General features: G+C 44.6%; 4 protein-coding genes across 11 annotated transcripts; 1 reads left to right on the top strand and 3 right to left on the bottom strand.

Annotated features, from left to right (window-relative positions):
- Nucleotides 1-1,425: 1,425 nt before the first annotated feature.
- On the bottom strand, nucleotides 1,426-26,230 carry NR1D2 (nuclear receptor subfamily 1 group D member 2). 2 transcript variants are annotated; one of them, XM_074575029.1, is made up of 8 exons: nucleotides 25,958-26,230; nucleotides 22,472-22,732; nucleotides 20,313-20,401; nucleotides 19,214-19,358; nucleotides 16,972-17,588; nucleotides 13,171-13,356; nucleotides 9,024-9,234; nucleotides 1,426-4,521 (listed from the first exon to the last, which is right to left on the bottom strand). In XM_074575029.1, the coding sequence occupies exons 1-8, from the start codon at nucleotides 25,971-25,973 to the stop codon at nucleotides 4,325-4,327; spliced, it is 1,722 nt and encodes a 573-aa protein (XP_074431130.1). In that variant the 5' UTR covers nucleotides 25,974-26,230; the 3' UTR covers nucleotides 1,426-4,324. The 2 variants fall into 2 exon arrangements, with proteins under 2 accessions (XP_074431130.1, XP_074431131.1); XM_074575030.1 differs by lacking the exons at nucleotides 1,426-4,521; nucleotides 9,024-9,234; nucleotides 25,958-26,230 and adding an exon at nucleotides 10,057-10,246 and having other exon boundaries at nucleotides 22,472-22,955.
- Nucleotides 26,231-42,381: 16,151 nt separating this feature from the next.
- RPL15 (ribosomal protein L15) lies at nucleotides 42,382-47,003 on the bottom strand. 4 transcript variants are annotated; one of them, XM_074575025.1, is made up of 4 exons: nucleotides 46,852-47,003; nucleotides 45,686-45,870; nucleotides 44,530-44,666; nucleotides 42,382-42,741 (listed from the first exon to the last, which is right to left on the bottom strand). In XM_074575025.1, exons 2-4 carry the CDS (start codon nucleotides 45,855-45,857, stop codon nucleotides 42,436-42,438), a joined length of 615 nt encoding a protein of 204 aa, XP_074431126.1. In that variant the 5' UTR covers nucleotides 45,858-45,870; nucleotides 46,852-47,003; the 3' UTR covers nucleotides 42,382-42,435. The 4 variants fall into 4 exon arrangements, with proteins under 4 accessions (XP_074431126.1, XP_074431127.1, XP_074431128.1 ...); XM_074575026.1 differs by having other exon boundaries at nucleotides 45,686-45,867; nucleotides 46,852-46,938; XM_074575027.1 differs by lacking the exon at nucleotides 46,852-47,003 and adding an exon at nucleotides 46,003-46,161.
- Nucleotides 47,004-47,006: 3 nt separating this feature from the next.
- On the top strand, nucleotides 47,007-59,060 carry NKIRAS1 (NFKB inhibitor interacting Ras like 1). 2 transcript variants are annotated; one of them, XM_074575024.1, is made up of 6 exons: nucleotides 47,007-47,138; nucleotides 47,742-47,842; nucleotides 48,506-48,632; nucleotides 55,630-55,871; nucleotides 57,437-57,664; nucleotides 58,695-59,060. In XM_074575024.1, exons 3-5 carry the CDS (start codon nucleotides 48,539-48,541, stop codon nucleotides 57,641-57,643), a joined length of 543 nt encoding a protein of 180 aa, XP_074431125.1. In that variant the 5' UTR covers nucleotides 47,007-47,138; nucleotides 47,742-47,842; nucleotides 48,506-48,538; the 3' UTR covers nucleotides 57,644-57,664; nucleotides 58,695-59,060. The 2 variants fall into 2 exon arrangements, with proteins under 2 accessions (XP_074431125.1, XP_074431124.1); XM_074575023.1 differs by lacking the exon at nucleotides 57,437-57,664.
- Nucleotides 59,061-63,533: 4,473 nt separating this feature from the next.
- LOC141738900 (ubiquitin-conjugating enzyme E2 E1) lies at nucleotides 63,534-110,416 on the bottom strand. Of its 3 annotated transcripts, none has more exons than XM_074575020.1 (6): nucleotides 110,185-110,416; nucleotides 107,835-108,013; nucleotides 105,598-105,648; nucleotides 71,701-71,833; nucleotides 65,422-65,569; nucleotides 63,534-64,415 (listed from the first exon to the last, which is right to left on the bottom strand). In XM_074575020.1, the coding sequence occupies exons 1-6, from the start codon at nucleotides 110,362-110,364 to the stop codon at nucleotides 64,318-64,320; spliced, it is 789 nt and encodes a 262-aa protein (XP_074431121.1). In that variant the 5' UTR covers nucleotides 110,365-110,416; the 3' UTR covers nucleotides 63,534-64,317. The 3 variants fall into 3 exon arrangements, with proteins under 3 accessions (XP_074431121.1, XP_074431122.1, XP_074431123.1); XM_074575021.1 differs by having other exon boundaries at nucleotides 107,835-107,923; nucleotides 110,185-110,415; XM_074575022.1 differs by lacking the exon at nucleotides 110,185-110,416 and adding an exon at nucleotides 109,379-109,953.
- Nucleotides 110,417-123,740: the final 13,324 nt, after the last annotated feature.

Below are 123,740 nucleotides of genomic sequence, written 5' to 3'. Positions count from 1 at the left end.
GCCTCCGCGATGGGTTTTTCCAACCTGCCCGTGGCAGTTCAGTCGGCTCTCGGGGGTGGGTGTCTCCGGCCTCTCCCCACACCTGGATATTTCTCCTTCCCGATTCCAAATTTCAACCTTGAAAAAAAAAAAACTTTTTAAAGAAAAAAAAAAAAAAAGGTATTCGCTGATGGAGGCTCTGGCAACTGCTCACTGTACTCATCAAAGAAAAGGAAGTGCCAATTATTTCCTTGTACAAAGTGTTTCTGCAGTCAAAGCACTCTGCGGTTCAGGGGCGAATGCCGACTGCCTCCCACCCCACGCACACCCGTGGGTCTCGAGCCTGGGCGGGAGGCAGATGGCTGCCCGCACCCTCCTCAGCTTGTACTTTCACGCAGTGACACTCATACCTTCGTTTTCCTTGCAACATTCGCTATTTCCTCGTGGAGGGAGGACAGAGACAGGGACAGGCTTGCTGCGGGCATGTTTGCGCTTGCATCGGCACCGTCAACTCCCAAGTCCAGCAAGTTTCCCACCGACAAGCACCAACGCTTCGTGTCCCATCCCCAGAGCATCTTGACAAACGAGGGGGGGTGGGAGAGGGGGAAAGGAATCGTGTTTTTACCAGGAAGCTTCCCCTGCCCCGTCTCCCCGTTTGCTGTGGTAAGGCTCTCACAGCAAAACAGGGAAATATTACTCATGCCCCATCTGGAGCATCCCAGCAAAAGCAGGGAAGAGCTCTTCCCAAGGACCTCCCAGGCCCTGGGACCACTGTGGCTCGCAGTCCCGCTTGCAGGGGCGCAGACTTGGCGGCAACAAGGGAAGCCATATGCAAACATGGCACCAGAGAATACATGCCAAGAAAAAAGAAAGAGTTTTTGTGCTGTTATTTTTTTCCAGTGCTGGCAGTCATAGTTTTGTTTCTGTTTTAATTTTGGGGCTTGGGGGTTTTTTAAACAGTAATAGATACAACATTTCCTGGAGAAGCTTATCTGCTAGAACAGTAAACACTTCAAACTAGGAAATCAAGTTGGAAAAAAACAGACTTATCTTTGCCCTTTGTGTGCTATTTTCCATCTACCTTTCTTATAACCCAGCTTAAAGACTCTTCACAAAAAATGAAACCATCTACGTTTTTTCAGTTGCAAGGTTATCTTCTTGAGACATAGTGAAGGTGTTTAAAATTACTATCTATTTTAATGAAGCTACCCAAAAAGTTTGTTAACTGCACTAAGCGAAGTGCACCAGAAAACCCCATCCAACCATCTGGCAAGGCAGACCAGTATCACGGGTGGACCCAGATACGGGCTCCCAGCCACCCTGTAGCTGCCACGGCCTTACAGCAGCTGATGTTCTCATCCATTACTGCTGCTTTGTTCATCTCGGCGTGTTGTCCTCCCTTCCAGATTTCGTACAGAAAAATACAAAGAACACAGAAACACGGTGTAGCTTGCTGACATAATGCCCATATTTAATCTTTTAAAACAAGAACAAAATCAAGAATAAAATCAAGAATAAAAATTTCATTTAAGTCATACAGTACATTAATCTTTCAGCAATGACCCAATCTACAGTACTCAAATGCCTGGCATGAAGTCTATTATCTCAGCGTTTAACAAGTGTATAACCAGTGACACAGTAAAAGAAGAGCTCACAATACACAGCTAACACGATGAGTTTAGATTTTCTTCTAAGAGTCCAGCTAGGGTTTTTAATACGTGGGTCACTTTTGAACTGCACTTTAATCAACTTTTTTGTTCAGTCAATCCGTTTGGGGCTTTTTTTTTTCTGTTATACAAGTTTTTCCGTTATGTACAGGAAGATTATTTCAAATGAAATTGCACAAGTTAGAATATCTATCTATAGGTATACACAGTCAATCTAACTAAAAATTTAATAAGCAGTAATTACTCAGTCCTGGTTATACATTCCTAAAGGCTTAATAATACAGTTTTAAGAAGGAAAAAAAAAAAACCAAACAAAACACAACAAAACACAGTTGTAGGGTGGCAATCTTTGTAAGAAGCCTTCTTCCCTCCCAAAACAACCAAGGGTTAACTGTACTTTCCACATGTGAAATGGGGTCTACAAAGAAGTCATTTCAGCTCCTAAATAATACAAAACATGTGACTGTGTCCTTTCTAAAGTCTGAATGGTTCAATGCGTAATTCGGTGAAGCTCTCAAACAAGTAATACTGGTAGGATGAAGACTGTTAACAGAAATGAGGACAATATGCCCCGATACCACATTTGGATAGCAAACCTGTACGTATTAAAGGGCCATTATCCAGTGGTTAAAGCAGTTTCAGGCAAGAGGATGGCTCTCCCTGTAGCAGCTGCAGAGGAGGGGAATGGGTGGGCTCTTCTGCTCTTTAGACAAGGCTAAAGCCAAATTTTCCCCAGCTTTTACTCCCTGATCAGCACTCTTTACCGCTTTCCCAAGGGAAATGCCCAGCCCAAATCTCCCCTCCTCTGCTCAGAGGCAGGCAGAGGTCTGCCTCTGCTCCCGCTCCGCAGCAGGGACGAGGGCTCCCACGGACCCGCTGCTGCCCCGGAGATGCTCCTGCACAGAGAGGAGGAGGCTCTGCAGTCCGGCGGCTTCCTGCCTCCCCACCTCAACCACCGCATGCATCTAAACGCAGTAACAAAAACAGAGAGGTCTCTCCCTCCGCAGCGTAGTGTTACCAAACGCTAGAGCCCCGGAGGGCTACCTCTGAGGGAAGCTGACTAAACACAAGGGTAATGGAGCATCTTCTTCCCACATTAGCAAAATATAAACATAACTAATTAACACAAGTGCTTTGACTTTTTTTAATCTCTCTTTTCTGGTGCCAGGTCCTGCTACAAATGGAGAAAACCCACAGAGAACCACTTTTCCTAGAAGGAAAAGCGGCAGAATTTTAAGCCTTGAGGATCTGCTTTGTAATTTGCTACTGGCATAAACAATGAAAAAAAAAAGTCCCATTTGTTTCTTAGTTTTTTATGGTGGTTTTTTGTTTTTGTTTTTTTTTTTTAAGAAAAAAATCCAGACCATCCAGCGCACCTTCTTTGCACATACACACACACACGCACATGCACACACACCAATGGAGAGCTCCAGAAGAACAGGCATGGGAACTGCAAAGCCCAAATTGTGAAAAAACATGGGGAATCTCACATTTCTGTGTTCAATACGCATTTAGCAATGCGGCAGCAAAATGATGTATTGCAAGAAATAAATGGTCACAGAACACACATACACCCAAACGCAACCATGGATACATTCCCCCACCCCCCCCTTTTTTTTTTCCTCTGATAGATGCTGTTACTCATCTGATCGTTTCTTTCTGGCTGTGCTGAAGTTTTTGAAGAGCATCTGGTGCTTCTTTAACCTTTAGCAGAACGCAAGAACCTCAGTGGCAACGGACAATCAATCTCATCAGTGCCACAACCAACCCTCTCCACTTGAGATTCTCTACGAACCCCTTCCACAAGTTGAACCTGACTCTGCCCCTTTGGTGCCACTCTGTTGTGTTTTTTTTTTTTTTTAAATTAACAAACACAGCATATTAATGCAAATTTGATGTTTTCTAAAAATTAGAAATGCTCAGATAATTAGCTCAGCAATATGCAAAGTGCATCTATTTGGTTCTTTCCATAGATCACCTTCTGTTGTAAGTTTAAATTCCTTCACAGTTTAAAATATTGTGAAGAAATTATATGTATACTTTATGTATAGAACTATTTATATACATACACATATATACACACAACTCTGTACTTTATATAGCGATAAACACCCATTACTTAACTATTTATATTATATACACATGGCATGAACACACGCTCCGTGAAGAGTTGACGAGGGCTGAAATCATTCCATCGGGTTTAATGGAACAACAACAGTGAAACCATGAGTGAGTTATCAAGAGACACAGACGTACATCTATTAGATAAGTGAAAGACCAATTAAATCAGCTCTTCCTATTAGCGCAGGATTGTTCCCACCCCATTCCATGCTCCATATGCACATAACACAGCTATTTTGCATTCAGTTTACATGAGAGGGCAGTGGTGGTTCTTTTTCTCTAAGTGAAAGAACAGTCCCTATTTACTCGGGCTCATTGCGACCTCTTCTGCAGAAGTGGGGCACAGCTGGGTCTGGACATCTTGGGGGACTCCAAATGCTGCGCCGCCCTTAGCTGAAAGCACCTGCTGAAGCGTTATTGCATGGTTATGGGACAGCTATCAATTGTTCACAGTCCGTGAACTCTCTCCGACAAGTGGTACAACTGTATAAATACATATTTTAGCACAAAACAGTTTTAACACGAGGCAAGTCCAAGTACAAACGAGACCTAAAGGCCTATGGGTGAACTTTAAAGGCCAAGAGTTCTTCAGAGTGCATGTTGTTTAAGGAACGCAAGTCAGGTAATTTCAAAAGAAGTTTTGTGAAAATAGAGGCTTCATTTGGGTGGTTTTTCATGATTAAGGTCCTTAATGCACGGATTAGCGTTTCCTGAAGTGCCTCCACAGAATTGACATTTTCTATTCCAGAGCGATCTAAAGAGAAGGGGGTGGGGAGGGGAAGAGAGAGAAAGAAAAAAAAACAAAAAACAAAAAAACAGGATGGGGGGAGGAGGGGGGGAAAGAGAGACTGAACACATGTAGTTTGCAAAATAAAGCCACTGCAAGAATCACTTACTAAATTATCAAACACAAGAAAAAATAAACACTTACGCCAGAAGTTTCAAACAAAAAAAGTCTCTGAAATACCATTTAGCATCAACTTTGTACAACAGTATGAAGCTCGTGCTGAATGGGCAGCATTCCATCACCTTTTCTGTAATCACTTACCCACGTTACCAGAAAAGGGCCGATTGAAACACACGCTTAAATATTTTGCTGAATCACAACTTTCAACGCAAGGAGAGAGACAGGGCACATGGAAGTAAACATTTCAAACGTTTTTCAAGGCTGGACATAGAACCCTACGCTGAAACTGGAGGCTCATGTTTGAGGAGGGAATCCCACTCAGGACAAGCCACACTCTTCTGCACAATGGGATCCCCAGGGGCAAAGGGAGTACAAGCCTTGACATGACTGGGGCACCGTTTCTGAGTGCGTTCTGAAGCACTTACAAAATGAAACATGACGCACCCGAAAATTCCCAGCTGAGGAAGAAAAGAAGAATTTCAACATCAAGAAAAAATATTATGCTTTCACATACTGCACTCGCCCCACACCCAAAACATCTCTTTCAAGAGAGCTGTATCTAAGAATGTGCCCGTTGTCCTTAGGTCGAACCTAAGCAAGCAGCTGAAAAGCATGGATTTTTAAGCAAAACATCTCACCTAATAACCACGCACAGTAGCTGTTTTTTCCCCCAACCTGTAGCCTCTCTTAAACGCAACATAAATTCAGCAGGGCCCGTACATACACGGGTGACGGACACGAGCAGAAATGCGCTTTGATGTGTACATGTACTTAAGCACTTTGCAGAACTGGGACACAGAATGACAACAGCTTTCCGGAGTAGCACTGAGTCAGATCGTACAGTCAGAGTGGGAATCCCTTCCTTATGCTGTCAGTGTCGATCCAGTCGGACCCTAGAAGCCCTCCTGGACTATTCAGTGCAGGTCCCTACCGCTGTGGGAAAAACTATTGTACAATCCACTTAGGGATCCATCTTGAAGCAGTTAATGTGTTTTGTTCCCTTAGAAAGATTGCTCCAGAACCTTCTACTCTAACAATTGGGAATTTTGATTAATATCAAACGATGTTTATTAGCACATATCCCACTCTTCCGTGAAGACTGTTCATTAGGTTGGATAGCCGCACTCCGAGAGAGCACATGCGAAGACATGCCTCCCTGCCTTTATTTGTTAAGCTATCTTATTCCACTCACCCCCTGCTTCGCAAAACCTTTAGGTTTGCTCTATCCTGAGCAGGGATGATGACATTTGCACGGAATACGCCAGATAAGGTTTCTCAAGAGCTCTGTAGAATGACAGCAGTACTGCCTTGCCTCTGAAGGCAGAAGAATGCAGGCCATTCTTTCCTGGCTGCCTCGGGGGAGTTACTGGAGCCTCCTCTCTTCAATTAGTCCAAGTCTTTCTTCTCCCTCTCCGTCTACTTCCAGTTGCTCCCAGTGGCCAGCAGAAGTTTTTGTTAGTACCATCTCAGTAAGAGAGAATAATAGAGGGCGTGTATTTTATATTCTTCTACCACAAGGCATCACCCTCAGTTAAGAGGCTATTTGGTCTCTAGACCTGCACAAACCACATTCTTTCAGCTTTGCTTCCACCTTGCTTCTTCCTTCTTCAGTGCCCATGATCCGTCTTGCTATCTCCCCTCCATCTTCAACACATCTGAACACAGCTAACTGAAGCCAGACGTGAAGCGTTCTTTCAGTTTTGGAATGCTACCAAGGTAATTCCTCAGCACCACCAGAAACACTTCCACATCCTCCCTGTATGGCCCTGCTTTTTGTTTCTTTGCCATATGACACCAAAACAAGAGGATGTACACAGTTACGCTTATTCCTTGCTACTATCCCTGCTGCTTCTTGCTGCATGTTCTAAACATCCCTGTAAGAGTGACTGTTCAGCCACTGTTATGTGGAGATGCTTCTGACAAGTCTTCTCCCCACGAGCACTATTTAGAGACTTATGAACATTTCTTTTTTTTCCACTGTTTTTTTTTTTTTTTTTAAGATTTTAAACAAACGGAATTCTTTTAAAAAGATTTTTAACTAGTGCAGCATGGTATTTTGTATTCTGGATCACCTAATCAGGATTTGACAGTCACACTCTCCTGTCTGCTTTGGGAACTGATGTGAATCTTGACTACTCTCTACTATCTTTCTTTCAATCTTCTCTTGAGTGACTTTCATTCTGAGATGAAGTAGTCTTAACAGCCTTATTCTTCCACCTTCAGTTCTTCTACCAGTTACGCCACCTTTTGCCTTTGCCCGCATCTCCATGTCATTCTCTCTCATGCTGTTCCTCAACTCTTCCCCCTTATCTAATTCAGCTCTGCCTCCACCTCATGGGAAATAACTCCCTGGGTCACACTCCTCCTTGAGGGATGGGGTGCAGGGGATCTGTCCTTCAACACCTGTTTAAGCAACAGATACCCGCAATCCTTCAGTTCTACAGGCACCTCTTCCTGCTGGCAAGCCCCTGCACTGCAAGCATCTTCCCCAGGAGCTCCGCTGAGGACACGTCTGTTCTTCTTCGGTAGTTGCTCAAGCGTGAAGCCTGCTCACTTACTCACTGGCTTGGGCAAGTAATGACTGCAGCATTTCAACTGAGTTGCAAGCTACAGAGTCAAGTTGATATGAAAATTGCTGGACTCACAGTGGCCGTCAAGGTTACTATTGCGTCTGGAACATGGTACAAATGCAAGTTTGGGCCCAAAAGTTAAAAGACCAGTGAAGTTTTGCTTTATAAAACCCTAGAAACATTTTGTGAAGATGTCCAGGAAGGCTGTGATCAGACAGCAGATCAGATCACAAGGCAGCTAAGATAGGGAGCGACAATATCCAAAGCTATGATCTGAAGAGTCCCCAGCAGCTGCAAGCAGCCTGAATACCAAACAGCTCCTCTTTTTGTCCTGTTGCACGGCTCTGACGTGATGTGCTGTACATGTTACATACCATCCCTAAGCTAAGACCTGCTGGGAGCTGGCAACAGCATGGAGCAGTGCTTAAAAGGCTGAGGGAGGCTCTGTGCTAGAAGCACATTTTACAGAAGAGCTATGGCCTCTTACACACAAAACAGGTGGCACAGAGACTGCAATAAGGGCTCAGCAACTGAGCAAGCAAGAAGAGTGGCTGTAGCCTAGTTATGACATTGCACAAGGAGGCAAGAGGCCTGGCTCTCAGTCCTTATTTTAAAGGTTGTCTCCAGTTCTCATCAATTCAAGTTTTTGAAAGATAAAAATATGTAAAGCAGAGTTTGGAAAAGCAACAAAAGCCCAGGTTTCTCTCTGCTACTTGAACATTTTCACTGACAGAGTACAGTGACACACTTCCTTCATGCTGCCATTCCTTCTGGCTTTTGAAGCTTCCGGATTCTGTACCACCCTCTGCTCATTACCACCACTTACAAACTGCAGAGGCCCCATCCTGTGCTATTGTACTTCGCTTAAGCCATGCATAAAGCTATTAGACTGAACTGTCCTACCATGTCTACAGAGGCTTCACGTGCCTCCATCACCATGCCTGGGGTGCCCCTCTCTGATCCGAGAGATGTGGGTCTAAATCACTCCTGGAATGAGTGGAAGAGGTGCACTTGCTCAAGAGGTGAGTGGCCCCCAAATGCTGGCTTGTTGTAGAAGTGGGCACTACTAGCATTCCTGCAAGGTACCCCTAGAGAGCTCCTTACCCAGCAAGCAGCTATTCTGCATCTTGTATTCCAGGCATTATATGCAGAGCTAATGTGCCTAATTTGAGGCTTTAGATAATACTACAGAAGTAGGTGCTTAATCCTTCTTTGAATCTGGGCCAGGGCGTTCTGTATATCCAGGGACTGAAACAAGATATGAGGCTGGTGAAGATGTTAGTGGATTGGCAGACCTTTAGCAGTAAGAAGTCACGATGCAGATGAATAGGGCTTTCCTGCTGACATAGGCAGAGATCAAACTTGGATTTAGACTTAAGATACGCAATAGACTTCAATGATGATACTCGGAAGTAAAAATACCACCTTATCCCAAGACTTAGGCTGTGCAAGTCAGGAGTAATTTCCCTGATGCTGTCCTGTGAAACTCAGATGAGTCAGACAAATAGCTTCTAAACAGCCACCGTGCAGCTATGACATGTATTTTTGCATTCTATAGAAAAAGTAGCAGGAAAATACAAGCCCATTGCCACATTTTTCCAAAAGGCAATATTAGAAAGAGCAGATATGTAAAAAAGTAAATTACAGGTTGCTAGTAGCTTAAAATCCACTAAATTGCACTTAGACGTGAAATAATAGGGTATACATTTTACAGAAGTCTTTTAATAGAGAGCCATATTCAAAATTTGGCAAAGGTGTAAGTTAACTTTCTCTCCTTACCAGCAGATACCAGGACAACCGCTGTAAACAAACTCATTTCCTCATCACTAAGTTGCAGGGCATTTAGTTTCTCACTAAATTCAAACATTGAGTTGAGCAGATCACCAGCTCCCATTGAATGCAAGTCATCCACGCTGTACTTCTTTCCACTCAGGAAGGTGACAGTACGCTCCTTTGCGTCAAACAAAGATGCAAACCGTACCATTAAAACCTGGTGAAAGAAAGAGAGAACAACAAAACCAGATAAATACAGGTGGGTTTCTAGAAAAGCCAAAGAAACAATTAAACCTTTTAACATCATTCAAACTGTCTCATTAGCCACTGTACAAGCATTCTATACCAAACTGTCAGCATGCTACTGCGCTGTAAAAAACAGTGCAAGCTCTGGCCCAGTAGTCCCAGAGAAACAAACAAGTGAAAAAATTAGCGACTGGATGCAGGGGAGGGGCTATAGCTCATGAAAGGAAGGAAAATTAAAATTTAAGCCTCAGACAGCCTGAGCCACGAAGACAATGCCATTCACAAATACGCCAGTAGGACAACTTGCTTAAGCCACTGAACAGCCAAAGGCATACAGAGCATCAAAAAGAAATGTTTTCTTGGCCACACTTATGAGGAGAAAAACAAAGGTATTGAACCAGATTCTCGCCTGGCGTAAAGTGGAGCAGCTCCATTGCAACACTGCCGATTCACACCACCTGACGATCTGGCCCACTAGGCATTCTTTGGGAAAGTACCATGCCCCCATCCCTGCTCCCACAGGAATGTTAATGAGCTCTGGTAGAAAGGTGCCACATGTAGGGCCTTCAAAAGGCTGGGGAAGCAGGGCTTGAAATGGCACCTGGTCTGTAGCTGCAGCTGGGAATACCCTTTTGGTATAAGCACCTGGGCTGGAGCAGTTGACATGTGCTGAACTTACCCCTCTGGGCCGAAATTTCTCTTGTGGTTTCTCAGGCGTATTGTGAAATGTTTCCCTCTGGAATGGCTCGTAAAGTTTCATTTGCTCATGTTCAACAACCTTATTTACATTTTCAAGGTTTAAGTTGCACACAACAGCCTTCTTATTTGGAGAAAATGAACCAACTGGCACTGGTTAAAACTTCAGACTTGCTGTAATCTCTTGGTGTGACAGTTGTCTCTTCTCACTTACCCTACATAACTGCATTAATTTAAATGTTTACTACAGATAAGAGGAGAACCAGGTTTCCAGCAAAGACTAGTGCCTTTGACAAGCGTAAAAAAGGAGGGGTCAGGGGGGAAAAAAAAAAAAAAAAAAAAAAAAAAGAAAATGTTTGAGAATTCAAACACCATTCATGCACATTACATGACCTGCTCCTAAATTTAAACAGCCAAACGACATGCAGCAATCTTGATGGACACATGGGCGCTATGTATTATTCACCTTTGTCACCTAAGCTATCTGTCCTTTGATGACATTAACTACAGAGTGCAGAAACCTAGGCGCAGAAGCCCTCAGAATACAACAAAAGGAGACAAAGGGTAGACAGACAAAGCTGAACTTGTGCATTAGCAGGGACCCACCAGATACTCGACAACTCTCCAGTTCAAAATGATATTCCCCTTACAGAACTGGGCTTTAGAAACATGAACTTTAAGTAGTGAGCAACCACTACTAATGCCGGTATTCAAAACTGAAGCCCGTGAAGCTGTGTTGATTTATACTAAGGTGAAGATCTCGCCCATAGATTTCAATGTCACCATTCTATTCCAAGGAAGAACAGTTTAGACTATGGTATAGCACATCACTGATTAATCCTGTTTCACTTCAAGACAGTCTCCTATTTCTGCATGCTGAGGATACACCTCATCAACCCTATCACCTGTCCATAGCAACATAAGCACACTAAAACCTCCACACAGGCAAGTTCTTGCTCACTTCCCCACCACCTGCAGCCAAATTACCAAGTTTTTGAGTCTGTGGAGGAACTGAGTCACTACCCGAGTGGATCCAAGGGGCTTCTTAGCTCTACCACCAACTACATTTGGAGTGGGGGCTTGGTGGGGTGGGGGAGGACCAGCTCAAATCCAGTTGAGTTCCTTATTTTAGGCTCACTGCTGTTTCCGAGCTGGCTCCCATACAAAGCCATACAAATGCCACCACAATATACTGAGATCCCCAGCACTGCCAGTTCTAAGAGGGCTTTTTGGTTTACATGTGTGCGAAGACACATAGCTATGTTGCTTCTGCACCAACATTGTCTCCATGCATCTTAGCCCCAGACAAACAAGCACTTCTTGAACATGAGCTGCTGGTAAGCACAGTGCCAAAACAGCCACACACTGGTACCCAGGGGAGCCAAAACAGGCTCAGAGGCAGTACTTTTACTCAGGTTCTTCTATTAACATGTAGAAGTTGGGACATCCTAGTTTAGTTACCCAGAAGACAGAAATGACTTCATATGCACCAGGCTTTCAAGCACTGCCTTTTGCCTCAGTTGCAGTGGTTTCATTAATCCTGATTGGTTTTGGTTTTTTCCCCACTGCCCTGCAGCATTATTTACGTCGGGTTTTTTTTTTTTTCCCTGTTGTTAAGATGCCACGTAGGCCTTTAACTGCAGGTACCAGCTCTCTAACAGAAATCACTAATATTTCTTATAAATAAGTGAATAGGGATAAGCATGCAGCCATGCATTGTTATTAATTCCCCTGGATATAGAAACCTTCTTATCAGCAGTGCTTGTAACCGGCAAAAAAGGCACAGGAATGAGGCTTGAGAAAAGCCTGAGGTGAAGAAAGGCCACAACAAAATATTTTACTTGCAAGACATGAAGGTTTGGCTTTATGTTATAGGAACAGTTCAAGCCTGATTTTCTGCCCTCCTTGAGGGCACTGGACAGTATACCACTTTGCAGAGGAAGGAACCAACATTTTTGTGTAATGTGAACAGCAACATAAGAGACTGTAGCTGAAGAAGTGAAAACACAGCCCTTAGCTCCAGGAGTTGTAGATGAATATTAAAAGATCAAGAATAAGTGTAACAGCAAAAAAATACATGACAGCAAACTGGAAGAAACAAAGAAACTGACACGCTCCAGGCACCAAGTCTTCCAGTGTAACTTGTACCTTCCAACCCAACAATTGCACATTTTAGAACCAGGCTGTATAAACGCAGATGAAAAACCCAACACATTACTTGAGACATGTCTTCAGTTGAGGTAAATACAAAATCCAGCACCCCTCTTTGAAAGAATAAAGCAAGTAAACAAGACCAAAAGCATCACCAACCCTGTCCCCCCCAAGAAAAGGACAGTAACGTTGAATACTTGGGAATTCAGCTCCTCTGGCCCTCTCTGTTTAAACTTTGTATTTGAACACTTGTAAAACGTGCATGGTCTCCAACAGACACAAGAATCTGGAAGAGCAACTAAAACCTTAAGTAAAGGTCCCCTGGTGACGGCCACTAATTATAAAACAGCACCAAGCCCTCTGGTATACTTCCCAATTTAACAGCACTAATTCACACACATGTCACGCTCGCAAGTAGGTGAGATTAACCACAAGAACCTGGTGGGATTAGTCTAGAGTAAGTCAGGCTGCAGCTGGCACACAGTATCTACAGAGCCACAGCAGTACAGCTAGTTATCAGTGTTACTGCGTTGGAGATGAGGCTTCAGCAAACCCCAGGTGCCTCCAAAGGCTAGTGGTGACTGGTCAGCGTGGATGCTCTGACTTTGGCAGGGAGCACAGTGTCAGAAGGAAAGATATACAGAGCAATAAACACATTCCTCTACAAAACCAGGAAGTCAGTGGATAGCTTTCTAAACTCTCCACCCTTCCAGATGCAGTCTGCTTCTCTCCAGGCTAAGCAAACGTAGCTATCGAAGTAACCGCTGCTATACAAAACCAAGAATCTCCTCCTCAGTCTTTTATTAATGCCCAGAGAAGAGGAAAGGGTAAAAAGGATGAGCACTTTAGAGCTACTTGGAAGAGGGACAGCTCACCACGATTTGACCAAACAGAAGCACTGGACGCCATGGACACCACCAGCTTAAGGAAAGCTCAGAGCTAGCATCCACAAACAAGCTAGTTTTGCCTGATATAACCCAGTTCTATTTGGTTTTGGTCCTAAGGGAGTCAGACTGATGCATAGGTTGTCAGGTCCGCAATATACACACAGTGGTCTCACCTCAAAGGTCCCAGCCTTCAGAAGATTAACCTGGTCATGTTGGGAGAGATCTCGGAAACCTGGGATGCGCTTGGCAAACTCCACCACTTCCTTCACTGCAGGGGTAAAACTCAGGGAAAACTCTTCCCAGACTTCATGGCCAGACTTGTTTGGGTCCACATGGGGAGTCTTACTCATTGGGCAGACCTGGTGTTTACAAAACACAGGCAGAAAACAACTCTTAAAGATATAATTCCAAATACTGACAAATACTTGAAAGAAGCAGGTTCATTCTTCAAGAAAAACTTTGCAATAACAACTAATCGAGAAAAAAACATCAGTATTCCTCAGTCAAGTCCCAAAGCAACTGGATTTCTCCCCCTCCCTTTAAAACAAACAAACAATAAAAACCCCATGGCAGTCCATTAGCACTCTGTTTCTAAATTTGCTGACCTGGAAACGCCAACATTGTTTGCAGCCAGAGACTTGAGAGAACCCAGGTTATGCTATTCTTCCCTGATGTCACTCATGCCTGACATGTGGATTTCTCTTACTTGTATTATCCCTGTAATCTCACACTTAATCATGATTTCACAATCAATTGATTGTAATCTCATAATCTCTACTACAATCATTCTCATGTATCTCTGTTTTGCAGACACCTCAAGTGATTCAGTCAAGGTGACAAAGGTGTCAACACCAGAGCAAGGAACCGATCCTTGGTTTCCTGAGTCACAGGTTTACACCCTCATTACCAGGACAACCTTCCTCTCCTACATGCTTGCTTTTATTTGTATCACTGAAGGCGGACCAAGGAACTGGTATTCCAATTTTGCTCAGTCACAAAATGACAAAATGCTCCTTCTTTTATACAAACATACAGTGATTTGTTTGTAGGAAAGTCTGAATCTGTTACAATGAGATCAGACGTATCAGTCAAGGCTGACTGCCAATAAATCCCCTCTGTAAAACCCAATCAGACGCTCTGAGATACTTACAGTTCTGCTTTCTAAAATTTACATCTTTTAATGAAGTTTAAACCTTTTAATATTCAGTTCACCTGTCATCATCAAGAACGTCAATTCCTTTAAGTATGTCTCACAAGTATACTACACAGTGTATATAATCCTCCATAATGTTAGCAAACCAAAGAGAAAACAGTCAAATACATCAGTAATTCCTTAGAGCTACGCTGCTTTTGCAGGGCATCTGGAATCTGATAATCGCCTAGCAATTTTTTGTGTGGAAGGTCCCAAGTTCCATTACAGGGATATATTCAACAGGTATACACATGTGTGCATGTTTGGCAACAGCTAGGGAAAACACAATGGAAATAGTTAGACATACATTTCTGGTTGGTTTTTTTTTTTCCTCCAAATATCAGTTACTAACTGGGCAGTCAATATGCAGAAAACTCATCCCTTTTCTTTCTCCCCAAAAGACAAGGAACGGAATTGCAGATTTCTTGGTTCAGTTGTGAATCACAACATCATTTGTGTGCCTGAGGAAACGCCCAAACCCAAATGACTGCTTGTCGGGTGGAGGAGGACCTTTTCCATAAACTGAAAATCACAGAATATTTTGTCAAAATGAAAGCCCTAGGCACACAACCAGAAGCACAGCACACACTAACCACTGCTCTGTCCATGATGTTGCAACAGTTGATGTGGGTATTATTGAAAATTCAGTACTCTGAGGACAAGGAACCTCTGGTTCAGCACCCCGCTCTGATTTGGACACAAAAAGCCCCTTAACTTCTCCTCCTACGACGGTTTACCCTAACCCCCAGGCACTTGGTCCCAAGGGGAAACTGCCACTTTCCCCCCATCCGTGTAATACGTCTAAGCTCTTTTGAGAGACCTCTGCCCAAGCGTCACAGAGTATCTCAAGTTGGAAGTGGCCCATGAGGATCATCGAGTCCAACTCCCTGCTCCTCACAAGACTACCTAAAAACTAAACCATATGACTAAGAGCGTCATCCAGACGCTCCCTGAACTCTGACGGGCTTCCTATGGAAGCAGATGTCAGCTTGCACAGTCACTCTTAGAGGAACCTCTTCAGGAACGACCTGTTCTGCTTTGCTAGTTGTGGGAGTATTGAGTAAAAAAAACAGACCCCTGAACATCTGTCTCCGTACTGGTTCAGAGTCTAACTACACTCCCTTACTGCTACTGACTCATTTCGGTCGGATCCACTCTCATTGAGCTCTCCGGCAAAAACCCTCATTCATGCCAGGGATGCTGGCGGAAGGCTGCAGTGCCCTGTTGGATTCGGTTTTGTTTCCTCATCGTCAGCTGCGTTAAACCTCCCTGCAGCTGCCACGCAGAGGTCACACCGACTGGCCGGGCCTCTGCAGGCAGCACCACTCCCTGCCTGCCTGTACTGACAGGTTTAACCTCTGCTCCTCAGGAGCGCCAAGAATGCCGTGGCAGTGACTCCACATACTTTCCCTGCAAGGAAGAAAGGTTGGGAATGATTATTATTTGCCACAGTGTAGTGCCCGGAGTCTGCAATTAAGGTCAGAGCCTGCTAGGGATGGTATGGTCCACTTACACCGTAGCCAAAGATGACAAAAAACAAACAAAGAAAAAAAAATTTTAGAAAAAAAGGAAGTCCAGCATCAAAACAAACATCCTTCGCTGCATGGAGACTCTCAGGGGCCTTCAAGAACCTGTGAAGAATCTTTACGAACTAGGAGGAAGAAAAACACCGGCAGCTCGGGCACTTGAGAAAGGTCAGGGGCTCACGCTTCTCAAGGGGAGCGCAGGATGAGAACGAGGATGTTATGTTCTCTCATCCCAGGCGGTTCCAGTGATAAAGAGAAGGACAATCTATTTTAAGGGGCTTACAGAACTGGTTGCCTGAATGGCAGAAAAACAGCAGGTGCAAGGCAAACGAGAGGGACCTGTTATGGAAAGGGGAAAAAAAAAAAGGAAAGAAAAAAAAACCCAAACCAACTGAAAACCCATATGCTAGAAAACAGGAAGCATCCTTGTTAAGAATTCAGTGAGAAAACACTCCAGCAAAGGGGTCATCTAAGGTACCATCTAAGGTACCTGGAAGCATGTTAAGAGCTTCGCTTGTGTAAGTACAATGGAAAAGACCCTGGACTTCTCTCAAGCAGTTTAGCCGTGCATCTTCCCCTGCCTCTGTTCAGACCTGAGGATGTTCTAGGTGAGAAAGATGCACAGCCTCTGGGTCCCATTGAGCCTCTATTTTACACTGCCTGTAACAGAATCAGCCTATCCCCATTAAAACAAAACAAAACAACTCCCCCTTAAAAAAAAAAAACACAAACCAAAAAAAAAAGAAACAAAACAAGAGAGATTTTAAAACCCATTAGCAAGGCGTGCACTGGCTCAAAATCCTAGCCCTGAGGTTTCACCCCAGAAATTTGCTCTGAGTACCTTTAAGAAAAATACAGCATATCTGATTGTGCAGATTATTTTAAAGTGAAGTCTTCAAGAGAACTGAGTGAAGAAGCAAATTTATAAGCTCCTAGTATCTATTTTCAAGTCAAGCCAGTTAAGAAACCCCTGAGTTTTCTTGCAACCAATGCTCTTTGACATTAGCCTACTTTCAGTTTGCTAAAAACCAAGCCAAGAAACCCCATCACTTGTATGATTTCAAATCCCCCGCACAGCTTGAGCCATTATTCTCCTTCATCACGGTTTGCGCTGTCAAACTCACGCCACTATTTTAAGTTTCAGCAGTTGTGCCAATTGTGTGCAGCTCCGCTGATTAAGGAGTGGGGTCACAGCGGGATCACACCCATCACTAAGCCTTTCACTAAGTCAAATCAAACAATTGATATCAAAATACCAGATGCATTCTTCCTCCAGTGCTGCACGAGTAAGCGGTATTCTTGTTTGGAGAAAAGCCGTCTTCTGGGATCCTATCACACAGTCGCTGAGTATAACCACTGCTGAAGTTCATGCAGTGGCTATTTGGGAAACACATGGCGTGCCCGCTCGGGTAATGCATTGCGCTTCTCCCTTTGTACTGTCCACCAAGGTGCTGCTCGCCTTCAGGGTACTGAGGGCCACCCAGCCCACTAACACAGTGCTCGCTGCTCAAGACGTACTGCTCCGTGTTCTTTGACACTCTCTCCCCACTCTGGGACTGCATCATCTCTGCTGGGTTCTGGGACTGTTCTTGGTTGTACATGAAAGTGTCTTTGTGGGCCCTAGTGACCATACCAATCACTTCTTCCTTAGCCATGTCAACGCTAGGAGGGGGAGAAGGGCTTTTGATGGTTTCCCGCTCTTGTTTGGGCTTGGACAAAAGGTCTTCTTGAGGTGCTTGATCCTGATGTTCTGTTAACGCTTCATTGGGTAAGTGACCGCTGAACTGACTGTTCATCATGGTTTTCATGGCACTCTGCATTTCAATCAGCATCCTCTGTTTTTCACGTTTGGGAATGCGGCCAAATCGAACAGCTACCGAGGTGGAGAACCAAAAAGTGGTGGGAAGGAGGGGGGCGGAAAACAAAAAAAAAAAAAAAAAAAAAAAAGGTCAATCCTGGAAGCGTTAGCATGCACACCCACAGAATACACAACCCAACCAAAAATCTTGTGTTTTAAGGGAAGACTTTAACTGCTCTCACCAATACTACAGCAGGTCTATTACCACTGAAGTCAAGGAGCTTCCTGGGCATAGGACAGGCGTGAGATATGAAATGTATGCTGTTGTTTACATACAAAGAGAAGGCGGCTCTAAAGCACACAATCTCTAAAGCCTTTTCCCCTTTTGCTAACAAACCTGGCTATGGACTATACACACAGTTGTGCTAGTTAATTAAGTGCCAGGCTTTAAGATTGGATCAATTAAATCAGTATAACTTTGTGAGATGACAATTAGCTGAATTTAAACACAGTTCATATCACATTTGAATAGAAGTCCTACAAGACAGCTCCTCATGGACCAATTATACAACTTGCCAAAACAGTTAAGAGAATCAACGCTGAATGAAGCTTACCTTGGTATATTTTCCCGATAACTTTGCCATGACAAGGACATTTTCTGCTGGCAAGGGGATGGGCATCATTGTGGCTGCAGCACTTTTGACCCTGTCCTAGGGAATCTACAACTGCCTTTACCATCCTGTCCAACCACAGCCTTACAAGGGCTTATAACCAGTTTCGACTGATGTAATTATGTTCATGCAGTAGTCCATCATTAATGTAACTAAATCTCTTTCATTAAAGCAGGTGCAACCTTACGCGCAAACAAGCGCCTAGGGGATGAAATAACTCCTATGCACGACAAGAACTCAGAACAATTATTTGGAATAAGTTTTAACACTCCACCCACTAAATTATTAACAGCCTAAGATTCCTAGCTCTTGTGAAAGAGACACCCAGAGAAAATTAAAAAGTGAAACAGAAGGAAGAGTTCTGGTTTGTGACAGTGTGTAAGTTGTAGCAGACTCAGGAACTACACTTTCAGCGTTGCACTTTAAAGAAAAGTCACAAGGAGTGGACAGCCAGCAAGGTGGTCAGAGATACAGCTCAACATTACCCTTTCCTCCTTGCCTTTCCCCTCCCTCCAAGAAAAAAGAAAAAAAAGGAGCAGATATATGCTCATCCCACGCACCCAAACCTACGTCTTTAGGCTCTATAATGATTACTCTAAGGTTATCAGCTCAGGCAGAATTCCTTTTCATTGAAAAAGCAACAGTAACAAAACAAAACAAAAAAAAAAAAGAAAAAAGAAAAAGAGAAAAGTCTTGTTCAGATTCAGGCAGGATACAGCTATAAATATTAAGTCATTAAAACAAAACTAAGACTCTGGTTACAACCGTCCCCTTTAACAGACCACTGCAGCACATCCCACCGCATGAGCCTCCAGAGACGGGAGGACAGCACTGCGGCCGGTATTGCATTACCAGTTCAGGAGAGTCGCAGAGCAACAAGGCAAGCTGACCTACATGCTCTCAGACCGGGAACCTGTCCCTGACTGTAGGGCTGGCTGCCTTCTCTGCCATTGAGACCCTCAGCAATCAGCTTTTGAGGTGGGCAGCAGATTCCCTCTCAGGGGATCACTGCTCGGTAGAGGAACGTACCATCTCTCGACATCCCAACAGACAGGCATTTTTTGAAGCGACACTGCTGGCATCTGTTCCTATTCATTCTCATTATAGAGCAGTTATTATTCTTCAAGCACTTCTTATACTGGATGTTTTGCTGAATGCTTCTTCTGAAAAAACCCTGTAAACAAACAAACAACCCCCACAACTATTATTACAGCACATGTCAAATCCTCCTGCCAAGATTCACCTCTCCGCAAGCACAGAAAACCCCACTGTCTCATCAGCTGCTTCAGAGCCACCAGCCCCAGGTGATTTTAAAGAACATGCTACTCTTCATCACTTACTTCCCCTTCGTGTGTGATCTGTGTAAAACACAAACTAGTTATGATTTCTAATTATACAAGATGCTAAGTTGTTCCCTGCAGAGTCAGCACCTAAGAGCAAAATATATCCACTATTACTTCTATCACTGTACTGACCATTTACAAGATATCCCCTCAGTCTCCTATGACATCAAGTGCAAAGATGGAAGTCAAAATCAGATCTCTTGACTTCAGTCTCCATAGTTTGGCAACAAAACCATCCTGTTGCACTACATGACCTTCAAAGGTAGTTCTCTCACATAACCCTTAAGTTGATAAACTCTATCACAGAACATAAAGTTTGGAGCGTTACAGTATCAGAAAATACAGATCTACTGATGCGTGCACACACAAGCACCCAGTTCTGGCTTTCCCTGTGGTAAAGAATTGCTTTTCCAAAGCTGTTTTGTTCTGTGTCCTGGCCCAGGTGACAACTCACACCCACTATCTCTTAATGCAATTAACATTCACATGTCTTGCGTGACATGGTCCTCACCACCTCCGTCTCCAGTTCTTCTTCTCTGCCGTGCACTCCAGGTCAGGCAGGATCAGACAAGGGGCGAGAACAGAAAGTAGTGCAGAGTCTGGAAAATGCTGTGTATTGCTAAGTGGTTTGCCTTTTCCTACAACTTATACACTGTCTGAAATTTCTCAGACTTAAGTTTAACAAAGAAGCATACAGGTGTTTTTTCATCAGAATCGCCCCTTTCCCCTTGTGGGGAGAACTAGAACATTTCACCAGCAGGTTGGTAAGCAGAAACATAGCTCACCTTGCAGCCCTCACAGGCGTGAACACCGTAATGAAATCCTGAAGCAACATCTCCACAGACTTTGCAAAGAAGAACCATGCCATTAAATTCTAGAATCAGAACAGAAAAGTCAAGGATATAGAAAACCAATGACAATTGCAGGAATCTGTTTCCAGCTTTTAAAACCCGGGCTAAAAGCAAAATATGTCAGGTCAGTTCAATATACAAAAAAATGCAGCATAGGAACAGGCAACAAGAATGTACAAAACCCCTGAACAGTTCAGAAAGTACCAGTGCAAGGGCCGGGCCGGGGGGGGAGGGAGGGGAAGAAAAGGACAAACATGAAGCACTCAACAGAACAGGGAGAAAGCACGTATTCCCTGGACTTTCAGTCACAGTAGCATTGTACTCAACTGTAGAAACAGAAAGTCTGCTTACATTTACGCACTTTTAAAAGGACCATTAAATTAACTACGCCACCAAAGCTCAGGCTCAATCTGTTTTTCCATCAGGACACGTAAAAGCCCATATACAGGATACAGGTTCCCTAACTAAGAATAAACATATTTTCTTAAAAAACAGAAATATTAAAGGACACTTTATTTTATTATATATTGTAAACAAGCCATACAGTCTACCCATGTGATAACAATTAAGGACTGGTAACACAGCCACATCTATGCATGTAAAGACTACTCATTTGAGTGCATATCCAGACTGGCATGCTTGCTCACTTGAACTTGAAAATACCTTCTCAGCCCTGTAAATATGCTCTTGGTTTGGGGTTTTTCTAAGGTTTTCCCCACCTGTTTTATTTCAGCTTGTCAATAAAGATTTTTTGCAAGTCCTAAGTGCTGGTCTAACATTGGTTTCACTGAAGCCAATGGGAATTTTACCAGTGACTTCAGTAACCACAAAGTTACCTTAACCATGAGCAACACAGACAGCTGGAAATACACCCAAAGAACCATATTCTACCAGAAAAGCAATTTATTTTGACATTTGGGTTTCATTTATAAAGAGGAACTAAAACTTTTTTTTCCTAAAGGTTTTGAAGAAGAACCAAACCACAAAATTTCTCTTTTTTTTTTGGGGGGGGGGGGTTTTTTGGTTTTGTTTTTTTAAATAGAGCTAGTACTGAGCTAAAAATGTTACCTATCTATCTATACATCTAAACAGTTTACAAGAGGTTTCATCTTCAGGAACCTCTGACCTGATATCAAAAATCTAGTTGCTAGCGAATTTTTAAGAGGAAGGGTCTTACTAAGAACTTAGGGTAGGGACACTTCAAAAAAAAAAAAAAAAAAAACAAAAACAAAAAACCCCAAAAAACCAACAACCAACCACAAAACTTTTAAGGTAGAACTGTTAGATACTTATTCTAGCTTCACAACAACTCAAATTAATAAATTTGATAAATTCTGCCAATAAAAGAATTCAGCCTTTGAAAGACTAAATTCGAGCTGAGTGTTTGTTGAAACGCTCATTCCAGCACTCAGTTTGATTCATGCCCTTCCAAAACTGTTTAAATATAGTTCTTCATCATCAATCTTCTCTGATTACCAAAAAAAAAAGCGTGAAACAAATAGCTGGAGCTGGATTGTCAAATGCATTTTAAAAGGCTATCCTCTCGTTCCAGCTTATGAGTACTTTGGTTTTTTACATCCACAAATTAAGACTTGGAATGAAAAAGGTAAAGGTCCCAGCTACAGCTATGTAAATATAATATAAAGTTTCGTCAATTTATTGTTCCTCAAAGACATGTTGGGGGGATGGAAGGCGAAGGGGCAGGGGAGGGAGCATGAAAAAACAGAGAAACTAGATTTTCAAGACAGCTCCATAAATACTCCTGAAGGCAGTTTCTGATTACTATTAACTTTACTTCATTGCATCTTTCTAACCAAATGCTTGATTTTTATTAAGATCAGTTTTCACTAGCGAAAAATCTGAAGTAAAGCTGGACTGTATTTATGGACTGTTTGAAGTTAGCAGCAACAGGACATCCATCTATTAGCATTTGTATGGCAATAGCGTACGTATTACCACACATACCATGGAAAAAGATAAAAATGGAGGCTTTGCTATGTGCCTTCAAAGGAAGGCACACGGAAAACCTGGTTGTAATATACATGGGGAAAAAAAAAAAAAAAGGTGGTTTCAGGAACCAGCACCAAACATACTTGTGACTCCATTATGGCCTTTTGTCAAACCAGCAACACTCGACTGGTTTGTTTTAATAGTCTCCTCGAGCCGATCGCTCTTGAGTGCCCCATCCGAGCCCTCGCTGCTCCGGCCATTGCAGCCGCCTTCCGAGGAGGAACTGTTTGGAGAAGACGGTACAGGCGAAGAGGACGACTGGAAACCGCTGTCTGAGCTCTCGCTGTGACATGAGGCTGGGCTAGATGCCGAGCTTGAAGAGCTGATGTAAGCTATCACACCCCCTGAGGCAAGAAAGAAAAAAAAGAAAAAAAAAAAAAAAAGAAAAGAAAAAAAAGGCGGGATGTAGTGACATAACAAGCAGACATGCACCGCTGCCATGTGAGCCACGCCATGACCCAGCACCGCCAGACCCAGCCATCACGTGTTCCTGGGAGCACGCCTTGCCCTCCCTCCCTTCTCTCCATCCATTCCCAACAGCTGACCTCCCAATCTGCCCCGTCCCCTTCTCCCATCTCATCCAGCCTCCTTCAACACAGGTCGGGATGAAACGGCAGAGCCAAGAGGTGAAGGAACGAGTCATGGTGGCTGGCGGGATGGGGAGAGGGCACGGGGTAGCCCAGGGAGGGTTTCCCCATCCGCCCTCTGAGCGGAGCTGGTCTGGAGACACAGCAAAGGTGAGATCTCGCAGCGCTGCGGAGGCAGAATGCAAACCAGACAGGTTAGGGACAGAAATAGGGCAGGGTGAAAGACTTGGTGCAGGCTGCGTGCCAGAGGCACAGAAAAAAAAAAAAAGGGCTGGGAGGTACCGGTGATGCAGAAGGAACGGGGGCAAGGGGAACGAGCAGTGCTGCAGCCTGGTGAGCCCAAACCGAATGCCTTTTTTTTTTTTTTTTTTTTTTTGCAGCGTTTCTAGCAGCAGCTGAACTCCCGACTGCCAGGCTGCAGTTTGCAAACAGCCTCTGCCCTGCCGCATCTTGCAACCTGACACACTTGAGACTCCCTCAGATGAAACAGCTTTTTGTCCTCGGGCAGCCCTGGGAGCAGCCCTGGCTTCTTGCAGGCTCCTTTTTCTTGCTCGTAAGCAAGAGACATTGTTCTCGCTTCACTCGAGTTTGTCTCCAAGACTCGGCATTTCAAAAGTCAGTATAAAAAACACTTGACAAAAATTTCAACAGTGGAAGCCACGCAACTGCTTAAACAAATCACACTCAGCATCTTCTGTTTTATGCCCGTATTGCTCTGCAGAGTCCCTTCACAGACGACTCAGGACGTTGCAGCAAGGAACTCCACACACCAAAGAATTAAAAAAACTTTAAAACAGCCACGCGCCGGCTTCCTTTGGAGGAAAAAAAAGCATGGGGTGTCTGTAGAGTCCTCCATCGAGCGGGTCGGCATGGCAAGCGGGGGCTGCAGCCCCTTACATCAGCCATCGCCTCCTCACAGACAGAGGCGGTGGTATTATACAACCCTGGGAATATCCCTGCTTGCAGGCAGAAATTCTGACTTACAAACCTCCATTACTTTTATCAGCTATAACGGTCCTCTCAGCATTTCTGTGCCAGCTTTACTGGCCCATTTCCTCTTTAACATTTAATTTATTTATTTTCCCCCCCCCACCAAGGAAACCACCGCCAGCACCCTGAGGGACCCTGAGCACCGAGAAGCCCCTGGCAGAGCCACCACCGAGCAGAAGTCAGACCAAGCGGCCGTGTGACATGCGCGCTACACACAGGCTGCCGCTCACGTTCCTGGACACCTGTGACCCTAAGCCCCACCACTGCCGTCATTCCCACAGGGATTTATTTATTTATTTATTTTAAAGAAATCCTCCACGCAGCACACGGTCCAGGATCAGGTTTTTGGAGAAAGGAGGATTGCGATGGACGCAGGGGTCCCACAAGGACATGAGGAAAAAAAGACAGTGCCAAACACCTGTGCCTGTGGTAGGACACCACCTATGTGACAAAGGTCCTGCTGTCCCCTGGGCGCTTGCATGCGCCTCTGCCAGGTGCCAGGTCAAAGCTCACAAGTCCACCCAGTCCAAGGGAGGCACCGAGTTCCTCAGCAGGCGCCATCCTTATCTGCGAGGGGCAGAGCAGGACACAGACACAGCCCCGGCAGGGAACTCCACCTTGCCCCACACCGCCACCTTGCCCCACTGTCTTTGAAACTCTGCCTGGTGAAGGGAGATGCTCTTCTCCTTCAAGGGTAACACCAATGTCATCGGGGGGGCATGGAAAGAGCATGTCTGGGCGGGGGTTCACCTCTTGTCTTCTGAAGGAGACCCAGACAGCTGGGCTGCTCCCGTACCCTGGAGAGCCTGGTGGGCCTGCCTATGCCACAGTCAAGGTTTCTAGTATTTTTGTGATTTTAGAAGTCGCATTTCCTCACGAAGCCTATTTTTGTTTCATCTGCAGTTAAAAGTTGAACCTCATAGACGGTACAGGGCGATAACTGGAAACAGAGACCACTGGCCCAGGGGCGCACCCGCGCCCCGCCGAAAGGGACCGCGCCGAGAAGGGAGCCCGGGGCCCACGAACCGATGCGGGGGGCTCTGCTCGGGGCCGGGTGGGGGGTGGCGTGGGGGGTCAAACGCGTCCTTCTGGCCCCGCGGAGCCGCGCTGGGGCGGAGCTGCAAGGGTCCGGCCTGGCGGGGATTTAGTTGGGGGGGGTTGGGGGTGTGGATCACGGTAACGTGCAGGTATTTCATTGACGCAGAGAACGGTGAAGTTGTAACGACGTTAGGGACCGTTCCACCCGGCCCCGGGGATGCTGCCGCAGCAGGGGCTCCCCCGGCCGCCACCGCCACCAACCACCCCCAGTGACAAAAGAAGCAAAGCGGGGTCACCCCGCCCGCCCTCCCTCCGCCGCGGGGACGCAGAGGCCCGGCCGGGCCCTGCCCCCGGCCGCCCCCTCCCCGTTACACAACGCCGCCCCCGCGCACCGGGCCGGTCCACGTGCGGCCCCCCCTCCCCACCGCCACCGCCGGCTCCGCACCATTTCCCCCCCCTCCCCGGCTTCCCCACGGGGCCTGTCGCGGCGGGGGCGGGGCCGGTAACGGCGGGGGCGGGGCCGGCGGCGCCGCAGCGGCGCGGCCCCACGTGTCCCCGGCGCGCCCCCGCCGCCGCCCCGAATGTAGGTCACCAAAACAGCGGCCGCCCGCCCGCCTCACGTGTCCGCGCCGCCCGCCGCCCCGCGCCGCCGCCCCGGCACTATTATGCAATCCGCGCGTCACCGCCCCGCACGGCCAATGAGCGGGCACGCCGCGCGGAACGTAAACACAGGGCGCACATGGCTCGGCCGGCGGGTCCATGTGAGGCAGCCCGCCGCCCTCCCGGCCACCAGCGGGGACGGGGACGGACAGCGCCGCCGCCCGCCGCGCTCCCCCGCCCCGCGGCGATCCCGGCCGCTCCCTGCCTGCGCCCCCGCACCCGCCCGGCCCGCCGGGACCACCCCGCGGAGCCCCCCCCCCACCCCCGGCCCGCAGCGGCCGCTCCGCTCCTTACCGGCGCTGACTTCCATGGCGGCCTCCCGTCGGGGCAGGGGCGGCGCCGGGCCCGGCGCGGTTGGGCTCGGTTCCGCTCGGTCGCTGTCTTCCCCAGCTCCGCCGCAGAAATCCCCCCCCCTACATGCGGGAGGGAGAGGCGGCCGCGCTGTCGCCTGTCAAGAGCGGTGGCTGCTGCCAGTGCCCGCCGCGGCGCCCTCCCCTTTACAACAAAAGCGATCGGGAGCCGCGCAGAGTTGCGGCACCGCCGGCCCGCCCCGCCCCGCCCCGCCCCGCCGGTCCGCCCCGCCCCGCCCCGCCCCCGGCCGCCCCCCTCACCCAGTGACACACTTTCCGCGCCCGCCCGGGCGGCGGGCGAGCGGTGGCTCACGTGCGGCCGGCGCGTGCCGGGGCCACTGCGGCGGCGGCCGGGCTCGCCGCGGTGGCGCGGCTCCTCCTCGTGAACGGGGGTTGCGTGCGGAGGGTCCGTCGCCCCCCCCCCGCCTCCTGCCTCTTCCCCACCACTCGCCACCTCCGCAGCGCTCGCTCGCCCACCGCGGCTGGCAGTGGCCCGCGGGTCCGGGTGACGGGCGGCGGCGTCAGCATCCGCCGCCGGGCTGCTCCGCCGCCGGGCACCGGCAGGAAATGCCACTGCTCTGATTGATTGCCGCGGCTAATTAGCTCTCTCCTCTCCCCCACCACGTTGGCTGGCCGGCGCTCCCGTCCCCTGCCGGCCGCTGGTTTGCCTCAGTGCGGGGCGGGGGAAAGGAAAACCCGGGAGAGACCCCCTGGCGTGCACGCCCCTTCAGCCGAAAAAAATGCAATTAAGGGTCCGGGCACGGCCTGCTCCCCCCCACCGCCCCCCGGGGGGAGGGACGCACCCCCGCGGACACACCGCACCTGGGTGGTGAACCAGGGAAGTCCCCGCTGGGGGTGGACCACCCGCACCCTCCCACAAGGGACCCCCCCCCCCCCCCAAAAAAAAACCCACCACAACACTAAGGAGGATGGAGGGAGGGGCAGAGAGGGGGTCGCCATTAAGTGAACGCAAAACCCAAAATGAAGCTCTGTCCTTCCCGGGCCCCCGGGAGGCGGAGGGAGATGGACGTGGCGCACTTCGCCGTGTATTTTTGACTTCCAGGCTGAGCAGGAGGCGGTGGGGTTAAATGAGGTTAACAAGCGGAGGTTAAACGCAGCTAAATGTAGTTTGCCGCCTCCTAATTTGGGTGAGTTTCCTCTCAAATGAGGTAAACAGGTCAGTTTGGGCGAGCTTCCTCACTTCTCGAATAAGGTAAACGGGTGAGTTTTCACGTTTTTTCCGCCTGTGGCCCAGCGGCCGGGAGGCATCCAGCTTTCCTCTCGGTCCATACACAGAACCCACCGCCATCTCCGGGCCCTCCATCCCCCAGCCCTGATTTCTGACAGCAAAGGCTTCTTGTCCTCATATTCCCAATTTCCTCCTCATATTCACAGGTGTCCTCCTCATACCAACTCCAAACTACGTTTCCTAAGCCCTGCCACGTTACCCTCTGTCTCTCTCGCACAGCCCCAGCCTGCTCGGCTGGCCATCAAGCTGTGCTGCCTGCCCTGGGCACAGCCAGCTATGGGACATGATGTCCCTTCCTATGGTAAGGGCACCTGGATGGGTCTTTGTCTCACTCCTCTGCCTGTCTGCTGCTCTTCACAGACCAGGAACAAATTTGATGTACTTGAGATTAGCCCAACCTTGCTACGTTAAACCTCCCAAAGGCTGAAATTGGCCAACAAACTCAAAGGAGAAGATAGCGTATAAATCAAATATCTTAGGAAACCAAGTTGAACACCAGAAACAGCAGAACAAGTCTTCTCTGCCCATGCATTCTGTGTCTCTGGGAATTTTTTTGTTATTTTTGGGTTTTAGCAAAGCAGATGCTTGTGTAATATTTACTAACCAATGGGTTACCAACCCTAGATGTTCCCTGAGACTAATGAAAAAACTACAGAACTCGAACTCTTGGTGTTGGATAAGGCAGGAGACTTCAATTTGCAGGTGGTGGTGGAAGCACTCAGAGATGAGTATGCAAGCACTGGCACTCAGACCAAAGGTCCCATCTGGCCTGCAAGCAGTCTGTGGTGCTCAAGGGAGGCTCCAGGTTTTTCAGGTCCATGGACTCCATTCCTGAGAGTGGCCAGTAAAGGGAAGGACTGCTCCTCCACTTCCTTTGTGGGCAAGGACAAATGCTGCTGCTCCTGCCTGGCGGGACAAATGGGAAAGGCAACATACATAGCTTCGTAGAACACTGTAGGGAGAGGCTGTCACGCTATTGCTCCCAATCTTGATCTCTCCCATTTACCACCAGGATAGGACTTTGTCCCTCCCAAAGGGATTCCAGCCTCTAATATCATCTGCTTTTGAGACTCCCGGGGATCATTATAGCAGTTTCAGCCTGCTCTTGCCTCTGGCACTGCACTTTACAGTCCTGGAGCCACCCCCCGCCCATCTTCAAGAATGTCTTTATTTTGCTTCTCTCTCGTATCTTAGACCAGCCCCTTCCTTAATGACCTTGGACTGCTCCCTGTGCTCCCATAATACATCCTCTCTGGTTCCTTCCCTGAGGTGGCTCCACACACACACGGGTTGCAGGAGCTGAGCAGTTCTCTTACGGACAGAGTATGGCAAAAGCAAGTAATAGGCCCACCACCCAGCCTTCCACTCCAGCATCGTCCTTGTCCACAACACCAGAGGAAGCCAAAAGCTGTGTTTTTCTGAGAAGGTCCAGCAGGTAGAGCTGGCTGTGGATAGCCACGGGATGGTGCAACCAGTGTAACTCCCATCCTGGAGTTCCTAATGGAGAAGGTCTCATAAATGGCCCTCTCCACTGCTATGATATAGGTCTGCTGGTCAGCCCAAAGGTGTGGACTACCACAGTAGTCCATGAGAGGCGCTTCAGTGTTTGGAGGAGAAAACTGTTTTAGAGAGCAACAAGGTTTTTATTCTGCCCTGTAACCTGGGAGAAGACAACACTCTGCCAATGGGTTGCAATATGGGAGCCAAATTTTTCTTGGACCCTCTTTCCACCTACCTCTTCCAAACCTCACATAAACAAACACCTGTGGCTCTGGGTGCTGATCAAGTCGTGATGCCTGGGCCTCTTCTTGAGGGGCTTCTCTTTGACCCTAGCTTGTTCCCTAAAGCTCTAGTATTACTTGCTGAGGTGCCACTTCCCTTCAAGATCTGATGCTCCGTGGATATTCCCTGATCCTCACAAGGAGACATGATTCCCTCCATGTTGTTCGCCCCTCCACAAAGGGCAAAACAAATCCTGGCATTATGGAGAGGCAGTCTACTGCTGGCATCCACAGTGGTGTGGCACCTCTCCAACCCGAAGGCCAGGTGGGCAGTAGGATGACCACCTGAAGATTGAGAGTCCTTGTGTTTGGTCAGTCCTCTGAATCCTTCAGCCTCCGTTTGCTAAGGGTGCTGCTCTCTGCAGATGTCTTGTGGTTCTGGCAGGAGAGTGAAGTGAGATATTGGCACGTGAAGGGCAGAGGAGGGAGAGAAGCACAGAAGGTGGGACAGAAAGCTTCTACAACCCCCTTCCCACCCCTGGGGAGGAACACAAACATTTCTTCCTCTTGCCCCCCACCCCACACTTGTGTAGCAGCTAAAACTGCATGTTTAAATTCCAGAGGTTGCGGAGCGACTCCCACCTGTGCTATGGACTCTCCTACCTCTGTCTGGGAGACGGCACAACAGTGTTGCAGCAACTAATGCTGACTTAACTGTTAAGTGCAGTTGATAGCTGGATGGTGGGACAGGATGCACTTTGGCCACCTCACCGGAGGTATGTGGAGGCTGATGACTCCTTTTCCTCAGGCCTGAAATGCTGGTGGTTGCTCGGGTCGGGACAGAATGCCCGCACATTTCTGTCCCTGTGGAGAGGCCCAACTAATCCCAGTAAACATCCACACACCAGCCAGGAACGTAGGAGTTTCCATCAGCAGGCATTTGTCTGCTTTTGGATGAGTTGGATTTCTTCAGTGCCTGGCACATTTACAGTAATATTAATTTGTTCCCCAAATATATATTTTGCAAATAGTAAAAAATTGTTTACACGAAGAGTGCCAAGGAGCAGCATCTTTTCATGCCCCAACAGCTCCTGATGTTTTCTGTTTCTTTGTTCCTTATTACCTCAGGAAAAAATTCCTAACCTCTTATTTGTCTTTTTGACTGATGCTCAGAACAACGCTGACATTTGCACAGATCTACAGTGAGTCCGAGTTCTCTTCCCTGGTCATTTACAGCTTCCGATGGTTTACATATAATGAAAGTTATTTTCCCCCATATAAAATACTTTGCCACTATTTTTCTGTCCGGTCCGTCTGTTTGATGAGACCCTTCTGAAACCTCTGGTAATCTGTCTGTCCTGAATAATTTGTGCTCCACAGCTGCAAGGGGAACTAGTTCATACAAGTACACTTCTTGTAGGCGAGGCAACTGATACCAAAGCCATCCTTGCCTTTCCAGCTCCTTTAAAGCAAAGATTTACTTGCTATCTTCAGTTAGTAGCTTAAATATTTCCCTCTAAAAGTCATTATAATGATAGCTATAACTGTGACTTCTTTCCTACATTAAATGATATAAATAGCAATAACTCGCCTAACTAATCTCAGCCTCTGGAAGCCAGTGGAAATTTTTCTATCGATTAGAGTCGACTTGGGTCAAGCCCTACACAGCGTTTTCTGACCCCTTGCCCTACTTATTCTCCATTTCTGTTTCGCATGTGTATCTAACTCTTCAGATTGTTGCACATTTTTTTCTCTCTGCTGAAGAGAAATCCGGATAAGGAGGTCCCAGAGGTCTTTAGCTTGTCATCACATCCCTTCATAGGCTGAAATGTGTGCAGAACGCTTTAGGAAGAAGCAAAAGCTAAATATAGAATCATTTAAAGCCTACCCATTAAGGGCATGCCTACATGACACGAATGCAACTAGCTTCGGTACCGGGAGCAGTGTAGTCAGGGAGCTAAGTATAACCGAAACAGAGGAACTGGCTCACAAATTGTTCCCACCCGCTCACATCCTGTCTCTCGGTGCCAAGTATCAGAGCCTCGGAGGAAGATATAAAAGCTCATAATAGACAGTTACATACTAACTTGCCCATAGGGTAACTTTCTTCCTGATTCAGCTCTTTAGCAGTCAGTTTATGGCCTGAAGCACGTAACACTTCTGCTTTTTTCTCTTAGCTAGTGTTATTGCAGGTGTGCTTTTTATTCACATAAATTGATAATACACGTGGCCTTCTAGGCTGGTCAAAATGATGGGACATAACCTCATGCAATAGTGACATCTTGCAACTAGCCTCAGCTAGTTGCCCCTGCAGATTTTAATGGAAGGCGAGGACTTGGACCTTTAGTCCAGAAAGACAAAGCATTAATTTTGCATTAATTAACCCTATATTATGTGGCTGTAATGTCACCACTCACCTTTTCCTTTTCGTGCTATAAGTTACTTAATCTGAACCATAGAATCATAGAATGTCAGTTGGAAGGGACCTCAAGGATCATCTGGTCCAACCTTTCTTGGCAAAAGCACAGTTTAGACAAGATGGCCCAGCAGCAAAATGTCCAATAATGGGGAATCCACCGCTTCCCTGGGGAGATTATTCCAACACCTGATTGTTCTCTTTGTGAAAAATTTTCCTCTTGCGCCCAATTGGAATGGCCTCTGGAGTAACTTGTACCCATTACCCATTGCCTTTTCCACCTGCTAATACATCGTCTATTTATCCAGAAATAAAATCATCAGCTAATGAAACAAAGACAGGAATATTTGTTGCTTGATTGGGCCAATCGTGATTTGGGGGAGAGAAGCAGAACGGATTGTACAAAGGATGCACAAAGAGCTACCCTTTACTTTCACTGAAATACTGGGACTTATGCGACTTAACTACAGGTGATTTCTAATGACACATTGTACTGTCCCATGGACAACATCAACGGGGCTGTATGGAAGGCGCACAGTCAGCAGACAACTGTCACCTTTCACTTAGAGGAGCCATAAGAGTTGCCAGTCCCTTCTCCCCACCACCCAAACCTCTCCAGGGGCAACTGCATTTCTCCCTCTGATGTCTTTTGTAATAAATGTCCTTCTAAGACTGGTTTTTCTTCTGCCTTTCCCAAACCCTCTTGTATCACAGGGTCCTGCAGAGCATCTTATTTCAAAGCACTGATGGTCACTAGGAAGTTGCCTAAGCTGCAGGCTGCCAGTGATCGTGTTGGCATTGCGTGACACTGGCAAGGTGCTGGCCAGGACATCCCCAGTGTGGCGGCACTGCTGTCACCGGATCAAAACCGCTTCAGAAGTCACGTAGCTCAGCTCCACCATTCCCCTTCTGAACCCTCCAGGCCACCAAAACATAAATCCAGTGTGCCTTTTCTCTTTGTAAACTATGTTAATCCTTGGAGATGAGTCCTGGGCAGAGCAGAGACGCAAATGATGCCTTCTCCTCATCTTGGGAAAACTCTGCAGGTTGTATGGAGGGGACACAAAGTCAGAAATGCCACCCACAGCTCCTGCAAGGTTTTGCATATCGCCCTTGCTTTTCTCCTCTGGAGCAGCACAAGCTTATGTAATTACTGGCGTATTTTACAAGGAAAAACCCAAAGAAAACAAAGCCCAGTCATGAACAGAGGTAAATGCCACCCACATCTGGGCCCTAAATAACCCAAGATTGTAGAAAACAAACAGCCTTTCATTACAGGTGCCATTGGTCCCTGTGCATTGGCCCCAAGAGAGAGGACTGCCTTTTTACATCCAGGCAAAACAAAGGCAACTATATTCAAATCAGTAAAATTTCTCTGGGGAGGAAACCAAAACATATTTTTGTCCCCAAGAATTATGACCTGTAACAACCCAAAGGACAGCTGGCAGTTTAAGGGCCAGGACAGCTTCAGACTTTCAGCAGCTCCATATAGCGCAGTGGTTTTTTCCCCAGTCGTTGTCTCACCCTGGCTAACTTGGAGGTCAAAAGGCGATTTAAGGCCTAATGCTTCAAGGTGCTGGGTTGTATCAGGAGACGATGCATGGAACACTGTATCAGACCTCGTGTCCTCCTGTACTAGGTCCAAGTAGTCAAATTCTTGTTCCAAAATGCTGGCTTCTCTATTCTGCTGAGAACCTGAAGAGTTAAAGTTATTAACTGGTTCAGAATAAAATGCATTAGGAATAAATATGCTTTAGGATAAACCTATTAAATGGATAAAAATGCCATTACCAGTGGTGAAATATGATTGTGTGACCTTTTAAATAAATAAGCCTGCTATGCACCAAATTATGGCAGATAATAAGCTTTATACATGATAAAGTCATGCAGTAGGTCTCGATCTTCAGGCATTCAGTGAAATATCGCTAGCCATAAAGGGCTTCTGAAATGTTACACTAAAGAAAATTGCTTCCAGCTATAAAAACTTAACTGTTAAAACAAATGTAGTTTCTCTCATAAAATCCTACGCAAGGCACTGGTAGCAAGAGTGAAAGCTTACCAGAAACAAACCTGAGGTATTCAAACTATTTTGCAAACACACAATGCTTCTTAAAATAACTCGGATTCCAGATAAATGTGGAATAACTCTATTGAAAGCAAAAGGGTTATAACCCTGTAACGCCAGCGTAAGGTCCAAATTATGTTCGTAGGGTCTTAGAAATATGTTTGTGGGATATCTCTGGATACCAACGTTGCTGCGGATCTAAACTAATCTATACTTGTAGTTTTGGCACTTGTACAAGCGGTGGAAATACTGACCTCTCCATCTGTCCTGAATCCTGGGCCTGTCTGTGTTATGCCTCAGTGACTTGCCCAGATTACTCCTGACACAATGATATTCCTATTAAGGGACCATTCATATTTGACATGATGGAAACGGAGCTGGATATGATCAGCCTCATGAATAAAGGCAGACACGTGTTTAAATCAGGTTCAGCTACCAGCTTCATGCATGGCAAAACTGGCTCTCTACAGTAAGTCAGGGTAAGAATGCTCTACTCTAAACCATTGCAAACAAGAAGGAAAGAAGCAAATTCTCTCATTCCTTCTAGTGATCATGGGTGAACCAACAAAACCTCCTGGTGAGGCACTTACAGTTTTAATAAAATCATCGCGGTCACTTCGTCTATTGTTACACGAACATCAGGGAATACATGCGTTGCCCAGCTAGGGTCTCAAACACAGCTCCTAGGACTGAAAATACGCTTGGAACTCCCTGCCATGATCAATTGTCTTCTCCAAAAGGTGATACAAAACAACACATCAGACATTAACAAAATGGAGCATTTCTGTCTTCTGGTGTTTTGTTTTGTTTTGTTTTTTTCTGAACTGGGAGAATGCAAACACTGATTTTGAGGATATAAAGAATCTTCTTAACCGCCAGCTACAAACACTTGACAATTTTCAATGGTGTTCAATCCAGGACAAACTTTTCCAGGAGGGGAACTGAAAGAACTATAGCAAAATTCAAGCACATGAAAGAAGCCAGCTATGCTCCGACTCCCAGAAAGCAGAGTGTTCACTCTCTGCACCTTAGCCATTTTAACTGTAAAGAAATAGGCACATTCTCCACCACTACTTTTAGTGCTTTTACTAAATAGAGCGAGATACGCCATAGAATCATAGTACCTGATGGGGGCTTGCAAGAAAGCTGGAGAGGGACTTCATACAAGGGCATGTAGCGACAGGATGAGGGGCGATGACTTCAAGCTGAAAGAGAGCAGATTTAGATTAGATATCAGGAAGAAATTTTTCACTATGAGGGTGGTGAGGCACAGGAACAGGTTGCCCAGAGAACTTGTGGATGTCCCATCCCTGGAAGTGTTCAAGGCCAGGCTGGATGGGGCTTTGAGCAGCCTGGTCTAGTGGGAGGTGTCCCTGCCCATGGCAAGGGGGTTGGAACTAGATGATCTTTAAGGTTCCTTCCAGCCTAAACCTTTCTATGGTTCTATGATGCTAAACACAGCTTAAATATAACCACTGCAAAGGAATGGGTGGCATCATAAGGCTATCAGTGAAATTTTATTGTCTCTTCCTGAACAACTGCAACACAATGTCCAGAAACAAATAATAGGTCTTTTCCGGGCAGGAGCTCAGCTGCATTCTAAAAATGCCTCCAGGCCCTTGCCAGTTTGTTTTACTGCAGTTCTTCAAAACCGGTCAATTGTGAGCATAAATCTGGCGGAGAAGGCACATTACCAGTGGTGAAGGACAACTGCTTGTTATATAATCCTGCCAAATCCTTGATACAGCAGTTCTGGGTGAACAGCCGTCCTGCTCTGAGTCATCTGGAAAGTCTCCGGTTCGGTGAGCTTCCAGGAGCAGGCCATCAAAACAGGTTCTATTTCCACTTCCCATTTCAAATTACAGTAGGCACCTATGAGTCAAGGCAATCATTTTCTCTTTATCTGCCTTCAGATGCCATCCCGCGTACGAAGCCAGCCCAGGCTCCTGCTGAGCCAGAAGCCCCGTGGGAGTTCCCAGCTCAATTCAGATGTCACAGCTTGCGGCTGTCCTGTTGGCATGCAGGTCCTGCTGCAGGTGCCCAGCAGGACGGTCCGAGGGCAACCACAGTGCGAGGAGATCCTTACTCTGCTCTTTAGAGAACCTGAGCCGCTACACACGGGGATGGACTTGCTGCATGCTCACCAGCCTTTCTCCAAACACCCGTCGCCAGCCCCCATCAGAAGCAGACGCCGTGTGTAGACCTCTGCACGGCCATGCAAGTGGCGGGAGGCCAGGCACTGCCAAATGCCACATCCTCACTCCAGTCACCAGAACCAGGGTCTTGATTAGCTCACTCTTATTTATTTTTCCCCCCTGCTTTGAGGCAATGCCAAGTCTTAATCTGGTCCTGGGTCACAGATCTCAGTGGGATGCGTGACACTGGGTCTATCTTCGAATTAAGAAGTCTCCCACCTCCAAGCTGCCCAGCTTAGACCTCCTGCTCTCCTGCCTCTTCTCTTTCCCGTACCTGATAGACAGCCGGAGTCAGCTCTTCCAACAGCAGCGTTGGCACCCAAAGCTGAGAAGCTCATTTTTTACAAACCCAAACGACTGCAGTTTTGGCAATCTCACCCCTATTGACCAACAACAACAAAAAGAACCGAGTCAGCAGCAAGCAGTAGCCTGTTGCACAGGGCTGCACCAAACCCAGGAGAAACGAGATGGGTCAGGTTGGGTTGGCTGGTAGGTGCCGAAAGAGCTGGTCCAGGGTTACCACTTCAGGAGCCAAAGAGGGGCAAGATGGAACATAATTGCTTCCCCAGTTCTCCATCCCACTCCTCTGCAGAGGACAAAGTTGCTTCAGCCTTTCCTGCTCTTACCTACGAAAGGACCATACAATTCAATACGCAAACAGCAATGCAAGTAACTTGATTTTAGGACAATTTGCAAAAACCTACAAAAAACATCAAGTTTCAGCATTCGTTATGATCTGGAAAAAAATTCCAGTTCTGTAGTTCATTTCCACCCGGGCATAATTTGGCTAAAATAATTATTCAGGCTCAAAACACATCTCTCATTTCCTTATTTTAAAATTATTCTTCTTAAAATAAATTAAAACTTAGGAGTATTGCCAGAATGGCACCTACAAGAAGGCAAGATCATTTATTAGAGAGGTATTTTAAAGTTTTCAGCCCTAAATGGATGGGACCATCACTGGAGAAAATAGAACTCATGTATGCCATATGCTTTCCATAGTTTTATGGTGCTTGTATTTTTATTAAACTAGCCAATGAAAATAATAACTATAGCGGACTTTTTAATTTAGCCTCAGGAGTCAGAACAATGGCCCAGTTGTTCACAGTGGGTTGTTTCCTTTTCTCCTTCTCAGCAACATAAATCATAAGTCTAAGAATTGGGTTTCCAGTGTAACCCGTCATAGTAATCCATTTTTTTGTTTCCCATGGATAAGGTATAACTGCTGTTTTAAAATTGCTGTTTGGGTAAAGCAGGGTCCAAAAGCACCAAGTGTAACCTAGAATGCATATCACACATAAAGGTGATAAACACCTTCCCGGTACAAATCATTGGCGTTAACACGAAAAACTTGGTATCTCACTGTGAGTTTGTACATTTTTTTTTAAGCTGTGTCTGTTAAGAATGGACAGCCAGGCACCTGTCAGAAATAAAACTACCTACATTAAGATTAGGAACTAGGTTCTCTAGATTCCATAGAATCAATTGAATCATGTATTTCGTATAATGTATGTACAATTCTATTAAAAAAAAAAAAAAGAAGTTCCTTTTATTTCCACTTCTTCCTTAATTTATAAATATTAACAGATTTATACTTGTCCTTGATTTTTATTGTGTAGCTGAACCTTACTTTGTGTCTTTTTGTGTAACAAAGATCGTAAGCAGATGTTTTCCATCAACACCTGTAGCAATAACTTGTAAACAAAAACAGTATGAAATTTTCTATTTTACTCGAAAGCTTTACTCTGACTTTGTTTAACCGTGCATTGCCAAAACCACTATCCAAATAGTTGCAAACAACATAGCAACTTATAAGACATCATTTTTATATATAGCTCTGAACGAACTGAAAAGACAAAGCTCAAAACACGTTGTTCATAAGGGTTGGGTAACTCGCTATCTAAACTCATCTGACTAATCACGAAACCTGTGAGAGAGGCAGGTGGATCGTAACAGCGGATGAGTTGAAGGGCCACAATTCTCATACGAGGAAAGGGTTCAAATAATTGCTCGTTAGTCACGGAAAAACAATGCTGGAAGAAAAAAAAATGTATGAATAAATGAATGAGTGAACACACCGGACTAATGAGCTACTTCCTCCACTTGGCGTATGAGCTCTCCGGGGATGGCGACTCATTTTCGGTACACGTGTGAACACCGGGCAGAGTGGAACAGGGGCTTGGTGCCTGCCTGCTGTCCTGGCTGCTGACACAGGGCCTGGTGATGAGGCCGGGAAGATGGAGGACACCAGCATTGGATGTGGTGCCTTTCACAGCACCAGCTGAGAACCCTCCTTCTGCTCTGGGCTTGGCGAAGCACAGCCGCTGCCTGCTCTGTCAGGGTTGCAGATGGACACTGGAGACACGGGCACGCGGAGCCAGTTCTGTGCTGAGGAGACTTGGGTCTGGCCAGGCTTACACTGCGGGGACCACACCAGGTAAACTCAGCTGAGGAGCCCTGCTGGACCCTGGCTGGCTGTAGCCTCCTCTGTAGACTCCTCTCCCATCAACGGGCAGCACTGGGGTACTGATAAGCCCCGCTGGAAGCCAGCTGGCTTGTTCTCTTTTTTTTTTTCTTCTCCTTTTCTTTTTTTTTTTTTTTTTTCCTTCAACGTGCCTCTCGATTCTTATGTTTCCAAGGGAATTTACCAACTTGCCCATGGACGGTCAGTTTGGTTCCAGAGGTAATACCTCCACAGCCCTTTTGCAACAAGGTACTGGCTGCACAACCCCTGAGGAGCCAGCTAGGGCCCAACATATTGAACCAGCAAGGGTTTTTCTAAAGCCTGGTACCAGGAAGGCAACGCGGGGAGACCTGAGCAGGCTCAGAAGGGGGCTACGTTCCACCCAAGAGAGCAATCCCAGCCAGCATCCATCTGAAAAGAGCCAGGCTTAATTTAATCGCTCATCTGCTCCCACTGAGCTCCCTGTTCTCCAGGATACCCCAGCTCTCCATTTCCCTGAATGATGGAGAGTTGACAGTATTTAATGAGATTAAATGTCATCTTCATTACATAAGAGCCTTTAATTATAGGATATCATTGAACATTATTTGATACCGAAGAAAAGCATGCTGTCTCCAATTTCAGGCAGCGACAAGGGGCCCAGAAGAACCAGGTTCCTGTCCTGGCTTTGCCGGGGGCCTCTTCTGGCACATTAGGTAAGAGCAGCGTAGCCACCGAATTCAAGGTTGCATAAGCAGCGTAGCTCAGGCACTTCCTAACTTTAGGGAGCTAGACTTTGCAACCTAAACGCTGTGGCCACAGTTATTGAACTGAGGCTGATTCAGAACCTTGACACAGGGAGAGAACAACAACCCACAGGCTCTCCATCCTTTTATACAGCCTTGCATTTCAAGCAATTACTTGAAAAGGATGGGATCAAAAAGTTGGTGGTTGCTCAAAGGCTCTGAAAAGAGTGTCCAATTCAAAACCAAATTGCCTTTTTTTTTGTGGCTGAAGCAGTGTTTCCATCACTGTGGGTATTTTGGGTTGATACTCTCAGAACTAGAGCTGTGTGTGCTGCAAAAGAGCTGTACAAGGGCAAAAAAGATGGTGGTTTTTTCCCCATCTTGGAGAGTGAATAGATAAAGAGAGTAGGAATCAGGCTCTATTTCTAGAGTCTAGCTTTTTAATTCATTAGCTGGATGGGACTGTTCACATGCAGCCACTTTTCTCACTGGGTCAAGGCTAGAGAAGAACTGCTGCATTGCAAGGACAGAGATAAGCGAGCAAGTTGAGCTATTACTCTCCTCCGTCGCCAATTACTTCGTTCTAAGACACCCCCCCCAAAATCACATTCAATGACCTTCTGCTGCAGGGCAGGAGCCAGCCCCCCCGCCTCCACCAGCATCTGTGCCTACCGCAGGCAGCACGCTGGCATCCTTGGCTGCCTCGCAGAGACTCCCAACGCTGCGCAGACAACGCGAGGAAACAATTATACTCGCTGTTGATTAGCGAGTCTGTACTTTTCAACTCAGCTAGCGTTGACAAGTAATGAGCCCTTGTATTAGCTGCGTGGAAGGGAGTTTACTACTTGCTTATTTAAAGAACACGCTAAAAATCACACTATCTGTTTATACACATCCCACCCTGCAGGAGGGCAGAATTAGTTTCTAATGGGGGCTGAATTACTCGCCCAGCCCTCACCTTCTGCCAAAGGCTAAGTGATTAATCTAGACGGCTTACACAAAAGTGAAATACAGCCTAATAAAAGCTTACAGTCAACTAGTTTCAACAGCAGCCGGTATCAGGCTGAAATAGGCTGGTCCCGCACAGCCCCATTTCTCTGCAGTCTAACTGCGGCACTCGTGCTGTCTTGCCTAGAATCCAGGCAGCTCTTTTAATTACATCTAAAAGATGCCTGGCCTGTTCAGACTGAGAAATAAGCATTCCTGCAAGCAGAGCCAAGTAGGTGGCTTGGAAACCGCTTATTGGATTCCCCCCTCTCTTAATAAATTTCACCAGTGAAATTCCTGGTGCTGCCTCTTCCCTGCCCTATCCCCCTTCAGCCTCAGCCCAGTATCCGTGTTTCAGGCAGACTCGGTGTACAGGGAGGGCTGAACTCGACAGCCTCTCACGAGGACTACTCCCAGGTGACTGATTTTCACCAAACTCCTAAGGAACACAGACTTGCAACCGCTGTTGAACTTGCGCAACAAGCTCAAAAATCGTCAAGTAAGGAAAGGCGGAGATCACACAGCCTCGGTCTCAGCCAGGTTTCCCGAGCTAACAACCCCAAACAAGATTTTCCTCAATTTCTGCCTTCTTTAAATACAGATTTCAGTAAAGATAATTTACTTTCCTCTTCACAAATGCTGCACTGCAATTTCCCCTCCTTCCAACCCAAAACACTGTTCAACAGAGCATAAGATACTTCCAGCGTGAGAAGATGCTCAGGCAATCTGATTTCCCAAAGACTTGGGATGAGCCATACGTACCTGGAGCTCCCGCTGAAGATGGTACCATCTGCGTCAAATTCCTCAGCTAGTCTGATCAACACCTTGCCCTCTCACGCGCACTTTGGTCAGTATCTTTCAATAAACTTCAGAGGGGATAGTATTTCCTCCCCTATTTTAAAATTCAAAAAGCTACAGGACCATGAGTGGAAACCTCAGGCAAGTCTCACTGAAGACACCCCCCACATGCTAGAAGTTTTGAACCCTGGCAAGCAATGCTGCGTTAGTGGTGACTGCCCTGTCACCTGCCCCCATCAATGGCAAGGGTCCTTAACAGCTTAACAAGCCCTAGTACAGCATCATCAAACATCTTAACTTAAACAAAAAAAAAAACCAAAAAACAATGGACATGTTGGTTATACTGGCACCACCTTAAGCCCTTAGATCTACAAAAGGGAAGGATCAGGCTAACCCCCTCCATGCTCAGCGGAGACCTCATTCACCAAATCTCCTCCTAGGAACATCCACCTCCTGTCCTACGCCATCACGGGAGCTGCTTTCAAGAATACTAGTGCTACTTCACAAGTAAGGTTAAAAAAAAATCTCCCATCTTCAGGGGAGCAGACAGCACTTTTTAAACAGAAAATTCCTTTTAATTTTTTCTTGAGCCAAACATGTCATGAAAGGACTGCCGCCTTGAGCTGTTCTTCCTGGCTTGAAGAACGCACTGTCAAGAATTGTTTTCTTCAGACTGCTGTCCTCCTGTAAGAACTTAGAGAGCAAAACAAAGTTAATTTCTCAGTTGAAGGGCAAATCTTGGACATTACAGTCCCAGCAATTTATTTTTTTTTTTTTTTTTTAGCTCTTTCCACATCCCACGTTGAAGGTCCAGGAAGACACAGCTTCTTCTTGGCCTTCAGTTCATCCCTTTTCCTATCACTACCCAATGGACGTGGCACAAAATCCATGGAAGCTAGGATAGTCCTGCTGCTAATTTACCAGAAATTGCAGTTGTTCTCCTCTCAACATTCATGGACAAGTTGACTTCATGCTGAAAGGTCACACAGTAATTTCACAAAATGTAGCCTAAAATACATCCATCTATAACTGTCTGCCACCTAAATGTGATTATTTCTACCACCTAACCATGCAGAGTACATCAGAACGCAGCCCTTCAACACCAGAGAAATGTTCTCTGTTCTGGTATCAAAAGGCCGATCTAAGAAACACTGTCTCCACTGCAAAATGTAAAATGAACAGCCTGAAATCCTGCACAAAGTAACACCTACAGTACACAGTAACACCTACCTACAGTATTTAAAATACTGTGCACTTCAATGAACAGAGCAAGCCTTACCTTTCTGCTCTGTGCTTAGTCGATGTAGCCTATATTTGCAGGTAACACAGGCCCAAGAGCTGGTTTAACACCGAAGACATTACAAACAAACAGAACTTGAAAACTAAAATTGCCATTAGTATTTAATTGCCTATAAAAAAAAAAATAAAACTAGCACTTTCAGTTTACATCTCATTGCACAAGATCAAAGCTGGCCTTCAGTCTAAGCCCAGGACAAGACCCTGACCTACAGACAGTGAAGAAGCATACCCAGACCGACAGAAAAAAAAAACATGGACGAGCCATTAACTTTCAATTCACACTGCACATGTCTTTTTAGTCTTATCAAAAGTGAAACCCATCACAGAACTCTCCGCTCAGGGCCTACAATCTTCACAAATATCAAATTACATTTTCAAAAACATGGAAACAACTGAAGTCCTGGCGAATTCTACACTTCTCCGCATAAACCAAGAAGCAGCAGAAGCACTTGTTAAATTCAACAATCCGCATCAGCTTTATTAGATCGTTACATTTACAAGAATTAACGGTAACGGTGCAGCTGCAGGGTATTGCGTCTTCTCCAGGCAGCACGACGTGAGCCACCAATGGTGTGGTGGAATTTGTGGCCCTTGCCAAGACCACGACTCTTCCGCCCGGCCGATGTCAGCCCGCGCATCTCTCTGTGCTTGTGAACTGGCTTGGTGATCCATTGGGTATCAGGGTTGCGCCTGATGGTCTTATGGAAGGGATCAATCAGGATCACTTCAAAAAACTTGTAAGTGGAATCTTCACCCACCCAATACGAGTTCAAGACTCTCAGAGCCCCACAGTGACGGCCAGCACGTTCCTAGAGGGGGAAAAAAAAATGCAAAAGGCTGTAAAGTTATGGATGCAGGGCACCCTTCATGCAGAAAGATATGGGTAACTCAAACCTAAAATTTTGTAGGTGCTAGAAACTTCAATTTTCCCTGAGAAACCTTCTCTTCCTAAAAGAACTGTTCCCCTTCCAGTTGCAAAGACACAAGAAAAAGTAGTAACTGAAAGGAATGCTGTATTAAAAAAAAAAATTAAAAAAAAGTAAGAAAAAGGCTGCTTGGATTCTTACATGAAACAGGTTTTAAAGAATGGAAGGAGGAAGGTGCTTGCTTGACAAAAGAACGAACTACTCTGTACACAGAAGCACCCAATAAATAAATACACAAAGTTAAAAATAACTTTAATGTGAAGACGAACACACAGAGCACAAGTTTACTTGGGGACACAGAAAAATCTTTTGTGGGAAGTTATGAAAGAGTGATCAATTTGCACATCCAAAGCTACATCGGAAAAAGACATTTCTGCAGAGAATAAGCCTGTACTCATAGGAGAAAAGAAACAGCTGATGTAACAAGTCTTTGTTCCACTGCTGGTATAAATGCTTTCTGTTCCTACCCTCATTTGTGGTTGGAAAGAAGCAGTCTTAGTTTAGAAAACAAAGTAGAAAATATAAATTATGCAACTCCATCTGCCTCTCCTGTCAAGAATATTCCTTATTTAAAACACTAAATGTGTGTTTAATCTTAGGACTTTATCGTACATGGGAAAGTACAAACCAATGGAGCCCACCCATCTTCTATCCCAACATGAACCCTACCTACTACTACAGCCTTCCACTAAACAGCACTTGACTGTTTTCTGCATATATAATAAAATTCCTTCAAGTCCTTGTTTTATTCTAGTTATGCGAGAGCAACACATATTAAACATTAAAACATCAACCACCCTCAACCAGCTTGTATGCGGGGATGGCAGCTACAATCCAGGTTTTATATCTCTATAACTTTTCTATCTGCAAAATATAAGTCTTCCAGGAAAGAGCAAGTCACACTCAGAAAATTGCATACTGTAAATGAGAGCAAACAAGCTTTTCCATAAGCTGCCACCACAAGCGAGCATGTGATTAGCCATCAGTTACGGGGGAATAGCATACATGAAGAACATGCTATGAGCACTGAAAACACAGAACTGCATTTTTAACTTGAACTCACAATCTGTATTTCTTTAAAATTAGCGTGTCCCATTTAATTTTTTTTCCCTTTAAAAAAAAAAAACCCCGCCATATGCAACTTGCTGAAGGCAGTCTCCATTCTTTTACAATGTCTCTTTTTGAGAGTTCAGACTAGTACTAATTCTAACTCACTGAAAGAGGTTGTTTTTTTCCTAAAGATGAGAACTACACCTCCTCAATGCTACCACTGTGACACTATGAAACTTAAAAGATTTCACCAAATAAAAGTTTCTGTTTTGAGTATTTTTATTTCTCATGCCTAACCCTTTATTTTACTGGGGCTTATACTAGCTGTATGTCTATTTTTCATTACAAATAAGTATACGCTATGAACTTCCAATAAACCATGTAAGTAGCACTTTCCCCAGGCTCCATTTGTAAAGTCTGAATAGTTTTTTCATTTGTCTCAATATAGCTTTTCAAGACATTCTGGTGCTCTCCTGCCATCGGTATTCATGGTCTTTTACTCCCAACACATTAATAAAATGGTTGTTTGGGGTTTTTTTTGTCTCTGAGCATTTTCAGCTCTTACAGACTAAATAAGACCTTCCTACTGTCACATTTCTGAGCAATAACCAAAATAGTCACCTCTGCTACAGACTGAAGACTCCGGGCAAACTTCAGCTGGTTAACACCATGATGCACAGGTTTACCATAGGTTGCACCTTTCGGGACTGGGCGTTTACGACCACCACGGCGAACACGGACACGGTAGATAACGTAACCTAAAAGAAATGGTGACTTAGGAACTAGAAAAATTCTGTAGTGTAGCAAGTGCAAATCACAGCCAGGCAAGTTTGCTGCCCGCACTGCATTTCCAACCCCAAAAGCTTCACATGAAAATTAGGTCATTATACCAATCTTCACCCAAACCTACAACTGGAGGTGGCTAGCACAAGATGTTTTTATTATTTCCATTAAAACTGAGTAAGGGAAGCAACTATTTTTTACTTCCAAACCAGAGTTTGTGTCACCTTTCCACTATGCAGTTCAAAATACACTAAGAACAGCTACAGCTACGTTGTAACAAAAAAAACCCTCCCCACCTTGAAACACACAATGAAACAACCACCCCAAAACTAAAATCCCGTATTCTGATAGTGGCATTCATAAAGCACTGAAGCACAAGCCACCCATGAACCCTGCTGAAATCTGATCACTGAAAAATGAGGAAAATAAACAAACTTCACAAACAGTAAAAGAAGCGCGGACTCTTAGCTTTATATTTTCATAGTGAACAAACACATCGTTTCAAGGATTTGCCCAAGTTGTAGATGGATGGCCACTTTCCTCAAGTTTCTTTCACTGACCAGTAACTGTTTTTTAATGACAGCATCAACTACGTCATCTTGCTTACTCAAGCACGTGTATACAACCAAAGTAACGCATGATAAAATCTGGGTGGAGAAGGGACACCCACCAAACCTAGGACACTAAAAGCATCAGTCAATTCTGCAGTGGTAACACAGCACAAGAACTAAAGCCAAAGCCCATTTGATCTCCATCTGCCAAAATGGCCACAGATAGCGTGAATTCAAAATTACATGAAGTAAGGCTTTGGGTTGTCAGCACTGCTACCAATTTAACATATTTATAATATTAAGTTAATTTCATGCAGGACAATTCTGGTTCTTGGGGAATATTTAGGTTTCAGATTTTGTTATTCTACTTAAGGAAGGAAGCTGACATAAAACTCAATCGCTCCATCACGAAGCACATGGACTTCACCTCTACGTCTCATTACCTTGCTTGGCCTTGTACCCCAGCCTGCGAGCTTTGTCTGGTCTGGTGGGCCGGGGAGCTCGGTGCAAGGCAGACAGCTGGCGATACTGCCAACAGCGGACGCGGAGGAGGAACCGCATCACATCCGACTGCTTTTTCCTCCATAGCTCCTGGATGTACTTGTAGGCACCCATGTTGGTCTACCTGCTGGATTGAGAGGACAATGAAGAAAGTGCACCAAATATGATTCCTGATTTGCACAGCTTCCAAGAGAGACATCACATAAAACCAAACATGTAACACCACTGACACACGGGATGCTCTCAAGCCTCTTTATACCATGGGTGCATCAGGTAATACAGCTCACACCTGGCAGCCTCCAACAGGACACATGGCAGGTACCAGTCTCTTCTTTCTTTTCATATGTGCTTAAGTATTACACTCTTCAGCTGAGGATTTTTCAGATGTTTACCTCAGATACTACCAAAATCGACAGCAAACATCTGAAACAAGTTGTAAATATTAATCTATAAAGACGCATGTGACTGTAAGCGGTGTGGTCTTTATTTTTAATGGGGTTTAATTATCTCTAAAAACATCTGAGCTCTCACACACCTGCAGTGAGCAGCGGATGTAAGTGAACTCCACTGAGCCACCACCCAAAGCACCATCAGAAAAACTAATTTTATTTGCACCAAAAAAACCCCTGTTTAAGCGTGATTTTCTGTACCCCTCTCTGCCCAACCACGGCACAGCTCTTACCATCCCAAGCTACCCCTTCTCCATACCCCCATAATGGCATAAAGCGCCACAAGCCACCCGCAAACCCAGCGTCAAACCAGGAGGCGCGGCCTGTCATCACCGCGCACCCGCTACGCCGCGGTGCACGGCCTCCCGCCCGCACCGGGCAACCCCGGGTTCGACCCAGCGTCTCCCTTGCCTACCCGCCCCACACCCCGGGCGGCCGGGCCGCCCCGACGAGGGCCAGCCGGTGGGGCCTCCCCCACCAGCCCGCCAGGGCCCGCCGCCCTCCCGGGCCCCGCTCCTCGCCCCGGGACACAGGAGCGGCCCCGTCCCACCCCGCCGGGCTGCCGGCGGGCGGGGGCGGCGGGGTGGCGGGCGGATGGCCGCCTCGGGCCCGGGATGGACGCGGATCGCGGGAAAGGCCAAGCACGGAAGGCCCCTCACCTGATGGCGCCCAGCACCGGAAAGGAAGAGGCCTCCTTCCCACGACCCCTTGCGGCGGCACCGCGCTTCCGGTGGCGGTGCCGGCGCCTCATGGGAAATGTAGTTCTGGGGAGGGGAAAAAAGGAACACAGTCGCCCTCCTCGCCCCGCCCCGCCGCGGCCAGGCCCCCGCGTCCACCAATGGGCGGAAGGAGGCGGGGATTAACCGGCCAATGGGCGCCAGGGGGCGGGGCTCGTCCCGGCAGGCCGGCGCGGCTCAATGGGGCGCTGTGGAAAGCTGCAGCCCAGGTGCGCGCTCGCGCTGGGAGGGGGCGGGGGGGGAGGCGGCCGCGGTGGCGCGCGGAGCTGCGTTCGTTGGGAAAAAACCCAAAAGCCCTAAAAACAGCCCCAAAACATGTTCAGTGCTGGGGCGGGGGGAGCAGCGCAGTGCCCTTGGCTGGCGCGGGGGAGTCCCCGGTGCTGCAGGCCCTGGGGGAGTCCCCGCGGGGCTGGCGGGGCGGGGCGGGGGGGGGTCGGGTGTCCCCGCCGAGCTGAGTGTGAGCAGCCGGTGCTGGGCCCGCGGCCTGGCTCTACCCGGTCGCTGTCGGTAACCGGCAGGTTGTTCCCCAAATCTGGACCCGCTCACGTCCCTCCTGCCTACCCGAGCATTTCTGTGCCCCCCCAACCCCCCATCCATCCCCGCAGAAGGGAATTTGCCGGAGCCCGGAAGGGGCCAGATGCTGAGGAGGCTTTCGTGTCACCCCCATCTGGCCTTTTGTCCCCTTCTCTGTCTCCTGCTGTGCTGCTGCGGAAGGTGTCGGGCCCTGCCGGGGAATCAAAATGGGAATCGGGCTTTTCCCTGCCTGGAAATCCCCCCCGCTGCGGCTGCCGGGTGACCTTTCTGTTTTTCAGATTCTTGCTTCGCGGACCGTATCCCCTCCCACCCCCCGACATTAACCAGTTAAACTGGGATCGAAACAGGACAAGGCCAGCCCCTCCTGGTCCTACAAAAGGTACTCACCGGCTGACTCTGTGGCAAAGTGCTCCCAACAGCAGCTCACTTGCAGAGGGAGCTGCCCCTGGCTTCTGCAGGCCTCCCGCCCATTAAACTCGTTTAAAACAGATGAAAAAACCTGCTTTTGCATTTGCTTTCCTGTGCTTCTGCCTTTAACGCTCCTATTTTCTTGCTCTGAGTCCGTAAAAGCTAGAAACTTTCTGTGCATGAAATAAAATGGAAGGAAGAGCTGTTTTGTTGCGTTCCCAGAAGTCATCCTGATGCCGCCAGATACTGTCAGGCACGCAGCAATAAACACGAAGCCCAGTAATGCAAGCTGAGCGGTGCACGCACACACACCGACAAGCACAGCCCCTGCCCCAGAGGGCTTCACACACCTCAGCACCAGCAAACAGCCTCTCCCAGCCTGACGGGATGGGTGTTGAGGCTGCAGGCAAGCACCAGCACCCATGGCAGCAGCCTAAAACCTTAAAAAAAGGTGTGGGAGGAAACCTCTAGTCCTAAAAATATCTATCAGTTGCTGGCGAGCGCCTGGGAGGGAGCTGTGCCTCCCCGTCACCCACTGCTTTGCGTTTTGCCTCTCGCTTTTCGGGGGCTTTGCTTCTGTCTGGTGCTGAGCTCTGCCACCGTGCCGGGCTAACAAACTCCTGTGTCTGCACAGGGATCCCCTGCTGACGCTGCCCTCGCAGGAAAGATGGGAAAGGGCTACAAGGTGGTGGTTTGTGGAATGGCCTCAGTGGGAAAGACTGCGATTTTGGAGCAGCTTCTCTATGGAAAGCATACTGTTGGTGAGATATTTTTACTTTTGGAGGGGGGTGTGTGTCTTGTTTCCTTTTCCAGAATCTTGTTCTGTGTGGGCCCCCAAAAAGCAGTAACTGCACAGAGGTGAAGGAGGAAATTAATGTGGTTTTGTTGCATCTCTGGGCAGTTTGTAGTCCCTTGCTTACTGATTTTTAAAAGAGGCTTGGAGAAGAACCCTTTCCATGATGTCCCCACTTATAAAATACATGAATGGTTAAAAAGACACAGACACAGAAAACAGGTGACGTGTTTGCTGCCTATTTACATAATACCTCGTTCCCTGAAAGATACTGTAAATGGCTGAAAAATAAATAGATATCACATGATGAGTGGAGAGACTGCTTAGACTTCTGTTCCGTCTTCTTAAAGCTTTATTTTGCTTGCGTTTGGCTAATATTTAATCAAAGTGCTGAAAAGAAAAACAGCTCTGCTTTAGGTCCCACATTCCGTGCTCAACTTCAAGGGCCAAGCTTCTCAGCTCTCAAAGAAATCCTCCCGTGGAAAACGGACTTGAGAGAGGAGCACGGGATGTCTGAGACTTGCTGCGCACAAAAGAAAGGGAACGAAGGCAAAGCCGGCTTGTTTCCCTCTGTTTCCACATGACTTGGCTTTGAGAGGAAGGGCAACGACCAGCAGGCTGACGAGTTATTCCCACCTCACCCAGAAACAAGGGGTGGCACCAGAGGTGAATCTCGGGGCTTTGACAGAAGGTGTCTAGTCCGTTTGCATCTTTTTCTTGGGCTGGTAAATTAAATGTTGGGGTAAGTGATTGGATAAACGCTAGGATTTCTAGAACGGTGCTTTGCAGGCACTGTGCCTTTAAAATGTGTGGATGGGAGGAATTTGCTGGCAAAGCGTGATACAGAACTGCGTGCTAATACCCTTGTTTAACAGGAGGATTTCCTCTAACATTGCAGCAACATCTGTTTCCAGCATCCTACTGAGCCCCGTGCACGTAGCCCCATGTAGCTTTTCAGCGTGAAGGTTGCAAAACCTGCAGGCTGAAGGTTTTTCCCATTTTTCCCTGCCTCTCCTCTGCGCTTGGCGATTCTCAGAGGCACCCCAGTGGCATGAGCGAGGCCACGTTGCTTAAATCGTATTGCCTCGCATTACTTCCTGCCCCCAGCTCCTATTAGCGACCCAGGCAGGAAGGATATTCGGGTGTTGCTGATCAGAGGAGCTATTTATGGAACCAGCCGTGTACATGATTATACAACGTCATGGATACTGGCTGACATAACCGGAGGGAGGCCTCGTGCCTGGGGTTTAGCTGCGGCTGTCCCTCGGTCGCTCCCGAACGCTCAGCTCCAGCTCAGCCATTGCGCAACACAGATTTTCCCCCTCCCCTCTCAAAGAGATGTGTTTTCCTTTCCCGCAGCTCTGCTCTTATTTGTCAGAGTTAACAGCAAGGGAGGGAGCAGCTGATAGTGGAGGAGGGGATGCAAGGGGAGAAGGAAGAAGGTAGCTTCCCGCTTTTTATGATTTTGGTCACATCTTATTCCCGAGATGTTTGGAGAAAGAGGCACGTAGCAGAGCCAAGATCAGAGTCAGGAGAGAGCTCGTATGGAGCCACTGCAGCCCCAAGGGATGGGCGGCCACGGCCCAGTGCTTTTGATATCACCCACGTGTGCCATCAGGCACATTTTGGGGGATGGACTGATACGTTGGTGTTTCTGGCAGTCCCGCTGAGTGGCCACCATCCTCCCTGCCTCCTCCTCAGCCCACGGGCAGTTCTGGCAGAGGGTGCCTGAAGTATGGTGAAAACAGTTCCTGGAAGATCTCTAGCTACTGCACCAATCTGTGTTGATTTGACCCTCAGACTGTGGAGGCAGGACACCACTGTGAGGGTCTCACTGGGCAAGGACAGAGTTTGAGGACTGGTGAGTCCTTGATTGCTCCTCAGCTGAGTGGCTTTAAACTGCAGAGACCCGCTGCTGGTGCTACCATTGCAGGGGCGTCCCCTCCACGCTTAAAACATGATCGCTGAATCTCAATCCTCATTTCCTAAAGCTTGCGAGCTCCAGAAAGCTGACATGTACATCTTGGCCGCTGGCCTTTTTGGCAGGAGGCAAAAAGGGCTAGTGTGTTTGCTGAAAGCCTGTCTGTTCAGAGCCAACCAGCAAGGCAGCTCACTGGGCATGGCAACATGGACACAAGCTGTTTCAAAACCTGTGCTTCCTGACTGACGTCAGAGCAGCTCTGCGGCCAGTCCCAGAGCCGGGGAGCCATGGGGAGGACTGCCGAGCCAACCCACAGATACTTCTCCACTCCTGACGGCATCCACATCCACCTCCCAGTGATGAGTGGGCTCAGAACACAAGGCCTGGTGCCATCCTCCAAGGTGTCCCAGCCACTGACATGGAGGTCTCCTCCTGGCTGTAAATCAGCTGTGAGTCTATGTCAGTGCTCATGTGCCTCCTGTTGACTTTCCTGTAAAGAGGAGTGGTGGCGCTGCTGCTACCAGCGAAGTGACTAGTGTCCTTGGAGGTTTCACACTGCTATATAAAGCCCTTGGCTCTGAGTCCATGCTCCCGGCTGTGTGCTTGGTGATGGTGCTCTAAACTCAGTTGCACTGCGTTGCTTTTCCTAGAAAATTGTGCACCTTCAGCTCTCCCTGGCTTGTCACGGATGAAGATGCCTAAGTGCTGCCATTGCTTACGTGGTCAAAGGCACTGAGATTGCTTGAGGTCAAAGAGGAAAAAGTACTCAGGAGGGAGGAATACCCCCAAAAAAAGGAATATCTCTGTCCCTGGAGCATGTGAGCAACAATGTGTGGTACTGGGCTTTGTGCTTGGCTTTAAAACTGCAAGAGGGGCTGTTTGCCTTGGGCCCGAGGGCGAGAAAGGAGAAGGCAAAAAGATAAGAGGTGTTTTCTGAGACGTGTAAACTGTGTATTTCACGGCAGCCTCTCTGGCTAAACCGATACAAGGAATCAGACGCAACCTGGAAGGAGGTGTTCGAAATGAGTGCAGATTTAGCTTTGAGTCACATAGGGACTATATTGCCATAGGTCAGGCCAAATAGTTGCTAAGGCTTGCACATACGGATACAGTTGCCTGGTACCTGGGACTGACTATCTCTTTGTGGCGTTGGTGTTGTGTTTGTCCAAATCTTCCAACTTCTCTTGCGCTCCTGAAGAAAGAGGTGCCAGTCTTTTCTCCTCGGTCATGAAATGGGTCCTTGACCAGCAACAGAAGATCGTCCCACTAAATACCTGTGGTACCTGGCACCGCTTGGCCTGAGCTCTCTTGAGAGCGCTAACAGGAGAGTTGCCGGCTTAACTTTGGCATGGGACACGTCTGTAAAGAGGATAGGTATTTTTCCTTGAACAGTGTCCTTGTTCAGTGACACCGAGCAGGCAGAAAGGAGTCTTCCTTCTGCCTTTAAAATATCCCTGGCTCTTCAACCTATGGTAAAGCTTATCAGCTCGACAGGAGGAGATGAGAACTCTTCCTGTAGAAAACACGATTTTCCTTATCTTTGCCTCCTGGCTGTGTAAACAGCTGGTATGGTCAGGTTAATCATAAGCAGCTACTTCAAATCATCTTACTAGCTACGAATGAACACACCATATATTACTGTAGTAGAACCCATAACAAGAGAATTTACCTCTCTCGGTCTCAGCTGGAGGGATTTGGGGTTTTGGCTTTCGCGGCTCCAAAGATGAGGAGGCTAATTAACCAAATTATGCTTTCTTACATCTCTGTTTCTTAAATCAAAACTACCTCCTGATAGAGCTGCAGTCAGCTTCGCATTTTAGAAATAGATGAAAAAGGAGCTGAATGTTTGCAACTGAGGGTCACAACTGTGGCTACTGATTGGTGGAACCCGTACTTAACTAGCAGCTAAATCTAAATAGACCAGCTCCTGTTGAGGCCTGTCCAGCTCTTCTCTGATTCAGGAGTCCTCTGACACACTGTCATTTGAGATCTGAGTAAGAAAAGCCTGTTATCCTGCAGTTTACAAACACAAGGAAATAGGAGGCTTTAGGGTCTCTTTGCTAAATTCCTGCTGGAAAGAGGGAAGGGGAGATTACATAGGAGGTCTTCAAAAGTACTCCATAAGACACAAAATTCGTACTGTGTTTATGTTCAAGAGTCACTGGGGAACTTCTGAAATTCCATCCATCTTGAAATTTTGCTATATTTTGGTATTTGCAATATCTCTGCCTTGCCTAGCCTGAGTGTGCAGTATTCATTGGTATATTGAGCCTTTTCTTTTCCTCACTGGGAAACCACCAGGGGTTGAAACACCATCCAATTTATGACTGAGGTTTCCCCTGGCAGTTACTCTGTGGCAGCAGTTGGTAACACAGATGAAGACCTTTCTGTGTCTCCCAAGACTCGCACCAGCTAAGTAGGCACTAGAGAATGGCATCAATCTCCTGTCTATCCCTCCTTTCCCTCCCTAGCTTTTTTTTCATCTTTAGTTTCCAAAGAAACCGCGAGATTGTTCGCTGTCTTGTTAGTTCCCCTTTCTCCCCATAGCTTCTGAACCTGAAAGCTGGTTCCATCTGCCCGTGCATCTGTGTCACAGCAGTAGGTATCTCAAAATATGTTTCTGTAAATTTAGAAAAAAAACTGGCTGCAGGAAAGAGAGAAAAGTCCCACGATAATGATCTCCTCCAAGGAAAACCTACTTGAGCTGGCAGCGATCTGCAGGGTGGTAACTCCCCAGCACAAGTGCCCTTCCCCACCCAGGGAGCGAAGGTGGGAGGATGCCTGGGGATGCCAGGGATGGAAAGGAGAACTGGGGTCCTCGTGACAGGGAGGATGGGATGGTGCCAGACACCCTCCTAGGACACTGGGCTTTCCTGGCTAGTTTTGCCCCTCGTACAATGTCTTGCCCGGCACGCGTTTGAATGGAGACCGGGAAAGTGTTTAAATGGGATGGTACTAACAAGAAGCATAAATTTTGCCGTCAGCAAGATGTGGCTAGCACGCGGTCTGGGCTTTAGAAGCAGGGCCTAGAATAAGGTGACACAGGTTCGTCTAAAAACTGTGTTTGCTTAAGAATCTACTTGCATATACTCCCTCCCCCATTGTACATAGGTGGAATTTCACCTCTGGAATCTGATACTGATACATAAATACCAGCTCCCTCCAAAGTCATCCCTCCCCCCTGCCTTTCACATCAAAATTTGTTGCCCTATTCTGCTGACTTAAGAGCCAGGTCTTAATTTTTCCTCCTCGATTTCAAGTAGGAAGTTAAAAGACACAATTTTCACTGCTACTTTTAATGCCATTAGGAAGAGACTGTCACAGGAGAATGTGGATATATTAAAGACTGTTGAATTACAGTGCAGCATTTAGATGGTAAGAACCTGTACAACATTATTCGTTGTTTTCTAAAAAGAAAACTTAGGTACTTATGGTTCACTGCTTCTTGCCAAAGTAGTATTTACTGATGTTAGATATTTCCTTGACGTGTCTGCAATGAGGCAGAGCAAGGAAAAATACAGTGCTATGTTCAAAAAGGGTTCTGTTACCTACCTCGGTCTTTAAAAATGCCCTTGTAACACATTCTCCAACCACTCGGAATGCGTTCCTGCTTCCTTTTTTTTTTTTATTAAGCTTTGTTTTGTCCTTCTGCTCTTAGTTTTGCTCCCGCATGTTAGCGTGACTATATTTGGAGGTGAGATAAATTAATTTGATGCAAACCTAATAAGAGTTTGATCTGTGAAGGCTGCACAGAGAGGGGCAAAAAGAACAGCCTGTGCCACTTTCCTGTGCAGGAATGCTGCATACATCATGGGAAACCGTCAGCGTGGGTGGAATGCTTTAGCTTGTTTGTCAGTGTGGAGTATTTTGAATAGTGTCATTGAATACAGCAAAACCCGTATTTTCACAGGCCAGATAATCCCTCATGTTTTCTTAAACAATGCACTAATATGGTCCCTTTTTGGCAGACAAAGAGAGTAGCGCGGGACTTACCATCGTAGCCCTGCAACAGCAAACAATTTGTGTGTATAAGACAGCAGTAGAGGCAAAAACATGGATTGCAGAGGGTTTACAGGAATACTTAAAACCAACTCTGAAAGTGGCCCAGCTACACTAGACATAGTTTGTTGGGACCCGTAACCTTATACACCTGCACCCAGGGGGAATACAAAGGTAAGGTGAGGTTTGGCTTGGAAAAAATCATTTTAATTTGTTCAAAATAAGCTGCCTTGAGTTACCTCACATTTACCATGGGGAGAGAAAGGAAGGAGAGCCAGTAGGCAGACAGTTACCATAGAGCAGGTGATATATATATATATATATAAAAGCTTGTTAGCTTGTGCATGCTTTTACCTTGGAGTAAATGAGCTTGCTCCTATTAGCAAATCTGAGTCATTTTAAATCCCTAAGGGATGGAGAAAGCTCACTGTGTATTTGAGTAAATATAGCATACAACTTTGCTTGCATGCAAACATCCCCTTCTCTTTCTGGCTTGATTTCACTTGTTGGTTGGTTGTACCACCAATACACATTCATTTCCAGAATTATTCCTTTGGCTCCTGCTTCTGCCGTGTGATCCAGCTCGGTATGAAACAAAGAAGTAGGCTCAAGATGTTAGTACTTGATTTTCTGGTGTTCCTTGGCTGTTCTTCCAAAAGGGTATGTTTGGGCAGGCCCCTTTGCAGCATGTTTGGCACAGAACTGGTACACTGGGTGGCTGGAGTTTGGGAAACCTGGAGGAAGAGCCATGTATCTTATCCTATCCTGAACGAGCATGTTGTATAGATTAATTTTCCAGGCATAATCATGTGCTCATATATTAGAGGGTTGTATTTACACAGTGTCGCTATTGTAAAGAGCTGGTGGGGTGATCTATCAATACAGCCCTTCGTGGGAATGTCAGGCAAGGTCGAGCCCAGGTCAAGTCACTCTGGGAAACATGCATTGAAAGCTGTTGTGGGGTAAAATTCTGCTGTACTGCAAATAATTCTTATAGCGGTGCCGTACTTACACCAGCTGAACTTTCCCGCTTGTTTTAAAACAGGGTTAGAAGAGGCTGCCACAGTGGAAGATGTATATTTGGCGTCGGTGGAGACAGACCGAGGCGTGAAGGAACAGTTACGGCTTTATGACACCAGGGGTCTGCAGGAGGGCGTAGAATTGCCAAAACACTATTTCTCTGTCGCTGATGGCTTCGTTCTCGTGTACGCAGTGACCAGCCTCGAAGCTTTTCAAAGAGTTGAACTGCTCAAAAAGGAGATTGACGTCTTCAGAGACAAAAAGGAGGTAAATGCGTGGCGCCTTAACCGCTTAGTTTATCGCTGTATCAGTGGTAGGAAGTTAAGGTTGCAAAGCATAGATTTTGCTTATGTAAAACGCACACAAAGGAAAACAAATGTACCCACAGCCTTGGGCAATCCAGCAAAAGGAGGATTTCTCGTGCTGGGGAAGGCTCATTCACACGCCACGCAGGTCATGCAAAAGAACGTGGGGGTTTTTTCCCTCCTCGCTTCCTCTACTACAGCTAAAATTCAGTTAGCTGAATGCACCAGCCAGGACACTTACGACTAATAAAACATATGGTCTACAGCAGTGCAGTTCATATGTTTTTTTAGATATTGTACACGGGAAGTCAAGTGCATAGAATAATATAACGAAGGGCATTATCTTTGTTTGTTTTGTATTCATGTACTTGATGGCTTACAAACTAGTGTAATTGACAATGGGTCTCCCAGACATTAGTCAATTGGCAAAGCAGCTTTAATGTATTTTAACAACCATATTGAATCAATTCAATTGTGTGAAATGACTGCTCTATTTTCCCTTAGAAAGCAGCTAGTGTTTTCAGCTGACAGTGTTCCAGCTTAGCTAAACAAATATAACTTGCATGTGGCATTAGCATTGTGGCTTTTCCTACAGTACCTTTATATTCTCGAGTAGTTTTCCCTGTTAAACGTCTTTAGCCTACAGCTTTCCCAATGTCTGGTTTATGCTGTTAAAAAAAAAAAAGGGGGGGGGGGGGAGGGGCATGAAGAATTAATTGGATAATGGTAGGGAGAGACTTTCCAAAAATGTAACTCGTTTAGTACTGACAGCACACAGGGTGGTGGAGGAAGGCAGGCTCCAAGCCTGACAGCAACAGCCCGTGCAGTCACAAGAGAGGTATGTTAGCTGGGAGGGCTGGTGTGAGCTGCAGACTGTCACGTATATCAGGGATACGGGAGTCAATCATAACTCCCCTGCAGGGCAAGGAAAGGTGGACGAGCAGGAAGTTTTTGCCAGGCGCTGTGTTTTGTGGGGCCCCCGGTTTGTTACTTTACATCAGGTTGTAATGAGGAGAGGGAGTCACAGCCCCAACGGGATCTGTGTCCCTCTCTTCTGTGACCCACCAGAGCTCTTCCTTTCTCATTGCATGCAGGTGTTTTAGAAAACAGGGAGACCTTAATGTTGTGATCTTAGGACTGAGGGTAACATAGTCGAAAGAGTGGTGCCCACAATAAGCTGGATAAATTAGTTTTATTCCTGTGATTTCTAGTCCATGTAAAATAGGCTTTGAAGCATAGAAGGTGAGATCAGGAGTCCTACCTTAAGGTAGCATCAGCGGACTTAAAGTTTGGGCTCTGCTAGAATGCATCCTGAGCTGAATTAGGGATGTACCTCCACACATGGTGTTTCTGAGCTGGCAGAACTTCACCTTGTCGAGCGGCACAGTCCCCCGTTGTGTGGCGGATGATGGAAAGCACTGGTGGCTGGTTCCTTGCCTCTGCTGGCTCTGGGGGCTCTCCAGCACGCACCTTAAAGCCTGGCCAAATTTTGTACTAAATAGAGGTTGTGTTCTCTCGTACTGACAGAGCTTAACCATAGGTAAAATTCAGTTGGAGCATGCGGTAAATGCATATGAAGATTATAGCTTCTTTCAAAGACTTCGCAGAGGGGAAAAAACATTTTTCCAAACAGCCTGGGCTGCTATAGAAAAGAAAGGAAGCCTCAGACCTCACATGAACAGGAGAAACATCTCTAGCTGGAAAGAAACAGAAGACATCCCGGAGTTAGTCTGATGAACCGGAAAGAGCAAGCAGGTGTGGCCACAGCAAAAACCCCAAATCATCAGCAAAAGAGGACTTTATCGCTTGATCTTTGTCAAACCACTAGCATAGAGATGAGACCGGATTTCGACTAAGGGCTTCGAACTATAAATATTAGCATGGTTTCCCCTAAGAGCTGATGCTGGTAAAACATTTTTAGAAAATGGTTAACTAAAAATAAGCAAGAGAAGTAACTTTAAGCGGCCAGCACTACCTTCAGCACCTCCTAGAACTGAAGTGCCGGGGAGGCCACTGACCTCAGCCACACTGGGCTGTCTGGGTGATACAGAAGTCACTCGATGGACCCTCACAACGAAGGGTCCGACTTGCTGCGGCTGCGCTGCCCCGGCTGGCTAACCAGCTGCTCTTGAAAGGGCTTCCGAGGGGACGGTGCCGGTGCTTACCTGACCCTTCCAGCGACAGAGGACTGTCCGCCGAGATCCCTCTAGTGGCTCCGCCTGCACGGAGGAGCGGGCAGCCCCTGGGCTGGCAGAGGGGCTCGGTAGCCCAGCCTGCCCGGCAGCAGCCCTTGTGGCAGGGTAGGCTTTAGTTATATTGTGGGCTGGGGCTTGGGGAGAAAAAAACCAAGCCGGGCAAAATCCACAGCTGGGGGGTCCAGGCTTTCTCCGCTGCCATGCATTTTTTTCACCTCTCAAGCGTCCGTGGCTCTGACCTACTCGGATGTCACGCTCTTATCATTTGTCTAGGGCAGCTCAATTGCAAAGTAAACGGAGAATAAGGCTGTTTAACTTTGGCAGTCTTGGTTATTGTTTCCCTCTAAGCAATCCAGGAGAAAAGGGGAAGTCCTGCATATCCTATGATTAAAACCAGCTCCCAGCCCACAAGTAGATGAGGCTAATTCAAATCCCAGACCCCGATCTTCCAAACTCCACGCAGCTTACCTTGTGCCAGTACGAAGTTAAAGAACAGGTCTGAACTGTGTTGCTACTTGCCTGCTGTTTAAAAACATGGCGAGTGGTGGATGCTTTTTTGTGTAAAGCTCACCCTTTCGTTTTGCTTGTAGGTAACAGTCATTGTCTTGGGAAACAAAACTGACCTCCTGGATCAAAGGCAAGTGGAAACCGAAGCAGCACAGCAATGGGCAAGGGCCGAGAAAGTGAGACTGTGGGAAGTGACTGTGACAGATCGAAAAACACTGCTTGAGCCCTTCACCTTCTTAGCGAGCAAACTCTCCCAGTCCCAGAACAAATCAACATTTCCCTTGCCTGGAAGGAAGAGCAAAGGGAATAACTGCGATAACTAAGTTACCTTAGTATTGTCTGCTGCTGGCCAGGTCACAACAGAAGTCCTTTCCGTGCCATTTGCTTCTCACAGTTTCACTTAAAGCAATAATCTCATTCAGCAATAAAATCAGCAAGCTTATGGCTAAGATGTATCCTTCCTTCTCACAGGCTTGGCTTGAAAAAGTCACTGATGGTAGAAGCCTTAAAAAGCACTTATCGAGAGGAGTTATCTTGCAACAAGGGTTATGGAGGAGGGAGGGACAGGTGGACACCTCTGTCAGGGGCATTGACTATGCCTGGATACAACCGTGTTGAGGGACAAATCAACAAGCTTAGCGTTAAGCAGCCCCCCTGCAGATCTATAGCACTAGGCACAAACAGTACTAGCTGCAATAAAGCATTAAATGTGGAGAGAGAGAATGTGTTTGAATTGGCAACAGTCCTTTTACCTTGACCTTAAAAGGGCCACAGGGCTTTTTGATGCTACAGGAGGCTGAGGTCAGCGTGTTGTTGCAGGAGCAGGGTTTGGGGCAGGAGGAACAACTACCAGCAGATTCAGCTGCTGAAGTTCTGCTAGCGTCTGGAAGAAAGAATGAAAAAAAAAAAAAAAAAAAAAAGAAGAAGAAGAAAAAAACCCCTAAATCTCGTGGGATACCAGAACAGATGGTGAACTCAAGGTGAGGCCCCACCTTGAGTACTGTGTCCAGTTTTGGGCCCCTCACCACAAAAAAAGACATTGAGGTCCTAGAGTGTATCCAGAGAAGGGCAATGAAGCTGGTGAAGGATCTAGAGCATGAGCCTTATGAGGAGCAGCTGAGGGAACTGGGGATGTTTAGCCTGGAGAAAAGGAGGCTGAGGGGAGACCTTATCGCTCCCTTACAAGTAACCTGAAAGGAGGCTGTAGCCAGGTGGGGGTCGGTCTCTTCTCCCAAGTAACAGGTGATAGGACAAGAGGGAATGGCCTCCAGTTGCAGCATGGGAGGTTTAGACTTGATATTAGGAAAAATTCTTCACTGAAAGGGTTATTAAGCATTGGAACAGGCTGCCCAGGGAAGTGGTTGAGGCATCATCCCTGGAGCTATTTAAAAGACGGGTAGACATAGCGCATAGAGATAGGGTTTAGTGTGGGTTTTGTCAGTGTTAGGTTGATGATTGGACTCGACGATTTGAAAGGTCCCTTCCAACCTAGGCAATTCTACGATTCTAGATCTACCCCGACATGAAGGTTATCAGCAAAGTCTGGAAAATAGTGCTTTCAGCTCAAGGATTTATTTGGACAAACCAGAAAAGCTCTCAGAGCACTCATTAATTTAACTGTGACCTGAAGGACAACATAGCTGTAGCTGCGTTTGTTCCAGCATGTCCAGTACAAATCAGTCCCATTCACATAGGTGATAATTTTACTGAGGAATTATATGGAACAGCTTTGTACGCAGGAGGTAGCGCCCAGGCTCTGCTTAGTGCATTGCCTAATACTCCTACCCGGCTGTACAGCCCCGCTGCACCGATCCACCCTCGGTACAAAGCTACAGGCCAGATAGCAACTGGTACAGGCCCAGATAGCAACTGGTAGGAGTGCTGTACTACTTTTGTGAGAGGGGGGCTAGGGAGCGTAGGAGGCTGCCTTTTGGGAGCATCCCCATGGTAAACGCCCAGAAATACCTGCACAAATGGCCTTGGTCTTAATACGCCGCACGTTGTCCGGCAGCAGGAACACAACTGCGTGTTGCTGTGTTTGACTCTCCACGCTGGTAAAGCTTGTGCCGCAGGAATCTGCTGTCCTGGCTCAGCCTGTCAGTAAAGTAAACAAAATTGCATATAGAGGGACAGAACGAGGAACTGTTCCCAGAGAGAGGGTTTTTCCCCCTCTTCCCTCCCGAGCTTTTGGCCTCTAACAACCCCATACTAACGGATACTAGCTTTTCTTTGTATTTGAAGACAAGAATGAGGAGAGGGAGTGAACTGAAGCACCTAGCTCCCTCATTTTCCACTAAATTAATGTTGTTTTGATCAAATATTGAGAATTTCACTGTGAGTCAGCAAAACCACGAGCAGTATTTGCACTGTCATATCATAACTGCTAAATAGTAAGCGTGCTTAATGATCACAATTAAGCTGTGTGCTTATAGCATTGCTCTTCCTGAATACTGACAAATAAAGTCCGTCAGCATTACTAATATCAGAGCAGCAGTACAATTCACTAAAAATTAAGCAGGTGTTCCTACCTTTATAATGAAGGCAGACGAAACTGTTTATGTGCTTTGCACAATATAGTTTGGATTGCTGTGGCCAAGGAGTAAGATAAGAGAGCAATTATGAATGAGCAAGCTCTTGTAATGCCCTGCTAGAAACATCCAATTGTTCCCATTGCAACACCGCAGCTGAGTAAGCACTATAGCACGACCTCCCCCAGCCCTGGCCAGTAATAGTCATTGTCCCCAACGATGCTGCAGAGCAACACTCCCTCCTCACTCATTTCCTACCCAACACATGTGTACTCAAGGCTTTTCCCTATCCACAAGGCTCCGTATCTGCCTGCGTGCTTGGGAAGTGGGGGTGGCTTCAGAGCAATAGTGGTTCACCTCCTCGCTGCAACCTCTCACCGAGGAATTGGTTACGTTCCTCCTCTTCAGCTCTGCAGAACCCTGCTTCTAGAAGGGACTTGATTCAGCTCCGGATCAATCAAAATAAGTGAAGACCTCTGCTAACCACACACAGCCACTGAAGCTGACTCTTGAGCCAGGGGAGCACAGGTTGATAAGCCAGGATTAACTTAAAATGTGTGGAGATGGAACGGAGATGACTGGTTGTGCACGCCGCAGACTCGGTGCCACTTCCACCGCCAAGCCTGATGTCACCTGCAGGCTGCCAGAGCTGTGCCGCGCGAGATCAGCTCGCTCACTCGCTCCCCTGCACACTCAGGACTTGATAATGTTTTAAGAAAGGCGAGAAGAAAGGGATCTTTTTCCAAAAAGGTTAAGTAAAGGCAAACACGTTATCTTTGATTTGCTTAAATTTGTTGGTAACGCGTTTGGATCATTTTGGGCATTCACGTAAACAACTACCACCCACTGTTTTCTTTCATAAGCTTATTCTGATGCTTTTTAAGCACTCAAATCAATTGTCTTTTCTAAATACCATAGTATTTTATTGACAAGTGATGGAAAATGTAGCGTCTCCTCTGCAAACAAACTGCACACAGCGGTTGGTACTGAGTCAAAGTGAAACTCACTATAGTACAGTTTTATACAGGGTTAATAAGTAGAGTACAGAGTATAACGTAGTAGCCAAAGGGCAGAACACGTATTTTGTTCTTACTATTCCACTGACTCGAAAACCCGTCCCAGGTCACTGGGATCACCTACTTACTAGAAAGCTAGACAGTCCCTTCATAAGACAATGGAGAAAAAGTATTATAAAAAAGAAAAATAAATTAGTAAATTGAACTGTCTTTCTCCGTTCCTTTTAAACTTCTATCCTGCTGGATAAATACAGATCAGTCACCCCAAATCAGCTCCCTCCCCCCTGCCAGCTACAACAGTTAATTTGGCACGTCCTGGTATCACGAAGCAAGGAGCTGGCAAAAAACCTACTGAGATGAAGCCATTTACCTCCTCACTCAGTAAAGGAGAGGAGGAAACCATTACCACAGACGCTCCTGGTGTGATGTAGCTGTATACCAGTGATTTTGCTAGGGCGAGCCAAACAGCTGAGGGAGCTCATACACCAAAACATACGTTGGGTCAAAAGAAGGCAGTTCAGCAGATGAGGCTAACGTGCTACTCCCCACGACCACCCAGCAAGGGTACCGCTAATTAACAGATTACTTTGGCCCAAGTTAGATTTGATCTACATATAGATAGGAAGTATATAAATAAAACATATACAGACTTTATTTTAAAGTACCAAAATAAATCCGAGCGCAAGATGACCACACAGCACTCAGAAGAATGTCGCAACGTGAAGTACTTGCCGTGTGAAAATGAATCTGTACTTCCGGCCTTCACCTTAAGGGAGCGGTCAAAAATGCCATACCCACAACTGCCCGCCTGTTGCGTCACACCTCAGCGTAAACACCATGTCTCTAGGAGATAATCTTTGTAGGCAGTTAAAGGACTTACAGATCAAGCCTCCTTTACTCTCCTTTACAGTGTCTCCTGCTAGCTTACCAGGACACGATTCCTTCTCTTCCAAGTGGGAGTTGACCACTCCATCAGAAAACCACGATCTCTTCTTCCTTTTACCTCCTGCCCGTTTCCCTTCCAGATCTCTTACACTTTTTCCAGTTGTACTCTCAAGTAACGTGCCAGTCCTGAAAAGCCAATGCTGTGAAAACTTAAGCTAAAAAGAGACTAGCGTGGACTCTGCGGCAGGTTACCTCCTTATGGGCCGTACCAGCTCGTGCAACACTTACGCAGCACACAATTGAAAACATCGTAGCTGCAGCTCGTCTACAAGTGTCCTCCCAAAATAGCAGCAGTCAGTGCACTCACCTGCAGATCTCCCTTGTCCTTATCCATACAGCAATCCTCAAAGTGTACCGGGAGACACTATTCTGGCAAAATGACAAACCAAGGCACTAAGCAGAAATCTTTTCTTCTTCTTTTTTTTTTTTTTTTAAACATCTTTTTATTAGCACAGTAACAAATGCAGACTTAAGTAGCCCACAACATACAACCAATCCACTGAGTGACTCCTATTCCACGCCTTACAGTTAAACAGCTTAAGGTATTTCACTACAGGTTGCCGTAAGTCCTGATTAAACCCTTTATTCTTTTCACGAAGATAGATTGGCTTATAAAATAATACATTAACTACTTCTCATTTCATATATGACGCCATATATCCCCCTCTCCATGTCACAGATCATGAGATGACAGTCTTTAAAAAGGATTTGTTAAATACCAATGTGCCCTCCATAGGGGAAAACAATCCCGATATCTTTTTACAAAAAAGCCCAAAGAAACCCAACCCAGAACAAAATAAACCCCCCAAACCCAAAACAAAAAGCAAAAACAGTGTGTAGAGTCTTGAAAGGACTTTTACATAAATGTCAACATATGTACCTGTACAAAATTAAGCTGTTTTAATCTTTTACATATTGCAAGCAAACTGAAAACCAAAGAAGTCTAAGAAGTTTACATTCTTCTCGGTACTATATGTGAGCTAATATTGCTGAACTAATTACAGTCTTAAAATATGCTATTCCCAATCCTAGCTGTCTACTGTAGCAAGATACCTTAAGTTACAACAACAAAATTGTAGGAAATAAAAGACTGAATAAAATCTGTTATAGAAATACCCTACTCTTTACCAGCACCCTCCCTCCCCCCACCCCTTCAAAATCATAAGCAGCTCTTTCCATCACAGACAAATAATGTAAGAGTTTGACGAAAATCCAGCTTATGTAGCGTATCTTTTGGTCCATTGTCTGGCCATTCTGTCGTGCTCTGCTCTGTTAGTCATATACTGAGTGGCAATACTTCCAACCAGGGGGTCAGCTGAAAAGAAAAGAAAGCAAACTGCTTATTTCGGACAAGTTACTGAATAACAGCTTCAAGATAAAGCTGAAGTGTGAATTTAACACAAGGGAATCACACAGGTAAGGTACCTTGCGACAATCTAAATACAACGAATTGATGGTCTGTATCTTCACTGATTGTGTGTATTTATGGCGACATGCTAATCTATTACCTATTAAAGAGTGAAATGCCAATTAAAGTTTTAAGGAGTTTAAAAGACAATTCAACCATCGTATTTTGCACCACTGAGGACTTTCACTAATTCATGCATTTCAGGTTTATTTTACCCTTTCTAAAAGTGCCTGGGACATGCTCATTGCTCAGTGTACTTGTACCAATACAAATCTGCCTTCTAGGAAAGATCAGGTCACGAGGGGAGGTTTTATTTTTCCCACAAGTTTATTTTTATTATATATAATATAGCATGTACTCTGGTGTTTCTCTCGTCTTTTACAGACACATATAGAAATACAACCTGTAAAACTGACTTTGCAAACCAAGACATATTCCTCTTAATTGGTGTGGATAACGGGTGGGTCAGAAAAGCAGTGAGGACTACCTGTGGCATAGCTGGTTACTGGTTTTGAATGGATGATGGAAAGTAAAAGGCTAACCGCCGTGTTTTCAGAACTGCGTTTGTGGCTGTGTTTCCGAATGACTACAGTCCTGCAGACCAGCGAGGAGCGTTGAACCCTTACCCCAAAACCAGAGTTGGTTTGGAAGGGGAAGTTTTCATGTGCAGGAGGAGGACCGCCGCTTTCCTTGCGGGCCAGCCTGAGGAGCGGTGAACAGCAGGCAGGTAGGGTGTAACACCTCCACCACCTCCAGCCCCTCTCCAGCTGCCCTGGAGAAGGGAAACGTGTTGCGCTGGAGGCCGGAGCTGTGCTGGCCGAAGCCAACAGGATGAGATGAGGGCCACGTTATTTGGGTGCCGGGCAGGGTGTAAGGTGGCAGGTGGCCTGCGTGCCTGCGCAGGGGGACTTACCCGGGTTGCAGTCTGTGAGGAGGGAGCAGATGGAGAGGAGAACTTTAGAAATGGTTAACGCCGGGCTCCAGTTGTCTTTTAAAATGTCCAGGCAGATGACGCCTTGGCTGTTAATATTACAGTGGTAGATTCTTGTCCGAAACGTTACCTGCAAGAAACAGCTATTAGCCGGCGTGCTGGGGTACCGCGGGCGATGCCGTAACACGCACGATGCCGTTAAATACACGACCTCAGCGGCAACAGCGATGTGACAGGGGGTGACAACTGAAGGGAAAGGAAAAGAGCCCCCGCAGCCTTGGCGGAGGAGGGGGCACCGGGGCCGGTCTTTCGGCGCGGGCTCGGGCTGCCTGACCCAGCCGGGGCCGGGCTCCCCGGGCGGCCGCCGCCCTCTGGCGGGCGCTGTCGGGAGCGCACCCGCCGCCCCGCCTCCCCCGCCCCGCTCTCCGCCGGGAGGGAACGGCCGGGCTCCGCCGGGGAAGGGGGAGTCCCGACAACCCCCATCCCGGCCGAGGGCAGCCGCCTTGCACGGAAAAGCCCTTTCCCATCGGTAGTTGCTGGGTGAAATAGCGGATACAGCCCCAGTACGTCTCTGATGCCGGAGGCAAATCAAAAGAGAGACAGATTTTAAACAAACAGTAAATAAAAATCTCGCATTTCCAGCCCCTCCGAGTACACCTGAGCGGTGTCAAATACGCCGCGACAGGTGCCGGGGCAGGTTTCCCACCCGAAGGAGAGGGAACCGAAACCTAGGACGTGGGTGCCTTATCGGAGCCCTGGGGTGAATCACTGCGGCCTCGGCACGGGCTCAGGGCTGGCAGCCCGTCTGCCATCCACCTCCCTGCAAAACAACCACCAGCTTTCCAACCCTGGGTGCTTACCAGCACTGTGACACCCAGGTTCTGGGGTTTCACATATTTTTTATTATTATTATTTATTACACCTTTTGTCTTTTTGCTCACAGCGGCAAAGGGGCCTGTGGCTTTAACGCCAGCGGTTTTCTCCCACTGGGCTCCCAAGGACTTGTAAAATCCCCCAGACAGGCCAGGGCACTTGAATTGCGGGTCCCATCACTTCTAAGTGCTGAGGAGTTGGCTGGATTTTATTATTTTCAAATTTGGGAGATGTGACTGAGCCGGGCAGCCTGCCACAGAAATTACCCGAAAGGGAAACAAAAGCACCACGAGCCGTTTTCAGGAGAATACAATGTGACCTGCAGAAAGGCCTTACTCTGACTCACTGGGTGAACAGCGACAACAAATTTGGTGGAACTTGCATGAATTAGGATTATCTGGGTGAATAAAGGTTGGTGGGTTCATGCCCTAAATCCTCAGAATTTGTCAGCTATCCACACCCACAAATTTTATTGTCTGTTTATAGGTCACAGGGGTATTTGTGAAACATGCTCGCTAACTGTGCGGTATGACAGGAACACACCAGTGCTTTCTCTCGAGATTAGACCAGCCCGCACGTAAAACTTGCCAGCCAACCCTCATTTTTCCCTACTGTCTTTCGGATGCAAAAATTTTGCCTGTGGCCCTCCCTCTCACCGGCTCCAGGGAGCAGGCACGGGGTGGGGTGACACAGCTACAAAACCCCAGTGCCTGGCATGTCCCCGTGCCCGGCATCCGTGCAGCGTTCCCAGGAACGCTCCCGATGCAGGGAGCACACTGGCCATTTTTGGTCTCAGACTCGCACCTGCAGTTACTTGTCACACAGGAGACACCCACACTTGGACAGACTTTCTACTTTGTTCCTTGTAAGCTGCTTGGATTTTAGATTAAAACAAGGAAGCAAGGAAAAAAACAAAACAAAACAAAAAATCTCAGAACAACCCAAATCCCTGCGCTTTTGCACATTATGGCTGGGAATAGCAAAACTGCAAGAGAGTGGAGACGTGTCCCCTTCCCACATCTTCTGCAAAAAGCTGCAACTCCAAAACTAAGAACCCCTGCTACTTTCTACCTAAGGAACCTTAGAGGTACATCAGGTAAGAAATCAAAATGACCTGTATTTCCCAGATCATCTAGTCCTCAGAGGAAAAGAGTAATGACTCCCTACAGCCATGTGGAAGTCCTCATCAGCCTGAACAGAGGGTGGATCTGGCTGTGCGGTACCTGCCCCAAACCATGCTGTTTAGGGCAAAATAGAAGTTTGTGGCATTTGCAGTTGCTGGCAATAGCTCTGCCTCGGGTTCGCGAGCCCAGCCCCACTGCTTGCTCGGTATTTCTCTATTCGACCTGCAGCTTTGGTCTCCTTCCAAGAAGGCTTCTAAATGTAAGTGAGGTAATAATTTTAACAGATTAAACACTTCCAGAAGGGGCAGTGTGAAGTATTCCAAGTTGATACAATAAGGACCAAATTAACAGAGAGGTCGAGAGTTCTAATTTGTAGAGACAGAAAGTTGTTAATCCTGATTCTGAGCACAAAAGCTAAATACTCTGCAGGCAGTCTCTCAGACCAGTTGACAAATAATTGATAATAAAGCATGAATCCTGTTAGCCTTTAAGTATAAGACTTAATTTTTAATTATTATTCATGAAGGAGGGGAAAGAGAAAGAAAGACTTCCCCATATATTTGCAGAACAGCTTGGCTCCTTAAGAAACCTTAATATAGAATTCTTACGGGTTATACCCCGGCACTAAAAGCAGTTTTCTCCAGTTAGAGAAGCCCTACCTAACCGAAGCACTGTGGGGAAAAAAAAAATCTAAATTTGTTTTCACTTAAGCAGCAAGTCAGAACTGGGATGGTGTTAGACACATGTAGTCCAGCTGTTCGCCATTTACAATTTTTGCTGATGGTACAAAAGCCAGCAGTGCAGGGAACCCAAATGAGGTAGGGAGAAGGAGAAGAATTGGAGGCTCACTTAAAAACACACAAAAATATTTAAAGCAAGTGTACATTACACCTTAAAGAGGAAAAAAAATAAAAATCACATAAACCTAGCAGATTCTGACCAACACCAAGAGGTAGTACAACGTATTCAGGGTCAAGAGAATAGCATGTGGAATAGCAGAAAAATACAGTGTAACTGAACAATCCTTTGGAAATGTCCCACCTGGGATTACATTAATGCAGTAACTACACAGAGGCAAGCACAGCTTTTGAAAAGACATAAAAGAAGCTAATCTCCACCTCACCCCGAAGTGATAGCAGAGGTTAATTTACACAAGCAGCAAAATGGGAGTGGGGGGAAGGAAGTGGTTAGAGGTTATTAATATAAATGATCAAAGCACACACCAGGTCAACACAAAACTACTGTTTTCACCTCAATAAATGAAATCTAACCCAACTATAACGTAACTCTTGGGAAAACGTCCATTGTAATAGTACAAAAGGAAAACAATCATCTTGAGGACTAAGTACTGAACTCTTAAATACTAATTATACTTGTTTATTGGATTCTCCTGAATCCAGGCCCACCCAGCATGTGCCTGACTGAGTTGCTATCTGAAACAAAGGCAAAACCAGAATACCACACAAAATGAGAAAACATAAAAAGCAGAGAACAGATTAACACTAACATCTTCAAAGTGTTGTATGGAATGCTCAATAAATGCAAGAGAACTTTGTCATACATATTTAGGGCAGAAGAGAGAGTATCTTTCCCTGTCTCAGATTTCTCCCACTGAAGTCCCTTGTACTCTGCGAAGCATTTCCAAGTCAAATTTTAAGACCTTTAATTTCTCCAGCCTCAAGTCCAGCAGTGCAGTCCCCCTTTCTATCCTTCCAGGAATCTATTAATATCACTTCCAATACAGCCCTCTGGCTCTCCTATGGCAACATTTTCCCCAAAAAAGTTTGCTCCAACATACTGGATCAAACCCTCAGCTGGAGAGACAGACCCAGTCCTCAGAGGCTGCACCTGTATGTCCTTCATCACACATCTGTAGGATGCTTGTCAACCACGCGGCATTTGTCAATACTGGCTATGCCTCAACACCTTCTCTCACTCATATTCCTAAGGGCTGGGAAGCCTGCCGGGATGACCAGTTTCACCTCACTTTATTTAAGAAGGTAAATCCTTTAATGATAGTTCATTTCCCAGTTATGGAATGTGTTCTGCCATAGGGACTTCACCATGGGGCAGCCCACAGCAGGGACTGTCCTCATAAGGATTACAGAGGATTCAAAGAGGCAGCAAAGGTTTTCTTCCACTGCTCTTGCAAGGCTTATCAAGGAAGATTCAAGGGAAACTAGTCCTTTCACTCTAGACAGCTTAATCTTTACAGAGGTCGAGGCTTCTGAAATGACCTTCAGCCGCTCTATTACTCTACTAGTGCTTATCAGCAAAATGATACACTGGGTTTTGTTTCAACTAGCTGTTTCTTTATTTCTCGCCCTAAAAGACAAATACAGGAAGGCTGTGGTAATTACATTAGTCCCACCACTTCCAGATGACCCACAAACAAAATTTATCAGTCGCCGTAAGCAGTTGGGCAATCTGAATCGACAAATTAGTGGGAATAAAGCAGGAGCAATATGATAATTATATTTTCCACATTATCATTGATTAACACTAGCATAGGTGTTAACAGAGGAGCTGCTATAAGAGTCTTTGGTTCTCACCAAAATAAAGGTTCTTCATTTAAACCTGAAGTACTGAAGTAGCACAAGTACGTTCTGATACAGCACTGCTATGCTTTCTCCTATAACCTACCCCACTGTGACTGAAGCTGCATGTATTTTGTTTCCATACATACATACATACAAGTGGTTTGTAAACCAACTTGGACTCTGCCAGATGAAAGACTCCGTTTAAATGCAACTCCGCTAAACTGGTTTTTTAAGGCCTCACTAGGTAGTGCCTGGGGTTTTTTTTTTTGGTTGTTGGGGTTTGTTTTTTTTTTAATCCTACCCTTCTTTTCATCTGGGTTTGGGTTTAGATCCAAAGATAAAGGCAAAGAGATCCCTGTCAGAGGCGCAGAGCAGAACGCAGGGCTGAGCTGCAACAACAAAACTCTATCTTTGTTTCTGTGTGACGGAACTTGGCATATAAGGGTTGTCTCAATACCACTGGTAGTTATAATACGGTCTTGTAAAGCATCAGGCTGGAGAAACCTGGGACCATAAATGCTTCTGACCTGCAGCAGAGGAAGCAAAGGTGTAGCAAATCACACATGGGAAGACAAAAGCTCCTTCTTTAAATGCTTACTGGGCTCATGACATAAGATAATGCATATAGTTGGTTGGACAATAAATTATCCAACACAAACTAATTAAACCAAAATAATGAAAGACTATTCTGAACTGAATTAAACTCTAACACAAGAGAACCATCTGTGCTGCCACAGAACCCACGAAGAGGTGGACAGGTGTCAGCAGGAAATCACTAGAGATGTCCCCAGGCAGACCATGCTGCTTGTGAACTGGAGCCCTAGCTTAGGGGCAGAATTTAAGGTCCTGTTGATACTACCAGAAACCCTGAAGTTATGCTAGCAGGAAGTTTCCTTTATTTGGGAAGTTCCTATTCGTTTGGCTGGTATGACCAATCAGCATCGTCTCTGCGGAGATGGATGGATGGCCTCAACTATGGCAGCAAGTCCCTTCTACTGCAGACTAGACCAAAGCCTGAAGACAGGGCAGTCATTGATGTTTATCTCATCAATGCAACTATTTTTAAGTAGGAAGTTAAACATGCACATAAATGCTTTCAGATACAGGGCAAACATGAAGTGTATACACAACCACCTCTTCTTGTAACACAACACTCTTCCTCTGGCCAAGTATGTGAACCACAAGATAACATTCGTTTGCACTGGTATTTGCCTTGTGGCATTGGAACACAACAAGACTGGAATATAAGAGCTTCGCAAATATAACACACCTACAGAAAAAGTTTGTTACTGTACAAGCAGGTGAACAACACAAGTACCCAACAACACTGAAAAATTAAATACTACTTTAGTGGCAAAACCACACACAAACGTTGCTCTTATGGTAACCGAGTGGTTTGAGAAACAAGTATTTGTATACTTCCTCCTCTCCCCAAGTTTATTTACTTTGCAGTTTCTCAGTCCTGTCCTGATGCTCCCGCTAATTGCTTAGGACTTCTCATAAACAGAATCAGAGAAAAAGAAAACAAGCTCTAAAACCGTGAGCAAGTTGATTGGAAAAGCCATTAACATTAGCTAAGAGAAACCAACGTAATGTCTGAAACGAGCTTAAGCTTGTTCTTAAAGAGAACGGCTTTCAAATGGGCTGTGTTCCTTTAACACTGCTTGCTACTTGACGGGCTGTTGAACTTTCATGACTTCAGAGGTCAGGTACAGGTCTCTTACCTTTGGAGGCTTGAAAGGATATTCTGGTGTAAATGTGATGTCAAGGAAGAAAACACCTCCCTCATAGACTGAACCTGGAGGTCCTAGAATGGTTGATCTCCATTCGTAGATGTTATCACCTTTGGGGCCAGCACTGAGAGATAAAAAAAAAAAAAAAAAAAAAATGCTTAGGAATATTACCACAGTTCAAATAAATATGACCTCTTACATTCTTCAAGTATGATATGGAAGAGAGTTTTCAGTGTTACACCTCATACACCACCTGGAGTCAAGACAAGGATTAAAAGTAGATCGAATGCTTCCAAAACCCTCAGAAATCCTACCTGGACTTACCTGTGTTCCAGACTGCTTAGCAAAGCTGAGAAACAAGAGGTGGGGTAAGGTTTTCAGCATCTCACTCCTGACATTTATAGGAGCAGCATTGCCCAGAACTACTCCTAAACATGCTACACAACCTCAACACAACAGAAAAATGACATTTCAAAGAACAATTTCCTACCATATTTCAGAAACGGCGGCCCCAGCTCAGCCTTAATAGAACTGCACCACATCAAAGACCATACTAAATAAATTAAGGGCTTATGTTGATTTTATTAATCTTGTGTGTTCTTTAAAATTAAAATATATTCCTGTATTATTGCTAAACCAAAGCTCACTGTATAATTGAATGAAGCCAAATACATGATGATACTCTTAAATGTCAAAATTTTCTATACTCATATAATTTTGCTACACTGATTTCTAAACCGAGACCACATGAACTCATCCCATTGATACTATTTGCATTGTGGAACTGCTTTTGTAAAGGGAATTAAAATGCCTGTGTCAAATTAAAACAGGGCTTTCTCAAATCGGCTTTGTCGAATTCCAGATTCTCCCTAACCTGCCGGCAGCTCACCCAGAGCCGTACAAACTAAAGGTGTTACAGAACACAAATGTCTGCTTGTTGAAAATTAGTTTTACTGAGATCCTCAGACACTTGTATTCTGTAGTGTGCCATATGTCACTGAGTATTTCTAAGTACAGCTCAACCTATAAAGCCATTAATGGTTTAGGACTCCATTGTTGCCTCTTTCTTTCTGTGCTGCTACGGTAGTATTTTATCAGTAAGATGCCAGAGCTGAAAACTCCCTTTGCATAGAGGGAAGTGCTGACACAGCTTTTTGCTATGACTTCAGAAATCTCTTCTCCCCTGGTTCTGTAAGGGGCCGGATTTTAACAACACTAACACAATGAAAACCAGCCTTGCTCTTCTTTCCCCATTCTTTTAACAAGGCTCATATAAGACAGAAAGATAAAAAAAGGGCTCTTTTTATATTATAACAATCACGGAGCAGTATTATTTGAGAGGGAAGGTAATCCAATAAATTCAATATATGCATGACAATACACATTTGATTAATGTGAAGGAAAACAGTGTAATTGCTAGGTGCTAGTAACAGTGTTACAAATAGAAATACAATTACAAAAACATAAATTCTCAACTTAACAACAGGGCTCAGAGACATGCTTTCTTCCTCCTCCTCTTTGCAGTACTGGTGAACATGATCTTGACAGCAGGGGAATCAGGGGAGAGAAAGGGAGTTCTGTCACCAAACATAAAATTTTATTTTTAGATTAAACTAAAAATAAAAGTTCACAATATGCTGCTGTCAAATAGTTCAGCACTAGCAAAGCTATGACTAAAAGCGTCCTTCCAGGGGCAGGAAAGCATGTAAGAAAGCAGTAAAGGGAGACAAGGTTCTCTGCAAAGTGATGCACCGGCCACTAGGGAAAGGTTTCTCTCCTCAGAGCACAAAACCCTGCACAGCTCAAGATCGGTACTAAATCAAAGTAAAAGCCGTTCCATCCTGAACAGTCCTGGCATCCCGCTCCACCTTAATGACTTGTCCCTGTCCTATGCAGGTCTATATATTTGGGCACTCAGTACTCTCCAGCTACCACTTGTGCATTAGACTGGAAGAGCGTTGTATTTCGACAGGAAGCTCTACCTCTTGAAAGACATCAGCTTAACTGTGAAAACTTACCGAAAAGGACTCTCTGGGGCACCCTTAGCCACCACTCCAAGGAATCACCTCTTTATGTACGTATTAGCAACCTACCGACACACTGTCATTACTGCAAGTTGCACCAGCGATCACCCTCCCCTCCTTCCCCTAAAGATGGAGCTACTGAACGGAACAGGTACTCGAGCTTTGTTAGCACCGATTTACTGTTGGAATTTATATCACGAGAACTGCCAACTGGGAGCACTTCAGCACTCAAGAAATGTGATGTGCGATTAGCACTGAATACAGCCCTCTGAACCAACAGGAAATAGTTCAACATTTCGCATTTTATTTCCAGCTTCAACCCAAAGGACTGTCAATAAAAAAAATCCCACAGACTTCAAAAATAACATATTATTATTTGTAATAGTCTTAGAAACCTCTTGTATCCTATTAGGTTTCCAATTAGAGCTATCACTGCATGCAAGTAATATACTGCTAGACCTCCGTATTAAGAGTGCAACATCTTTGTAAGACATCAGTAGGCTCTAACAGTGATGTACTAAGCTTACCTTTTAAGCTTTTCATAATTCAATTAACAGAGTGAAATAGCTGTACATGTCCAATTTTTACGTATTAACATTGATTTCTTATAAAGGAAAGACTGAAAGAGGAAGATGCAAGTCAACTACAGAGTGCAATATTGCTCGGATTTAAATAAGGATTAGGTAATATCAAGCGGCTCAAGACAACCTAGTGCTTAATAGAAAAGTGACAATACTGGACCACAGCATAAGTGCAGCAGCATTAACTTTTGGTAGAGATATAAAAACTGCCAAAGGTTAAAGATTACATTCTTTGTTTAAAATCCTTGCAATTATCTGCTTCAAAAAGAAATTCACTGATGCATAGATACAGGGCTCACAAGCACAGCTGCCACCTTGCCCGATGTGTGTCACCACTGCTCAAATTAAGTGTCTAGATCTACTAAAGCAACATTTTAAAGCTGTACAACATATGACCACTGGGAAGACAATTTTAACCAATTAAACAGAAATTGTTTTCACTGCAAGACAAGAGCATGAGAGCAACAGCTTTCTGTATTGAACTCAATAGCCCACAACCTCTTCACTTCCAGAGAAAGAAATGAGACAAAGTCCAGTAAGATGGAGCAAAAGATGACATCGAAAAGAGAACTGAAAAGAATCCCAAGCCATCATTATCATATCAGGCAGCATGTTTTACACAGCAGTGCAACCGAGATCTTTCTTCCCTGGAAAAACAGTGATACAGTCAGTGAAGATACGCTGCACCCACTGTAAAAACTGGTCCTGATCGTTCCCAAGTTGCTGCTGGCTTATCCTCCGGACAGCTGTTACAACAGTAACACCCTTCAGAAATTGCCCGGTGCCAAGGTAGTTTTTGTTCAAGGACTACCTAACTTTCCAAGTCTAGAAGCAGTGGTCTAAATCCTCCTGGTAAATGCAAGGCAGAGAGAAAGTCTCAGCACAGTCGAGACCAAGCTCCAAGTTCTGTCTGGGCCAAGTCCCAACCAGCCTTGTGTTGCTTTGGTAGAACCTCATCTTGCTCTGCCTCCCTTTACTGCCATGTTCTTTTTCAACTTTAAAGCTAAACGGGGAAATTAGAAATGCCTGCAGCAGAGGCTGGGGATGCCTAGGAGATGCCTAGGTAAATTGTCTGCATGCTCAGGTGCCTTGCAGTACCGAGGAACTGTAAACATAGGATTCTGTCTTGGAGATTAAGTGTTCATGGAGAAGACACACACACTTTTTCATGTATTGAAAAGGCTGAAAATACAGATAGTCTGCAAGAATCACAGAATTGTTGAGGCTGGAAAAGACCTTTAAGATCATGGAGTCCAACCATCAACCTAACACTGACAAAACCAACCACCTCTAAACCATATCTCTAAGCACTGTGTCTACCCGTCTTTTAAATAGCTCCAGGGATGGTGACTCAACCACTTCCCTGGGCAGCCTGTTCCAATGCTTAATAACCCTTTCAGTGAAGAATTTTTCCTAATATCCAGTCTAAACCTCCCATGCTGCAACTGGAGGCCTTTTCCTCTTGTCCTATCACCTGTTACTTGGGAGAAGAGACCGACCCCCACCTGGCTACAGCCTCCTTTCAGGTACTTGTAAGGGAGCGATAAGGTCTCCCCTCAGCCTCCTTTTCTCCAGGCTAAACATCCCCAGTTCCCTCAGCTGCTCCTCATCAGACTCATGCTCTAGATCCTTCATCAGCTTCATTGCCCTTCTCTGGACATGCTCCAACACCTCAACGTCTGTCTTGTAGTGAGGGGCCTAACAGCCAGCCTGGTGCTTTTTTGTATTAAGCCAGCCAGATACAACTGCCACCACAAGTATTATGTGATACCACCCTGATATTTTGCACACACAAACTCACCTCCCTCCTCTGCCTGGGCATCCTTGGGCAAATCACTCAAAGTCTGCCTATGCCATGGAGGGAAGGCAGGATTTTTTGCCAATCACCACATATAGCTAATGTACAAAAATCCCTGGCAACACACTGCTGGTACTTTCCAGGGGAATGACTCAGAAAGAGCCCCCTGTACATGTCAGCTTGCTAGTAAGTTGGAAACTACCTGGTCCTTTCTAGGAGCTGACCAAATGATAACATAAGCTTTTCCTCCAGTGAAAATACGATCTGGTGAATACTTCAGTTCCTCTTCTTTGAGATACAAAAAACTTGCAATGGCAGATCACTCCAGTGATAAACAAATCAAAATCAGTCGATGCTACAGGCGCCAGGTTAATATCCTGATATACCAAAGCAGCGCATATTCCTTTTAAAAGCTAAGTAATTTAGCAGAGTAGTTTAAAAATGCCAGAGACAGCTATCTGTCAGGGTTATGAGAAGAAGGGCGATTTCATGGTATGCTGAAGTAAATAACAGCTAATGAAAAACTACAATATGTTTCAGTTAAAGCCACAAGTAACAATACCACAAGCTCATGCTCCAACTACTCCATATCCCTAGATGCTATTTTTGAGGCTATTTTGCCCTGAACAGGAAGAGTCTGATGCAAGAAGCTAAGCTGTTTTGAAGTTGCACACTTGTGGAAAATATAATTTCCAAAACCACTGCAGACATGACCTTTTCCAAGGGACATAGCTCGAATCAGAAAGCAAACAACACACTAACAGCACATGGGAATTCCAAGGTGACAGAGAATCTAATGATCCCCAACGTAAAGCTGTGCCATTACAAACTGATAGCAACATCATTTTTTTTTGTTGTTGCTTTATTTTGTAGTAAGAAACTGTGAACAACTGAACATGGAATTGATGTTGGTCATGTACACATCACCTTACACTAGGCAGCTTTAGGAAATATTTAGTTGACTGTTAGAAGGTCTCTTCCCGCCCCCCCCCCCCTTTTTTTTTTTCTTTTTTCTTAAAGATGTGAGCCCAAAATGCATTACAATTTTTGACTGACAGGGAGGTAGCATATCATTCTCACTTGAAGTTCTGGTGCACCTTGACCTTCCCCCTCCTAATCCACCCCATTCCTGACCTCAGGGTAAATATGCTTTCTTTTCTGGTAGTCCACCCTCCAAGTGGTTCCACTGAGCTTGCTCATGTACATTGTTGGGCTGAATCTGGTGCAGAGATTGCAAAAGTACTAGCGGAGGTGGCTATAGGGTCTACAAAGCAGCAGGACAGCTCATCTAGCTCAGCCATTGCAAAACACACATTTACAAAATCCCTCATTCACAGAAATTTTGCTCTACAGGTCTTTAAGCAAGCCATGTTAAAAATAGGAACATCAAAGGACAGAGTTAAAGCCAGCCAAACAAAAAAGCAGCTAATCCTTTGGCTACAATGTCACTTCAAAGATTTTGTATTAATACATAGCTGTAATTTTGGAAATAAATTGTCACATTCTGCACATGCTTTAGCTAGCAAAATGTAGTATTATCGTTTTTATTACTACAGGACCGAGACATTCCTTCACAGACAGGACCCCACTCTGCTAAGCATGCTACAATGCAATCTAAAGGCTCATGTACACAACTTACACAGGTTTTCCAATTATAAAATAAGCATTAAAACATTACACAGTTATTAGGAAGAAATTCAACGAGACAAGGCAAAAGTAGTTAAAAGGATACCCTGGACCAGCCATGTTTTGGTCAAGTAGTTTAGAAGTGGGATATAATTTTTTTGCCTCCCATTTTTAGTCAAAGAATGGAAATGAAAGGAAAAGAAAGGAAAAAAAAAATAAATTACAACACAACAAAGCCCCTCCTGGACAACCGTGGAATGTAAAAGGTAACATACTGAATTACCACACGACTACGTGAAGCAGAGTGATATTTTTTGCTCACTGTCATTCTACACAGCCAAGCTGCTCCTCTGTGTTAACATTAGCTAAAAATGATGGATTGACCACAGGTGAAATGTCTATGAGCTCAATGAGAGACGCAGGAAAAAGACGGCAAGAGAAAAAGTTGCAGCTGGCTTTAATTAACACATAAGGCGGCAGCAAAGGAGGGAAAGGAGAGGTAAGTGAGCAAAGATGGAACCTTATATTGTTACAGCAATCCAAACCATAAAATTGTGAAAACAGAACTTAATTCTCCCTCTAATGCACGTTCAGGGGCATAGTTTTCAAGTACAAAGCAGTAAATACTATTATTTTTCTTGTAACTCATTGATGGTACTGTATTTTCTGTCTTACATTTAGAACAGCAGTCACAATATTATTGCACAAGGGTAAGTACCTTACAAATCCCACCACAGTTCTAAGAAGAGCATGCACAAAATTTCTGGTTTAGCATCTGGGAAAGCTTTTCCCTTAAGTATCAGACTAACGTAAAATTGGGGAGGGGAGGTTTGAAAAATTGCACATAAATTGCACAAAGCTTAAACTGGAGGATAAACGGTGCAGTGAATTACATTCTTACGAGGTTAAAAAAAGGAACTAAATAACTAAATAGCCCTGATAATGGAGCTGATAAGGTGTAATGCAGGGATTTATGAGACTTCAAGGAAAACTGTTTCAGGGGGATTTCTTTGTGGGAAGAAAAAAAAAAAAAAGACCAGGTTTTCCAGTTTATATAAAAAATACTTGGCAACAAGATCACACAACAACCAAGAGCCTTATCGCTGCCAAGATCTCACTCTTTTCAATTACAACAGGAAGAGAAATGCCCAGGAGTACTTGCAAATTTAGGACCTTCACCTGAAATATTTCAGTCTCTGCAAAATATTACTGTAAAGTTACTCCTAAACTACTTGGTGAAAAGGCCAGCTCTCTTGAATAATTTCACTGCAGAGTTTGATTTTTAAACCAGGCTTCAAAGATTTAAAATAAAAACTCAGTTAACAAGGAGGTCAGAAGGAGACTTACGATACTCTCAGGAGTGTGCTGCAGCTCTATTTAGTTTAACAATAATCACTTCAATTTAGGAGCAAGTCCTCACAAAAAGGTTCAAGAGAAATTAATCCATTTAGCATTGGTTCCAAAACTGAAAATGAAACCAGCTTGCTCAGCTCTCAAGGGCTTACGTTTTTCTTTTGCAGTGGCTTCTTTCTAGCTTTCTCCACCTCAAAGCACTGGAAGTTTGTCCCACTACACGTAGGAACATTTTCCGTGTCCAACATGACTACAGAGAAGCCAACTGTTTCTGCAAGTCTGTGGCTTTAGTTCATACAGTACACAAACACAGAAAATGTCAGGCTTTAAGTAGTCAATGAAATTATTTTCATTGTATGCAAATCTGTTTTCCTTTTCTCCTCATAGTTCTAGCTTGACACCGTGACCAAATATTAAATAAATTAAAATGCGCTGGTTTATATTTGACCTTGCATCTCCCATTTAATAACACTCTGCACAAGAAACAATAAAACAAATTGGGAAAGATTAGAAGAGAATCTGACTTGCCTAACAATTAGCAACCGTTTATTTAAAATGACAAGAAGATGTGATGGTAGAAACTGTGCTCTGCCAACTTAACCTTGTGTTATTTTTACATCAGTTTCCTTCCTGCCATTTGTCAACTGGACTATTAGCTGCCAACACGAGGACAGAAATTCCTTCACATCATCAGACCTCATTTCCAAATTTAGTATTTATGGCACAGATATGTAATTTACAATTGGTAAGCAAAACTAGGCAGTTTCACAAATGCTGCATTTTTGCAGCGACATCATTTGGTCTGGGTCTCCTCACGTTCCAACAGGTTTTTTGAAGCTGCTATAGAAATATCTAGTAAACCTATTTGTTTCTGTAATTTTAACGCTTTCATAAAGCAAACATACTCTTAAAGTGGTTGCCCAGCATCAAATTGACAGTCCTGTATTTAGAGACTATAAAAGAGAATCAACACTATTAATAATTATGAAATTTCTTGTGTCACTAATCTCAAGTGTGGTGTACCCCTCAAGAGAACATAAAAGCTCTACTTCCTCCTGGTAATTAGTGGGACATAGTAGGTTCTCCGCACATGGAAAAGAAACTACCCCCTCTGACAACAAAACAGTTCAATGATGCCCCATTCCCGCCCATATGCAGCCTCAACTGTGCAACATTGAAATGATCAGAGGGCTCTCCCCTAAATACCATATTTTACCCACTAGAGAGAACAGAAATGCACCACAATTAACCTGTCACTCCAGAGTCAAGCTGGGACCTGCATCTGTGTTTCTGTCCTCCATGCCCATCTCCTGTCCTGTTGGTATCAGTGTGGGAATATGAAAGGTGGTCTCAATAAATGGATAAAAAAAGCCCAGCACATTGTAAATACTTAGGCGCCCTGTAGTAAATAAATTGTAAAACTGCTAAGTTTGGACCAGTGGGATCTGGAGGCTTCTTTCTCTTCAAAAGTCACTTGCCCTCTTCAGGAAAAAAGAAAAAAAAAAAAAAAAAAGAAGGGATCCCACCTATTTCGTAAGACTACCTATCCAGCATTGAGATAACACAGTGGTCTCATTATCTTAGACTTTATTATCGCCAGGTTGCCCTACTGATTTCATTATAATGAGTAATTCTGTAGATCAGGAAATGCATACGCTAAATAACTTAGATTGAAAGGGCAACAGCAGCTACAAACCAGCTTGGAAAAACTGGCCCCAGAAAGTTAAAGATGATGTGTAACACTTGGCAAGAAGCCCCTGCTATGCTGAAAATTGAAAGCAGACAAGATTCTCAAACTTCCTCCAACTAATAAGGACACAGTTCTTGTGGCTTCACCCAACTGTCTCCTCAAGTAGTTTCTTACTTCCATGGGGAGCAAAAGGGCCATTTTAAACAGGGCAGCCAATGCGTTGCCAGACTAGAGATACACTACCATCTCTCTGGCACTGAACTATGGAAATTCTGTTTAAAGTCTGTACTCAGAACAGATGATGCAGTATTTTAAGATTGCTAGTTTACATGCAACTTTAAGTTATAAAGAGAACACAACCTGAGGAGAAAAAAATCTGCACACATACAACATGCTCCAAAACTGGTCCTCCTGTCCTACCACCTACCTACCAACCCACCCTAAAAACACACTACAAATTAAAACAAGTCCATCACCCAATCAATACCAACAACATCTCTTTCCCATTAGATCAAGGATAGGTAGAGTCAACATTACTTAACTAGAGAACCAGGTCATCCCATTATCTTGGCTTTGCATCATTCTGTTGCTTCCCATCTGCACACAAATGCTGATGCTGATAACATTATGTTGCTAATCAAAATATATTATGTTTTGAAGGATGTATCTTAGCCATTCAGGAAACCCAGAAAGAAAAAGAAAATATCTAATCTGGATGTCTTCCCCTTCTCCTTCATCTACATTAAACTCTTTACATTAACTCCTTTCCTTGCCATTCACCAAACAAATCAAGATCACTGCACTTGGATTAGCCTATTTAACCGCGGGTGATAAAAAAAAAATAATATATATATATTGAACAAACCACCCAATACCAACCCAAAATTTGGTTATTCAAAACAACAAAATATAATCAGTTACACTGTACTACCCAAAGCATCTCTCTACTGATTTTCACAATTCTAAACTATCAAAGCGGCCAGCAGAAGTCGTTTGAAAACACTGCCTTTGAGTTCTGAAACTTTAACATGCACAGACTAGAAATTTTAACTGAGAGATCCGAGTTTACTACTTTTTAAGTAAAACAAGGTTACCTACACTTTAATATAGCACAGCTGCCAGCTAACTACATAACAGCTCCTAAAAATTGTTTATATACCACTGCAAGTTGTTCTCATTAATAACAGTTGCAAACACGAGCCAGTCACAATAGCTAATCAGCATTTATTGTAGCATTTTCTTAGGTAAATATTATTCTGAAGCTGACATGAGGGCAAAAGCTTGGAAAAAACCCAACCAACCAGAACAAAAACCAGCAACAATCTTTCAACGGATTTAAAAAACAAAAACAGGCTTTTGATTTCTTGATAGCATTTTCACACACATAAGGATAGCCTGAATAGGAATTTGTGGTGGCCTTCTAAAGTTTTGGGTTTGTTTTTTTTTTGGTTTTTTTTTTTTTTCCCCTGTTTTGTTTTGTTTTCAAAGTATTAGGAACAATAAATTTAATCCACATTGGGAGGCACAAGAGGACTAAGCAGTGCTCTTAAATAATGTATTCAGTTTTGGGGCCAACTTGCACGCCTTAACTTGAAGGGGCAGATATAGTCCTTCACAAATTATCTTTTTTCTCCAGAACCCTATTTGGCAATTGACGTTAAGTAACTTTCCCCCAAAGCGAAAAACAAAACAAAAAAATCCCACACAACAAGAAAAAAAAACCCAAAAACCCCAAACCACCAACCCCCTCCACCCCCCCCATCGTTGACTTTCAAACTTCCTAATGCCTTCACTTCATGACATTTTTGTCTGGAAGTATCTTCTGAATGTAAGGAAACATTAAAGACAATGAAGTGCCAGGCAATAAGAGTTTCAACTTAGGGCATTACATCACTTACACCTTTTATAATAAGCACACCGCATTCACACACATAAAAGCCAACACACAGGTGTCTGCTCCTCCCTCATTTCCACCAAAGAGAGAAGACTTAGCAACAATTTAATAAGCTGGAAAAACATCATCAATGGGTGGCAGTTAAGTTCTCCTGACAGAAGTCTGCAACAGGCAAGTAAAAGGGAACTGCCAGGGAGCACAAGTAAGTCCTGGCATCTCCCTCAACATCATTCCTGGTCCCACATGGCTTGGAAACTTTGCTCCTTCAGCTGATCATTGACATTCTTAGTTTAAACTAATTTTCAGCCTTTCCTTGTCATGAAAAAAAAAAAAGAAATCATGCTAAGTTTACACTGTAATTAGCTGAAAACACTGATGTTAAATAATACTTCAGGTATGTTCCCATGATCTGAAAGCTTTCCTAGTGATTAAAAAAGACATATTTTCCCCATAAACATCCTGCATAACCCACGAAGTCCACAAAGAAGGACCTTTAGTGGCATTTAGTAAAAATTCACATTTCTTAATTGGATGGTGTTAACAATTGGATTTCTAGTAACGCTAGCATGAGATTTTTCTACTATATTTCATAGAGACAGAAGGAGGAAAGTACACCTCACAGATACATGCACCGTTTCAGAGACAGCAGTTTACAATTTCTAACCTTTTAACCTCAGCATTGTTAAAAGTAACACCTTAGAGCAAGAGTGACAAGATCAGGAGAGAGTTCTGGGTATGTTTGGAGAGTTGTTATGCTGTAACCATTTCCATACAGACAGCAACAGAAACTAAGAGGCACACCCATGAAACTTTGAAACAGCCACGAATATATTGTTTGCACCTAATTTTACACTATTAATTTTCCGAAGAAAAACTGAGTATGCGACTTATAATTAGGCACAAATATAAAACAGGCATAATAGCGTACAGTAGTATGGCAAAACACCTGGAAGAACTGACAGCTTTAACACCCATGCTTGATGCAATTTTACATACATATCAACATAAGAAGAGAAATAAATCTATCATTAGCTACAAATCACAGGGATGTGGGGTATGAAGGTAGGGAAAAGCACTCTAAGAACAAAGAAAAATGACTTGTTTCCAGTCACTACAGCTTCATTCACTTTGATTTTCTCACTAAAAGGCGTTTCAAATATTCCTTTTAGTGAAATAAAGATGTTCAAACAGCAATACGTTTACAATGTAAATATATTTACAGTATTTACATTACAGTAGAAAATTCCTCAACCAGTCTAGGCAATCCTATCTGAACTTTTAAGATAAAATAATGAAGAGCTATTTCTTCATTTAAGTTTCTACGCCAAGATCTCAATTCAGAAAGGTCAGCAAATAAAACCCCTAGAGTACAGTTTTCTTCATAAATCTGTAAGAATAGACAAATTCCAAAGGCAGCTAACACTCCCATAATTAAAACAAGTTTTTAATAATTTTATATATATATATATTGAGTTCTTAATCAAATGCAACTGAAAATTATGAGACAACTCTCTTTTTCCAATTAAGCCAAACTAACCGAAAATAGCTCTCTCCTCCTGAGTTTGTGCCTGTCACAGAAGAGCAAAACGGATCACACACACACAAAAAATCATCCCAATGGCAGTATCATTCACAGAGTAGCAAACTAACCAATACTAAAATGATTTTCTTAATTCACTCTGCATAAGTATATGTGAAACTACACCTCACACATATAACTTTCAAGCCATGAGTTAATGATACTACCCGCATGAAATTTGATTAAAATCAACCTTAAGATTAAGTACTGGAGTAAGACAACACAGTATGTATGCACTCCTTTTCAGCTTTAAGACTCAATTCTCTGAGACAGATACTAATTTGACGAAAACATTATGGGAAATACTTTGGGGAAATGACTCTTAAAGGTGCTCTTATCACACGTATACATGCAGGTGTGTTTCATAATGCACAAAACCTTCTATAACATGACCTACAAAGACTTTTTTCTACACACAGTTTTCCCCTATAAAACAGCGATAAAATAAAGCTCAGTCCACCCATTACTATGATAGAGGTAGTATTACTGCAAAGACTTTGAACACAGGTCAAATGCAAATTTTGTCACAGAACTTTGTTCCTCTACTAGCTTATCAGAAGAAACATAGGAGATCACTGGGCTGGATCAGATGTGCAGTCCACCTATTCCAACGCCCTGTCTCTGACTGGTTTCCAGTGTCAAATGTGGCAGAGATGGGCATCAGAAGGCTCCTGCCAGGTCTTCTGCTTTCCCCTGCCTCAGCAACAACCTGAGCCTCAAAAACAGGCATCTATGTTTCCCTTCTGAAATTAGTACTACAAATAAGCAGCAGTGATTCTGTCTGGTTTTGCCCTCCATAGAAGTATGAGTCTTTTTGAAGCTTGCTAAATTCCTAGCTTCAGCAACCTAATGCAGCATGGAATCCCTGTGTCTAATTTCATTCTGTAAAAATTAAATAAATTAGATTTCTCTATCTTTTAATCTCATTCCATATGCCTTTGTTCTTGTATTGGAAGACAGAGGAAAATAAGCTTCCCATCTATTTTCTCTAGAGAATAAAAATAAGGAAAATAAATATTCAGTCTATTTTCTGAAGGAAACAATCCCTGTGTCTTCACATGAGAACTCCTCCAGTTTCTTTTTTAATAATTTCCATCTCTCCTTTCCATCTCCAATATTCATTTTCAGATAAAGTGGACAGCATTACACAAAAGTTGATGGAGAAGACATTACTTTGTATGTATCTATATTAAGCTTTTTTCTCATTCACATGCCAGAAAAACCTACCACACTTCCTTTTTCCAAATGGGAAGACATCACCATAGGTATGCCCTTAATGAGCACTAGGCCAGTAAAGAGTAAGTTTCTTTCCTACTTTCAAAGTAAAAAGTTTGCAGCAGACGATGCATTGTTAAAGATCTGTCCTGTTAGCAAATACGTTTGTCATTTGTCTTTCTAGAAGCCAGTACTTCTCTATCAGTATGGGCTAGTTGAAGTCAATGACAAAACTTCCATCAAATTCAGCCGAACAAATTCATATGCAATGCAGGACAGAGAAATCTCTTTTTGGGAACCTGTAAAAAAAACAGCAGTGACTGAAAAAGCCAGATTGCTGCAAAGCACTTTGATTAGGGGTTTGCTTCATCACACTTAGCCCAGACAGTAATTACAGCATTCCTCATTCTCACACTTACTGTCAGCAAAGCATGCTTTTGAAAGCATCCTTGCTGCTTCTGCATCCTGTAAAGAGACAGAATATTATATTCTTTATGGAAGAATAAACTAAGAGTTTTTTATCAATCAACGCTGCCGCTAAGCATCTTAAAACCAAGCTTTGCTTCTGTCATTAATCTGACTGTAGTTTTTAGATAATTACAGAAGAGCAGAACCTTACAAAGGAATGCAAACAGCTCTGCAGAGAGCCGAACTCCTCTTCAGGAGACATTTTAAGGTTCTTTCCTTTAAAACCACGTGGTTTACTCAAGTTGCCTTTCCTAAACTTCCAATAAGAGAATCTGAAGACCAGGAATATTTTGGCTAATGCTCAGGGATTTCTAATTATTGATTTTATTACGCTTTTACTCAACTACTTTTTTCTTTTCTTTCTGATAGTACAGATGTGGGTTTGATGTTTTTTGATTGCTTTTTTGTTTGGTTCGTTGTTTTTTGTTTTTTGTTTTTTGTTTTTTTTTTTTGTTTTTTTTTTTGTTTGTTTTTTTTTTTAAAAAAAAAGCTTTAGCATATCAAGAAGGTATTTCTTCCCCTGGCCCTAAAGGGTAGGAACTGTGTGGTTTAAAGCTCTGCTGAGATTTGCAGGCATAAATGTCAACTACAATAGTCAAACCTTTTAACATATTTATTACTTCACTCCTGATATTTTTCCACTCTGTGGAATTAATTCCATAACTTGAAGTGCCACTTATTAAAAAGCCAAGACATGGTAAAGAGCCTGCTACCATCATCACTTCCTTTACAGAAATACAGTGATTTCACTCATCACAGCGTACTCAAGTTTAATCAACACTGTGGCTCTTGCTCTGTGTAGGTATTAATCATTCATAAGTCTTTGGATTCTATTGCTCACTTTGTAGGTCATTTCCGTAGGCATTCACGGGCAACCTGATCAGACATGATGCATAATGGTCATTCCTGGGATGAGCTGATATGGAAAGGGACAAAGAAAATACCTGAGGAGGATATCCAGTCCCAAAGAGATATAAGACAGGTGTGTACATGTGTATGTGGAAGAAGGGAAGGAAAAAAATGCTTGCATACATACAAGCTGGGATTGGACAAAGAGAATTCCATGCAATGCTCAGAATTCAAGTAAATTTTGTCTATAGGCAAGTTTAATTCAAAGGAACACAAAAAAGCATGCTCTTCCAATATAACATCTCAAGATAAACTTGCTTAAGCTAGGAGCATGGGTTTAATATTGCTCCAAAATCACCATAATTAATAAGACTGAATTTGAACATTCACAATAGCTGTAAGCCTGTCCAATTCTATTTCAAATTCTGTTATGTTCTTGGCCTCAGTAATTTCCAGACTAATTATATGTGTGAAAGACACATATAATACCTTCCTTTTATTACTCTTATATTTGCCACCTTTGATTTCAATAGAACGTATCTCTTTGTTCTTCTGTTATGAGAAAAAGAAAACAGATGTTTCCAATTTATTTTCTTTTACACTTTACACACAGTGCAGCATGAAGCTAACAGTAAAATAAATGACTGAAGTATTTCATCCCGACTGCATTCCTCCAAAGTAAACTTACCTGCCTACTAGGAGAATCAGAGAAAGATGAACAAGTAAAGGAAGTAAAGAAACTCAGACTTACAAACTCTGAGCAAGAGGCTTACGAAAGAACATGAGAAAACAAATACTACAAGCATTAAAAAATGGCCCCTTATTCAACGCGGATCCACTTATATTTGAAGAAGAAAAAACAAACCAACCAACCACAAACTCTTACCCAATGAAATACAGCACGTATGGCTTAAGATGCTAGTGAGGTAGAATAAAAAGTAAAAGAACAGAACCTATCATGTAATGTCACCCAAACCTCTGATACCACACATACTTAGCGTACTATTTGAAACCTCATTGTATAAGCAGTTACAGTCATCAGTTCCAACTTACTTTGTGACCATAAGCAAGTTCTCAGGTGCCATCATCAGGGTCATGGATGAATGGTTTAAAAGGGATTGAAGCCACAGTTTCGCAATGACATTTCTGGGCACTTGCAGGAAGGGTGTGCCTCTATATTTGTATATAACCACCACTATCTGGGTGAAAGCTGTGCCAAACAAAAGCATGACATCAAACAAAACATTTCATAAAATAGGGATGTCTATGCAGAGGATTAAATTTATAAAAGCAGTGGAAGCAGATTTCAGAGGGACTTCACCAGATTACAGACACTGGCATTACAATTTCAGTGGAAACCTTGCTTGATTTAGTTATTGCAGGACAGAAAAGGACAATTCAGAGAAACTACAGAGCTTTTGCATTACCTCAGCTACAGGACTGATCCCTAAATACAAAGGTTACTTACCCTCAGATCCAATATCAGCCTGCACTGTGGCTTCCTGAGCCCAGTTCCAACTTCCCTCCTCTTCCAATGACTGAGACGCTGCTGCAGTTAGCTGCATCCAAACTAGCACCAAATCATTCAAATAAAGACAGTGTGCAGCAAAAAACTGACATCAGAATTCTGGCAGTTTCTGTAGGAAATCAGCCACCTGTCAAGTATGGACAGAGCATGCTTGAAGATATTCAAAAGAAGCATGGCCAGCAGGTCAAGTGAGATGCTTCTCCCCCTTTATTCCACTCTGGTGAGACCCCACCTGGATTACTGCTCTGGAGCCCCCAACACAAGAAGGGCATGGACCTGTTGGAGCGAGTTCAGAGGAGGGCCACAAAGATGATCAGAAGGCTGGAGCACCTCTCCTGTGAGGACAGGCTGAGAGAGTTGGGGCTGTTCAGCCTGGAGAAAAGAAGGCTCCAGGGAGACCTTATAGCAGCCTTCCAGTACTTTAAGGGGGCCTACAGGAAAGATGGGGAGGGACTCTTTATCAGGGATTGAAGTGACAGGATGAGGGGTAACAGTTTTGAACTGAAAGAGGGTAGATTTAGACTAGATATCAGGAAGAAATTCTTTACTGTGAGGGTGGTGAGACACTGGCCCAGGTTGCCCGGAGAAGCTGTGGATGCCCCATCCCTGGAAGTGTTCAAGGCCAGGCTGGATGGTGCTTTGAGTAACGTGGTCTAGTGGGAGGTGTCCCTACCCATGGCAGGGGGGTTGGAACTAGATGATCTTCAAGGTCGCTTCCAATCCAAACCATTCTGTGATTCTATGATATTTGCATAAATTTGGCTCAACATGTCTGCCGGTCTAGGCAATGAAAATCACAAGAAGATAGTAATTCAGAAGGACAAATACAAAACAAACAGATCTGAGAAGTTCAAGATCACAGTCCTTTTATATTATGCTACTTAAATGAGGACTACAGCCTCTTCATTTTGAATAATCTGGTTATTCTTATGTTTAATGGAAATGATACTGTACTTGAGGAAAAATATGCTTACATTGCAGTGCTTCATTTTGCAGTATCATGGGATCCTTGATCTTGAAACCGGCATAATTAATATACATTAGTTACATGTGAAAAAGCATCAGCTATATGTGATCAGCTTTGAAGACTTGAAAACAAATTTCTGGAGCAAAGAAACTCTTGTTGACAATACACGTCACCTGGATCAGATTATTTTTTTAAAGGTGTATTTTCAACAATGAAACAGTTTATGAAACAAATAAAGCGTCCTTACATAGTTAAGAAGTCCATTTTTCCAAGTCAAAACTCTGCAAAGAGTCGGGGCAAGCTACCAGTCTACTATGATTAGCCAAGGGCACAAGAGCACAATTAGTTCTAACTTGCTGACAGAAGGACTGGACGGAAAAAGGAAACCCAGGTAGGTGAAATACAAAATGAGGTGTCCTAATTGACTGTGATGACATTCAGATTGAGTTTTCTAAAAGTGTCATACATCTTTTAACAAACTTGGGTGATAAAGGTACAGTTACATCTATATCTATTATATGGACACTATTTCATATCTAAAATCTGAGTATATATGCATGCATGTATAAACATGCACACAGGCATACAGACACACAAAATCTGTATGCCTCCATAGCTGCACTAACTCAGTTTGGTGGCAGTTAAAATGAATAGCTACTGCTACCGTAATAATACTGTAGAAGTGCAGAAAGACCATTCAGGATTGATAAAAGAGAATTAGCACACTTCAATCCCTTTGCTTAGACATCTGTTCAGAACACACACACACTCTTATATAGTCTTCCATAATGGCAGATCCAGAATGATATTATCATTTTTGCTACAAAATGATAACAAGAATATACAATATTGCAGCACTGATCCCAGCTAACACCTTTTGCTCTCAGTCATGACAAGAATTTTAGCCTTATCCTTTATACCACTGGTATTAACTGTGGCAAGTCAGCATCATCCTTAGATTCTATTTTGCCTGCACTTAAGAGACTCTCCCATGTACGCTTCTCCTACGTGATGCAATGTTCAGAGTTCAGGAAAATGTGTATTCAGTCAACTTCTGCAAGTCAAGTTAAATGCTGCAGAAAAGGAAAGTTGATCTGACAATAATTATTTTCCATACAGCTATTTTTGTGCATTTGGGATGGGTAAAGTAAAGAAAAAAATAACCCTTTACTTTCTCAGAAACACAACTGCACTCCGCTAAGTGAATGCAAAAGGGGTGTTTGCACAGACACGCGCGCTCTAAACATACCACTAACAACAAGCCAATCTGATGCAACACTGCTCCCTTACAGCTGTTGCATCAGATAATATCTAGTGGTTTTAAAATTTGTAAATTATCATCAATTACCTCATAATTTGCAAAATGAAACGGTGGGCAAAATAAAAAACAAGCTAAAATCTACTTCGTGTATGTCAAAGTCTGTCAGTTGTATTCTATTCTCAGTCTTCTTGAACAACTCACCTAACACATACTGAGAAGCACTATTTGGAGCCTTCCTTACTGTAAGGGATTTACCTTTAACTGCTGGCAAAATCCAAGTACACATTCCCCTCCTGAGCATCTTTTAAGCTTTATAGTTTGTTTCTGTTCCTTTAATCCAAGTAGAGCAGACCCCCAACAAGTAGGTATGCCTCCCCAGCAGAGGCTACAGAAGGAAGGCAGCTCTGGCTCAGGGGCGACTGAGTTCAGGTATCTTTCTGGATAGAGTGGAAAGCAGGATCTGAGCTATGCAAGCTCCAATTAAAGTAGAAAAATAGCTTAAACCAAGAAAAAGTCTAGCTATTAAAAATGTCTTAGCAGCTGCGACCAACATGGATGAAAAGTAGTGAGAGAGGCTGCCCGGTGGCTGTTGTGCTGTTTTTACACACTTTTCCCACTAGGGCAAAGAATGATCAAGAGACTCATCACCTCAACAAGTACTCTTACTGTAAACAGCTAGTGTGGAAAGTCAGACCCTTAATAAATATACGCACGTCATAATTTTACTCCTGAGACACGCAGTTCTACTACATACCAAAAGAGGTACAGAAAGAATCAAAAATACAGGATAATTTAAGCACTTGCTTTCTTCAGTACTACTTGTAAAGAGAAACTTGAACACATAAAATAAATCACCTTTCATAATCCTGTGAGGGTGCTAAGGATGCACACAGGATTGATTCCCCACAGGCATGATACAAGTATTAAAAAAAAAAACAACAACAAACCAGTTCAACAGACCTCCCCTCATCTAGATCCGTGTCTTGCTGCACATCTATTTATCTTTTGCTTTTTTTTCTTTGCTATATGCTCACTTGGTCTATAATTGTTGAAGTTTCTTAAAATCTGTAACAGTCAAACCAATGCACGGAGAAAACAAAAACCACAATTCTTCTACAAAAAAAAACAACCAAACAACAAACCCAAAAGCCAGCACAGCATGCCCTAGACTTTCTTATACTGTGAAACAGAATAACAAATATGAATAAGGAAGCAACGTGAATTTGTGCATGGCATTATTATTATTTTTAAACAAACAGTCTATATGTTCGCTTTTCATTGTCTCCCTGTGGTGGCAAAACTATAAACGTAAAAGTTAGAGACATAAAGGGAAAAAAAAATGAAGTAGCCAATAGCAAAGATTTCAAATACACTTACACAACCACACTGTTTGTTTTACAGCTGCTTTACATAACAATAAAATTGTAATATACCATGTGTTTTTGGCAGTGTGTAGAGAGACAGCGTCAAATGGCAATAACGGGAGTAAGCACAAATGATCTCTTTGGAACAGTTAAGCAATTTTAGAAGCACCACTATGTCCAACAGTTAATGGGTCCAAAGAGACAGAAAGGTCAAAAGTGTGAGTTTCTCCCTACCGACCAGAGATCACATATATGACCCTTTGGAAAACAGGATAACTTCATAATCATATTATATAATCCCTACTAGAGAATAACCCTATATAAAATCAGAACACTGAAGAAAAAAAAAAAAAAAAAAACAACAAAAAAAGAGAAAGCTCTTTCCTTCAGAAGCCAAAAGCAAGATGCACTCTTTCATCCAGCTGCCTCAGCATAATTAATAAATCAAAAAAGTAAGAAAAAAAAAATGCTTATGCTCTTTGTGTATAACTAGCTGAGGAAAAAGAAAAGTCACTGGCTATACATAAAACATTCAAGGTGCTCATGCAGTTCTGTAAAGAGTCTAACACTTTTTAAGAAAGAATGGGTAAATCATACATACTGTACATTAAAACCCACAACTCTTCTAGTGACCTGGAACTCTAGCAATATGAACAGGGACATACAAAACCACTTATTTCTGGACACAGTTTGTTCACTATCTCCAGCAAGGACCGAAATTTAGCACTTGACCTAGTGTGTCATTAGGATATGACAAATTATCTTCCAGGAAAGCCAATCTAAGCAAACGTCGCAGTTCCATTACTATTTTAATACCCAGAAAATGAGATTCTCGCTCTGAAAAAAAAAAAACATTTGCTAAAACAGCAACTAGATGACTTTCCGGATGTGTCATTCAATGTGTACATGAGAGAAAGATTAGTAAAAATACTAACCAACGAATCTTTCATTTGCCTGGCATACAGCTGCCTGCTGCTCGTACAGGCTCACCTACTGCACGTCAGATGTCCTCATAACCCCAGAGTGAAGTTTAGATGCATCCTCTTGCCTAGAAACCTTTCAATGATAATAAAATACACTTCCAATGACTAAAGAGTACCGCATAAGGAACAATGACAAATGTCAATTCTTATGTATACCTTGTACATGGGATTACTCCAATTGCCAATTTAAGTACTTTAAAAACACTTTCCTCTTTCCCTTTCATCAAGCTCCTCTGATTTGTGATCTGAATACTTAAGCAATTAAAAAAAATAATCTATATACACATTCAGTAGTTTAGCTGATCACTGCTAATTCATTTTGCAAGTAAATTCATAAAACAAGAACGGTTTTGCCTGCATATTTTTTAATTCCTCATACACATTTTCTTTCTGTCAACAGGACAACCTCGCCTCTCCAGTTCCCTGCAGGGACGGGCTGCAGCCTTTGACAGATGTAATGGCTTACTGCTGAAGGATCGGTGCAGCCATCAGGAAAGAGAAGGGGCCAGAACCTGCTCAGCTCAGCAGGATAAGGAGGCAGAAGACACTAGCACCGTTCCTTACAAGCCCGTGATGGTTTGCAGGAAGAGGCCCAGCTGCATGAGCCAGAACTGTCACACGATCTCTCTTTTGGAGAGCTTATACCCCACCGTTGACTTGGGAAACATTGGACTGTAATGTAGAGAGCGTCTAGGAAAGACGTACAGAGAGAGCACTGAGAATCTGTGCAAGAGACTGGCAGGTTTGGCAAAATGCATTTTTTTTCCTGTTGTTCGGCTTTTAAGGGTCACATCTAACCCGACCTTGTATTTTCACTCTTTCCTAGTGTGTCATAGTTTAGCCCTCAACTCTAGCTCCATCCTTTTTTTCCCCATCCGTTCTGGATCGATGAAGACTGCTGCAAATAGAACAGATTTCACTAGGTAACAGACAAGTCTCCTTCCCAGATCCAGACCCCCATCAGCATTCCTTCCTTATCTCTCTTTCAGCCAAGCTGCGAATCACTAACAAATCCCATCCAGCTGTTTGGCCAGCTGTGAAACAGGTCACATCACATCCCCACTTGCCCTCAACCCTTCACTCTGTTGCTACAGCTTTCAGCTGGACCCTGCCAGTTCATCACATCCCCACTGCAAAGTGTTACCATATAAAGGCTCCACTATCCATCCCCTATTTTTCAGTCTTTCCTTACAAAATCCAGTACTAGTTATTAAAGATCCCCTAAATAGCTAGTTCTATGCTACTTTGCTCAGATGCATGTTTCACTGCAGTGCTATCTCAATGCCAAATTATTTGTCTGAACTTCACATCTCCTCATAAATAATACTCTACTATGAAAAAGGAAAGCAAAAATCCCTGTAAAGCAATGTAGAAAGCACAGCTTGCACCACCTATGGGTTAGAAAATTTGCATTTTCTGTGGAAAAAACAATGTCCAAGACATACCTGATACATTACAAAACTTCAAATGTAACATAATATTTATAGTCATTAGGAGTTAAGTACACACACTGAATACTAAGCACTTTAAATTGGAATGTCTCAGCACACGTAATAGCTCTGCAATTTAACTAATATTTCCCTAACAAATAGCTACAGTCCTCCTAGTTATTGAGGTGGAAGGTGAAGTAGGAGCACAAAGACAGCAAAGAAAGAGATTAGCTGTTGGACACCTTTATTATTTCTCTGCCACTATCCAGGAAGAAAAACCCCAACACCAATATATCTCAAAACACATTATCCTATTACAGTGTAGTAGTATCACAAAGTAACAGCTGTGATAACCTTGATGTGCATAAAACCGGAAAATAACCAAATCACATATCCAAAATAATACAATAGCTGCTGAATAAAACAACTCACTTATTTACCTCAATCATATAAGGAAGAAGAAAAAAAAAAGCAATGTTGCAACATATGCAGAACTTCATTTTTTTGGGAAGTGGGGATAGGGAGACATCTACAAGTCCAAGGACTAAACCTACTTTATTGTTAAAGAACACTTAAACATAGCTGGAAATTTACATACCACTTTGCAAACAAAGACAAAAAAGAAAGTAGCCCTTTGCCCTGAAAATTTTACAGTCTGAATTCAGCAGGACAAACGCATGAAGGTTAACCCTTTCACAAAAGCAAGGAGAAGTAAGTGGCTGAGTGACAGGAAATGAGGGCTTGCTTTAAACAGCAAAACATAAAAAGAAGAGAGGCGGGAACTGTTCCATAAAGGGCAGAAGTTGAACACTTTATGTGGCTAAAAGCAATGTTGAGAGGAACAAGGAAACAATCCATTCCCCTTGTACTCCTGCAGCATCCACAGCCACTGGATTAGGGATGCTAAAGGGTACATCCCTGACTTTTCTCTTTCAGTCTGTTTACAGACCTGTTGCCCATGAATTTGCTCAGCCCATTTTTGAGTGTGCTGATACTATCTGCCTCCGTGACCTCCTGCAGGAACAGCTTCCAGAACTCCACTGCCTACTGGGCAGAAGGACTTAATCTGTTCTAAAATGATCTCTCTAACAGTGTCAGTGAACATCTCTCTTTCTAGCATTACGGAGTTCACTGAATAACAGCTCCTGTCATGCTTCTCTTCCACGTGCTACAAAAACAAGGTGTGCTCCTTTGGGAGATGCAGTCTCGCAGGGCCTTCAACAAATTAAATTTGCAACTTTTTATCTTTAATATTAGTCTACTTGATTGGGACTGACTGAGTTTCAAGCAATTTTTTAACTTTGCTACCCTTTTTTGCTTGCTTAATTGTTTCTCTCTCCCTTCTCTCTGTTTCTACGTCTGCCTTTCTCTCCCTCTGCTCCTTTCTTGCTGTCGCTCCCCTAATTTTCTTCTCCCACTCCTCGTTGTTTTTTCACATCTTGCTCATGCACTTCGAAAGATAGAGAAGGGCAGTCCATGAGTCAAGAGCCGCATGCAGCTCGTGCAGCGGTTCAAGGAGGCCTGCAAAGATACACCTGGGCACTTGTTACATGCATTGTGTTCTTCAAGCTATAGTAGGTTACGCCTTCTTGATTTACAGAGCATTGTATATAGGGTAAGCTCATATAAATGTGTTGACTTTATTGCTGTATGAATAGTTTGCCTCCCAGGTGGGGGTGTAATACAGGCAGCACAGCAAAAACTATCGTTGCAGCTTGCATGATTGCCTGTTTTAAAAATTCACTCATGCCCAAGAAAAAGCTGGCCCATGGATGGTCCATTCAATAGGAGGATACCCTGTCTCTTCTGCTCCTTATGAAAGGCAATAAGAAAGTGGAGCTCAATTGATGGAGCACAAAAAAGAGTCAGTCTGTCTCTGCTTCTACCTTTGCCACAACTATTTCAGCAACCAGTGCAAAATTGCCCCAGCCACTGTGATGGGCCATCTCTTTCTGCAGCCCTTTACATTCACCATTAATGCCTTGCACAATCTTGCTGCCCATAGGAATGTAACACCCTTCTGCCTCCAGTGGGCTTGTGCTCTTTTCTGTTCCTCACCTCATTCATTCTCTCAGTCTTACCAATGTCTGCAATCTGATTAACCTCATAATGGGAGTGAGGGGATGGCGAGAAAAAAAAAAAAAGAGGAAAAAAAAAAGGAAAAATGCTGTTTTAAACAAAAAAAATTTCACTAGAGACTTCAATATTGGGATGTAACTAGAAGACAAGCAGTAGAGCAGCTGAAGGCCTGACACTAGTTACATTCTAAGTCCTAGATCTCCTGGGTCACACTTGTCGCTACTATACATCTTCTTGCCTGATTTCCTAGACCATGAGGGTGCTGTTAAAGTTTGATTTTCCTCTCCCACAGTCCCCCAAGTGCAAGTAAGCATAAATACTTTTTATCAGAAGCCATACAATACAGGATGAGATTCTTAAAGTAAGGATTACTCCATCAAAACCAAAACTCTACAATTCTTACTGATAAACAACTTAGAAGTCAAGGACACCAAGTATAAATGCTTGTATACATCATCTCATTTATCTCCTTTAAAAAGGTTATCAAGAACAAATGGGAAATAACGTGCAAATATAGTATTACAGCAATCAGTTTGATCAGAAACTTCTGACGAAATAACCTTTTGTGGTATACTATACTATTGATACAGTTGCTTTAAAACGATGTCATTGCAACTGTATGCATTTTAGCAATCTTTCAAAACTATCTGCAACAGTTAAACGTTGCTTTAGTTAAATATATTGTACTTTCCCCACCATTTACAGGCCACTTCCCAGAGCAGTCTGTACTTGTTCAGAATACCAAATAACACACTGAAACTTTCTAGAAGTTGTCCACTTGAAAATTTGAAACATATGACAGATCCATAACAGTGATCACCTAAATTAGCACCTTAAAATTTCAGTGAAGATATTCAAACTGCATGTAAAACTTTTGAGGCAGTTACCCTGATGGGCTTCCTTTTATAACAATCACCACTGCCCTGGAGCTTTGCTGTTGTCTCCAATAACTCTGACAAAGTTCTGAGTCCATATCAGAAGTATTTTTCTTCTTTTCATCAATTCAGCTATTGTGAAAAGACACCTTCGATTTCAGAATTTATTTTTAATGTTTGTGGGTCTTTTTACTCCTGTGTGCACCTCTCTGTTGGATCCTAGGCATCAACAGAAAGAAGGAGAGACCCCAAGACCCCTCTCCTCATTTCTTCTTAACAGACACTGGAATTAGCTCACCAGCAAAAATCTATTTCTCAGATATTCATAGTGGCAAGAGCATTAAATATCAGCAGCCCACCTGCCCCAGGAAGCACCTCTCCTTTAGCCCACAGCATTTATATTGCCTTTACAATTCTCAGTTCCAGATTCTCTGTGTTTCCAGCAAGTCCAGCAGCTCCAGAGGGAAAGATGAGAAATCCCTTAAACAATCATTTACACCGATACAAAGAAAGTGCAAAACACATCTAACATGCTGATTTGGTTTACACTCACTTTCGACTGGAAAAGTTGAAGCCCTTGGAGGAATCAAGGCATGAATTCTCCACTGATTCACAGAAGCAAAGAAATTTAACAGGACTCTACATCATTAATCGTACAGCCTCTTTAATCCAATTACTTTGTATTTTCTCTTAAACAAATGAACTGCCAAAACTTGGCCTGGACCCAGTTCTCAGAACAGCTCAACTTAATCTCACCTGATCTATATTTTCAGTTGTGAAATCATGGAGGAGATTGGAGGGAGTAGGGGGAATCAAACGCCACATCTGCCCTGAGCTACAATCTCCATGCCCCACTCTCCTTTTCTCCCCCACCACCTCCCATCCCAGGGAGTCCAGGTTAATAAAGGAAAGAATATTGCATAAGGGATGTTGCAAGTTAAGCATACAGATCTGTGATTTATTCTCCTGGCAATGTCAATTAGCCCCTCATGCACAGAAAGTATGTATTAAATGCACTCTAGTAACCATTATACTTTCCACAAATGCCTTGGAAGACCAACTGCATGTTGCTGAAATTTGCAAATTGGCAAGAGAAACAAGAAAACCCCTCTGAATTCCACAGTGTTTATTTTGACAGTTGTAGTTTATTTATAGTACTTGACAATACATGTTCTCTAGTTCATCTTGTAAATTAATGAAGTCAGTATTTAGACCTCCTCTGTTAAGCCTCAGAGGGAAAAATAAGTATAAACTTATTTCATTCAAATAAATATACAGATTGGCAAGATTCTACTATAATGACTAAATTACATCATTAATTTAACTTAGTTTAAAGCACTTTCTTTGGTGGAGAAAGCATAGCCCTTAACTTTGTATGTGGTGTGCAAGTCTGCACAGATGTGCAATAATCTCTTAACCCATTCGTATTAAACGATATCTTCTTTTCGTTTAGAACATTAAATACTTTTAGAGAGGTACTGTATGGAAGGCTGGTCTTCCACATACAATTACAGAAGAGCGCAGGCAGAGGCTGCAGAAGTTTTGCTATGCCCTAACTCATCGATAACCTTAATCCATCAACGTAACTTGTACCAGTGCAGGTGAGCCCTGTCTCCATTTCCAGCACAACCCCCCTCGACAGCAGGGCCAAAGTTAACATCTTGTCAGAAGGCATCTTATCAGCTTTCAAGAACAACCCATTCTTCAGAAACCACAAAGCTCTCGGTCAGTCGCAACCTGCCCTTGTTGAAATCCTCAAACACGAAACCGTCCCCTAACACTTTCTCAGTCCCCTAGACTAGCCAGTTCTCCGTGGATAATTTTGTCTTCATATAAAGAGACAAGACAGATTCAAGCCCCTAAAGTACAAATACTCCACACAGTGTTTCCTCTTTGTTTCTATAAAGTACCATATACATATCATGAGTATTTCTTAAAATAAAATCAGACATAACCTGCATATATGTACAGCAATACACATATCCAATACAAAAATCTAGGCAAGAGGAGCTGGAATACAACGGAAATGAAACCAAATTAAAGACTGCATAACCAAAAAGAAATATTAGAATTTGTCAGATAAAACGCATATGCAGCACCATAAACACAGTTGCACAGTGCCCTCCAAGGGCAGCAAAGCTGAAAGTCAAATAATAAAATTAAGTGGTATACAAGAGAGCGTGCACAGAAGGGATTTCAATCCTCTTTGTTCTTAGCCATGATACAATTTCACAGCCGCTCTCAAGATTCATCGTTCTGATGTTTGGCATGCAAGAGCACAGAATGCAGTTCATTTGGGAATTACTGAGCCAGGATGTGCCAAACAAAATCTACCACAGCGTAAGCCAGCTCCTGCCACAGCATCCGAGGAGCCTGGCCATCAAAACATTTCTGATTTTGAAAGGGGAGACAATAAATAAAACCAGGAATACCTCCAGAAAGGTGAATCCCTGTAAAATTAACTAATCAATCCGCACTAAAGAAGCTGCTCCTGTGCAGCTATTGTCTGAGTACATCAGGCAGAGGACTTCGCCTGCAGGAGCTGCTACCTACACGTACTTTGAATTCACCGAGTGTAGAAACGGTATTATTTTTATGGTTTGCAAGCTAGACCCTACACAGCTGCGGAGGATCTCTAAATTAGTTAATACACCGTTTCAAAAGGAAGAGTTATTTCTCCAGGGATCATGTGCCAAACAAAGGGGGGAGGGAATGCTGAACCACTAGTAGTTTATATGACAAAAGATATTTTTCAACTACATGCAGCACTAATTACGAAGGTCCTTCCTACCCTACGGCTGGAAACTTCTCAGAGAAAACGCTCCCATTTCATAGAAACGAGGGAGGCTGGGGGGGATGGAAAGTACTAAAATCACTTTTGTAAGCTGATAATTTTCATTAAACATTATCTGCATTTTTTATTTCTACAAGGAAGTAAACCCCAGAATTTGTGTCATTCTTGATCTAACCATTTCAGTGTGCACATTAAAAAAAAAAAAAAAAAAGGGTCACACCAAAATTAAGCTTTTTAATTACAAAATGTAAGACCAGAAAGCTTATGCTAGAATATTACTAAGTTCAGGAAGGACTATTCCAAGCATGAAAATAATAAACTATAATATCAGTGTTGCTTTTAACAGCGACAATCCACCCTTAGACAACACACTAGATTTAAAAGCAAAAACACTTAAAGCATTATTGGAGTTGGAGGTATTGAGAAAATACATTTGCAAAAAATTACAAGCACCATAAAAACAAGTGTAATCAGAACAAATGCCAGACTTTCATGGTATGTAGACAAAGTATATTAATTATAATACGAAACTATTGAGTTCAAAACAGCCTTTGAGCCACACATTTTCTGCAGACTTCTCTATAGCCAAGAAATCTTAATTCCACATTGCAAAGTTTTGAAAACTATGAATATTATACACATTATAGCGAAGAGCACTTCTCCCCGCTATCTATACTGATATGTATATTTATTAAGTGCTGACAGTTAACTTTCACAAGACTCTTAGGGAGATCTGGTCCTTATTCTGTGAATTTACAAAAACTGGCCTGAAGGAGCCAGGAAACACAACTGTATTTTATTATTATGTAAATGATGAATTTGTGATAGCATTTCACTCTGAAAGGATGGTAAGCCTTGCAGGCAAATGCCTCCTACAGTAAAGATTTTAAAATTATTTTTGTTTAAATAACAGCTGGTCTTGCCTATATGGACTTAAATGAGCCATGTGGAAGACAAACTTGTTTCAGTTTGGGTAAGAAAGATTAAAAGACATTAATTGTAGTTAATATCCATTTTGGTCCCTCTACACAGATGGGAAAAATAACATTAAATTACCATGCTTACATACAGTCAATACCAGACACCCAATAAAGCACAGATTCAAAGCCCTGCTCATAATGCAACCGACGCACACAGTTCCAGGAGAACAGCTCAGCTGCAAGTTAGCCTGAAACAAAGGAGATTTACATTCATTTCTCCACTTTGCCACAGACTTCCTGCGTGACCTTGGACAAGTCACTCGGTTTTTCTGTGCTGCAACCTCCCATCCCTAAAACAGGGAAAGACATTTCTTTCATAACCTCACAGCAATTCGCAGATTTACTATCAGGAGATGCTTAGATGCGGAGGTCAAATAAATGACATAAACAGAATAAACAGTACTTAAAGCTTTAATTAACTTTTGTAAAAGCTTTGGAAACCTTGTCACAGCGACAGAAACAAAGCTTTGGGCACAATACTCACAAGTGTTACCTACAAACAAAGATCAGGTTTCCCTATGTAGCCAGATAGAACTATATTTTGACAGCCACAGACACAGACTTCCATGACCCAAAGCAAAGACAGGACATACTCCTCTATCACCAACACATAGAAAAGACCAAAAGTCCAAAGTCTTTTTTTTTTTTTTTTTTTTTTTTTTTTTTTTTTTGAGTTCTAGAACAAGAGTTATAACTTTCTGGTATAATACAAAGTAGGAAAAGAAATCACCAGGTACCCTCTTAAAAGATTTGGAACACTTCAGGTCCAAAGAGTTATTCTCCAATTCATATTAACCACTAACCACCTTTTGAACTTTAAAGCCACATTTAACTTTCATAACTCAGTATTAATATCAGGAGTCAAATCATCTTGCGGACAACAGAATATTAAGGACCTCTAGAGCACCAGCCTACTGAAAACAATGACGAGGTTAAGAATCATTCAGAAGTAGACAAATGCTACACACGTACTACACTAGGACACTTGGGAGGACAGCATTGCCTCCATCAGGTATCCACAAATTTGTGACGTGTATAACACACATCTTTTCCGAAAAGGTCTTAAAGTCCAAAAACCTATTTTTTAAATGCAAGCCAAACATATACTGTGCTTCCATACATGTACCCTGCACCTCTGTACAAGTAACCGCACTAGCCTGCATAAAATCAAAATCATAGCCTGGAGAGAGAAACATAAGGGGCAAAGGGACTATATGGGATGATGAAGGAGTCAATGATAGACAAGGACAGGTAAGCTTTTGGGGGACACAGACAAGCTATGGAAAACCAGAAGCAAGGAAACTACTGAGGGGAGAGGAAGTTCTGGGATAAAATTCCCCTCATATTACCCACATATGTGTAAAACCCACACAGCTGCTCAATCACAGGGTGTTGAGTGTGCTTGGGGTTTGGTCTTTTGTTGTTTTGTGTTGTTTTTTTTTAAAAAAAAACCACCAAAAAAACCAGATGATCTGTGGGTTACACTCACGAAAATACGGTCACTGCAAGCTACAAAAATAAAAATGAAACTCATTTGTTTTTAAGCTATTTTGTTTGAAATATCAAATGGTTTTCATTATTTGTAATTGCGTCTTATATGTGGTGTTTTATAAGAAGAAAAATAAAACAGTTCTTACTAAAAATCATTTACAACCTAGAGCTTTTTCTTTCAACATGCAGAGCTGCTCTGGGATGTGTTAAATATCTTGAACTCCCATTACTGCAATAAGACTGGAAAAAGAACAGCACTTTGCAACGAGGCCAAAAATTAAAGTATGGCCAACAACGAACTGCTATCAAACACCGAACACAGCACAGAACAGGGGAAATTACAAAGATGGTGGTGAGGGGTACAAGAACAAACATCCAGTAGAAAAAAAAAAAGAAAAGAACATGACATTTCCAACATAACAGAGGATACAGTTTTGGATGCACATTTTCAAATGTGACTTCTGAGTCTTTGGCACCCCTAAAGTTGACAGCAGGACAGGTAATACCTGGTATGTATATAGCTCCCTGAATATGTTAAGTTTTGAGATCAGTCTGGCAGGAGAGAGTGAGACGACTATAAGGAGAGGACTGCCCTCCCCCTCCAGTGACTCCTGAAAAAAGTCAGTAGAGGCACAAAGGCAGCAGAGAGATGAGTGGCTGGAGGTCAGAGAAAAGGTGAGGATAAGCAAAGTCACGAAGACAAGAAATTGAAACTAAGTTCTGGAACTATGCATTTAATACTTCCCTCACAACATGCTAATAATGTTCATACAAAGGGAAAAAAAATAATAATAAAGGAAAGCAGTGACACTGTTAGCAGGCTTCCCCCGAGCAAATTTTGGCAGCCTTAAACATCACGCAGCAACCAGAATGTCTCACTTGCTTAATCTCCTCACACTCTCAAACTGACTATTTCTATTTCTTTTTCCACGAGAGGTGAACTTTCCCTGTAACTGCGACAACTGAAATTCATCTCACTGTTGCGGCAATCGCCACCTGCGTACCCTTTTACAAACCAGCTGCTGGAGAAGCAAACCCCCAGTGCTTGACTGGGCAATTGGAACCTTGTTAGCCACAAGCAGAGCTGCTCTGCACTCTCGGCACTATCTTCACCGAAGTAGAATAGCTTCACCCCAAGATGAGCAATACCAAAACTCCTTTGGTCACACGCACAGACACACACAAACCCCTCCATTCACGTTTTCCTACCTATCAACATATTGAGAGACAGCAACAATTACACCAGTTTCACGTATTATTTGCAAGAGCTGCCAGCCTTCGCTGTCACTCACCTGAAGGTCGAAAGGAATGCAGAATACTCGTAATTGCATTATGGGCGAAGATTAGTCATCACTACTTGTACTATGAACTGATTTTTACCATTAGAAATATCTATAAAGGCCGAAACAACACAAACTTACTATGTTGGCCTTGAAGTGCATTATCCTCAGCGGTCTATGCAATTAAAAAAAAGAAAAAAATCACAACCACATTCTATTTCACAGGTAGTCTGCTAGCTCGTCTTTACCTGTGAATGATGCCAGTTGAAACAAGGACAAAGTAGGGTTCTAATATTATTTACACAAACCTGCAGATGAAGCCTGCAATCTGACATGCTCATACACTGTCACAACTTTTGGATAGATTTGCCAAGTTCAGACTGCAGTCCCTGCACCTTGATCATCCAGGCTCAGTTATCTACAGAGCAAGCCACAGCACCTGTCTGAGCTGTGCTTCTGGGTTTCTTTCCCATGAAAAATCAGGATATGGTGGGAGGAGGAGGGATGTGGACTTCATCCTGACACAGAGCCAGGATGCAGACAGGACAGACACCTCCAGCCCAAGAGCTGGAATCTCTCATAATATTCAGGTAGTCATTACTGTCACCAAAACCATATTGTCATGGCTAAAGATTTCAGAGCTCATCAGTTGTCTTCCAAGCAGCGCAAAAATCTTAGTATCAGCCTAGACCCCTGCTCACACGCCTCACCCCATCCCTCCTTTCATTAATAATGATCCTTGGGACTGGTACTGAAATAGTGGCGCTGGACCTGCCAGGCTAACTTTTGTGCTAATGCGCCCCTGCAGACTAACAGCAGCAAAAAGCTTCAACGGAAAGGTTCGTGTGCATTTGTGGGTGACTACTCAGTACTAAAAATACCAACTTAAATAGTTATTTATAAACAGAATTTTCTCTGATTTCTGCTATTACCAACATCAAAGGGCCTCAAACTCAGCCACAACAAAAAGATAGGAACAGAGTTGCGCTTTGGCAACTACAGCCAACACAGATCAGACCGAAAGCCACTTTCCTCTTGAATAAACAAGCACAACCAAAGTTGTTACACTACTACTGTCTCCTCTCCAAACGCAAAAAAGGCTTGGGCCACCATGCAATGAACCAAATCAACCTGCTAGATGTTTTAAACAAACAGTGCAAGTTTCTAAAACATACTTAAAAACAAGCTGCCCTATAAAAGGGCAGCAGAATACCCCTGCTTGTTATTTCATCAGCTAACACGCGTGCTCCTGTAGGGCACCCACGGAGTGACGAATTCCCGCTTCTCTTCCACTGTAACTTACTGTTCACAACAGAACTCTCTGAGCTAAAAAGCTCGTAGCATTTTACTATTCTCTGCTTCCTTGGCAGGACTCTTATTTATATAAGATTAGTGCAGTCAGGCATTAGATTTATAAACCAGAAAAAACAAACAAGGAGAAAGTTTTCACACTCTTCTTTATAGGCCAGGTTCGGAAATATACACACAAAGCAGTGTAACAGATCGAAATGCAATTGTTCAAGAAAAACAAAAACAAAACAACCCCCCAAACAAACAGAAAACTCATATCAAAACACACACAATCCCTGGAGGCCCCCCCCCCCCCCCCCCCCCCGAAACTATTTAATGTCACCCAACCATTCACAAAAGTACTCTCAGCCACCTAAACAGCCATTCCTCTGCTCTATCCAGAGCCTCTGAGGACAGTGACAACACATGCCAGCACCGTTCAGCCCCTCGCCTTCCCCCACCCTCCTCAGGGAAGGAATCAACACCAACCTGCAGTTGGGAGGTGGATCTAAGGTGATGTCAGCCAATTCCTTCTGAATCCTGTGGCAATAAAAGCGAGAAGGAACAAAGGTAAGTCACTGTGTGGGATAGCAGTTAACGCATATGCCTCACAGACATACTGTCACCGCCAAGTTTGCAGCGCTACATAAGAGAGAGGCACCCTCGGCTGTAGCCTCCCACCAGTCCAAACACACTAAGCAGGACAGGCACCCTGTTATGGAGATGGTCGGAAAAAACAAGACGGGCACCGCGGACTGAACCCAGGCAGGTGCATGGTTGTACGCTGCCACAAAGATGCCAACCACACAGGGGCAGCGGGAAAAGACTGTCCGCTTTACTCTGCCAGCCAGCCTGTAAATGAGGGAAAACCTCTGCAAATGCAATGCACCAAGTGCTTGGAGGAAAACTGCAGTCTGAAAAGGAATTTTGTCTTGCTGGATTGAGAGAAAGAGTCATTGCCAAACTGGCTCCCCCCCTCTCCCCCCTACAGCTTCCCAGCACCATCCTGAGAAAAAACACCAGCCCCAAGGGAGTGAATAACTGCACCGTTCCCAAGGACATTTAAAGGAAGGTGAATGTCTATTTCCAAGGTTCTTGCACATTCCTGCCACCTTCAATTCTCCCCTCTCTTCACCCTCAAGAGCCACACAACATCCCCACTTCTCCTCCCTCAGGACTCCAGCCACTCCCTCTCTTCGCTGCGTTCAGCCACCACCCTGTCCTCCCTGCCCAGACTATTCTGGGCTCACTCTGCTTTTGCCACAGAACGCCCAACCAGCTATCATCCCCTTCCCTGGAGTCCCATTACTGTCACTCAGGCTTCCCCTCCAGATTTCCCCACCCAGCACTCAGTCTGCCTCCCTTCTCCTTCAAACTCAGCCAGCATCTTCTGCCTCCCTTCCACTTGTCATACATGAGAACCACAGCCTTTTCGTATTAGGCAGTTTACAATCTTCTTCATAAAATAGTTAAGGACACAACACATAAACACCGCTTGCCACTACCTATGTCAGTTTGCCACGGAAACCTGAAGAGTAGAGATCAGGAATAACCAAACTGCCCAAATTCTTACAAAGCCACAGAGAACTCAGTTGCGATGACAGAGCATTTGCATAAAACCCCAGTCACTTTTGACACCTACAGATACGACCTCTCTGCGCCACTTGGCAAAGCTGTTCAGTGAGATGGTTTATTATTCTTACTGAAGTACGGCAAGTTTGCTTGAAAACTTCCATTTGTCAGCTTAGCTCCCTGGAGCAGGATGGTGCTGAATTCAGGCGAAAGACTGAATAAATGAGAAAGGCTAACCATTTATTTAAAAAAAAAAAAAAATGGAGTGGCTCTAAAAGTCTGCCTAGGTGAAGAAAACTGAATGATGTAGCTGCTCTGGAATTACTATTCTATGCAGGCATCTCTTCCCCATGTAGACATTATTCTGGAACAAAAATGATTTCACACTCAAAAAAAAAAAAACACCCCACCAACAACCAACCCACTCTGTGCTGTGAGCAAAGACTATTTCAGAGCAGAATGTCCACAAGTGGACCTGCTGTGGGTTATTTATTCTAGTCACCATCCAACCAAACACAGAAAATTCGATATAGGTGATGAGCAGACAGAAAAACAGTAATATATTTGGGCAGAAAAGATTTGGGGCTATATTACACTACTTGCACTGGAGTGCACTACCCCACTGCAAGCAAACTCAAAACTCTTCACAAATGTTAATTAATCCCCAGAGCAGTCCTGGAAAGAAAAAAAGCCACTCCAGATCAATCCCAGCCTACAGAGAGGGAAACTGATGCTGAAATGCAATGCCTTACTCAGGACCATACAGCTTCCAGGAGCAGAGCAGGAATTAAGGTACTACATGCCAATCCTACACCATCCCTATAACCGATGCTCATAAACAAAAAGGAAAAGCCAGAAGAAATAATTGAGGGACAGAATAACAGCCCGGAGGAAGAAAAGACAGGAAAATATTTGGGATGGAACGGAGGAAGATGCAGGAAGAGAGAGCAGAGAGCAGCCAAGTTGGGCAGACACTCACTGCACAGAGACGCTGAAAAAAGTGAGACAATGGCAGCTTCATGTGGAAAGGTTGAGTGTAACGGCTAGAGACAAGGAATGGGAGCAGCAAGGGAGCAGTGGGGTAACGGAGCAAAATAAAACAAGGAAGGAGAGAAGATGCAGCGAATCAGTGAGAAAACTGACTGCAGCCTCACCTCTTGGCACTGGTAGATAGCAGCTTAGAGTTTTTACTCATGCTGACTTTGCTTTCCTTCTTCTTAGGCGTGCTTGTCTCTTTCTCTGTCTGTTGGTTGGAGGATGAAGATGAGGAGGAGCTGGTGCTGGCCCTCGAATCGTCATCCGACATAGCGACCCCCCCACCACACACCCCAACCTGGAGAGGAGACACCATGGGGCGTGGGGAACAAACAGTGAACACAAACACACACAGAGAAAGGCCGCTGACAATCTCGCTCTGTGTTTGGGTCACGCTCCCTTTAAAGGGTCCTCATGTCTCCCTCTCCTCGTCAGGCCCTACGGTGGAAGCAGAAGGAGCAGCAGCCTCCCCTGCACTAGTAACACCGTGGAGAAGGGGGACTTTTAAAGCTTCCTCTTGGAATGCAAGTGCAAAACAGCAGGAGAAGAGACTGGAACGAGGACGACGGCAAGGATCAGGAAAGCTCAAAGCAATTCCTTCTAATCTCCCCCAAACTGCACACACAAGAGGAGCCATCACCACCCACCACTATCCAGCCTAGGGGTGTAGGAGATAAAAATGGAACAGCTCTGGTCCCTTGGGTTCCCGGGAGGCACGTGGGGGAGGTGGGAAGGGACGGGGCTGGGGGTGTGTGTGTGGGGGTGACCATCACCAGCCCTAAAATGGAAGTGGGGCATCACTGGCAACGGGGCGGGGGGGGGGAGACCCCGAAGGGGGATCAGTGACCTGTGGTAGGGAAACCCCTGCGCGCTGGATAGCCCCTGCTGGATCGGGCCCTGGGAGCAGGGACGTGGGGGTGGGGTGGGGGAACGAAGGGGACAAGCTCAGCAGGGAGCGGGCTGCACGGCGGGGACCCACCGAGGCCCACTGCGCCGAGGGACGTGCCAGCAAAGGGGGCCGGGGGCAGAGGGTCTGTGCTGGGGAGCGGGGGGAGGAGAGGAAAAGAAGGGCCAGGGCCTACGAGGGGTGAGAGCGGAGGGGCCTGGGGAGGCCGGTGGCAGGGAGGGGGGCGGCGGGTTGCCGGGGGGAGGCAGCCCGGTTTCCTGCGGGCACCTCGGCGGCACAGGGGAGAAGGGCGAGCACGGTGGGCTACCGAGGGCAGGTCCGGACCTGAGAGGGGGGAGAAGCCGTCGGGAGGAATGGGGGGCCAGGCAGGGCACCCCGGCAGAGTTAGGGTGGGAGCCAGGGGGGGCAGCCGCGGGCCCCGGGGCGAGCGGCGGCGGGGCAGCAGCGGGGCCGGGGGTGGGGGGGGGCCGGCACACGGCCGCCTCCCTCCTAGGGCCACCGGCCCCCGGGGAGCTCCCCTGTCCCCGCCGGGCGAGAGCCGTGGGGCCCGGCCGAGCTCCCCCGGCCGCGGGCCCGCAGGGCCGGGCGGCGAGGGGCCGGGGGGACAGCGGTACCTGACAGCCCCGGGCGCGATCCCCCCTGCCCCGCCGGCTCCGCCGCCTCCCGCCCCATCGCCGGGCCGCGGCCGGCCCTGCCTCTCGCCCCTGCCCCCGGGGCCGGCGGGGAGGGCGGCGGGGGGGTGCCCTGTCCCCCTACCTCTCCCTTTGTGTCTGGCTGCTCCTCCTCGGTGCGGCTGGGCCTGGCCACTCGTGTCTCTCTCGCTGGGAGAGAAGCGGAAGTGCTGCAACAGCAACTATTAAACAGGCAATGGCTTCCCTGGCTGCCTCCCCCACCGCCGAGCGGGGCTGGGGGGCGGCGGGGACCGGGCGCCTCCCGCCGCCGCCTTGCAGGGAGCGGGGGCTGGAGGGGAGGGGAGGAGAGGGGGGCAGGCGGCGGAACCCCCGCTCCGGGTCTGGAGGGGGGATCCCGGCAGTCATAGTCCCCCGTGTCCCATCCCCCCCTGGCTCCGGCGGGGGCTGGGGAAAGAAGAAAGGGGCGCCCAGAGCGGGGACCGTGAGTTTTTAATGGAGACCCTCTGGAAAGTACTCTGGGGGGTGCCCGGGGGGGAGGGATGAAAGCCCTCCCCGGGTACGCTTCCGTGCCAGAGCCCCACAGGGACGCGGCCGAGGCAGGTGGCTGGGAGAGGGGACAAGGTTCCGGGGCTGCTGCTTTTTTCTTGTTTGTTTTTTCTTTTAAGACTGAGAGGGGGTTATTAGGCTTAGCCGGGGGGCTGCTTGCTTTCCTCCTGTTCTTACAACTGTTTCAACCCCAGAGCTTCTCCCCTGCCTCACCTGCTTTGTCCCTCCGGCAGCAGCAGCAACTTCTCACCTGCCTCAGTTGGAAAGCAATAAGGGGAAAAAAAAAAAGAAAAAAGAGAAAAGCCCAGCCCAAAGCTTCCCCCCCACAACCACCCCGGCCCCGAAAGCCAAAAGGGATCCCCCGGCAGCTTTCCCGTCTCTCACCTGTTTCAGCCCTAAAGCGGCAGCTGTGTCCTCCCTTCCGTCCCCCAGCTCAGCCCTGAACCAGCAGCAGGAGCAGGCGCTTCCCACTCGCCCTCGCCCGGAGTTCAGGATTCCATTGTCCCCCACACTGCACTTGGTGACATCACTGACACACAAAGAAGGGGGACTTCGTGATGTCATCAACGCATGCTGGGAAAGAAAACAAAATCCTGGGCTTGGCAGCGACAGCACGAAAAAAAAAAACACCCCTTCAATTTTCCAAAGGTAAAAGTATTAGGGATTTTTTTCCCTTTTTTTTCCCCCCTTTTTTTTTTTTTTTTTTCTCTTCTCCCAAATCCCCTGATGGGGAGCCCGTCTGCGGGAACAGCGCAGCGGCGTTCAGCCGCTTGGGCTGCTGGCGTTTTGTGTTTGCCAAGCGTTTTACTCTTCTTCCCCGAAATCTTTGCTGTCGATCTCTCTCCCTGCCCACCCAACGGAGAAAAGTGGTTTGGCCAGAGCCACCCCCCGCCCCCCAGCCCACGCGTGGGCGCGGGGAGCAGCCCCGGTGGGCTGCCACCACTCTTCCCGGAGGTGACCACTCGTGAAGGGACAATAGGGACCAGCGTTTTCCCACCGACCTCACCCGGGGCAAATTTGGCCCCGTGCTGCCGGTTTCCACAGTCTATCGAGGGATCGCCTATCGAATTACTCGCTGTCTTCGGTGGCCAACAATACAACGCCTGTCATGCCTGTCACCACCGGGCGTCACGACAACGAATAGGAGTTTGTACGTTCGCCCTTCCTCCCCTGGGAGGACCTCGAGGGGATCTGCAGGCGCACACGGATGCTGCCTCGACAGAGCGCTGTCGTGACATGATGCCTTGTGAGTCCCAGGGCTTCAATTACAACACCGAGGCCGCCGGAGCAGCGGGGGACAGAGGGGCGACACGGTCCCTTGCCCAGGGGGACATCCTGGGGCTGGACATCTCCACTGCATTGCGACTTTGGGGGTGGGGGGCAGACTTGAGTGGGGACAAACACCTAAAGGTTGGGTCGGGTAATGGATGCCCGTGGCTTCTTTTGGGGACACTTGGGACCTTGAAGGAAAGGTGTGTTTGGGCCAGGTGTAAGCAGGACTGCCAGGCGATGCTGAGCCAAGCCTCTGTGGGACAGTGGCTTCACGCTGTTGTGGCTCACCACAAGGATCTGATTGTGGCACCGATCTTTCACCGTTTATGGCCAGTAATCCTTGAGCCAGAGGTATCCCTGGAGGGGACACCCAAGAGGGGACAGCCTTTCCCTTTGCCAGCCTTCCCTCTGTTTCCTTGGACCTCTGCATCTGCTACTTCTCCCTCCTCATCTTCCCCCCTCTGTCTCCCAGTCCCTCCCCCCCAGTCTTCTGCACACATCTCAGCAGCACTTCATTTCACCTGGATTAATCCCAAAACTACCTACCCTCCCACAGACTTGCTGCCTGGTCTCTGTGTGGTTGAGCAGAGCAGTGTGTCATACAGGTACACCAGTGACATTGTGAGAGTCACCCTGACAAGAGAAAAATTCCACTGCAGTGTCACACTTCTCGGTCTTTGGGTGTTGTGGTTTTTTTTTGGTTTAGGGTTTTTTTTGCTAACCCTCCTCTTCAGTCTTTATTACCTGTGGTACTTACATATTAGGCCATAGTGAATTGTCCTCCAAAAGCAGCTTGCTAGCATAGCCAACCTGTCTAGTTTGACCTATGGGAATGACGCTTGAGAAGTCATGTTCATCCTTCCCTCTAGTAACTGTGGAGCTTTGGCATCTCCACCATAGACAACAGCCTTGAAGGCACACAATAAATTTCATGAAAACTGGCATTTAGATAAAGGCGGGTGACCTGATCACTTAGTGCCCCTCATTGACAAAAAGGGGACAGAATTCAGCTCCTATATACTTAACAGCAACCAGCTGCTCTGTCAGCATTCTCCAAGCTAACCCAGGGGGCTGTGGAGGATGGGGCTGGCGTATGGTGGTACGTGCCAGACGACAAATACAGGAGATGAGAGGACACAAAGCAAGGTGACCAGGCTTCACAAATTTCACTGCTTATGGAACAGCTTTTTAAAAACAGAAAATCTTCACTTTCACCACAAACAAACCTCCAGCCCTTTCCTGTCATCACAGGAAACCTGCACCAAAGTCAAATAAGACAACTGATATTAATAATGAAAGCCCTCTGCTTCTGTAATAGGGGGCAGGGAGAATGTGAAGTTTGTTACAAAATTACACACACGCTTTTCCTTTATTATGTTAATAACCTTGGTAGGGGGTTATCTGTAGACTAACCTTTTTTGCAGCACACAATCCTTGCTAACCCCATTCAAAGTAATAATACGATAACCAGCAGCAGTAGTTATTTACTTTGAAGCCTACCCAAAAACGCATTTGCTGAAAGCACCTACTAATGTCACCGCTTGAGCAGCTGTTACAGTGGCAACTCCCATTTTATGACTCACCTCTTAGGTCATGGCTAGGATCAGGCAACAGGCTGTTCTCCTGTGCTAGCCATTCCGTACACTTAGCCCTGGAGCGAGAGGGAGCCAAGAAGCCGACTTCTATGCCCAGAAATGATTTTGCAGCTTGTGTTGTTCCCACCCGTGATTGCCCTCTCAGCCCTGCATGGATACCAAAGAACTGGAAAAGAGTACATAGAACACGATCCTTTTCCCAGCAAACAGGAGAACTGACTCCTCTAATCCAATCTCTTCCCATCTTGGGAATTTTGACAAAACCTTCCTGATTTGCTTCTATCTCTTTTCTGTAAAGTATGTGCATTTTATTGGGTGAGCTTTCCTTCTTATCAGTGCTTCCTCTTGCTGTCTCCTTACTTTTCTTTTTTCTTTTTTTTTTGGCCAAGTTGTGCAAAGGACTCCCAGAGGAAAACTGACCCAGATTATTCATTTTCCCTGTGCCCCAAGCTTTTTTAATCGATGGCACTAGCTCAGTGTAGCAACTGAATAGGATTAGTCACTTTTCCCTCTGGATCGAGTTTGGAGAAGGCTGCAAAGCTAGATGACTAGAATCGAGTTGCCTTTGGGGCTTTGAGCTTAATTCACAACAGAAGCTAGCCAATTCAAATCACCCTGAGCCTCCTGCTAAAGGAAGGTGACTGGGATTAATTCCTTTGTACCATCTCAGCTCCAGATACATTTTCAGCATTATTCCCGGCTGGTCTGTTTGGGTCTGAGCCAAAGCCCCTTATATTTCCAGCAATTCCAGCGAGTTTTGCATCAGGCCTTTTGTGGGGAGCAGAAAAGAAATGATCATCTGTTTGGCTCTCCTCATGTCAGCTCGTTGCTAATGACACGCTTGCAAGTGACAGAAACATGCTGATATCTCACACAGTCCTGTGATGACACACTTTGTCCTTTCTGTGTGACCCTGTGATACAAGGTGAGGTAGCAAGGAAGAGCTATGATAAGCGCAGGACTTATGACACAGCTATTTGAATAAAGCTAGGCAGAAACTCTGAATTGGGCCAAAAGAGGAAGGAACTGCATTCAAATGAGAGAAAATGTAACAGAGAAAACACAAGTGGCTCATTTATGTGACATGAGGGTAGTCAATTTACAGGCTCACCCTTCGGTTTCCTGCTCACAGCTATCTTGCCATACCTTAATGATGCAGTCCAACTTCCCTTGCTGTAATTTTCTCACACAATACAGCTCTTAGTCCTTAGAGTTATATCTTTTTCAATTCCTTACAGAAGAATGACAGGGTCCACAAGCAGAAAAAGTCGTTTCCTCTCCTTTTATTCCAGTGCCAAAGAGGACTTAGTTGTGGAAGGAAAAGTTTAGGTCTCATTGTCAGAACCCTGCTATTTGCTACTGGGTTTTGGGTTTATTTGAGATAAGCCCAGGGAGCTCTCTGAAGGCCTTGCCGAGAGACGGTCGCGTGGGCAGGAAGGCTTGAGACCTGTTACATGTCTTGGCCTTATTAAAGTCCTGGCTGAACTCCCACAGACGTGAAAAGTGGCTGGCAGTTAATTCCAAAAGCTTAAGCAGAGAAGCACGGCTGCATATATCTATATCTATCTTCTACCTCTACTGTGCTTCTTTTATGCCTCTCCTGGTATATGGTCCGGTTCATTCTGGTAACTGAAAAACTGAAGATGCTTAGATCAATTCAGTTTCACAGCATCATAAGAAGCTTCATGAGATGTATTTCCAGGGGTTTCTGCCTTGCTTCCAGGTGATAAGATTGAGCCTTAAAATTGCTTTACCTTGAAGATATGATGATTCACTGCTTTCTCAGTTTGCCCGATCTATAGCTAGTACTTGGCGATCAGGACTGAGAGATACGTGATGCTTTCCCTGTCTATGCCTCTAGCAGTGACTCCATATTTCTGATCCTCGTTTTCCCTCCTGTAAAAGAAGAGAACAATGTTAATCAGGAGTTAGACTGAAAGTGTAAATAGAGGTGCACATACAGACTTTACCCTAGCCACTCATTGGAGTTTTCTGTCGCTTCCTTTTTATGCCCGATGGATCTGCTTTTCTGCAGAATGCTGCCTCCCCAACGGTCTCTCTGCTTCCTTCAGGCTTCGCAGTAGCTGGCTCTGCTTTTCTTCTGTCTCTGCAGCACACAGGCTCCCTGGATTGCTGTATTCCAGACTCCTTGGCTTTTTCTCTTCTTCCACTGCATACTCCCCTGGTTCAGGTGTTTTTCCTGTTTCTGCCTCTTTTTCAGTTTACAGAAACCGCTGCTTTATTGATTGTCATCAGCTCTCCATTTCTACATACCACTTTTCCCTGGCAGCAGTACGTAGATCCTGAAGAAACTCAGAAAGTGGAGTGATTATACTAGATTAAGCAGTAGATGATAGACTATCATCAATCAGTTCTGCCCAGGAAAGCTCCCCTACAATGGCATTCCCCAGGGCAAGAGCCCTGGAAGAGGTGAAAGGTGTTGGACAATGTGACCTAGACAAAAAGACTTCTGAAGGCAATGGGTCAAACAGCAGCAAATGCACAATTTTTGCTGCTCTTCTCCTGCTAACTTGCAGGAAATTCCAACTTGACTTTAGACTTGTGTTTCCCTCTTATTTGTCACCACTAAATGGCTGATGGTAACGGCTGCTGCTGGAGCAAATCTGTAGTTGCAGCTTTCCACTACAGTAATAAATGGTTAGGTAGTGATATTCCTATGCTGGCAGATTGCCAGGTGCAGCCCAGGAAAAACCAGTCTAAAAGACTGTGTTCCCAGCACAAACTGCACCTTCTGATGTTGCGCTTTGCCTGTGCAACTGTCTTGCCTGCACAGCTATCCCGAGAGATCTTTTACTGTCTTGCAACAGAATAGCCAGAGAGGAGAACCGCTGGGGATTGCTGATTAATGATGTATGCTCACAGTTTACGCCTCTGCCTTTGTAGGGTGCTTTGATAAATTCAGATGAAAAGGACAGTATTTTTCATACGGTCACCAGAATGTTACAGGTTGACCATAGACTCCCAAGACGTATCCTGGAAAACCACTCACTGTGGAGATGCAGGTCTGCAATAAGATATAAAACGCCAGCCAATTGTACCGAATGGGCTATTTAAGAACTCAGCAATATGTGGACAAAGTAATTTTCCTAGTATCCGAGACAAAAGGGCTTCTCACCATATAAATAATACTTACACCTACAGTCCTTTTTTTCTTTCAAATATTTCCCAGTGTCACAGTATGTGTCACTCTGGCTCAGATGGGTTAGTACGAGAAAATCTGCTTTGCTTGCTCATATGCTGAATTGGTAATATTCTTATTCTAGTTTATTCTTTCTACTGAAAAAATGAGTGATTCCCCGTCTGCTCCAATTCTGTGGATTTGTAAATCCATGTGGGGAAAAAAATCCACATGTCCTAACTTCTCAGAAAATGTATTTAGTGAGGATTTCAATTGAGTCTTTCAACCTCTGCCTCCTCATCTAACAAAGGTTCTTCTCAACAGAGAAGGATCAGGAGAGGTGTTCAGGGCTCAGTAATTTCACTCTGTGGCTTGACTACAGTTCAAGACTTCAATGGTCTTCAACTGCAATTTTTCTCCCTAGGCCTCCTTATTATTAGAGCCCTTCAAAAGGAAGCAATAGAATCACTCAGACTTTTACAGATCCCCGATGCTGCATTCTTGAGAAACCAGTGTATAGCACTTCTTTTCTTCTTTTTTTTTTTTTTTAATCTGACCAGCACACAGAAGCAAAGAATAGAACATGCATCTGATTGTTAACCATTACTTATATTTAACACTTGAATCATATATTTTTCATATTTATTGAGGGATAAAGAATTTTTAATTTCCCACATACAGTCTACAGTTAAAACGAGAAGGTGTATGCTCTTAAAAACTCCAGCATTAGAGAGCCCTTCCTTTCAAGACTTCTTAAATGCCGTTGTCTATTTTGTTCTTCCTGATATAGGCCATGGCAACTCTCAGATTACGCCAAAGGTTATAGAAATGTTCACAGCATGGACTAAAGCTTCACACGTAATATTTTCTCATTATCCCTTCTCACATTCATGATCACAAAACTTCCATGTAGCATCTTCAGGACTTGCTTATATGGAAGTATAGGCTTAGGAAACTTAAACATTTATGAATGCCTGTAAAAGACTTTTTTTTTCTGCTAAATAACCTTGTGGTGTTCTGCTCTGTTCCCATAGAATCCTAAAAGAGGTCTTTGAAATGTGGCTTCTTGCTAAGCTAAAGAATGTCACATCTATGGCTTGAAGGACAGCTAGATATTTCAGGCTTTGTCCACACAGGCACATTTCACCCTTCACATCAATACAACTATACAGGTATAGTTAAACAAGCATAACCCTACCTGTGAACTCCTGTCCCAACAGAAAAAGTACTGTCTCCAGTTCAACAAAAACCCTTTCCAGAGCAATATAAGTCAAAATTGGAAAAAGACTCACTTCTGGAGTGTTCACATGAGGAACTATAGCAGTATAATTATATAACATTACATAATGTAATAACCTCTTTCGTTGCACAGACACGCTTTGGGAAACTTTATCCATGGTGTAACGAAGTTGTTACCAATTTTTTCATTCAATATTTTTGTTGACTTAGAACTGAAACAGGAGGACCTTGCTTTGATGCTGTGTCTGAGATCCATTCTCAAAGAGTTCATTGCACCTTTTCTCCCCCTTTGGCTTTTGCTTTTCTTTCCCCTCCCCATAGCCTGAAGCACTGTCTTTCTCCATATTTGCCTGGCCATGACTCTGCTTCTTTTTAACCTTTTCCGCCTTTTCTCCTTTACACTCTTCCTTGTTTCTGGCTTTCCTTAACACCCTGAGAGCAATTCCCTGAATTTTGGCCAGTGTGTCCCATCAGCCAAGTTTTTTTTCTCCCGTCTTCTCCGAGCATACAAAATGGACAATTAATTGCTCCTTCCCCTTTCCTCCGGGTGGTATGGTGGCTACTTCTCCAGCAAATACCTCTATGTTAGTTCCTTCTCCTTATTTTCTTCTTCTTCCAGGCTTCCAGGCTGCTCCTTGAAGTGCCTTGCAAGTACCCGTGGAAGCTGCTCTCTCTTGATGGACCAGTAACATAGCAAATGCTCTACAGCCTCACTGGTCTGCAGTGGCCGCAGTATGAGAGCCACTACTTATTGCATCAGTTGGCATGATAAAAATAGGGGGCCTCTGGGCATGGACTTTTTCTTCTTATAACATAACTGGGCTTCAGACATTACCAGAACACAATAACGTAGCTGCAGAAATTTAATTCCTGCTTCGTGAGTTTTAACTCCTTTTTTTGAACAATATCCCAAGTCAAAAAATATTTTTATAGAACCTGATTTAGTGAGACACATGGCTGGTAAGAAGCCAGTCATGCGTATATGCTTAAAGCAGATCAGAAGGACTCCTATACAGAATGCCATGTTTAAGGTGTCAGTAAAACTGCACAGCTCTGTGGCACTTTGGGTGGCGACACCGTACCACACCCTGGAAGGGTTTGTTTGCAAAACTGAGGTTGAAGAAAAAAGGACGCTGCACAACAGATGTCAAGAGCACTTCCTCTACCAGGTATAGTCAGGAGGACAGAGAAAAAGCTTTTCAGTTGCTCTTTGAAGATTTGCACACAAATTGCTGTGTCCTCAAAAATGAGATTTGCATTTCAAATCTCAGAATTTATGTATTGAAACTACAAACTACAGGCAGTCTTTACAGGGTGGGCTGATATGAAAGGCATATTCATACGACTTTTTTTTTAAAGAGCTAATAATGAAATGGAATATTGCCATTTCTTCTAGGAATTTGTTGGCAAGGAAATTGGAGATTTTTCAAATAGCAGAGACAGGACTAACACCTTTCCATTGCCACTTCTAAATTCTGACATTATTTTTGTTTTAAACATCTGTTAACCTCAAAAGATGCCCCCTCCCTTTTTTTTTTATGTCATAGAAAGATGACACTCACCCTTCTGAATATATAGCGTCACACAGGACAAACAGTGCAGTACAATCATCTGCAGTCTGGGAAACCGTGGGTTCATTTATCATGACAGTATTTCACCAGTTTACCTTTTATTTCATAGAATCATAGAATCATAGAATCTTCATGGTTGGAAAGGACCCTTAAGATCATCGAGTCCAACCAAACAACCTACAATCTCTGCCACTAGAGCATGCCCTGAAGTGCCACATCTAGATGTTTCTTAAACACCTCTAGGGATGGTGACTCAACCACCTCCCTGGGCAGGCTGTTCCAGTGCCTGACCACTCTTTCAGTAAAGTAATTCTTCCTAATATCTAATCTAAACCTCCCCTGCCACAACTTCAGACCATTTCCTCTGGTTCTGTCATTATTTACTTGGGAGAAGAGGCCAACACCCACCTCTCTACAGCCTCCTTTCAGGTAGTTGTAGAGGGCAATGAGGTCTCCCCTCAGCCTCCTCTTCTCCAAGCTAAACATGCCCAGCTCCCTCAGCCTCTCCTCATATGACCTGGTCTCCAGACCCCTCACCAGCCTGGTAGGTCTCCTCTGGACACACTCCAGCACCTCAATGTCCCTCTTGTACAGAGGGGCCCAGAACTGAGCACAGCACTCGAGGTGAGGCCTCACCAGTGCTGAGTACAGAGGCACGATCACTTCCCTGCTCCTGCTGGCCACGCTATTCCTGATACAAGCCAGAATGCTGTTGGCCTTCTTGGCCACCTGGGCACACTGCTGGCTCATGTCAAGCTGGCCGTCCACCAGCACCCCCGGGTCCTTTTCTGCTGGGCAGCTTTCCAGCCACTCTTCCCCAAGCCTGTAGCGTTGCTTGGGGTTGTTGTGACCGAAATGCAGGACCCGGCACTTGGCCTTATTAAACCTCATACAGTTGGCCTTGGCCCATTGATCCAGCCTGGCCAGGTCCCTCTGTAGAGCCTTCCTACCCTCAAGCAGATCAACACTCCCACCTAGTTTGGTGTCGTCTGCAAACTTACTGAGGGTGCACTCAATCCCCTCATCCAGATCAATGATAAAGTTATTAAACAAAACTGGCCACAAAACTGAGCCCTGAGCGACACCACTGGTGACCAGCCGCCAAGAGGATTTCACCCCATTAATCACAACTCTCTGGGCACGGCCATCCAGCCAGTTTTTAACCCAGTGAAGAGTACACTTGTCTATGCCATGATTCACCAGCTTCTCCAGGAGAATGCTATTTAAACTCATCAGGCCTCATGCACTGACTGATGAAGTCAATAAGATTCTTTTCACTAGTTTAATCTGTTTCAAACGAAGCCATTGGACAGGAGCCGATTTTTGGAAGGAATTCATTAGAGGAGATGCTGCTGCTTTCTGCAACTCCGAGATTGCCATCAGGAGAATCCCTTAGTTGCTTTAATGTCTCCGCTGCAGCCATGTGTTGTTTTGTGGCCATGTTACCCAGGTATTGTGGGTTTCTTTAATTTAGCTGCCTTGATCTTCATTCAGTTATGTTTTTTCCCCTGCTGTGAAATATTATTTTCCCGTCTTCTAGTTTCTGTGCTATTGGCAGCCCTTCCTCTCTGCTTATCAGAAAAGCAAGAGAGAGGACAGCGTCACACTTGAATGATTTTTTATAAGGTTGGGATATACTGTAGGTTTCGCAATAAGATAGTCTGGCCAGTGGAGTTTGTATATATAGATTTTTCAGTTTCATTGCAGCTATGGGATTAGCTAGCACAGTGAAAGAAAAAAAAGCAAAAGGGGCGATTTTGATTTTGTCTTGGCATAACTCCATAGAATTCAGCGGGCTTACTCCAGATTTACGCTGGAATAAAGGGAGTTCAGAGTCAAGCCCAATGGATCAGTTTACAGTGCTTTTGGAGGCATCAATTTACTCAGTGACTTGGAAAATCTTACTCCCTTACTGCCAAAGATCTGGGACAATTCACAATTCTAATGTATTTGGGGGTCTGCACTGTGGTGTGTAGATGTGTTTGCTTAATAGAATTAGTTATCTGTAAAGTAAACTTTGTACGGCAAGCCCTGCCCTCTCTTGCGCTCAAGGGCAAAGCAGAGAATAAGGCGCACAGGAAATTTCCTGCCCCTGTACAAAGACAAAAAGCTCATGAGTGCTGGCCTGTGGCAGCCCTGGATACAGCCTTCCAGCCAGCCATCGCTCACGCAGCCCTCAGAAGCAAACTCCAGCTAGATGCGGGTCTGAGTGCTCTCGTTCACGGGGAAAAGGATGCCAACAGCCTACTGTGAGGAGTCCTGTCCTGGCTAATAGCATTTCTCATAGCAGAGCCCGCGCTGAACAGCACCTTCGCTCCCCTTCGCTGTGCGGACGGGGTTCTGGTCCTGCTGTTAAATGGCTTCATGTACTCACCCTTGTTCTCTAATGAGACAGGCTTAAACAAGTTTGTAGGTGTGGGGAAAAAGGCTATTTTCTTCCCGTATCAGTGGCAATTACATGATGTAAGCTCATCAACATTGACCACACACTACTACTGTAAATTTTCCTTTAAGAAAAAGGACTCTGTGGTAAGTAAAAACAGAGAAATGTTGCTGTTTGGAGGTTTGTTGATGGATTTTTTTTTTGTGCTCCCCAAGGTGTGAAATCACACTTGGCAAAAAGCATCCAAACACTAGAACGTGTCATTTAGTGCCCTCAGTGTTTACGTCCAAACCCCTGCCACTGAAAACACGACACGCTGCAAGAACAGAAGTCTGTTGGCTGGAATCTGAACTGGTTTCCGAATTTGCACCTGTGCATTGGCAGACGAGCAGCCATCAATCCCACATTCCCGTGCATCCTCGGTACGGTGCTGTAGGCAGGGCTGAAAACATTTCTCAGAGCACTAATGGGGCGGATAGGGCAAGAAAAAACAATAGAAGAAAAGTAAGAAATGAAAAGTAATAGAATTACAGGAAACAGGGCTGGAAGGGGTGTCAGGAGGCTGGATTGACTATACTTGTGTAATTCCTGACAGATGCGATTAAAAAAAAAAAATCTCATTGAAACGCATTATGGTCACAGAGCCACAGATACAATTTGTTAGAAACAAATCACTCTCTACACCTGCTAAATCTTAAAGCACTGTTCCAGAGTGGTAGACAGCAGTTTGAGTCTCTGTACAGAAGTTCCTATATCTTGTTTTATTTGAGTATGTATAAAGTATTTGTATAAAATATTTATCTGCAGAATGGAAGAGCATAGGTATGCATGATTTTTGTAACACTCTGCCGAGAAATGGAATTTTATTAGAGTAAGGCTTGTGTGACATGCTTGAAATTGGGCTCATAACCAGCTTGTACAGCTTTCAGTTTTATGAGTGTATTTTGTGTTTAAGAAGTAGAAGTAAATAAGAGAAAAAAAGAAAAAGAAAATTAAGTCCTATGCAGCTAAATCATCTTTAGAAAGGTATCAAGGCCAGGTCTCCTCATTAGTTTCTTTCTTCATTAGCATTGGAAGAACAAAGAACAGCATTTACTTTATATTCTAAAGATTAATTGAAGTGGGGGATGAAACACTGAAATTGAATTAGTAAATTATTAACCAATTTCTAAGTAATAAGAAATAATCTATTACAGAGTCTATCCTTCCATCTAGAGATTTGTCTTAAGCATTTGTCTTCAGGAGAGAAGGTGGAAGGAATAAGGGGACACAGACTAGAGACAATCCATCAAGTCAGCTACTGGAACATTAATAATGAAGACCTTTGAACTTGGCAAATCTTCCAGATATCTCTCTCTTAACTGTGACTTACAAATTGTCCCAGGGTTGCTGCTTAATCTAATGGCCTCTTTTTAATTTTTGCCCCCCACGTTATTAAAAATGCTCCCATTATAATCTCAGCAGCTGACAGTGAAAGCAACAGTTAACAAAGCCCGAATCTGGCAGCGTGTCAGCTCAGGAACTCCCTGAGCCTGCAAATACAACTCCACCCACTCACATTTGCAGGAGAGGAGCCTGGTGCCAAGGCAGCGCTGGCGAAGGTGGTGGCTGGGGAAGTGGAGGTTCTGGCTTCTTTGATTTGGGAGGCTGCCTGTGAACAACCGGGTTCTTTCTTCCCTTTTGAGTCAAACCTCACTTTGACGACTGGAAGGTTTCCCCATCGCTTATTTCTAAGATTAAAACTCTGATTTACTTTTAGAAACCATAGTAATTAACACGAGCATCCGACTGAAACCAACAAACTTACCTCTTGTAGAGTTCTGACTAAGAGGAAGGGTCTGGCTCTCACTATGAGTACTTCTCAATGGCATCGTGGCATAAACCTGTTTTCAAGCAGCTCACAGGGGTGAGCTTTTAATCTGTCAGGCCCTCCTGGCCCCTGGTTTATGGGATGCGCTTGCAGGACACATGGAAAGGTTGGGGAGGAGGAGGGGAGAAGGTGTATGGGCTACTCACAAGCACCTCCACCCACAACAACTACCTGATGGAGGTTATGGCTGTTCTAAGCCTTTACACCAGGTGTAAAGCTCTATTTCTCTCTGCCTGTATGGTGATCTCCTTCCACCCTGCTTCGTATATGCATCTCTCAGCTCACAGCTCCAGCTCACAATACTTTGCAACCAAACACACATATACAGTCTCTGCTCGGAAGAACAAATGTGTTTTGTCTTACGGTCTAACTGTGCTCGACAGTCTATAGGGCCCTATGAATGGCCTTGATGGATTTGAGAGATGGGAGGGGGGAGGATGGAAGTAGGATTTTTTGGAAAACTTCTACCCTGTGGTACCTGAACTGTGCCAGATTTCCCTGGCTGGGCTACAAACTGTGCAAACACACATTGCTCTCTCTCAGACTTCTGCTTAAGCTTTGGTGAAAGCCCATAAGTAAGGTACTAAATTCTCTACTCCCACCTCCAGTCTAAAATGAATAGCTTCTTGACTCATTGTACCCTATGCACAGCTTTAATGAATGACTTCAGGTCCAGGGGTGAGCCTCTCTCCCTGGTCTCCTTCCTTGTGCGTCAACACCCCTGCCTCCTCCCCACCCTAGCCCAATGCCTTAGACCATCCTCCAGGCACTTCCAGGGCCTGCCAGGAATGGGAAGTGGCAGAAGGACACAGGTGAAATTATCCTGTGCCTGGGTTCACTTTCACCCTGAATGATGCTCCTCTTGTTCAAT

This window comes from Larus michahellis, chromosome 2 (assembly GCF_964199755.1).
Source record: "Larus michahellis chromosome 2, bLarMic1.1, whole genome shotgun sequence".
NCBI classification, from domain to species: domain Eukaryota; kingdom Metazoa; phylum Chordata; class Aves; order Charadriiformes; family Laridae; genus Larus; species Larus michahellis.
Note: the sequence above shows the minus strand (reverse complement) of the source record. Positions and strands in the feature narration are given on the sequence as shown.

Bases quoted from the DNA above. Each gene is read 5' to 3' on its own strand.
- NR1D2 (XM_074575029.1), bottom strand. The intron at 9,235-13,170 runs GTGAGACCACTG...TTCTTTCACCAG, and splicing joins TGAAGGCTGGGACCTTTGAG to GTTTTAATGGTACGGTTTGC. The intron at 4,522-9,023 runs GTAAGGAGAGAA...CCTTCTCTTTAG, and splicing joins GGTTGTCCTGGTATCTGCTG to ATCGCTCTGGAATAGAAAAT.
- RPL15 (XM_074575025.1), bottom strand. From the start codon at position 45,857: ATGGGTGCCTACAAGTACATCCAGGAGCTATGGAGGAAAAAGCAGTCG. The intron at 44,667-45,685 runs GTAATGAGACGT...CATTTCTTTTAG, and splicing joins GGGGTACAAGGCCAAGCAAG to GTTACGTTATCTACCGTGTC. The intron at 42,742-44,529 runs GTGACTATTTTG...TTCCCCCTCTAG, and splicing joins GTCTTCAGTCTGTAGCAGAG to GAACGTGCTGGCCGTCACTG.
- NKIRAS1 (XM_074575023.1), top strand. From the start codon at position 48,539: ATGGGAAAGGGCTACAAGGTGGTGGTTTGTGGAATGGCCTCAGTGGGA. The intron at 48,633-55,629 runs GTGAGATATTTT...GTTTTAAAACAG, and splicing joins CTATGGAAAGCATACTGTTG to GGTTAGAAGAGGCTGCCACA. The intron at 55,872-58,694 runs GTAAATGCGTGG...TTTTGCTTGTAG, and splicing joins TCTTCAGAGACAAAAAGGAG to GTAACAGTCATTGTCTTGGG.
- LOC141738900 (XM_074575020.1), bottom strand. From the start codon at position 110,364: ATGACATCACGAAGTCCCCCTTCTTTGTGTGTCAGTGATGTCACCAAG. The intron at 108,014-110,184 runs GTGAGAGACGGG...TCTCCTCTCCAG, and splicing joins CCGCTTTAGGGCTGAAACAG to GTTGGGGTGTGTGGTGGGGG. The intron at 105,649-107,834 runs GTGAGGCTGCAG...TTATTGCCACAG, and splicing joins CTATCTACCAGTGCCAAGAG to GATTCAGAAGGAATTGGCTG.